This window comes from Clytia hemisphaerica, unplaced genomic scaffold (genome assembly GCF_902728285.1).
Source record: "Clytia hemisphaerica strain Z4C2 unplaced genomic scaffold, Clytia hemisphaerica genome assembly, whole genome shotgun sequence".
Lineage (NCBI taxonomy): Eukaryota > Metazoa > Cnidaria > Hydrozoa > Leptothecata > Clytiidae > Clytia > Clytia hemisphaerica.
The window spans coordinates 593,858-738,036 of record NW_027103556.1 but is presented as its reverse complement, the minus strand read 5'-3'; the positions used below and the strand labels follow the sequence as shown (position 1 = coordinate 738,036).

Below are 144,179 nucleotides of genomic sequence, written 5' to 3'. Positions count from 1 at the left end.
GATTATGAATCGATTTTGTTTACGTCGAACATCAGAAGTCAACCAGAAACACCTCCCTCCTAAAGGTTTGTACTGAGATTATTCCACGTGTATTTGTATAAGAAAACCATGCTTAAATTTTGCAAAAACCTGAGAACAGATTAAGAATAATTCCAGCCTCAAATTGTAGCAAGTAAGAAAATAAAGATTTTCAAGCCCCTTTGTGCCTTCAAGCAAAGAAACTGAAAAATTTTAAAGAAATGAAAGAAACATAAGAAGCTGAGACATTTACCAGTTCTTACGAGAACCAATAGACCTTTTTGGGGTAGCCCAGTCTACTTTTTATAGAGCTTCCCTTTTGAAAGGCCGTAATTTTACGTTTGAAAAGAATCATGGGTAATCAGGAAGACTGCGTATCAAATTTCTGTTGATAAAATATCTTTGATGTTTTTGTGCCTAACCAGAGGGAAGCTGTTATAGAGGCACATTCTGTCCTGATTACCCATGATTCATTTCGACCGAGAAATGGCCAATATCAAAAAGCCAAAGGTGTTCTCCAGCCTAAACGAATGGTAATTTCGCCAAACATGAGATCGCCAAACGAATCTACAGACCAAACTTTGTAATATATCTTTTTCTACCGTTTTTATCTTTTTATCTTTTACGTTTTTTGTTATAACAGTGGAATATGTTGTGTTTGTTCGAATGTCATCGCTCCAAAGAACACTCTACAATTCATTGATTCAAAGCACGTTGTATACTGATTGTATGTCAAACCAGGAGAGCGGTTCAAAACACCTGTTATGTATTGGCGCTTTGAAGAAATTGTGTAATAGCCCTCATATACTTCGACAGTTCGTGGAAAATAAAACAGATTGCAAAAACCAGGTAACTTCCATACACTGTATACACTTTTCTCAAGAACTATGATTACTCAGCTGGTGCACGATGTTCTTTTTACGTCCATCTAATGTCCCCAACGTCTTTTTAACGTTAATGAGACTAGGTAGTCTATTCGAGTTGCAATTATCTCATAAAATATCACCAAATATAAAAAATGCTCTGCTCCAAAGGCATTTGGTCAATTCAACACTGCGTTGTACAAGAAAACGAAAGCGATAGCGAAAGCGAAGGTAGCTGGGTTCTAATGGTTTTGTCTATATAATTGATATTTTGATATTTTTTTTTTGGTGAAATTATTTTGCTTTAGCCAATCATCGCTCAAAAGCTCATTTTAGATCATTTAAGATCAAAGCGGTTGGACAACTCGAGCCAACGTCTTTATTCCCAATGCGAGGTGCTATCGTTGGTTGTGCTATTTGAATTGAAGGGAACTTTTCATTTTGCCCTATGAGTAGGGTTTAAGTTTCCCATTTTGATTTATTAACGGCGTAGTGGTATAGTGATTATCATCCTTGACTCCCGCCTGGGAGGCCCAAGTTCGATGTGGGTATCGTGTCTCTACGATTCACTTGGCAAGTGGATATACCTTCGCCCGGGTCAACCCATGATACAAGAGTGTGAGTAGATTAGACAGACACTGTGACGTGTCGTGGCACTCATAAGGTTCGATCTCGCGTGAGCATCGCTCTCTCTCTCAGTGTCGTTCGAGGGTCATAATATACGCCATGACTTGGCAGCTCGCGTCTGTCAACGGCCGAAGACCTGATTTAGCAAGTCGCCGACCGAATACCTGATAGATAAGTTAAGGTTAGTTAAACTAGCTTAAACCACTCGGCTAGGCATCAGTTGCGATGGTCCAGTGGTTAGTGTAGTGGTATCGAAGACGAGAAATGGGTAGTTCGAGACGAGTTATCGACGTTAATTTTCATTATTTTTAGTTTAAAACCTTTTAGCTTAATTTGTTTTCAATACTATTTCCCATTGAAACATCGTATAAAGATCTTGATTGAATTTATTAAAAAAATTTATAACAAATTTCCACAATTCATTTTCTCCAGGTCTTCGGCCGTTGAAAAAGGTATTCGACCGCTGCATCAAGTCTTCGGTATTTAATTCAGGTCTGCGACCGCTAATTCAGGTCTGCGTCCGCTGACAGAAAAAAATCTGCAGTTTTACCTGAATTCAATCACGGTCACAAAGAAAAAAATTTCACTCAACATATAATTTTTCTGGTGATAATATTTTTGTAGCAAATGAAATATATTATCTATTTTCGCTTTTCCCCTAATTAATTTGATAATTCTGCAGATGTTTCTATATTCTTTCTGAAATATCTTTGACTATTTTTTGCGATAAAAATATGTACTATTGGTTGTGTTTATTAATGATACTCATGGTGTAATGTTTTCTACGGAAAGATCCTGGTTTTTGCCAGTAGTGGCAAATTTTATACAACTTTTGTCTAGTTTAATTTTGCCACTACTGGCTAAAACCGGGGTATTTCCGTAGAAAGTATTACGTCATGAATATCATGAATTCTTTCCTGGTATGACTTAAAGAATTTACAGCTCAAAAAAAATTTTCCAGTAAGTCTGAAAAATATTCCCCCTTTCACTTTTGATAGACAGTTGACTCCCTCTAATTCGATCTTATAGAGGACCAAAAATTTTGTTTGAATTAGAAAAAGAATCAGATTACAGTGAGTAATTTTAATACATTTTTCAGTTGAAGGGACCAATAGTTTAGTTCGAGTTAAAGAAAGATTCGAATGATAGAAGTTCGAATTAGAGAGAGTTGACTGTATTCAATCCATTAACGTGTAATATTGATTTAATTTGTTAAAATATCTCTAATCCTTCTCCCTTTTGTTGCAAAGCGAATGAAAACAAGGCCATTTGCTATACCAGAGATACTGGCAATCGCCAGACAAGCTTGATAAGCGACGCCTTTTGCTCGATCCTTAAAACCACCTACGAACACTATATTCAGATAATTTACCACAAATGGTGAATAACAGGCCAGTATAATTCCCAAATAGATCTTGGCAAGTCGTGTTATATCTTTATCAGTTTTGGTCAATTTCCGAGAGTTCTCCTGATGTTTTCGTAGATGAATTATAGATAAAATGTAAAACGTTAAACCAGAAATCAAAACAAAGAAATCCACTAAAGCCAGCAGATATGTAGCGACTGGTTTGAAAATCTCAAAACCAAAATTAGCAACAACGGATTGCCAAATTGCTAAAAATATGTATATAATGTACAGGGTATAATATTTTCGCTTGGTAATCTTGATACCTCCAACGGACATGAATCGAACGCGTAGGAATCGATCTAATGCCAAGAACAAAAGAGTGGCATGTGTTGAATAACTGAATAAGTCAGATACCATGTGTAACATTCTAGCTTGAAAACAATCCATAGTTTCCACCAAAAGTAGTAAAATAATCCACAAAGAACAAGTAATGAAACCATAAGATAGTTGCAGTATAGATAAGAGGAATAAGATTCTGTACGCGAATTTCGTGTGAATTTTACGTAATATCATTACATAGATAACCAAGGAGTTGACAGCAATGATGAAGATTGCCAGAAGCGTAAAAATGATCGAGAAAACAAACCTATCTTCTTTGGCCAAAACTAGTTGAAATAAACAAGACATGTCTTTCTGTATGGTTTTTATATTTCCTACATAAATGATTAGTTAAAAATGACGAGATTGCAAAGCCTTTCCAAGATAAAAATGACGAGATTACAAACGGCTTTCCAAGATAAAAATGACGAGATTACAAACGGCTTTCTTAGATAAAAATGACGAGATTACAAACGGCTTTCTAAGGTAAAAATGACGAGATTGCAAACGGCTTTCTAAGGTAAAAATGACGAGATTGCAAACGGCTCTCCAAGATAAAAATGACGAGATTGCAAACGCCTTTCCAAGATAAAAATGACGAGATTACAAACGGCTTTCTTAGATAAAAATGACGAGATTGCAAACGGCTTTCTAAGGTAAAAATGACGAGATTGCAAACGCCTTTCCAAGATAAAAATGACGAGATTGCAAACGTCTTTCCAAGGTGAAAATGACGAGATTGCAAACGGCTTTCCAAGTTAAAAATGACGAGATTGCAAAGCCTTTCCAAGGTGAATACCAAGAATCTTGGTGTCATGGAGAAAAGTTTAGTGTACAATCATGGTCATAATATTTGAGAAAAAAGGGAAATTCCCACGAAATCTTACAACCACAAACGATTTGGAAGTGCTCTAAATTAGGTTTAGAGTCTTAACGCTAGACTTACGTCTTAGGACCTTAGGACCTGAGAATCCAAAAAGTCCAAGAATGGCCCAACAGGGCTCAGAATATAGCCTGGAAGACTATAAACCCCTCCCGAATTGAAATATTCGAATAAATTTATCAATTAGCCCAAAAGCGACTTTCTCGCCCGAACTTTAAATTGCTAAAAACGAGGAATTAACCAAAATTCTCAATATATTTTGACCGAGATTGTAGTTTAGCAATTAGATTGTTTCAATTATTTCCTTGAACTAACGGAGATTCATATGAAGAACAAATTTGCATATCCTTGGAATCATTGATTGATTTGAAAAACGATATCTTGAAACAGAGTTCTCCCTCCTTTTTATTCCCTTTCTTTAGATTATGAATAAATTTTTTAGATTAGCTTGCTATTTTTTCAATTAATTTTGTACCAGTGGGTGGGACAAAGTTTTCAGAATTACAACTCCAATATTTAATCAAAATTATACGTCTCGTTTTAATGGGACGGACTATTTTGTCCACATCGACCTCAGCATGCTTGTTTTTAGGCTTAAACAATTTCTACAATGTTTCCTCCTTCTTAGAGACGCAATTAGGTAAAAGAATGTCTCTAACGATGGTAAATCTAATTTGTTCAAATTACAGGAGATTCGAATTATAGACAGTTTTTTACGAGAATTCCCCCTTAGCGAGTATTTGGACGAATTTTGGATATACCTAGAAAGAATAATAAAGTAATAAGTTCGAATCAGCGAGAGTCCACTGAATACTGTGTAGTCTAAGTAGTCTGGTTAGATTTTTAGTTTGAGTGAATTCTAAGAAAAGGATTTTTTAATAACCGTATTGGATATATTGTGCGTCTAATTTTACAATTTGTTGTATTCGATACTTTAGAAAAACAGTAAACAGGGCGCTATTGACCAACCACGTTAAACTTCCACTGCAAAATTTTTTATAATAGCGGTTGTGCCTCCTCCGTAGCTTAACTTTAAATTTACATAACTCGTATTTTTTTAGGTTTTGCTGCAATTTCCTTTTTAGTAGGGGTTTCAAAAGGGAGGTAGGAGCAAGAGTCCGTTAGAGAATGCTAGTGGGTTAGGTTACGAGCTGTTAAAAACTCGGCAGCCGCCAATATCCGATAAAAAACCACCGCCTTTATTTTTTATTCACTTTCCACTTTAAAAACAAACAAAGTCCATGCCAGGAATAAAAACTGATTTCGTTTTTCAGATATTTGAAGATTTATTGGATCATTTACCAGAAGATGATGATATCGAAGATTGCTGTAAATTGCAAGTTGTTCATTCCCTCATTAGTTCCTTTCGAACAAACAAAGAAAAAGTCCTCCTCGTTGCACTTTCTACCAAGGTAATGAATGAATGACCTGTTCAATTTATAATCCAGTGAGTGGACACACCTTTCCACATCAAAAAGATACTTTGAAAGGTTTTGGATACCCCCTGGAAAATGGCAAAATTTTCAAAAAGAACTCTTGGAAAAAACCTTTTTAGAACAATATAAGAACAATCCTTGACTTAGAAATGGCTTATAATATGTTCATCTTAATCTCCTTCTAAGTCAGTCAATAAGTACAATAAGTAAGTAAAGTAAACATATTAAGAACATTTTAAGAACATTGCAAGTAAATTTAGGCTGAAAGTCACAAAAAAATAAGAACACTCAATCAAGCCTTCGCCAAATTTTATGAATTTTACAAGCTTTTATAAAAAATGTGTACTGAGAAAACCTCCCCGGTTGAAGTATTAAAGGTATTCGCCTAATTTCTCTTGCTGTTCCAAATTTTGCTTTTAAAAAATCGAAGCAATTGCAATCTGCCTCAATATGATCGACACCAACGAAGTAAAAATAATAGATAACCAACTTGCCTTGATTCTCAAAAAACATCCGTGTTACGGTTGTAAAAATATTAATGACATTTTGCATCGTAAAAAGTGCAATTAAATAAAAACTTGCTTCATTTGCAACCTTCTATTGGACAAAATCGATCACGTGATGTATATTTTTCCAAAATTTGGGTTAGAAAAAGTGTATTTTCCTATAGGCAGCCTCACAGAAGGAATTTTTTAATTAGATATTATTGTTCTATAAACATTCATCTGTTTATTTTGTATCATGCAATCTTCATGCACTTTTCATACGTGAGATATCGCATTTCAAATCACACATATATTTTTCAGATAACAGCATTTTATGAGCGTTTATTTATCCAGATGAAGATTAAGTGGTATCAGGCCGATCCGTAGTCAATTTGTCTAAAGATTGGTACCTTTATCTTTTGAAAAAAATTCCAAAATTTGCAGTAAATAACAATTTAAATTTTCTATCAATTCAGTGGATGTCAAAAAGTGTGTCAAAATCTAGCTAAAAGCATAACACGCACTGCACACAGAGCTTTTTAATAGAGTGCTCATTTCAATAGGAAAACAATGGTTGTTCTCTTGGAAGAAGTGCCTTCTAGAGATAGTTGGTTATCTATTATTTTTACATCGTTGTCGACACCCATGCTAAAAGAGTCTTTTTTTCACCCTACAGGTTTTGGATATTTTAGCAAAATTTTGTGATTCGATAGAAATCAAATACGTCCGCCTGGACGGAAAAATGACGGCGGACCAACGACAAAGTTCGATCGATCGGTTCAATGATAAATCGAGTAATATAAGTAAGTTTTCTATGCACATGTTTTAAGTTTTTTTGGGTTCAATTTTTTTGATTCGTTAAATTCTAAACCATGCTCGTAAATTTCATAAACCGTGTTCGTAAAATTCGAAATCGTGCTCATAAATTTCAAAATGGTGCCTTTAATTCAAGACCTTGCTCGTAAAATTCAAATTGTAAATCTTCTATGAATGTTTTCGCCATTTTTCGAACCGTCATTTTTGATTATTTGTATATATTTTTCAAAAAGCTTTGTTTTTATCTTGAAGAAGGTCGTGGTTGTGAAGGCGGAAATATTGATAAGGAGACTTTTTTCACTTCGAGTGTCTAGTCTTAAACCTAAGCAGAGGGCTCAGAGGTGGAATATGAAAATTTGTTCTTATGGTAGTCGTGTGTATTAACCCATTCAAATGTATTTTTTATGGAAAGTCAGGCCCCAACCAAAAAAAGCTTCTCTCGCAGCACTGGAGGACCGTAACCGTAACATTCTGCTAAACATGATGCCAGCACTATATATACGCCAATAGGCCACTGACCTTTATATATCCCTGGACCAAGTTACTCAATGCCGGCCAAGCAAAATCTTTGATCGGAGTTTTTTTGAAATTGGTACCCTAATAGCGGCACTACTCAATAGCGGTGAAAATGCTTCGAGAGCGCTAGATCTACTTTTCCTAAAATACTTTTGATGATGTAGCGCCGTTAGACGTTAATTTTTAACATTGCAATGGCTTCTTCTCGGGTACCAATTCCAAAAAACTCCGATCAAACTATGGCGGATATAGCTTGGTCCAGGGATATATAAAGGTCAGTGCAATAGGCTAATGAATCATACATTTTTCAAAACAACAATAACTACTATGTTTAATGGTTTTCTTTTTCCAGTGGTATTTCTCTTGAGCTCCAAAGCTGGTGGAGTTGGTTTAAATCTCACTGCCGCATCCAGGCTAATATTGTATGATATAGATTGGAACCCGGCTAACGACTTGCAGGTATGTTAGCCTCTACTCTCCCTCAAAATGATTTTGTTATCACTTGGTTGGTACACCCTTTTTTTATAAGAATACATTTTATAAGAATGTCCATGATGAAAATGGCCAAAAAATTAAGAATTTCGTAAGAATATTGTCATCAAGGAATTAGGCAACTGAAGCTAAGAATGTCATTTCTATAGCAGCTATTCTTCCATAGAAGTTCACAAAAATCCGAAATTCTCGCTTGAGGTATATATTGCATGCGAGTCTGCTAAATTGCGCGCGTGCATGGGTGCGTGGGTCAATATTTTTGCGTGGGTCATTTTTTTGCGTGGGTCAAAATTTTTGCGTGGGTCAATATTTTTGCGGTGGTCATTATTTTTTGCGAGGCTCAAAATTTTTGCGTGGGTCAGTATTTTTTGCTTGGGTCAAAATTTTTGCGTGGGTCATTTTAATCTTAATCTAAGAATACTGTAAGAATATTTCAGGATGATTTCGACCAAAAAGTTAAGAATATCTATGATGGAATGGATTTACACAAAAATAAATATTACGTTTTATTCAAGATACACGTTTTTTCATAAGAACAAACTATATAAGAACATAAGGCTTCGATAGCCAAACTACGAAGAACAAGTTAAGAACATTTTAAGGCTTTGTGGACTCTAAAACAACCGATTTCTTAGGAAAATGGACAAAAATTCTCAGAAAATGTTAAGAACATCCAAAGGCTACTAAGATTTTGGATGTTTTTATAAAAAAACGTGTATGCACTTTTGAGTCTCTCCTGACACTACAATCCCGGACTTAACAGCTGATTGGTTGGGAGGGACATATTTACTGATTCTACGTCACTTATGACCAATCAGCTGTTGATTCTATGATGTAGTATCAGAAAGCATTGCAACGGAGCACATCTTAAATACAGGCTTTGCTTTACATTGAAGTGATGTCAGCTCCTTGAAACTGTACCTGAAATGACTTCAAAATTAAAAGTGATGTCTGAATTTTACCTAGATATTTTACTCCTCAAGTTGAGACATTTAAATGAAATTTCTAAAAAAGTGAGTTGTGAGCCGTGAATAAGCCTATAAGTAGTAAGTAAGTCTGCGACCGCAGTTGGAGGCGACCCGAAGGCTCCTCTTTCGATAGCTATTTACCCGAAGGTAAGGGGGGGCGCCACTCTTTCTCCTTGGAATACTCCACTCGCCCTTGATCCTTCTCTTAATTGCTGAGCATCAAGCAGAGATGCATCAAGTACCATTTTAAGAATCTTTGGTATGACCCGGCTGGGGGTTGAACCCACAACCTTGCGAACCGTAGCCGTGAATTAGCCTAGACGTCACTCGTATTTTTTCTACGCAAGAGACAGCGTAACGTTTCCTGTTATTTGGTTGTTGGTGGTGAGGTACTCGCTAGTGGTGAATTTAATAATGTGCTTTTTTCCACAACTAGGCCATGGCACGGATATGGAGGGATGGTCAAAAAAAGAAAGTACATATTTACCGCCTTCTTGTCAATGTAAGTTTCTGCTCATACTGTCGTTTTCATTTATACAAATTGAAATTTTTCTTTTACTGCCCTTCATCTAGCCTTATTACTATAAGGAATCCAATCCTCAATTTTTTTAAAGTCGGTATTTTTGCTACTGTGAAGATCGGTTTTAGGCATAGATCAGTTTGCCGTGGGTATCCACATTTTATACCCTACAGATATTTTTTTAATTCGTTTGGTAAAAATTATTAATATGAACGCGCAACCCGTCACGTGACAATCACGCAAAACCTTTCGGGAACCTCGTGTAAAATAGGTGTATATTTTCAATCTTAATTTCAGTTGGTTTGTTTTTATTTAACTTTTATGGGAACTTAACGATGTTGAAATTCGACCAAAACCTGAAACATAACCATAGAAATACTTAAATCTAAAACTTAAAAACAGCCGAGATTGAAGTGAACTTTGGTTCTTATGAAAAAATAGCGTGTCATAGATTAAACGGTCACGAATTTGAATTACAAGTGTTCATGGATTCGTCAGCTTTGGAACTTAGGTAGTGTTATTGACACAATAATTTGACTACCTTATCGGGGAAAAAAATGTCGGGGGAAAGTGACGAAAATTTTGAGGGGGTGACGAAATTTTCACCCGACGAATTTTATTACCCGACCATAATCGTCAGCCGTGCAAAATTACTCGAATCTGATTGGTTTAGAGGAGTGCGATTAATCGTTAATTGCACTATTACCATTTTTTGCACTCTTCGGCGAGGGGAAACTTTTGTCCCCTTATTCTTTTCTCTTCCAAGTCCAGTGTCAGAGACTTTTTTTCATGCTTTTTTATGAATTTAGTCCTCATATTTCAAAAATTCGCTTTGTGTACATAAGTTGCATTGCAATTCGAATGTCAAAAATTTCCCCTTTTTCTATAAAAACTATGATTTACTAATGATTATTTACTGACGATTACTAGTACAAATAAAGATCTAAATTTTTTACACCTTTTTTAACCGAAATTAGTGCTTTAAACGTCGAATTACAAGATCTTTTTTCGAGCTAGTGAAGGAAACCATTTCGTTTGGACAATTTAATTTGGTGAAAGTGACTAAATTTTAAATTTCGTAAGGGAAAAGTGACGAATTTGAAATTTTGGTCGGGGGAAAGTGACGAAAATGCCTCTAGGTGACGAAATTTTTCCCCGACGAAAAAAAAACCCGACTAAGTGACGAATTTGAAATTTTGGTCGGGGGAAAGTGACGAAAATGCCTCTAGGTGACGAAATTTTTCCCCGACGAAAAAAAAACCCGACTAAATAAAACTCCGATATTTTTTTTCCCCGATAGGGTATAGCTTAGCCATCTATGTTTTAAATGTAATAGGTAGAGTCAGAAGTAAACTGAGCTACCTATCTACGCTTCAAAGCAGCTCTGTAATGTTTTTGCAAGTAAATTAAACTGCAAGATCGCGGCTTTTTCTGTTTTTTCATTTCATGATCGCAGAAACCTGACCTCAGATCAGATCGTCAATATTTTCGCTGAGAGGGGCATGATTTTGACGAATTTCTTGTGCAAAGGCTTTTTTTATAAAAACCAGTAAATTTTTGACTAGCCTTAGCGGTTCTTTTTTATGTCACTTTAAGCTTAAAATTATTCTTATCCAGTTCTTATTTTTAAACTAAGCCATTTTAAATTTAACTTCCTATCTTTACTGATTCGAATCATAATTTATCTAAAATTTAACTATTCCAGACTATAAAATAATATATTATTCTCATGAAAAAGAGTGTATCCTTTTTAGGCATTTCAGAATCTAACAAGATACATTTTGTAAAACTTTCAGTAACATGTTTATACTCCTCGCATGGTTAACTTTCAAAAGCCTTTTAAGAGTTTCCCCATATAAAGCATTGTGACAATTCCGCGGCTGAGATGGTTTGTTACTTTCGATGGCCAAGAATGTCTTCCACACTATCGACCAATCAAGAATCACTGCCTCTGATCCTAAGCAAGGTTTTTATCCACTAACTTCGAAAGAACTTTGTAATATGAACAGGAACGGATTGGTCAAAGTTGGACTCAGAGTTGGTGCTTGTGAACGTTCCTCTAACATTAATGATGACACTGGCTATCGAATGAACACTCGAATTTTGATTGAAGAAGTTGATGTTCAATTTTAGAATTTTTTATATAAATGTTTGCAGAGAAGAAGAGTTTGGGGTCTTTGAACGATCGTTCTAATTTTATCAATCTCGGCCAACCAAAATCTTTGGCCGGAGTTTTTTTAAAGGGGAGAAACTTTTGTCAATGATCAAATTCGCGAAATTTTAGCATATCGTAAGAATTAACTTTCAGGAATCAAGTTTTTCAAGAGAAAGTGATTTCGCGATTTGTCGACTTTTATCCAAAATTTTAATGATGTTGGTCAAAGGTGACGGAATTTAAGGTACTAGATTATTTGTGACTTAAACGTACCTGCACCTGAGTGAATTCACGCCATTTGAGAAAACTCACAAGATTCTTGGTGATATATAAGATGATCTGGTGTGTGGTGTAGCACCAGGCTGTTTATTTTGTACATAGGTTGTGCAACCCTCGCGGTTTTCACGCAAACGTTAAGTTGAAAGTAAATTTTACGGCCAAATACTATTAGTTTTCTCGAGGTGGGATACACGGGATATACTGTGTCAGTAAAAACCGTATTGGTGGCGAGGCTTGCCGAAAAATATACTACTCCCAAATAACATAGCCACAAAAAATTATCAAATTTAACCGGTCGTGCAGCGAAAATTTAAATTTTACTTTTACTCACTTCTAGTGTCTTTGGCTTTTACTTTCATTTGATGGTACTTATCTATGACACTCCAAATTTCGACTCTGTGTGCTCATCCCATTGTAATACGTGCCTCCTGTCCTCTCATAGTCAGTACTATATATAACATGCTAGCTAAGAAAGACAACACACGAAGTTGACAGTGGTAGTTCCCTGCTGTAAAAACGCTTACCGCGCCCATTGGTTTATCCTTGGAAGCAACACAACATCAACTAACAACATCAACAAACAACAAATTTATACAAGCAACTAGACTTTTAAGAAATATTCAAAAAACAACACCATAGACGGCCTCAGATCCTTTTCATCGTCCAATATATAGCATGTTAACTCTATGCTTTGTGTGCTCTGTGCAATGGATGATTGCTAGCGAATCCAGCTTAATTTCTATTTCGTAAGACGTAAGACTATTATGAATGCAATCGCCGAGAACAGATCGCAATTCTTTTCTGCCAGCCACGCCGAAGCTCTATGGATGGGTGAAAACAAACGCTAAAATTTCACATCTTACCTTATCTTCAGAGCATTTAGAACATTTCTAGTAGAGATGTTCATATTGTATATCATCTTTTAGTCAAAATCTGATCTTTGCTTTTTCAGGGCAGCATCGAAGAGAAGATTTATCAACGGCAGATCATCAAGAATAATTTGAGTGGCACCATTGTCGATTCACTGGCCAACAATAAAGTTTGTTTTTCCACAGAACAATTGAAGGTTTGACAATCTTTTTTCAGTGATCTGTACGCAGGTCATCAAAGCGGTGCATTTTAGAACGAGTCAAACACACCAAATTTGTTCGTTACGGTCAGCTTGGGTTCGCTTTCTAAATGCGCTGTATATAGGGTCTTTCTCATCTTGGCGCAAAAAAAGAGTAATTCGGGTGCCCAAAACGCGAATTAATTTACGATTCGTCCTCTTGGATCTTTCAATTACTAGACAACAGATATTCATGGTATCTGTGCGAAAGTCTTTACATGAAATCACACTTCAGTTCTTAGTCTTATTTGGTTCGTTTCTAAATTGAGATAATTGTACTATTTCCGTATTGGTACTATGTAATAACTTGTATCTAGTGCTTTGAAATTACCTTATCGGCCCTTATTGGCGTTATTTTTGGGCTCGTGGCGTAATAAGGGCCGGTGTTAAAAGGGCCAAAATTTAGCAACTTTTACCTAAAAGCGGCGTTAATTTTTGACCATTTTTCTCAATTTAAAGGATTTTAGCATGATTAAAGGATGAAAACTGTCCATTTTTTTACTCTATATCCAAAACATCACGAAAATCAATGATTTTCAATGGAATTTTCAACAGTTTAATACTGAAAGATGACATTTTAAAGTAAATTTTAGTTAATACTTACTGTTTTGAAGCCTGAATAGCGATTTTTACAATTTGGCGCTATTTACGGCCCTAATTGGCGTAAGCCCAAAATTAGGCTGTGGCGGAATAAGGGCCGGCGTAAAAGGGGCTGACGTTAAATTAGGGCCAGCGTTAAATTAGGGCCGGCGTATAAAGGGCCGATAAGGTACTAAGAATTCGACTGCCTAGAATACAGTATTTTATTCCCTGGTCTGAAAAAAAAGCAAAACTGCTGTTGTGTTGTGCTGTCCCCCGGGATTCTTTCACAAAAGTGAAGCTCTAGGCTTCTAGCCGAAACGTTTCTTATACAAAATCAATTCTGACAATTAGACTTCCACAGCTTTAGTATTTTGACTCTGAATCTTTTTTTATAACACCCCATTCTCACCGACCAGGTAGGATTTTTTCAGCCAGTGGGGATATAAATAACAGACTGAAGTTTGATGGGGATAGACATTCCCATATCTTTTATGACTGGACTTCAATTCTTTTTTTGGGGATAGGAAAAACAGCATTATATTTTGCAGTGAGGATTGTTTTATTTGATTATTTTCAGTGGGGACAAAAATTGGAGGATAATTTTCCACCGGGGACGATATTTTGGACAATTTTTCCAGGGGGAAGGGGTCCTCGTTGGACTGTGAGTAGGGGGTATTCTATAAAGACCTCGGATTGAGACTAGTTCTAAGAAAATTTGCATCAAATGACCGCATTTCAGACAATCTGTTTAGGGGGAACTTGCTATGTTTTTCAATTTTTCTGTTACTACAGGATTTGTTCAAGTTGCGAGAAAGTGAAAGTTGCCATACACATGATCTGTTGCAATGCCAATGTTTCAAGGTTAGCTTTGAAGGTTTAATTTTTACATAGGTGTTCCCGTTTCAGACACATATTTCATATCAGGACAGTGTCTGCCTATTGTTTTAATATGATGATATAAGCAAAAAAAAATTTATTATTTTCCTATTTCTGACCAATCTTGCTCCACATCTGTGTCAATCCAATGTGAAAAAGCTTGTGAATTAAAAGAGATGAGTAAGCAAACGATATTACTCTTATTTAAAAACAAAACCTTTAAATCATATTGCTCTTCAAAAATTAACCTTCTTATATTAATATTGCCTGATTTATATATTTTAAAGACGATTGTGCTTAACTTTTTTTGTACAGCACCCTTATTAAAAGCTTCTTAGAAAGGCCTGTAGTATGCTTATTAAGGCTCAGTAAGCAAGACACAATTGTTCATTTTGTGAAGAGATTTTCTTGCACATAAGTGAAAAATTACAAAATTTATCTCAAGCGGGCCGTTTGTCTTGTTTCTCAGACAGCGCTCCTGAGCCCCAAAATTTGAAGAATGAAGAATGACAAGGTCTAATACCCGTAACCACTTGAAAGCTCTAAAAAACAAAATAGAGGACTTTTATGTGCGTATAATCGATTAAGCTTCTACTCATCCTCTAGCGAAAAAAAGTTTCTTATAGGAAGTATATCTATAGAGGTCTGCGATTCAGACTAATAATCGATGGGTTTATTTCTCAACTTAACTCAAGAAAATCGACTTATAAGGCAAGGAGAATGTTTTTTTCGTGATTTGACGTCGATATTATGACGCCATGACGTCTTCAACCTTAATTGTTTTCTTTTCCATATTTCAGGCGAATCAGAGTTCAATGCAGACAAGCAAGGTAACCTTCTATTTCGCCTCAATTCGAACATAGTGTGAAAAGGGGTCTGATCCCCCCTTCTTGACATCCCCAACCTACCCCCCCCCCCAAGGATTTTAGACAAAAATAGCTAACAAATATATGTGAAATATCTTTAGAGAGACTACTCTAACAGAAAACTTCCTTTATGAAAACAAAATTTCGTAACAGTGCTTGAAAATAATCTACAATATATACCGGGTGGCCCAAAAAAAACTTAACATGATTTCAAATTCTAATATTTTGACGTCCTTCCTTTCAAACTTCTTACGATTTCAGACAGATAAACTTTAAAGCATTTTGCTTATTTTGTGAAAATTTCAGACAGATATCTCAACTAGATATGGTTTTATGCACAAAAGACTATGAAAGGTAATTTAAAAAACCCGCAGAAAATTGGGATTTTACAATTCTATCATGTTCGCTTTGCTCTCTACGCTCTATGTCTTTTCCCTTCTTGTTCTTTATCGAAAAGAAGATGTTGCAGTGTTGGAAGCTCTTGCAATGTAAAATTGACGTTAACACTGGTTGATTTTCATTTCAAAAATCATTCCAATTCTGCATCAAGGAGAAAAGACAGTGAAGTAAAAAATGGTTCTGACAGAAAAGCAAAAAGCCGTCATTGAGAACGATTTCATCGAGAAAGGTTGGAATGCTCATAAGATTTGGCAGGAGCATCCATCGTTTGAATGCTCACGGATAGCTATCCACAACCTTATCAAAAAGATTAAAGAGACTGGATCAACTGACCGAAAGAAGGGAAGTGGTCGGCCCGTGACTGCTACCACCGAGGAAAATGGTGATCTGGTGGAAGAGCTAATTTGCTCACAAGAAGAAAACCCCGGTACTCACAGCTCCGCTAGAAAGATTGCTCCTCAGATTTCAGTAGATCTTCTGTACAACGCCTTGTTGTGAAAAGGAAACTACGGTGCTACAAACGAATGACAACACCTCAATTGACTGATGGTTGCCGTAAAAGAAGAACTGAACGAGCGTCAAAACTGTTTCGGCGATTCACCATGCATTCAATCCCTCGATTGGTTTTCCAAGACGAAAAGGACTTCAGCTTACAGGTAAAGACAAACCGCCAAAACAACAGAGTCTATCACAATGGTCCAAAGACAGACGTGGAGCCAAAACGGCTTTTTAGTGAGCGAAACAAGCAATCGGTAAAGGTGATGGTTTCCGCGATTTTTTCTTGGAAAGGAGTGAGCCAGCCTTTTTTTGTTGGTGGTAGCAAAATCAAAGTGAATGCCGAATCTTATCTAAAACATCTGAAAGACAAGTTAATCCCTGCTGCCGAGACAATGTACCCACACAACGATTTCACGTTTGTTCAAGATAGCGCACCGTCTCATCGTGCAAACAAGATTCAAAAATTCCTTAAAGAGAAGTTAAAGTCACGCTTTGTGAAAAACACGGACTGGCCGCCGAGTTCGCCTGATTGCAACCCCTTAGACTTTTATTTTTGGGATCGAGTTCAAGAAAGAGTCTTTGAAGGTCGGCATTGCACCCCATTTCAGTCAGTAGAGGAGTTGGAAGCTCGCATCAAAGAAGTTTGGGGTGAATGTGCGACCGACCTGAAAGAAATCAGAAAGGCTTTAAAGCAATTCCTTCCTCGTCTCCAAGCTGTAGAATCGAAGGATGGTGGTTCAATCAAAACCCTTTTCGGATAAAGAAATGACTATCTGAATATTTATGCTCGTGTAAATTAATTGTGTTATCTTTCTTTTCAACTTGTATTAGATTTTCGCGATGAAATGATATGTAACCCCTCCCTTCTTAAACTGTCCCCCCTTTCTTGCTATCCCCCTTTTTTCATGAAAATTTGTGACCCCTCCCCCCTTTTTCATGTTTTTGGAAGGTGTCATCCGAACGGTCTGAACTGTGTTCGAAATTACATTCATCTAAGCCTTCGAATATGTGACAATAAATAATACTGACAATAAATGAGATTTTAACTGTCTTCCCCTTGTTTACCTACCTGTCGAGGAGCTAAGATTCGAAACGCTGCTATATTTGATAAAGAGAATTGGCTCTAAAACCAAAAACAAGATTCGCAAAAATGCGACTAAATATTTCCTTAAAAATGAAGGTCATTATTGACATATACTAGCAAGTAGCTGTCGCTAAGAATGCCCCGCAGAGCTTCCTATCGAAATATCCCTAAGTAAGCAAAATTACGCATGTGTAGATTTTAAATTCGTTTTATCGATAAAATTTAAGTTGGAGGAAGAAAGCTTGGTTTCAACTTTACTTTTGAGATGACATGGGATAGACGGTCGCTCACATCTCAAAAATAGAATTTCGCTCACATGTTATCACAGTGAAAACGCCAAAAATTCTGAAATTCATTTGATTCTTATAAAGTAGACTCTTATAATAAAAATAAATATGCTCATCTTTTTCGCCATACTTTGTTTACTTTGTAAGACTTAATTACCGAAAGATATATTGCCTTCAATCAAGAGTATTGATTTGATTCTTTAAGGAAAATGCTTATACAGTAAAACCTCTAATTAACGGACACTCTAAAAGGCGGACACCTCTGATTAGCGGACAATTTCATTTTCCCTGGCCGTTTCACAGTCAAATCCTCATCAAAAAGTTTCTAAAAGGCGGACACTCAATTAGCGGACCCTCTGATTAGCGGACAATTTTTTTCGCACGAAATGGCCGAAACCCCTATTTTAGCTCTCCAATTAGCGGACATTGAATATCAAACGGATCACAGACGTCCAAAATCGAAAATTTCAAAATTTTTAGATTAGTCTTATTATTCAAATTATTTCTACAAATTTCCAATTTTCTCTTGACCCATTTAACGAATTGTATTTTCAATTTTGGTGTTATATTTCTAGATTTTCCTTTATTTGTTAAAAACTAAATTGTTGCGTTTTAATAACCTTTCTCTTGTTCTTCTATGGCCTAGTGTCTGCAGATAAGTACTTTAGACCACAATTTTGTATTTTTGACACCCTGGGATGGCCTACTTTCAAAATTGGAGCTCCGAGATCAAAAGTTTCTAAAAGGCGGACACTTCTAATTAGCGGACACTAACACCTTTCCCCGATGGTGTCTGCTAATTAGAGGTTCCACTGTAGTAAAGATAAATATGCTCATCTTTTTTGCCATCCTTTGTTTACTTTCTAATAACTAATTTCCGAAAGATATATTGCCTTCAATCAAGAGATATTGATTTGATTCTTATAAAGTAGATGCTTATAATAAAAAGAAATATGCTCATCTTTTTTGCCATCCTTTGTTTACTTTCTAATAACTAATTTCCGAAAGATATATTGCCTTCAATCAAGAGTTATTGATTTGATTCTTATAAAGTAGATGCTTATAATAAAAATAAATATGCTCATCTTTTTCGCCATCCTTTGTTTAGTTTTTAAGAACTAATTACCGAAAGACATGTTGCCTTCAATTAAGAGTTATTGATTTGATTCTTATAAAGTAGATGCTTATGATAAAAATAAATATGCTTATCTTTTTTGTCATCCTTTGTTTACTTTTTAATAACTAATTACCGAAAGATATATTACCTTCAATCAAGAGTTATTGATTTGATTCTTATAAAGTAGATGCTTATAATAAAAATAAATATGCTCATCTTTTTCGCCATCCTTTGTTTACTTTGTAAGGACTAATTAACGAAAGGGCTATTGCCTTCAATCAAGAGTTATTGATTTGATTCTTATAAAGTAGATGCTTATAATAAAAATAAATATGCTCATCTTTTTTGCCATCCTTTGTTTACTTTGTAAGAACTAATTACCCAAAGGCATATTGCCTTCAATCAAGAGATATTGATTTGATTCTTATAAAGTAGACTTTCTTTAGGCGCTAGAACGGGCGTCAGTCAGGGCGTACGGAAGGCGTTTTGACACTGGAGAAAGCCTGTTTTAACAAATATTTCCCTTTTGGAAAACGGGAAATATTTAATTACCTGAAAGTATTTTAAGGAGGAGTTTGCAACAGGGGTGTACCTTGTGGGGATTTGGTACATATAATATCAATCTTAATAATAAATATTTAGCAAATCAGTGAGACAGGGGTGTAACTTATTTAGCATATCTCGATCTTCGGACGCCAGGGAAGAAAACCATCAAAAACTAGTCGGTGAAATTTTTTACGACCTTTATAACCAGTCTAGATTGGGCTATACCATTGAGTTTCAAGGTGAGACTCCTGGATGGGAAATAAAACCACTTATTTCCCATCCAGAACTCCCGCGAGTAGTTTTTACACAAACGCCGGATTGAAACTAAAATCTATCGCTAGATTTCAATACATGTAGTCCTCCAAAACAAAGGAATCACTAGATACAATCCGTTGCCATGATTACGGCGCGTTATATGGGGGTTGGGAAATAAGTGGCTTCAATTTATTTTGCCTGAGAAGGGTTAAGTTTCGCCTCTAGCCCTTCGGGCTTGAACCTCAATGGGCTATACGTATCCCCTCTGATATGAAACTCGATAAAATTCCCGTCCGAGAGTTACCCCCATCTTTGTGTTTTTGGGTTACAGAAACTGAGTTGATTAAGCTTTATTGGTTTAAATACAAGCATTGGATTTCTAAACCTTTAAAAAAAATTGAAACAGGCTACTGGGGTAACTCAGGAACGGGAATTTTATTCACGATTAGCATCCCCTATAACAAAACATATCAGAGGGGATGCGTGCAGCTTAAGTCTAGATTTGATATGATGATATCATATGTGACCGCTGAATTTTAAAATAAAATCAACACTCCCGGGCAACTTGTCTTCAAATATTTTGTTAACAGAATTCGACGATGGGTGAACTTTTGAATTGGCAACACTACGATAAAAGAGCGTTACAACGAAACCAGGTAAGGTATTGATTACAACGGTTTGCCGTATAGTATGATATGTGATTATATTTCATAGCCCTGCAATATGACATCATACCTTATAACCTTTCACTGCATTTTTAATATTCTCGCTCAGAATAAATCTGTTCCAAGACAAATGGTGAGTCCCTACTTTTTGATACATGGTGTAATGAAAAGTAATACCTCGGTGGAAAAATAATTTGAGTAGACAAATTTAAGGCATAAATTCCACAGACTTTTTTTATAAGAATATCTTCTATAAGAATACCAGGGTGAAAATTGGCCAAATCGTAAGAATATCCTAAGAATCCTCTAGGGTAAGTTTCACAGAATTTTATAAGAATACAGTCACTTTGTATTAGGTTAACAGAAAAAACTGCTTCCTTTGTTAGACATAAATTGAAGCTTTGAGGCAGAAATGTAATTTTAGCTCCAAAAGTCCAAAACTCTGAAATTGATCATTTCTCATGTTTGTGAAAAAGTCAAGTGTGAAAAAGATAGAATACATTAAGGATATTTCACCCTCAATCTTGGCAATTTCTTAAGAATACTTGACCCCCATCCAAAGTACACTATTCTTATAAAAAACGTGTATTTTTGGATTTAGAATTTATTGCCTTCAAATATCTTTTTTTTTTGTTATTTCAGATGGAAGGTTTATCTGATTGTGACGCCATAACCTGTGTTTTCCAAAATGAAACAGGTTCAACGACAGAAACGTGAAACGAAACAGGCTAAGAACTAGAAGAATAAATTTCTTATCCCAGGAGGGGGAACTACCCTTGCTGACCGACGGGGATGTCCCGCTGAGGTTCGAAAAATGGACCCTACGTGGGATTCGTTTGTTGAAATTGTTGCCGCAATTTGCGAAAAAGTAATAACATGAATGGTACTGAAATTCCCAAAATTTTCTCAATATCTTCCAAATTTTTTCCTATATTCCCCCAAAAGGTAGCCAACGAGGGGCGAGGGACTGATTCTGTTTTTGTATTTTTGCGACCCATATGAATTTGAAAAAAGTACCCTGACTAGCGGTATATCCCCGTACCCTTACTTGCGCAAGTTGCCAAGAAAATAATTCAACTAACTCATTTCTAAAATACTATTAGCCCCTCATGAACCACACTTGTTTTACTTTGCTCAATCTCGAATTTTAAATATACTGTAGGCGATACAGTAATGAGCTCTTCCAGAAAATGTCCGCACATTGGGGGTGGAGGATATATTGTCCGGGGGGGGGGTAGCGAAAAATCACCAAAATTTGCCTTGTCCGGGGGGTAAATTTGCACTGTCTGGGTGTAATTTGGGTTGTCAGGGGGTCAACTGATGCTTGTCCGGGGTAAAACCCGTTGTCCGGGGGGGCCAAAAGTCATTGTTTTCGCTGTCAAGCAACTCTCTCTCTCTGGTCTCTAATAAACCAGCTCGCTAATTGATTGATAATTGATTTTTCACTTGGGACATTCTTATTCTAGACCCCCTGTTATTGAATTTAGAAAAAAATATCTAATAAACTTAAGGCTTGGGGACACTAGCAGTGTTTTTCGCGTTGATGTAATGCAACATGCAACGATTTCAACGCTGAAACGCTTTCTCGTGTCTCCACCCCATTTTTTTTTCTACCAATAAAATTTTGCTTCATTGCCCCAGGGACAAAATCAGCGTGTCTTTTGGGTATTTCCCTCACTTTTTGTCTCGTGAAATAAAAAAAGAAAGCATGGGACACACATTTTTTTTCTTGTGTTGGTGGGATAGAGCATGTTGCATTGCACCAACGCGAAAAAAACTTCTCATGTCCCCAAGCCTTTATTCCTTGGAAAGCAGTATTTTTGGTTGTAAATAATGTAAAATCGTTCCCAGAATGTATATATAGTTGTTTTTTATTTAGCTTTTATATGAGAAAGAGAATTATCGTTGATGTAAAGCTTTAAAGCAGAAATTTATTTGTTTTTAATTCCGTTGATAATTACCTAGGTTATTCGACCTCAACCCATAGTTACTTCTTATATCCTGGATTAGAGAAAGTAATAAGATCCTTCTCTCTTAGTTCTTTCGGTCTGAAGACACGTTTAATGTTATCTCCTGTGTTTTGCGTAGCCTGGTTAACCAAGCCAGTTTTTACAAGGCCAAGATACGGATGACGGCAATATAGCGTTATCGTTGCTTTAATGATTTTTGTGATGTATGAAATTTTAAGTTTGCCTTGAAAAACTGGATAAAAAAACAGATATTGAGTCACAACTTACCATCAGAATTTACCAAGTGATTGAATCAATCTGGCTTAGATTTCTAGGCTATTTTTGGCGATGATGAGTGGTAAAATCGATACGACTATTGGGCATATGTATTTCAAGAATTTTAAGGGTGTGCGGCTAGTCTAGCAAGCTAGACGACTAATTTATACATAGTAGAAATAAAGCAAAAAGTAATGAATGGAACAATTTTAGTCGTCTAGAAACCTTTGTGCACTAACTCCAAACAAAAGAAAAGTGTCAATATTGCAATTATAATTTTTTCCTGCTCAAAATAATTCTTGAGAAAAAAAAGTATGTGTGGATTTGTGTATTGAAAGTTTTTCATTTGAGTTGATTTCGTTTTGAGAGTTTGTTGTTGCTTGATAAATTGTTTTCTCGCTACGCAAGTTTCTGCGTAGCTAGCCCCTGTATCTATAAGGCTGGAACACCGGATTCTTCCAGTCGTTTATACAAACTAAATCCCGTATTATTATTATTAGTATTGGTATTATTAGTATTACACGCATTATAAACGACTCCAGTCTAGTGTGCGGCCGTTAATAAATGACGCAAAATCGGGGTTTATCTGATATTCCGATGGTGGATTGGCGGCCGCCCACGCTAAAGCTCTAAAGGGAGCGGGCCAATTTCCCATCGGAGAGGAATGATAGTCGGCCTTTCATGTGCCGCACCCCCAGTCGGGTTCAACAGCCCTTGACCGTAAACCTAGAAGTATTTCAGTTGGACCCGCCAATCCCCGAAAACGAGGGTTGGGTTACCAGACCTCCCGCTGCAAAATTCTTGACGCGGTCTCGCAAAATTCTGTAATGTAAACCTTCCAGATGTTGAAAATTTTCCCGATCTTCAGAGCTTTAGTGTGTCGGATGAAAATTTCACCATCTGGGTGCCAGATAAAATCGGGGTAATACTGAGGTTAAGCATACAGAGGGATAATCACGACGACGGACGAAAAATGTATAAGGCTAGTGAAAATACGAAATTTGATTGGTTGAAACTCACTAGCCTGTTAAATTTTCGTTCGTCGTCGTGATTTTACCGATTTACTTAACCTCACTAATCCAGCATCATCGAGAAAAGCTTTGGGCGGGAATCGGGCGGTCGCGGATAATTTCAGTAGGTTGCTAGTCTAGGTCAATCTAGCTTGGAAACCATAAATTTTATCCTTCAACAAAGTTTGGTGTGGCAACGTTGCTTGGAGATGCTTTTGAGGAAAGGTAAAGTTTCTATTTTTGTATTTTCTTGTCGTTTATTCAGAATTATTTAGTAAATTGTTCTCTGTGAGTGTGATGTTTTGCTGTTTTTATACAATTTTATTTTTTTGTTTTTTTTGAGCTGTTTTTCTTTTATAAACTGTCGTTTGTCAGTGTAGACCTAAATAAAGCTCCAAAACAGCATCTAATAATCGTAATAACATGAAAACCAGAATATGATTCTTCAATGGGAATCAAAACTATAAAGTGCACTTACAAACATCAATTTGTCAGATCTAACAAAATTAATAACCGCACTGTCATCATTGACAATAAAATAAACGATTTTCTGTCAATCAAGAGCCTTGTAAAAATACGACCCTCGACATGGCCCGAGAATTCTCGGGCCAAAACTTTTATTGGAATTCGCGTAAAGCCCGAGTATGGCCCGAGCTGGCCCGAGAATTCGGGCCAATTTTTGAAAACATGATTTAAACAGGCGTGTAATTTCAGGACTGAATTTTTTTAACATTTTCTTTGAGAAAAACTTGGTTTCTCTAATGACTCGGGTCATGTTCGGGCCAAAAGAATTGATAGGGTCTCAAAAAGGGCGAAAAACTTCAATCTCTCAATCATTTTCTCAAGCGAAGAGTACGCGAAGCGATTCTAGCTTTACGATAGAGGACCCTCGAACACGCCCGGATTTCTCTTTCTCTTACGATAGTGCCGCGGGTCATCAATGGATAGTATATATTCAATTATCATTATCCCTTTATTTTCATTCCTAGAACTTTTGCAAAAAAAAGGAAAAATAGAAAAGTTGTATTTTTTACTGCCCTATTCACATACTGAATTTGAAAGATCTTCTATGTGGCGTTTTTTTGCAAACTTCAAAAAACTGATTTTTGTCCTGCCTTTGCGAGACTTTGGCTTAAGTGCTTAAGTGCAGCATAGGGTACAAAGTCCAAACATGCGTTTTCCGTAATTTTTGTGTGAAGAGTTAGGTCTATACTGTTTGTTTAGGAGTTAACCTGGGCTGGCGACTGACTGAAGCGTGAAGGTATATTATTGAATACACAGTTTAGAAATCTATCTCCACCGTAGAAGCTGTAGGTAAAAATGCACACTTAAGTACTGTGGAAGGTTAGAGGAATGTAAACATTGTCAACTTTTTTCTTTTCTTTAAAAAGAATGATTTATAACCAGACAATCTCAATCAAACGGAATCGACGATCGAACCAGTTGAACCAAATCAAACGCAACCGACCGATTGAAATTCGATTGTCGAACGCAATCGAATCTCAATCGAATATTACTGCAATTTTCACATTCAACTGATATTCGATTGTTGCGTTCGATTGATGTTCGATTGCATTCAATTGAATTGCGTTCGATCGTCGATTCATAGATCTCTTTCATGTCATGTGATGTCATATGTTTTGGATTACCTTGTTTAGCCTAAATAAAATATATAACAAATTTGGATGATAGAGGCAATATGCCTCCAACTTTGCCTCCGAATTCTGTCTCTTTTATTTTGTTAAAAAAGACCATACAGAAAAGAAGACCAGTAAGTTACTGTAGTCACACTAGCGTCCCGCCAAAATGCATATCAAAGATTAATGCTGCGAAAGCGCTATATCGTTTACTTGACTCTCAAGCAAAAAAATGCGCCGCAAAACTTCTAAAGGGATTCATGAAACCAGACGATGTCAATCGAACAACTTCGAACAAAAATCGCAATCGAACCAATCGAACGTAATTGAACGCGATCGAATAATTGCGATTCGATTGTCGAACGTAATCAAATCTCAATCGAACGGCCGATTCCTGGGTAATATTCGATTGTGTTCGATTGCGTTCGAGTAAGGTTAGATTGGTTCGATTAATAGTTGACTATATTCCATTGGTTCGATTGCGATTATGTTCGATGAGTTTGATTGCGATTAAATTAAATTGGATCCCTCTGTTAGAGCTTTTTAGCGTGGGCTGGCGAGCGCTTATTAAGTATCGTACGAAAGCGAATAAAATCTAAATCAATCGAACGTACTCGAACATAATCGAATCAATCGAACGTACTCGAACATAATCGAATCAATCGAACGGCAAATCCTGGGTAATATTCGATTGCGATTCGATTGCGTTCGACAATCGAATTGCAATTATTCGATTGTGTTCAATTGCGTTCAAGTGATTCGGCGTTCGATTCGTTCAATTGACACCGTCTGGATGAAAAAATAACCCGGCGCTTTTTAATGAAATTAAAATTTTCGAAAACTTTGAGAAATTGCCTCAAATTTGAGCCATAGATAAAAAAATTTTGAGCCAAGCCAACCTTGAAAACTAATTTGAAGATCAACTTCCCAAGAAAAAGATGTACGGGGGAGGCGGAAACCACCTAGATCCGCGCACCGCCGGGTAGGCTGTTTCCCGGAAATTTTGCCGGACCTCAAACAATGACCCATTTACATGTGCGGAATTATTTTTACTTTAGCGCATAAACAAGGCCTTAAAAATCGAAGCGCTGTCTCTGGAATTGAATGACTAAATTTGGTTGGTTGATATTTGGCTGCTGCACGCTCGCAATCTGTCATTTTGTCTCATTTTAAATTTTCAAGTTTTAATACACTCTTCTCGAGATGCATAAATTTATTGTTGTCTTCGTTTTCAAACAGATTTCATTGCTATAAAATTACATATTCACAATGATAATTGTGTTGTTTACACCTCATGAGACATTTTGAATTTCAAGTACTTTTGTTTTAGGGGAGAAGACATAACTTGGACCCCCCTATATGGACCCCAATATGGACCCCATTATGGACCCCAATATGGACCCCATTATGGACCCCCTCAAAAATGGCGAGAAAGCATTTTGGTTGATTGAAGAAGCTTTATATTTGACCATCTGATCATTATTTTGTAAAAATAAGTCATTTTGTCAACATAAGGACAATAGAATAATTGAAGAGAATTGTATCTCTAAAACTGCGCTTCCCATTGTTTGCCTCTTGACAATATTTATCTATTTATATCAAAGGCATCTCATTCGGTACAATTAAAATATTTGGTGGAAATAAAGCTTGCAGGTATCCCACTAAGTGCCCTGTCAATATTTTTGTTGAAAAGTGTCACTTTGTCAGGAAAATGACAGGTAACGTCTTTCTCGTGGAAGAAACACGTCCTTTCAAAACTTGAAGTTATGTAATGCTCTTTTCATACGAAAATAAAAATAAAGAAGATAATAAGTACTATTTTCATATCTCTAAAACAGCTCTCTTGGAGCATTTAATGTTTTCATTGCATCACAATCTATATCCATTTGCATCGCCAGCATCCTATTGAGCATGAAAAAAACACTTGTTGTAAATTGGTGTATACACCTCATATTTTTTGATGATGTCCTTATTTACATAACTTTTAAGTGTCATTTTTGTCAATATTTGGGATTGATGATTTGTCAAATCGTCTAAATAGCATATTTTGTATACATCATTTCCATTGCATATATTATTTTCATGTTATAAATTATAGCGCGTTACAATTTTTCTGGTCTGTAATTTGTATGATCTGTGCCCTGTGTCTAAGACACGCGTGACCTTATGTTCTAAAACTTAATTTCAAAGTTATTTTTGATAATCAAATGATTTTATTTCAAGAAATACAAATAAATAGCCGGTCTATGAAATTAAACATGTGGTAACCATGATACAATTCGACCGCGTGGTGTCGTGATGCAATTTGCAATTTTTGAGGGGGTCCATATTGGGGTCCATAATGGGGTCCATAATGGGGTCCATATTGGGGTCCATATTGGGGGGTCCAAGTTATGTCTATTCCCTTGTTTTAGAGTTAATGTTTGCCTTTTGGGAATTTAAATTGGTTTAAGTATAATTTCATAGCAATGAAATCTGTTTGAAAACGAGGACAACAATAAATTTATGCATCTCGAGAAGAGTGTATTGATTGTCTTGGGATCTTGAACCTGATTCAGGTAACTCTCATTCTTGTTGTTAAAATACATGACATCCTGTAGATGACTGATGTTGTTTTTTCTGAAAGCTTAATTTCCTAGTGTGACTAACTGCCAGTTAGGAACATTTGGCGAGTTCCTGTACGCGACCGCGATCTAAAAAATCATAACAACACTCATTAAAAAATGTTCGTGTCTTTCGCACTTTTTTTAGCCTAGACGATGTAGCAAACATAATAAATATAAGCACACTGTGCTTTTAATTGGCTGAAATTTTTTTTTGCGTCGGAAAATTTTTTTCAAACTTTCAGCAATGATTGACCAAACTGTTACAATGAAAATTATCCAGCGCATTTTTTATCTTATCTTCTTAATATTCAATGAAGCACTCAAAGTTTACTGAATTTAAGCACATAAGATATTCTTATAATTATTGATATTCACTAAAACACTGTTCGTTGTGCGAAAACACCGTTCGAACCAGTCGAACAACCATCAAACCAATCGAATATTACCCAGAATTTTGACGTTCGATTGAGATTTGATTGCGTTCGACAATCGAATTTCAATTGGTCGATTGCGTTCGATTTGGTTTGACTGGTTCGATCGTCGATTCCGTTCGATTGAGTTGAACTAGAGAAAAAGAAGTTATGATTAAAAGGAGTTCTTTACCACCCGGGGGGGGGGTACTAGGCAAATGGAGGGTACGGTATGTGCCGCCCTTAAGGGTACCTTTTTATTTTTGGACTTCGAAAGTCCCGCTACCGGAAAAATCAGAAAATCAAATTTCAGTCCCACTAAGGGTCCGAAAAATAGGAAAATTTCAACTTTTTGCCCCCTGAAAGATCGAAAACTGGTGATGCTAATCAAAAATTAACCCCTGTTTTGTGACATTTTTTATGTCATCCACTATTTTGCTCATAGAATGAGGCCATTATGTGGCTTACATGTCAAAATACATCCATGGTTAAGCTGAATAATTTATCTACATGTTGCAAAAAGAACGAAATTTTGTGGCCTTACTCAACTTAAACATATTAAAGCATAAAGTGTGAGTAAAATATGTGGCTGACAAAAAAGCCACAAAAAAGTACATTTAACAACGCAAAAGTATGTACATTTAACACTTTTTGGAAAATGCAGCCTTTCTTCTTTCAAGTCTAGAAGGTCCCATTCAGAGATCACTTTTCAATATCGTGTGGCTTACACTTTAAAAAAAACTAGAATTTTTGAACTGCAGCCACAATTTTGACTCAAATAACAAAAAAATTTTTTTTAATCATATCTCCACGTTGAGGTCTATTACCCTGTGAAATCTCTATGGCTGACTCAAAAAATATGAAGAGTTATTCCAAAAAGTTGATTTTGAGCATTTTTTACAATGTCACACTATTTTTGATTAGCATCTGGTCAAAATTGGTCAAATTTGTTCCATTAAGGGTCGTAAAATTCCCAAAATTTTCCTTAGTTTTCTCCTTTTTAGTCCTGGTAAGGGTCCAAAGTTCGAAAGTCGGGCGGCACCCCCCCCCCCCGTCAGCTCGCAACCTTAGTACCACCCCCCTGGTTTACCACCATGCCATTTCTCTTGCTGGGTTTTCTTACGAGAACCGAAAACTATAAAAGGAACAAGTTTTGGTTGGAAAAATTTATATCGTTCACTGTACTGCACCAATTTTTATATTAATGTGTCAGACGTGCGACAAACTAAGTGCGGCTCTAGTCCTTCAGATCCTTGGTTAGAAAAAGCTATAACTGTTTACTTTTTTCTTGCCAGATTCAACAAGCCATCAACCAACAAAATTAATCCATTAGACACTTCCAAATTATCTGCCATTATGAAGATGTTCCGAAATTAACCAATGGGGAATTCCTCTGTGAGTTAGTGAGTTGGGAAATGTAAAGTTACGTAATAGGTAATACATAATTTTTCCGGGGTTGAAACGTATAAAAAAATTGAAATGGTTTGTTTTTTTCTTCCTGCGAAGATGAAACAATTTTGACTAGGCGTTTTTTTTGCAAACCCGAAAACTCTAATTTTTTTCTTCCCTCAAGGTAAAAAATTTACGGGTTTTGGGCAATCGAGGCAAAAATCAGCAAAAAGCTGGTATTTTCCGTAAATCTGAGAATCACGATAATATCCTCACTGAAACTGTGATATTTTTTGACTTGGCAAAAACCAGTTGAGTATGGCAGAAATCATTGAGATCTCAAGGGCAGAGATTGCTCACTTTCAAGTGCAGAGATGGCTCACTTTTCAAGGGCATGGGCAAAGTTTTGATAATATCTATAGTTCAGGAGCAAAATCATTGAAAACTGGCTATATTTACCTGTTTTTCTGGCTTTTTTTTGTGGTGGGAAACAAATCTTAGAAGCAGAGTTTTATGTTGGAAATTTTCCTTGGGGGCAACCATGACATGCTCTGAAAACTGGGGCAAAAATATTGCCCTAAGACGCTAAGTTTATGTAAAAATTAAAAAGTTTTATGAGGTTTTTGAGGAAAATCTTTAACATAATAACAAGAAAATGGATTCAATTAGCTTTCCAAAAATGTATATACCGTGAAGTCGGGTAACTTGCATCAGTGGAGGCTAACATGCATAGCCCTCAAATGAATGACCTCTCTGGTCATTCTTGGTGCTTTGATTGGTCAGCCATTTGATGGCTATGCAAGTTTCCCTCCACTGATGCAAGTTACCCGACTTCATAGGCGTCACGGTATAACATTTGTTCATATGATGTCTCATTAAAAAGTTATGACCATTGTCATAAAACGTCCATTTTTGAAAATTTTTGAAAGCAGAGTCGAAGGGTTAAAAGTCTATATAGCAGTCGATCCATTATTAAGATTGAGCTCAAAACTTTAAACCTTGGGGACATAATTTTTGCAAAACTTAATTGAAAACAACCTTGTTGTGTTTTTTTTATCATACCTACACATTGAACATGTTACAGTAGCATTACAGTCCCTGGTCCACAGAATGCAGGTTTTTTAGAAAATTGATAATATTGAAAATTGACTATAAATTTGAGTCATCGCCAAAAAAAACATTGATTAAGAAGGTAGTTAAATAGTTATTATGCAGATCAATATATTTGAAAAAAATAGATGATGATGTTGTCATTTTGCCAACATTTCATTTTGAAGCTTCAGTTTTTTTGTTAATTTGTTAATGTTGATAATAATTACATTGTTAATGAATTTTCTAGATTTGAAAAAGTTGAAATAAAAATGTAATATGCACTATAATATTGGAATACTGCTGATAGTATGGTCCCTCTTGCAGCAGACAGGTATGTACCATTGTCAAATACTCTTGGATGTTCCCCTGTTTGGAAAATTTAAATTATTAAATTTTACTTCAAAATCGACTTTCTGTAATTTATCATGAACTAATCAAAAGGCATTACCTCCTGATTCTTTCTCTTGTTTTCAAGAGCTTTGACAGATCTTTGTTTCTGAGTCTTGAAAGATTAAAATGATATTTTCACTATACAACAGACTTAAAAGAATATCCAAAGCTAGACTTAAGAAAAATATTGGCCCGGTCAAATGTAAGATTCAAACACTTACTTTGAACACTGTTTTTTTTTAGTTTCACATAATCGAACAGTTTACAAGTATATCAGAGATGGGTGTATTCAATGCCGTCAAATCAACAGGGTCGTTGTTGAACAACAAACGAATGGTTTAAGAAGCTTCAGGTTGGATCATTTTCTCAAGCAGCTCCACCTTTATCATGATCATTCTACCGGGAAATTTTTCTCGCTTAGAAACACTTGCCGTAAACTAAATCAGAAGTTTACAAGACATAAAACTGTTTTACCTCCCTTGCATCCATTGAGTGTGGACAAAGAACAATCACCTTTATGGGATGTTAAAATTCTAAATCAAGTCAAAAATGAAAAGGTCACTCGGGAAAAGGACAGGCAACCTTCATTTTATTCACCACACTTATTGTTTTTGAAATTGACAAACTTTGTCAAAGATCTTTTCAAGAGAGAGGCAGTTTGTTTACAATGTGGAAAACATGGAAAGTTTGTGCCTCCTTACACTACTAAGACTTCCATGCTCAAGAAATTCATGCAGTTGGTTTTCGGACCCTCTACTAAGAGAAATATACGAGAAAATATATGTGCAGTACCTGTTTTCAGGATTGGAAAAACAAGACTTCAAAATCGACCATTAGCACCTGTTGAGCATGAAATTTTTCAAAAATCGCCAATATTTATCAATAAAAGTGTAGATAAACTCTCAGTGACAAACCTTTCTTTGGATGTAACTGTGCCTGTACTAACAAACACGACTTCCGCTGCACATAGAAAGTCTGTAACTCTCACACAGACATCTCTGCTGAGAAAAATAATCAAAAACTGGTGGAAACTATTTTCACTTTTTGGGAAAGGTCAATGTTTCGTTAGAAGGGATAACTTGCCTAAAGAGTCTGGATGGTGGAGCTCGTTCAATTTGTTTGGGCAAGATGTTAGAATAAAGGATAGCCTTCCACAAAACTCTCATGATAAAAACATTACTGTTAAGAAAGTTCAGTATAATAACTGGTGGGCATTAGTTTCATTACTTAGTAAAGGTGTCTCGCCGTCGGTTATCAAAGACGTCGAATCGCCAATTGAACCTGTGGAGGAGGTACCAGCTGTGAAAATCGTGGTAGAGAAAACGATAAAGAACGAAACAGAACCTGCATCGTTGGAAACCAATGAGACAGAACAGAATACTGAAAAACCAGTTCAAGACAATACAATTGAAGAGGAGAGTAGAAATCTTGATGAATCGAATCAAACTTCGGAACTATTTGGAGAAGACCTTGAAGCCTTTGAGGATGAAAAAGAGGAAGATTTCCTTACTGACAGCACACATGAACAACCATTATTAGTCACGCCACCAGAAGAAACGCAAACTAACAACAACAAAAGCACATCAACGTCTATCGATATCGTATACCACACACTACACACCATACCACTCAAACCAAAAATGTTCATTTTGAAATGGCAAAAACGATATTACGGAGGTTAGTGAACTATTTTGTTGTTTTCTCCAATGATTTTCTTTTGCATCACCTTGTCTTGTGGTCCAAGACTTCAGAAGGTTTGTATCGCTATATTTTAACATTATAAAACGTTTTTGACGTAACTTTCAACCTTTTACCCATCCACCCCATCCTATAATATTACACCCCCTTCTCACAGACCCGATAGGTTTTTTCAGCTAGTGGGGGGTAAAAATAACGAACTGAAACTCGATAAGGATTGATATTCCCATGTATTTTATGACCGGGGATTTAAATAAATTTGTTTTCAAGTCAGAAAATTCATTGGGGATGAGAAAAATAGTATGATATTTTGTGGTGAGGATTAGTTTAATTGATTATTTTCAGTGGGGATAAAAATCTGGGGATGATTCTCCCCCGGGGACGATATTTTGGCCAAATTTTCTATGGGGAAGGGTTCCTAGTGGGTCCGTGGGAAGGGTTGTAAGATTCTTGATTCAGGTTCGCAATATGGTTTTGAAACATTCAAAAAATTTAATCATTTCATTTTTTCATATTTTTTGTTCAGGTGAAGTAGCAGAGAGTTGGTTGACTTTCATCTTGATATTTGCAATGTTGTTGTCCTTACTCCGTAACAAGAGGTGAGTAGCAGCTATCTTAAATGAATAATTATTTTTGAAAATATTTGAAGTATGAATAATTATGTCTGCCTTTCTCTGTCTTTAACCTTAGAATAATGATTACAGTATATGTTATTCTCGTTTAAAATATGATCAACGTTTGAAACGGGATATTATTGCTCCATCATTTGCGCACAAGTTTTATGTCAGTTCTGTGAATTTTCTTCGAAAGGGGGGTATCCCCTTTTTAACCTAGGCATATATATGGAGGAAAATTTACAAGCTGTCCTATAATTTCTTTCTCATAGGTCGCTCAAGGAACACACACGCCAGACGAGACCTCTTCTCAGGAATACTCCAACGATACCACCGCCCCTTATTCCGAAGAAGAAAACATTCGAATTGGAATGGATCGTAGCTATCGCTGAAATCTCTATCGCGAATCTTGATTGATCTGGGTATATTATGGGATACACGCGTTTATGATGTAATTATATTGTTATTAAGTCTGTTTCAAAATAATACGACTCGGAGACAAATAGATGGTACCTTTTGATAGAATTTGAATAAAACGCTTCCACTTCTAAATATCTTTTCAACAATCATAAAACCGGGTCTAATTCGAATTCTATTAGAAGAGATTTTATTTTTGCTTAGATAATATTGAGACAGGCTTCGGATACACGTAATATTTCTTATGACAATTTTCTTTTTTTTTAACTGCATGGTCAAAAACCTTTGTCACCCTCTTTTGGTTTTGAAATTTCAGATTTTATCGGTGGAATTTCCGTGGACAGGGACTTATAATATGTTTCAAATAACTTGACACCACTCTATTCATGATATTCATGACGTAATTTTATACACGGAAGCATCAATAGAAAGACCGGGTGTTTACCAGTAAAGGTTTTGTTTTTAAATAAGAGTGAGATCGTTTGCTTACTCATCAATTTTGATTCACAAGCTTTTTTATATTGAATTGACACGGATGTGGAGCAAGATTAGTAAGAAAGAGTAAAGAAAAACATTTTTTGCTTATATCAGCATAATATAACAATAGGAAGACACTGTCCTTATATGAAATTTGTGTCTGATATGAAATGGAAAGACTTATTTAAAAATAAAACCTTTAAATTTGAATTTAAACAATAAAAAATAAGTGGCAAACGCCCGGGCTATTTTCGGTGCTTAAAACATTTCGTCATGGATATCACGATTCATGCGTTCAATCCACGTGACTGATCACGTGGTTGTTCGAGATAACATCGGATAAGAACATTTCTGACATAAACCAAAGGAGACTTTCTTTAAAGATCCTCTTTCGTGTCTTTTTGCCTGCTTAAGACGGTCCGGTATTTCAAGAATTTTGAAGTTCTTTGACTACTTTTATAACATTTAGCAGTATTATCTTTTTATCAATAATTTTGGTTTTTAATTTTTTCATTGTTTTTTTTTTGTCATTTTATAATTTTTTTGACATTTTTGTTCTTTTTGGTTTCGTTTTTTATTTATTTTATTTGTTTTTTTTATAACAATGTTTTTTAACTGCAGTAGATTAGATTTTAATTTTTGACATTTTTTTTCGCGACTATGAAATGGTTTCAAGCTCAGAACTGAGATACGACAACCATTCATTTAATTTTTGAATTTATTATTCGCTTTTTTTTTCGCTGTTCTGTTCTGTTCTGTTCTGCAAGCATTTTATAGCTCCGAATTCCGTTCATTCTATATCCTGAAATAATTTTTGCATTTTAAGCCATTTTAAATCTTTAGTACTGTCCTTGTGATTAAGGAAATTCCTAGTTGAATCTTTTGAAATGTAAAATTCCCTTGCTTTAATTTTTTAGATTTTGAAACTGAATTTTACTGATCCTAAAGGCTTGCGGACACGAGAAGTTGTTTTAGCGTTGTGCAATGCAACATGCTCCATCCCACCAAAACAAGAAAAAAATTGCGTGTCTCATGGTTTCTTTTTTTGTTTCATGGGGCAAAAAGTGAGGGAAATATCCTAAATTTGTGCCAGGGACAAAAGTGAGAGAAACACAAATGTTATTTTTAAAAAATGGGGTGGAGACACGAGAAAGCGTTTCAGGTGGGTGGGATCGTGTCCCCGAGTCTTTAGACTTTTTAGTTGGCTTAACCTCAACGTATTTTATTAGGATAAAAATCAAAACTACACTACTCGCACAATTATTTCATTTATGTATTTTTCTATTTAGTGCACATATATGTAAGCCGTACACGTTTGTACACTGTATACACTTTACGAAGAAAGATTAAATACACCATTATCGTTCACTATGACACATCAAAATCAATATGATCAACAAATTTTCTTGTCTGATCCTTGTTTTCCGAAATTGCAAATAAATTGGAATCATTTTCACAGGACTCAATTTCGCGAGCCAAAAATATCGCCGAATTCTTTTGAAAACTAAAACCCTTAAGTCATAAGTCTATGATCTATAGATATACTTCCTATAAGAAACTTTTTTCGCTAGATGATGAGCAGAAGCCTACTAAAGTTAGTGACAAATGCTACTTCGATCAAAATAATGCTGGTTAAAATTTATATTGGGGGCTCTCTGTAAAAGGGGATATCTGCTTTCATTTCAGGATTTTTAATCTCGTTTCTTAGTTAGTTCCACTTTGACGATTTTCAAAAAATAGAAGCCTTTCAAGTGCTTTGACGCAAATTCGATTTTTTTGCTACTGCAGGAGCTTCGAAAGTTAAAAGTGACGTCAAAAAATCGAATGTTTAGAGCCCGAAAACCCGGGCTCAAAAGATTCGAAAAAGTCGCAAAGTGGAATAGACGTTACAGTAATTGCGTAAAAAAACGCGGGTGACGTCTAGTATAGGCCAACCCAGTACCTCCAGACGAAATACGTTGCGTTTTTTTATGTTAATGATGACAATAATTCCAAATCATGAAAACACGAACTAAGGTTCTGGGTACAATTTTTGCTTATAATCATATTTCTACCGAGATTTCTTCTTTCAATGCTTTAGTATCAGAAGAAGTCACACTCATCCTTTTGGTTGTTTCAAAAGAATTCCTACTCAACCTCTTTGCAGCCGAATCATAAGATCCTCTACTTGTTTTTTTCACAAACGACTTCAAAGACATTGTCGTGTTGTCCTCGCTGGATTTCTTATCACGACGGCGCCCCATCATGAGCGCAATCATATGTAACTCCTCCATGTCTTTACGGTCAAGATTTTTACGAAATATAGAGAAACGGCGCCTCATTTCTTTTTGTCTTGACAACCAGTAACGGAATTTTTTGTCCTGTGAGACGTAAATAAGACAGTTTACGGCGTTGTTTATGTAGAATAAGAACCCTGCGAATTGGATCGAATACGTCAACGCTACACTACGTCGATTTGCTAGCGTCCATCCCGCAACAACGTTGAGAACAACCAGAAGAAAACGTCCTGGTGTTACGCACACGGCGAAAACCCATACCAAATGTTTCAGCGTTTTAAGAGCAATTTCATTCTGTTGTCGTCGTATACGTAGAGTAACCCAGGCCGTACGTACTGTTTTCTCGATCTTTCTATAACACCACGTCATAAATAAGATAGGGAAAATACACTCGATAAACAATAACACTATATGAAAATAAAAGAAAGTCCGGTCGTTCAAAAGTTCCGGCATTTCAATCTCTAAAACACCTTCGAAACCCAGTGGCATACAAATCAACCATAAACAAGCGCATACTAAACATACTTTCGTTTTGGAGATGGGTTCCGCAAACGGGCGTGTGATTTTACGGTAACGTTCGTAAGACATGCAACACATAACCCAAGCGGATACCGTCACTGCTACATACATCGGAATAGCCGTTACGTAACGATAAGCAGTATTCTGTATGTGTCTTTTCAATACGTAATCTTCATACATATGAACAGGAACAAAAGTACAGACCAGAAGATCAGCCAATGCTAAATGTATTTTCAAAACTTGATGAGCGTTCGAAGATCGTCTCTGAATAAAACCGTAATAAAAGATGACGATAATATTCCCAAAAAATCCAATCAAAAACAAGACAGCATACAATGATGAAAATATGTAATCATTTACTCCCATCTGGTTCCCTTCCATGGTTTGGTTGTTAGAAAAGAAAGTTTTGTTGGTTGTGTTGTACAGCTCTGGAAGAAAACTACTGTTTGATGAGCCAGCCATTTAACAATCAATTTTTTAAGGAAATTTGCCAGAGAAAGGGTTCGGTAATGACCTGCCTCAAATTACATCATTGGTGACATTGTCCTGTTGTATGAAAAATTCACCTGCGTCTGAGATTTTAATAATTACGGCGAGTGTCGGTAAATTTATAAAGAGAGTCTTTTTTCTTCTTTTCCGCGAACTCCGTGACGCTTTCCTATGTTCAAGTTCAATTTGTATTTAAAAATAAAATTTTAGAGTAGACGATTTCCTCTAAAAATGTGAAGCGAAAATTAAAATACAGAAAATTGCCACTGTGATAAGCCTGAGAAAGATGTATTCGTGATAAAAATAAAGACTTTTTTAGCAAGGCCCCTTTTGCAAAACTGTAATAGAATTTATTTTCTAATATGAAATTATAAATCAGCATGAAATTTGTTTAAATTCCTTTGACACAAACCCTATGAACGCTTTAAACATATAACTATGAAAATTGAATTTGGTACTCGAGAAAAAAATTCTTTACTTCATGCTGATTTCAAAATAAAAATGAACTTTAACTTTATTATCACAAAATTAAAACTCAGGAATAGTCCTAGGACAAAGGCTTAAATTTGATTCGTCTTGTTACCAGTAATTTTTACAAAGAACAAAGTTCGAAAATCCTCAGAATAAAAATTGGATGCAGCTTTTCAGCGAGCTTAAACAATCATTGGGCCAGGAGAGCTGAAAAATTGAATTTGATGTATATCGTCAACTTGAAAAAAAATCCGAAATTTTTGTTTATCCATTTATCACGGTTATAAAAGCTTTGCAAAACTTTCCGCATATAATTTGATTCCAAGCCTGGCAACCTGCTCATTGAAGAAAATGTGAAGGACATAGGATTCTAGTTTACGTCATTTTTCTTGATTTCGATCTTGGAATCAGTTTCGATTTCTTGACACCTGTCACGTCTGCAATATGGAACAAGTTCATTTTCGATGCCGGTAATTTAGTACTTGGTAATTGATGTTTTTTATACGCTTCAGATGCGATCACTTCGACGCTCACTTTATTATGATGATGTTCGGCTGCTTCTTCTTCTATGGTATGGTGGTCTGGATTTTTTATATAGATTTCTAGTTTCCCTGATTGTGAATGGACGGCTGTTATATTATGGTCAGTGTGAACATGGAGATGCCCAGACTGTCCGTTGACACGCATTTCTTTTTCATGAACATTTGATTTCTTTGTGGCCGTAATATCCTTAGTGCGTTTTACCTTATACTTTTGAAAGGTGCGTCTTTTGTGAGTGGTCTTTTTGGCCTGTAAATTACGTCTTTTTATGGAAGGTTTGATAGGAGCCGCAGGTTTTGAAAGCTTATCTCGTTTGACGCCATGAATATCGGCAACATTAAGTCGTACGGTTTGAGCTTGAATATCTTCAGCAGGGACTTTTTCAGTACCAGGGTCGACAACCATCTGTATGGAGTCAGCTGTGGCAGTTATCTGACGAAGAAGAAGAAAATAAATGAATCGTGGAATTTACTTTTTTGACAATTTCATAGAATGTATTTATGCTGTATCAAAAGCTTTACACTATTACAAAGATATTTTCAAGGAAAATAATCGAAAATATGAAAGATTTTTGAAAAGTTGAAAATGAAGAGCAAAAGTGAAAAAGCTGAAGATTTATTTACTGGTTTAAAAATTATTACAATATTCAAACATCGCTGAAATCAAATAGATTTTCGTGTCTTTGTTGGATAAAAAGCTAGAGTCATTTGAAACCATTTCGTTTTACCTTCATGTTTGAAAATACCGTCCTTTAAGGTCTTAAATACTTAAAGATTTACTTACTTACCATCGCTTTAGCCTTGGTTGCTACTATGGCCATATTTCCCTGCATTTTATTGTGAACTTGGAAATGTGCTTTACCACCTTCCGCCTCCGTGCAATAAACAGGAATGGTGAACATTGTGAAGAGAAAGGTCAAGATCAAAGCTCCATCCGCCATCTTGATCGCTGCCACAAGAAGCATTATTTGTCCTGGAAAATAGTGAAGATGAGATGGAGTTTTTATAAGATACTTTAATAATTGGTCATTTATAGTAATAAAAATGACGCGTTCTTTAGAAAAAGTAACAAAATTGTTTTATTACTTGTTAACGACTAACCAAATCAAATAAGAGCTTGTAAAAACTCCATATCGTCCCAAATAGTGAATATCAGTTACTCTCTATAATTCGATATAACTTCTATCAATCAAAGCTTTCTGTGATTCGATCTAAGATATTGGTCTTCTCAGCTGCAAATGTGGAATAAATTAGTCTCTTTAATTTGAATCTTTCTATAATTCGAAGAAAGTGTCTAGTCCCTTGGAGATCGAATTAGAGGGAGTCAACGAAGTACACGCTTTTTTTATAAGAATAACTTCTGTACGAATATCAGGGTGAGATTTCAGGCTTAGAACAATACGCCTATTGTTTAGAAAAATAAGAATAATGCTCACCCTCAAAGTACAATTTTTTTTAAAAAGCGTGTATTTAGGCAATCATTTCTTTCCATAAAGGTCGCATAGGTAATATCCAGATAGACTTCCTATTTCAAAACTGATTTCAAACAATGAAAACAATGCGAATAAAAGGAGCTATAGAAAATCATGCTGAAAAATCAAAACATATAAATCATAAAACAACAAAGCAAATGCAATCATGCGTACTTTGAGAGGGCGGTGGGCGGCTATAAAGGTGGAAAGGTGTTTATCACTCTGACTTGATTTCATATTATATGAACAATTATCTTATCCAATTTTTTACTAATAAAAGAAGAAAGAAAAACAAAATTTAATATCCAGGTAGCGTTTTCCACAAAATCGAAATGTTGCGATGGAGGAATAGATTTTTTTCCTATTCAAAGAAATTGAAATAAACTCATGGAAGAAATTTTATAAATCGCCCAGTTAAATTGGAAATAAGAAACGCTTTCAAGTGGACACTTCGAATACACTCTTTTTTATAAGAACAATTTTATAAGAACAATGAGGCTCAAAATCGTCAAAAAATAAGAACTTAAGAACAATGCTGATCCTGAAATTACTCAAATTCAAGTAAATCAGGGGTAAAAGTAGTAAAAATCTGATATAACGCCTAATATACCTCAATTACACCTCATAAATAACAGGATAAGAACAATTTGAGGCTCAAAGTGATAAAAAAATAAAAACAAGTGAGTCTCAGAAAAATTTTACTGGTTCTTATAAAAAAAAGTGTATTAACTCTAAATTACGTAATAGAGTCCACTAATTGGGATATGTACCGTAGGGAGCCCCCCCCTAAAAAAAAAAAAAAAAAAAAAACAACGAGCGAATAAGCTTTGTATGTTTATCCAAAATCATAAATTAAATCAACGGTGACCGATTTTCTTACATCCAAAAAAAAAACTTCTTTAAAAGAAAAATCAACAAAAAATATGAAAATATTATATATTGTATTTGTTCCAAAGAAAAAATAAAAACTAAAATAATTCAAAGGTTATACCTAGATGTATATATAACAGGAGTAATAGAAAGCTAATAGAAATTTTACGTCTTGGGGTACGAAAAATAATTATCTTTAATCTGGGTGTCAATTTAATGCAAATAAAAACCAGTGTCAGGGCAGTGACAAATCAAAATCCCAAACAATTGAAAAATCTTCAACCATGGAGATGAAACTTGGAAAAGACTGAAAACTCTAAAAATGTTGGGTGGTATGCTCAAAGATACCTTTTTAAAGAAAAGAAGTGAGGGAGTGGGAGACATGAAAAAAATCCAACGAAAAAGTAAAACCTAATGAGGGACATAATATAAACATAGTAGGATTGCTAAGAAATAAAGCGAAAGGAAGCAGGGAAAATATATTCACAAAGCTATAAAATTTGAAAAGGTAATAATATTAAATTATTCTAATATCATAATAATAGAATCCAACTATCTTTTAAAATTCTTTTCTCTGATACTGTAGTAATACAGCCGACAAGATATTATATGGAGTGGATAACTGCTTCATGCTTTTAATCACAGATTGAAAGTTTAGGCATGTATTTCTACGTGAAACTCACGATAGTAATAAACACAATCAATACCTCAATCAGAGTTACCCCTGGTGCCTCTTTAAGCATTTTTTAGCCTTAAAACTAAAAAAAAAGAAGGAACACCCGAACGCCTAAAAGTTCTTTGAGTATCAAAATCCCTAAAACCATCCATTTTAGAAAAAATATTGTCTACAGCAAATTTCTTGATCTTTGAAATAATAATGTAACAGTCAACTTTGTCCGAAAATATCAATGCAAAAAAACTATTTCTTTTAAAGTTAGATAGTAAGTGTGTGCGCATCAAAAAAAAAAATTAATTAACACATGATTGAAATTTTAATATATTCTAATAATAAATACGTTCAGATTCTTTTATCAAAAAAATCGATATTTCGGCAAAACATTTTGTGCGTAAAATTGCAACGTCACTTGAATCAAAATCTGTAACTATACTGTAAGTGGCGAAATGGGTTTTCATAGTGTGTTACTTTATCGATTACTTCTAAGAGCATGCGCAGAAGATGGCATTGATAATGAGCTTTACAATGGTAATAACGACCTAATTTCATCCTCTTCAAAATGCAGTAGATCTGTAAGGTGATCTAAAGAGTAAACAATTCATCCAATCAAAATCCTTGATTCCGCACTCATTTTGGAAATCAAGAAATGACTCATCCATAGATGCCATATGACGTATTTTCAACTTCCGTATTGAGAACGTTTACAACATGTGACCGACATTTCCCCATCACGTGATTTCACAAGATCGTGCCCAGACTCTTTTTCCTCAAATCAGGTGCTCTTCAGCCGTAATCATTAAATCTTCTTCCATTTTGGTTGCCTTTTCAGGATCTAAACGCCGCCAAAGCTCTAGATCGTCCGCCGGTAATTTAGTACGTTCATTGTTTTTCAGTCCTAGGAAATAACGGAATATTCCAACTTGCGACATGACGTCTAATGCACCGATATCGAAAGTTCCGACATTACATGAGCTCGTCTCATTCTCTTTATCGCTGTTTGAAGATGGCGGCCGCAGGACGGTGGGGCCGAAAACTGTTGCCAGGTTGTTGGTCCCCATTTTATTCGTTTCTTCTAGTAGCGTAACTCTATCAAGAAAATATGATTCAGACTTATTTAAAAATTTCCTTGTATGGATACTGATAAAAATGACTTAACCTTAAAAAATTGCGGTCCACGCAAGCCTTAGCAAAGCAATTCAAGTAGACATTTTCGTAGAGCATTATTATTCATTTTTAGAAGGGGAAAGATAAAAATGAGCTAGTGGGGTGAATCCAGCCATATTATAGGTGAAGAAAAATGTTTGAATATCAATCATTTTCGACATATGAAAAGAATTGATCTGTAATACCTTCTTAGATGATCGAACAGATAGAGGGTGGTGATTTTATTTGGCTTGGGAAGTTGATGAAGCACTTCCACCATATACAATTCTTTTTCTTCACTATCTGTGATGCCTAATGGTGATAAGAAATACACGTTTTTTTAATAAGAACAAACTATATAAGAACATAAAGCATTGATAGTCAAAATATTAAGAATATTTTAAGGCTTCGCGGACTCTAAAAAACTGATTTCTTAGGAAAATGGTCAAAAATACTGACAAGATGTTGAAAATAAGAACATGTTAAGGTGTAAAACTCAAAAATTCGAACTTCGAAGGCTTCAGAAATTTTGAATGTCTTATGAAAAATTAACAGGACTTGATAGATTTATGGGTAGTAATTTTCAAAGAAACGTGCCATTAGGGCCGATTGTTTGCTTAAAATTGGAGACATTTTACCAAATTAGCACCCTGCAATTACGAGTGCAATGCTGAAATCGTAATTTTTGTCAGAACATTGTCACGACACCCCACTCCCTCGGGCTTTGCCTATTGTTTAAAAAACTCATGAATTAAATACATTTAAATATCTAAAAACATATGTTAAAAGAGTGAACTTACTGAGCCCTTGTACGAACTTTCGATACAATTTACTGGTGAACAAAGATTGTGGAAGTTCTCTGAGGTACAATTTGAGCAAGCCAGCCACTGCATGGATGTCAGTATCCGCTAGTACCAATAATGCATTTTGCGTTTCTAAAAGTTAAGCAAAGATGGTTTTTGAACAATTTTTATTTACTTAGTTCCAGGATGAAGTACAAAAGCTGATTGGTTTAAAAGTAATAAAGCTTTTCAAAGTATCGAGGACTGGTTTTGAAACGATTACACCCTGATGTGATGCAGTATTGTTCATTTAACGAATAGAAGAACACAGACAGTTCTAAAAGGGAATGTCAGTGTATGGGGCTGGAGGATATAGTGTCCGGGGGTAGTGGAAAATCTACAAAAATTCTCCACCCCCCATATTCAAATTTTTTCTGGAAAAGCCCAATCCTAGTAGAAGGGATGTCAGTGCATGAAAATCACTTGATTCACTTCGCATGGCCTCAACGAATGTCTCATTTTAATCTGACAAATAAATAAAACACTGGTAAAGACATACGTTCATTGAATAATTTCTTGAGTTGTTGAATTTCAGATGCCACACCAGACAACCGGTAGATACCGATTTCATCCATACCTAAATGTGTTAAAACAAAATTTATATTATTATTTTGACAGATTTGTTAAATCTAATTTGCGAGCTTTCAATGCAAGGTCGAGTAATTTGCCAATATAGCTTAAGTATCACGATAAACGCTTTTTTAAATTATAACCTATAGTTTATAAGAATATTTGGACTGAAATTTGGGGAAAGAAAGTTCATTTCAATTGCAATTCACCGTTGCAAACAAAACGTAAACTAGCTATTTGATGGGAATAAGAGCTGATTTGATGGGAAGGAGAGCTGATTTTTTAACGTATAAATTTTACCTCGTTTCTCAATCTCTTTGATGCAACTCAAAACAATGACAGGAATATCAAACTTCTCACGTCTGTAAAAGAAAAACGAATATATGATAATAAGATAGGAGAGAAATACTGAAAATTATTAAAGCAGATTATAATAACACTTTACTGTCAGTCTAATTCGATTTTCAAGAGATTTAAATTTTTCTTCAAATTATAGAAAGATTCGGATTACGGAGAGTATTTTGTACGATATTCTAGATGAGAGGACAGTGTGTTAGTTCGAATTATCAGAAAGATTCGAATAAAAGAGGTTCGATTTAGAGAGGGTTGACGACTGTACAGTATAACATTGCACTTCTTACGTGAAACTGGAAAAAATAATCTCAGAAAAAAAACCAGTCCCAAGTGATGACAAGGAATTCTTAAAAACATCAAAATCGTACTTGCACACAACTTGTATGGGTACACCAAAAACACCGGTATCCGAAAACGAGGGTGATTTCTTGATACCATCAATAGAGGTGGAAAAACACAGCGAAATGTTCAATATACTTTGACCGCGATCCAAGCTGACTGACAGTGTGTGGTTACGGTTGTCGGTCAATTTCTCACGAGTTAACTGAAGATTGGGAAAAGAGAGGAATGTGATTTAGCCTATACTAAGTTTGGTCAAAAAATGCAATATGGAAATGCAGTTAGGGGGCTCATGCTTCTCTCCTATTCAATTCCCGTAGCAGAAAAAAACAGCATACATAAACTCGCGAATAATAAAGAAGAGGACCACTATAGCTATGATATGAGAAGGTACCACAGTAACCAATTCAGTCTGATAGTGTAAAGATAGTGTATTTGCTAAAGGAAGATCCCTTCTGAAGATTACCCTCTTTCTCCTTTAAATAATCAAGGAGAGGGTCGGCTATAAAAAACATTCGAAGGCACCAAGTAATCTCTCTAATCTACGACTCACATTAATGGTACATTTGCCACTGATATCATCTCCCATCAGCCTCAACTTATTGAAACATGTCAATTTCAACGTGTTACATGCTTCGATCTCGAATTCGAAAGCTTCTTCCCAGGAAGGGTCTGAGCCGCGACATGGTTTCGTTTTGGCTTTCTTGAAGAAATGGCCGTACGAGTCCATCTCAAGGATGACGTATGTATCTAGGTAAGAAACAAGTAAGAAAGTTAGTTTCAATGATTGTTGTCCTGGTAAATATCCAGTCGAGAAAGAACTCGATCGAAGAAAACCCTTTATCTTCTACCTTATCGGGGGGAAAATGTCGTGGAAAAGTGACGATAATGTCTCTAGGTGACGAAAATTTTCCCCGACTAATTAAAACCACGCCTTTTTCCCCAATAACGTATCTTTATTTGTTGGAACGGAGTCAGATTCATAAAAATGTCGTGCCTTGATCTGCGCAATTCATCCGAGGACATAGAGTCCTAAATCTCGAAACAGTGAAATGATATAGAAAACGAAACCTACCAGAATTTTTGGCGAATCCTTTTCCATAGTGAAGACTGACAAACAAGAAGCCCGTCAACGATTCTTTATCTATAAAAGATAAATTCATAAACAATATTATTAATTTGATGAGATGAGCAAGCTATGGATCGGTTAAGTATTGCTTTTTATAAACAAAGAGAAATATTGGAAAATGTTTTGATTTAAAAGACCGTATTATTATAGGAGAGGTACTGATACCCTCTGTATGTATCCCATTGTGAGGATTTGGGAACAAAAGAAGGTAAATACTGAGTCAGCTATCCAAGCAATCGAAATATAACTGATCGGGGAAAAAAATGTCGGAGTTTTATTTAGTCGGGTTTTTTTTCGTCGGGGGAAAATTTCGTCACCCCCTCAAAATCTTCGTCACTTTCCCCCGACATTTTCTTACCCGATATAAATAGAGATAAATATATAGGAATACAGGAGTTGCAAATTGAAAAGGAATGTTGGCGCGATCTTTAAACGGCGGGCTGGCGGACGCTCTTCAACTCACCTGGGTCATAATACGATTTTGAAGATTTTCGAGGAGAAACAGTTTTTGAGGGAGATTTTTTTGGCGAGGTAGCCGGAGATTTCCGATATTTCGGAGATGAAAAACCAAACAGTTTGTGCCTCTTATTGGGCGTTCCAGGCGAATCTAAGGGCGAACCCATGGGCGTGGTATCAGTAGAAGGAATAGGTGTTGTGTCCGTTGAGAAGATAGCGGAACTCAAGGGAACAAAGACAACGTCTGCATTATTATTTTGATCGGCCTCGTCCCGAGGCAAAGTTCCGTATAACAGCTGCACGTAATCTTGGTTCGACATTGAATCAAATTTCGCTTGATAAACTTTAAATTTCCGTGGTGTCCTTGCGCTACTATAACTCTCAGAATAAGACCGTAGTTGTATGGTATTCTCGTTATCTTCGTTATTATTCATTTTACGAGTAGTTTTCGGGCTAGCTGTTGCCACATTTGACGTCGTAAACTTATGTTGGACGCGAATAGGTAAGGAAAAGTTTCGCGATAGCTTAAAAACAGTATCGTCCGCACCATCTTGTTTCCCGGTCTCAGGACAACTTTCGTACGAACTATTGTTCCTATGTTCGGCCTCATGTCTAGGCGGGAGCCGAGGAGATGAGGCTGCAGAGCTAGCATTACTATGGTCTCCTCTGGTGCAACCATTCCGACTCGAATGAAGAGAAATTTGACTGCTGTATATATGTTCATTATCAGATAAATCTATACTCCCATTCTGTATATGATTCATAACGTCCTCGTGAGTTAGACCTATCAGCGACTTATTTTTCTGACAGTTCGTCCATTTACGCTCAGAATATTCTGATTTCGTCATAACCTGGCTACCAGACACCATTTTCTCTTTACAGGGACTATGCTCAAATGTCTGCTTTTCGGATGAGCTACACGGAGCGTGTTTAGGAGATCGGTACACCTCGCTACAAGAGTTTCTATACAAATGGAATAATGATTTCTTCGGTGAGTCAGTTGGTGTTTTACTTTTAACTTTCTCATTACGACGCCAAGTCGACGGTGCAGGGTCCGGAGACCCTTCGAGTGAGCGGCTCTTTTTAGAAGAGCTTCGACGTAAAGGTGTGAATAAAGGAATGGAGAATACAGAACGACGGCGTAACTTTTTCTCTACGTCTTCCGTCGAAGAGGCCGGCGTCAATGATTTCGTTGATGAAGATAACGACGAGGCGGTCGAAGATGGTTTCGCTTGGTGTGACTTGTTGGATGAACGTTTATTAGCATCAGGTAAACTGTGCGCGCGTAACAACGTATCACGACGTAAAGACATTTTTTAAAATTGTCTTTGTTATCAATTTATCGAAATGATAAAATATTGGTTGGTCAGTAATACCATATAAAAAAAACCAGGTATAATCACTGTATGATTACCAAAACCAAATCGCAATACGTTAAAGACATAGCGTTATCGCCAAAAATACCATATTCATTTTCAATTTTCCGCCATTTTTGTAATCAAGCGAGCAAAACAGAAAAACAATACCATCCATATGTTGCAAAGCCATAAGCCATATACATCTAATTTATCGTTGTTTTCATATTATAGCACTGCGAGATAAAGTCATAATATATTCTTGTTTGAACGGGTAAATAAAACGGGTAGAAAAATGAAAAAAATTCTCTGTGACAGGTATGGTAATTTACAGTCATCTAACGCATGCGCATGCGTATCCCCCGAAAAATTAATCCCACCCAGAAAGTGGGCTCAATAGAAAACCGACTGGAAAGTTTATATCAAAAGTAATATAAAACTTTTCTACGCTATACTTGAAGCAGCTTGAAGAGAAGGAATTTGCTATCTGAGTGAATAAAATATGTGTAATACAAAAAAAAAACTATTATCTATTTGCATCAGAATGAAAGGTGGCATTTGAAATTCCGTTGCCTATGCTGTAGTATGGTCTATAATACTAACTTTTAAAACACGAATCACCGAGGGCTTGAACAACATGAAAAAGTACGCCCCTTAAAATTTCAATTTCACAGCACAAAAAAAATCCTTCTCAAAAAATAAGCAAAGAAAAAGTAAAAAAAGCACGTTTTTATGCAAAGAGAAAAAAATTTGGTAAAAAAAATAAATGATGGATTTTCTAACAACACAGCACCTTTACTTTGACTTTATAAATAATTCGTCAATATTTGAACTTGCATGACTAAATAAACATCAAAGAATTTTAAAGGTTTTCTTTTCTGCAGCTAGAGTACAGTGTAGTATGAGAGAGCAAAGGAAATATTTTCTACATATTCTTAATCGTTGTTTTGCAATTTTAGATATTTTCTCTAATAATCTGTATGTTACAATGTTTATGAAAGACTTTTTGTTTATGTTATACTTGCTGGAAAGATAATCAAAAATTGAAAACTTTTTTTCCATAAAGATCTAGATTTCGGTGAATTTATCATACAGGTAGTCTTCAATGTATATTTTAAAAAGCTATCACCGTTGTAAAATATTACGTTTATGAAGGTCTTTGCAGAAAGGCGGAAAGGTAAGCATTATTGGTAGACCGTTAGAAGCGGAATTCCGAAAACAGCAGATGGCGGATAAGAAAGAAAATCTATGAAAAACGAAACATGAAACAAAACGAAGTCTTACAAAAAGAGTAAAAAATTTAAAGTTCAAATCTCGATTGGGAAAGGTTTTTTGTCGAAAAATTCAAGAAAAAATCTTCGAGCTTCAAAAACTTAAAACTAAGACTGAAAAAAAAAAACGAAGAAAAAAAGTTTTGAAGTTATTGACAGTGAAAAAACGAGCGAAGAAACAGGTTTATCAAAAGTCAAACCATCTGCTTCTGAAAAAAACCCTTTTCTACGACACAAACACAACAAAAAAAGTTAATAATAATCAAGTCAAAATTCTTTCCACATATTCATTCTATCAGATGAGTGAAGGCTTATAATAAGCTCAGTCTTTCTCCAATGAAAACAGAAATTCCACTACATATCACAAAGTATCAAGACCCTTCTTTGTTCAAGGGTAAAGAAAAGACCCCTTCATCTTCAGAATAAGGCCTTATGCTTTTTTGGATGAGATGGTTAAAAAAAATTACAATTTAGAGCTCAAAAAGTGTATTCATTGTCTCTATGATTTTCAGCCACCAGAAACATTTGATATTGTCGAAAGTGAATAATTAGGTCATAATTGCTGCATATATTATGACATCATTTTGTCCAGCAATACCAGTCATAATCAGCTAAGGTAAAAACAGCTGACCCCTTTGTCTGAGCCCCTTTCAAAAAACATTTTCTTTTGCTACGAGGCCACTTTGAGCCTCAAGTGGTGTAAAGTTTTGGGCAAGGTGTAACATTTTTTTAATCATAGTAAAAGTTGATACGTTTTACATTAATTCTTAAATTTTAGTCGTAAAGTAAACTAAATGACTACTGACTTAGCTGACTAAGAGAAAGCGATCAAAATTAATGAACACACGATGAGAGCACAATTCTTAAGAATTAAATGTTGGAAAGATTATAAAAAGTATTTTAAAAACTTCCAACGCCCAATGTATCAAAATCGTCATAAATTTTGCTTCACAGATCACATGCAAACAATATAGTCAGACACACTTGATACTCAACAACTCACTCGCTAGTCAAATAGAAATTAAAAGACGACCCGAAAAAAACGACCAGTAAATTTGCTACTCATAGCACATTAAATTTCTTCCATCATTTAACATTAAGCTTTTAAAGCATGAAAATTATCACTGTTGTTAAACGAGAGAATGAGAAGCAAGGTAAAAAAATATTTTATGTTCAAAAAATTCAAAAATTCAAAACTTTATTTAGAGCACAAAAACAAAGAGAATTATCATAGTTTAAGCAAGTTCTTATGTAAGTTATTGACACCCTTGTGTCAAAAATAAAGCAACGTTGTGACAAGAAAAATGTATATTATGTATTTATGTTTAGTGTTCCAGTGTACATCGACAGCATGGAGCTTCATCTCCATTTTGGTAGCACGAGCAGTAATGTGGTGGCAGCGGGCTCTCTCCTCCCCTGAGGGAGTACCTGAAAGTTCCTCAAAACACTAATTTCAGCCTCTATCCCATTTTCACCTCGAAAGTAGTTTGATTACCCTAAAAACAGGGAAACATGACAAAATATCCGGGCTTTTATCTATCAAGGGGATACTATTTTGTCTGCTGGTGTGTACATTTATGTCTGGAAAATGAAAAAAAGTCAAAAACAACTTTAAAATATTAAAAAATCCAAGCTTCAAAATCCCCAAAGAAGGCCCTGCAATGCGGATATTCCATGAGATATTGATAATAAAGTTAAAGTAATCGTGTAGATATAAATTAAAAAATACATCTTCAAACACACCATTAAACAACACACTTGCATCTGAAAAAATGACTAAAAAACTTCTCTATTGTAATTTTCTAAAAAAGAATTTTAAGCCCCTTTCACATTATAAATCAGGACGTTTATAAATGATCACGTGACTTGGTACAAATCTGTGAACGACCTTTAAGTTGTCTTAATCAGGACTTAATAACTAGTCTGTATTTCTTGACGAGCTTCCTATAACTATGACTAACTAACATGGCGTGCAAAGGAGCCTGAAGTCATACTTTTTCTATATACTTATAGACAATTAAAAAATTCGCCAAATACTTCAGTGCTGATTTACCCCTTAATTTTATAATGAGAAATTTAGGGGTATCAATTTTCCAAACTGGCTGCAGTTATAAGTGTAGTTTGAGCTCTTTCCAAAAACACACTACAAGCCATTACTATGAGATATGTATAAAACAATGTTATGAGGACAATACTAAAAATTACAAATGTCTAAGAAAAACCTTTAAAAGCTAAGCTAGTTTGTTTTCCATCAAACTTTGATTGATATAGCAAGAACTAAAGTGTGAGCCAAAAGCAAGACCGGGAAGCAAAAATACCCTTATCTTCTCCCCTTTCCATAAAAACTTACCAAAAGAAACGCGAGAGGAACAAAAAAACAACTAAGTGTGACTTAAACCAAAATTTCATGGTTCTCATAAAGTCAGTGAATTTAGGCACATGCGTGATTGCAGAAAATGAACATACACCATACAGTATCTGCTCTAGAATGAATTCAAAAAAGCGAGCAGAGATTTTTTCAGGTCTTTTTCAATCTGTGTTCAAAGTTAGTAGATAATTATTTCAACTACGATTTTCATAAATTAGTTCCTTTTCATCGCTGATGTGATGTATTCAGTCAAAAAGAGAGTGAAAAGAATAAAGTTAGAATAGATATAAATGTACATCATCAGATCTCTAACTTTTTGATTGTAAAAAATTTGAAAAAGTACAAGGGAAGAAAAAAACATATAGGAACAAAATTGAAAATACAAAAAAAAAATTAAGAGCCATGAAACGAAAATGAAAAATGTTGAAAAATAAAATAAAAATCATGACGAAATAAAAAGAGGAAGAAATAGAAAATTGAAATTATGAATTATTTTTCCTCTGTTTTATAATGTTGTTGTTTTCATTTGCTACAAAAAAGCGAGAAAGATATTACTATAAATTCAATCTAGAATTTGGTCAAAAACGAGGGAAAAGAAGATCAAAAATAAGTGTACGATTATAGGGGTCTGGAGCCTAAACCTTAGTAAATCATTTTGAAAAAAAAAATTAAATCGTTTCGAAGTACTCTACTAGTGGTCAATTTCTTTGAAAACTACTGAAATGTGAAAAGCCCAAATTTGTCACGTGTCTAAAATCCAGTTAGATACATATCTCTTGTATATCACATAAGTCTTTCTTAATCTGCAGTAGAGACAAAAAAGGCTTTTGTGTTCCTTGAAAGATATTCAAGAGTGGAATAATTACCAAACAGAAAAAATCAATAAATTTGGAAAATTAAGATGAAATTCTTCCAATATTTCACTTCCCATTACAAACTCAATCTTACAATTTGGTTTACTAGAGTCAAAGTATCGTTTCGAAAGATAGTAATTCTGAATCTCGAATTCCTTGAGCCTTCCCTCCATGGGACCTTCTTTGGCTCCTTTTTGATCCTTTCTTTTTCATTAAAAAAAAAGGCAAAATTAATGAAATCAAAAGAAACAAGAGTTAAGTTGATTGCCTTCCAAACAAACATTAGAGAGAGAAATGAAAGGGAAAAGAAATAAAAATAAAACAGAAATGACGTCATCAAAATAATTGAAAAACGAACAAGAAAATTAAAAAAATAAAAGATAACAAGCAAGAAAATAAGGTCACGTAAACTGAAACTCCTATCAAGGAATCCCTGTACCGTTTCTCCATCATTCGAACGTTTTTGAAACAATAACGTGTTTACAATAGTCACGAACCAGTCTCCATATGATTTTCCTACTTTCTAATACAAATGCTTTTTACTTTTTTTCTTCCCTTTTATTTGCTGTTTTTCTTCTTTTTCTCCTATCAAACCTGTGGAATTTCGAAACTTAACTTATTCTGAATATCGTATAAGATGGTTCCAACAGGCTCACATATCCGTTCAACCGTTGCATTTCCGTATCCCTTATCTCCTTGTCGGCGTAATGAGACTTTTTTTTGTATGTATAATGTTGAAACAGAGTTTACTGATTATAAACAAAAGTCAAAATTTAGCCATGAGCTTGCTTTTCGATGAACATTTCTTTAGACTAGTTAGACAGAACATCGAATTTTCAGCCTAATTCAAATCGATCATTCGGTTAAAATCGCAACATTGAACAACCTGGTATGAGGGTACTAGCAAAAGCTTATACAATCTGTGACTAAATATTGTGGCAAGAATTCTCTTACCCCCTAGTATCAATGTTGGTGGGTGGAAAGGCTGCCACCATGCCCAGAAAAAGCTCACATCAACACTGATATTAGGGGGAAGGGATTTTTCAAGAAATTGCCACATATTTTGTCACCGATTGTAGTTTCTAAAGATGATATCCAAAATGTAATCCCAAAGTTTATAGAATTGTTATATCATCTCTCTCCAGCCAGCTAAAGCTTCTATACATTTCAAAAAACATTAGATTAAAATACTTCCAACATATAGAGTATATAAAGCAGCTCATACTTTTAATACACTTCACTATTTTATCTTATCAGCTTCTCGATAAGAATTAGCTAACCAAAGAAAGATAAAGGAAACCTCAAAACCCCTAGTGGAATGGTCGCTTAGAAATGCTGACAGTGCATTTTATTTCGAATTTTGAAGAGGAAAGTTGAAAATCTCCACCAACCCTAGACCATTATATCTCTCTAACTAAAAGGGATTAGAAGCTCATCCATAGCTCATTTGAAAAGTAAGCGACTGGACAGAAGGTAGGGTTTTACCCTCTTCTATAGCTATTTTCAACTGTACATAAAAAGGGTTAAAGCAAGCTAACCAAGCAAGCTGAAGATTTTAGGATAGCCGACTCAGTATTAGATGACTAAATAAGATGGAATTCATGCAATGAATCTCCAAAAAGTGTCATCCGCGAATTTAAGTCCCCGAATTAGATCTTAAAATTTCACGGATGAGCACAACGGCGAAATTTAATGCCCGCAAAGTTTTATCCAAAGTATAAACATGAAAAATGAAATGAGCATACCATCATCGAACATTGAAAAGTCCATACTCATCGGCCTTGTTGGCCCAAGGAACGGGCTTGGCATCTGTGAACCAAATCTCTGTCCCAGTCTCTGGCATTTCAAAACAGTTTCGAAAGCTTGTTGAAGCTCTAAGCTGCTCAATATGATGGAAGGTGGGCTCCTTGCGTGAACTGAAAATGAGAAAGAATTCGGTTGAGCAAAAGAAAACACAGGGCTATGAATGTTAGTGGATTTGACAACGTCATTTAAACTACAAAAGAGGCAGAAGTATCTTTAGTTATCTTAATGACCGTAGAAAGCATGATGGTAGATCATCCAGCTATGGAACGCAAGGTTTTGGGTGCAAGCCCCGGCTGGTACACACCAAAGACTACTAAAATGACACTCGATGCCTCTCTCCTTGATGCTTTGCAACTAAAGAGGCGTATAAAAGGTAGGTGGAGAAACGCAGGGAAATGAGTGGCGCCCTCCCCTAGCTTCGGGCAGACGGCTTAAGACAACAAGGTCGGAAATTTACTTTACTTTTCTTTAAGTATTCAATATACGATTAGACGAATATTAAAAATACTATGCATCCCAACCTCATCCAAGCTCGAATCCACGACTCTCTAATGATTTAACCCACAACCCTTGCCTCTTATTTATATAAGGGGTAGTAAAACTTAGTTGAAACGAAAAAAAATACTTCTTTTGAGCCTTGGTTTCAATGCTTCGAACCATGCTTGTCTTTCGGCTTCCACTGCCAACAATAGAGTATAACACTGTAAGAAAGAATCATAAAACAGCTTTAATCTAAAGCAATCAAGTCACCCGCAGGAAAATTCCAAATAAGCATGTCAAAGATATTTTGTAATTCTTGTAAAAAAGTTGCCAGCCCCATCATTGAGTATTTTCCATTGCCAACAATTTACCAATAGCGTTCCGCATATCACACGTCATAATTATATCAACTATAAATTTGTACGAGTTTCAATCCCACAGTTCATTTCGAAATGATTGGAAAATCGTGAAAGTTGTCTACCTTTCTTTTGATGCAATACACCTATTTCCTATTAGCAGATTCATGCAAAAGTCACGAAAAAACGTCGAGTAAACAAACTTTTGATTGGCGGAGGCATGCAAAGATTACCTCATACTCTGGACATTTTGAAAAATATGCTTGTATATGCAATATTTCAGCCAATCAGAGACTTTCTCGATGTTTTTCGTGACTTTTTTACATGAATCCGCTAATAGGAAACACGTGTATTGATTAACGTGCAAGAGTAATTAACGCAAAGGAGGATGGGATCGCAAGTCGTAGAAAGGAATAAATTTGTACAGATTTATTACTACAGTTGACGCCCTCTAATTCGACGCTCTACTATTCCATAGGCCCCCTTATTCGATGAAAATCCATAACTCCCCTTGAAAATTGAATTAAAAAGCGTCAACTATAATTTTTAGATTCGGTGCGTCGTGCCCGACGGTAAGGAAAAACTATTATCTTATTTGATGAACATCTAAAACATATTACCTTTCCATTCTTGTGGTAGATGTTGAGTGGTATACTCGGTGATATCAAGTGCAATAGTTTTTCCTGAAAACAAGAAGACATTGAATCAGTATACCCATTGCAATAGACGCAATATTTATCTAATAAAACAAACCGACGAAAATACTCTGTTGCTATCATATTCCTCCAACTATACGTATTCGAGATAAATCGAAAGAGACGGTATAATACCAAAATCACCGTCCTCTTTGCTCGACGACGGTAAAAACACCAAAATATCGTCGTCTTGTTTTACGTCGACTTCGCCCTTGATATCCTGCGATACATAAACTAGCTATTGAGAGAAATTCTCTGATTGAGTCCTAGCTGTTCAGAGCAGCTTTGAGTGTTCCCTTCAAGAATATCTCTTCAATACTATTTTCTAATCCCGCATCATTTAAGCGAGAGTCATTAATTTTGGTTGTGACTTTACACAATATTTGGAAACAAACCTGTTCGCCAATCTTCTTTTTGATTTTCTCCAAACCCCTTGAAGATGCTCGGACACCAGGTCCGTTTCGTCTCTATAAAAACAGAAAATAATTTTAGAAAATACTTTGAGCTCTTCTTAGACGAGCTGTTTGGGTATTATGAAGCCTACTTTTAGTTAAAGGTTCCATTGCCTTGAAATCTCCAAATATTACTTTTTTAGAACAATCTAATGAAGTTAGAAATTGATCTAAAAAAAATGTTCTTTATAATTCTATGCTAAACAAAAAGATCGACCCATCTGTAGATGAGCGATTTTAGATAAAGAAAAGATCATGTACAATAAGCCGTGGTTACACTACATTAATATCTTTAAAATTTTTGAAATTTTTTAATCAAAAATACATTAAAGAAATTAACTATTTTCTTTAAAGTCTTTTTGAAATTTTTGTGTTGTATCAAATCTTCAATCGTTTTTTCTCAACTCATTTCTCACTCAACAAACGACATGAGTGGAAGGAGGAAGGCAGCTGCACGTGTTGTGTTAATTCTTATCATAGTGCGGAAAGGGGTCTGATACCCCCTTCTTAAATGATCCCCCCTTCTTGGCATCCCCCCAACCTTTAAAAATGTCTATCCCCCAAGGGTTTTGGGCTAAATTTTCGAAAATATATAGTGTATAGTGCGATCCGATAATCCCCTTCTCGCTGGTACCCCGTAATAATAACTTGCTTCTTGTTGACTACTCTAACAGAAAACTTCCTTTCGTGCAGATCAAATTTCATAACAGTGCTGGAAAATAATCTACAATATATGTAAGCCCCCCCTTCTTAAACGATCCCCTCCTTGCTATCCCCCCCCCTTTTTAATGAAAATTTCTGATCCCCCTTAAGAAAGGGCGTCCGAACTATGCTTATGAAACGGAAATTTCAGAGGAAATATTCGAAAAAGAAAAGTCGAGCTAAAAGATCTTGCTGGGTACGCCTAGTGGTTAAAGTTGAGGAACGAAAAAAGCACCTACAACAACATATTTGCTGAACTTCGTCTAAGTGACCAAGAAGAATTTATATCTTATTTAGAACTTATCCTATCTTTCACCCCTATCTCTTCCAAACGCTAGAAAATCCATTCATCGAAAAAAATGTACAGAACTATCATGTCGGTGGCTTTGATCTCGAGAGAAGTGAAGAAAAAAACTTTAAACTCTTTACCAAAAAAATGGTAAAGAATCGCAAGAAATAATTTATTTTTCAAGAATTTATACGTCTTTATTTTCTTTAAAAGAGGGCTGTTACACTTGTAAATTTTTTAATCATAAAGACTTGATTAAAAAATTTCAGAAATTTAGAAATAAATTAATGTAATGTAACCACGCCTTAGGTTAAGGGTGAAGATAGTTACGACGCTAGTTTTAATTTACGATTTCATCAACGCATTCATCATTCCCTGCAAAAGGTTTACTTAGATTTTAATCGAAATCTATAACGGAAGTTTCAGCAATTCCATGTCATTTTATCCCTTAACTTCGCTAAAAAGCCGCGAAAACTCACGCTATAGATCCCGTACCACGTAAATAGCCTTATGCATAACCACACTTATACTACAGAAAGATTCTGACCTTCATAAAAGGAGGTGAAGCATCGCTGGAAGACACCACTTGTTGTAAAGGCATATGTTCACGACGCAATTCTTGTCTCATGTTGGCTATGTTAGCACGGATCTTGTCACATTCTGTTTTCGAGGAGACTGGTACGATGGGTGTTGCTGAAAGGGTAAGTTTGTTTATGACGTGTAAAGCAAGGACCTTATTGGAACTAATTTTCGCGGGAACTAATATTCGCGGTCGAAAAAAAAATCGGAAATATTGCATTTCACGGTTGTGCCCTTTTTTTTACAAATTTCTTTCATTTTCCTAGGGATTTTTCAAATTTTTCGATAAAATTGTATTTCGCGAGTTCAAATTTTCGCGGATTTGCCAAAAAACCGCGAAAAACGCTAAAATTAATTCTCGCGAAAACTAGTTCCTTTCCAAAACTTTTTTATTTAGCACAGTAAAATTTTATCTGCAAACTTCACAACAGGTCTTGCTGGAGGGGGGAGGGTAATAGTAAGTTTGTTCATGTCGTGCAAAGCAAGGAGATAAGGTCATTTTTTTCCATTGGCACACTCAAATTTCAACTTATTTGTACATTGGTGCTTAGTTCATTAAATAAAGCCCGTTATTCTTAAGCCAGATAAACTGAGGAAAATTTCAAGATTTTGTAAAGCTAAAGCTATCAGCAGCAACTGGTTTTCTAGGTAATTTGTTATCAAATTTTAATTAAAAAAACTGATCTTATAATTTTGAAACCACCGATTTTCAAAAAGAATTTTTTCACCCTTCCAATGCCATTTGAAATACAAAGAAAATGTAATACCGAAACTGAGCAACATACAACGGATGATTTTCAACAAGAATTGTCAATCTTGCAAGATCATTCGAAATACTAAGAAAATGTAATACCATACATACTTACATTCAGAATTAGGATATGGTTGGAGATTGATATCTGAAAGTGAAGCATACCACTTGCCGACATAAGCATCACTTAAATGAAGAAAAATTTAAAGGTTCAATATCTTGTTGTATAACATATTAATAAGTTTTACGCTCATAAATCCAAAACCAGTAACTCATAATTAAAGAGATTATGTATGTCTGTTTTTTGACTAGGTCCTGACTGACTGATGACGACGGTAAATCAGTACTTTTACCATCCTCTGTTTTGCGGGTCAAAACTGCGGGTTATTCCAAATAGCTTCAGCCAATCCGCCGTCCTCAAAAGTGCAAATACATGAACTCGCTAGTCCTAAAGGATTGTGAGTGGGCAAATTATATATTCATGGTAATAAAATGGAGTGAGATGGAGTTTTCATAAGATACTTCACTAATTGGTCATTTGAAGCAATAGAGATGGCGTGTTCTTTAGAAAAATTAACAAAATTGTTTTATTACTGGTTTAAACGTTTTGTTTTTAAATAAAAATGACATTGTTTGCTTACTCATAAATTTTATAATTCACAAGCTTTTTCACATTGGATTGTCACGGATGTGGAGCAAGATTGGTCAGAAAGAGGAAAAGAAAAACATTTTTTGCTTATATCAGCATAATAATATAACAATAGGCAGACACTGTCCTGATATGAAATATGTGTCTGATATGAAACCTTTAATGACAAACTAAATCAAGTGAGAGCTTGTAAAAACTCCATCTCGTCCCAATAAATTAAGATAGCTGGCTTACCCTGAAGGTTTGAGTTTTGCACAGATAATGACGTCATTGAAAAGGATGAGACTTCGAGGTCTTCGCTCACCATCATCAATCTCAACGACAGCCAATTCTTTCAGTAATTGACGTTGACGCCGTTTCTACAAAAATAGTGAAAGAAAGATAATGAGGTTACAGTACAGTTACTTAATATATGCGCTGACTCAATGTTATATGCCAACGATAGAGTCGGATTGATTTTACCTATACACCCCTCCCCAGAGCGATATGGAGTGACACAAAGCAATCACCATCATAAAATCGCAAGGATTCAGCAAACGGGTTTCGTAGCAAGGTTTCTATTTCTTGCTATGTCACTCTGAATAAAAGTGGTGACACAGACTTTTAAATGAATTGATCAGAATGAGTCTAACGACACTATTAAAAATAGTCTACCTAGAAACATGTCAATCTCTTATTTTCCATATAAAAATTGTTCAAACTTTGTCTTAAATGACTGATGGAAAATCATTTTTTGAGGTTGGTATAAGAAATTGGACCAGAACAGCAATAGAAATTTCCTACCTTCTTGGAGCTATCAACATTGACTTGTTCAAACAAATCAAACAGTGCACCACTGACTTCCACAATCAATACATGATCTGGGTGATCAGGGGATGTGTACTTCAGTAAATCCTATGGAAAAATTCATAGAGTAGATTATAATAAAAAAATGATACAAGAGAGAGTGTGTCAAAGCCCAGAGTCTGCCCCATTTCTATTCTCGCTCGACCTCGGAAATCCAATATTGGGGTAGAGCACCATGCATATGCTACCAATCTAATGGGATTTCGCCAAACATTTATACAAGTGAATAAAGTAAGCTATACTAACCAGTCACTATGTTGTGGTATAATATACTACCCAGTCACTATGTTGTGGTATAATATACTACCCAGTCACTATGTTGTGATATAATATACTACCCAGTCACTATGTTGTGATATAATACTACCCGTACCTATGTATATCTACCCAGTCACTATGTTGTGGTATAATATACTACCCAGTCACTATGTTGTGATATAATATACTACCCAGTCACTATGTTGTGATATAATATACTACCCAGTCACTATGTTGTGATATAATATACTACCCAGTCACTATGTTGTGATATAATACTACACATAGTTGTGGATAATAAACTATATACACCCAGTCACTATGTTGTGATATAATATACTACCCAGTCACTATGTTGTGATATAATATACTACCCAGTCACTATGTTGTGATATAATATAAATACGATAGAGTGAATCTTACATTTAAGATCAATGAGTATTGTGTCATACGATCCACCGGCTTATACAACAATCCTGTAAAACAACAATAAAAACAGTGTTTTGATATATATTATTCCAATTTATTTGAGTTTATACAGAGGAATTTTATGCCTGACTATCGTATTAAGCGTGAAACTGGCAGTAGTGTGACAGACTGGCAGACATTTGTTTCCTTAATTGTCAGTGTTTTGATATTCAACATAATTAAGAAGGTTATTCTGAATACTTATTGATGTATTCCGTAGGGTTCTCATTGGGCTGTTCCATTAAAAAACCATACATGGGGGGATGGACGAACCTTTTCAAGTCAAAAAAAGAATTATTGAAAATGTGTGGATACCCCCTGGAAAATGGCAAAATTTGCAAAAACCCTTGGAAAGATTCTTTTCATACCTCAAAGTGAGGGTGGACGAACTAAAATCAGTCTTTTACCCCGTGGTGATTTTAGAATAACTTATTACCCCCTTGGAAAAATGAAAAAAGACCCCCTGGAAATTTTTCTTGGATTACCCTCTGGAAATGTTCGTCCACCCCCTGCATGAATATAAAATGGGATGGCCCATTAGACAAATAATTTATAGGATAGTGCCTCAACTTCAGATATTCCTGGCCCTGTTGAGTTTTTACAAGCTCTTACTTGATTTAGTAATAAAACAAGTTGGTCGTTTAACCTGATTTAGTAATAAAACAATTTTTCTTACTTTTTCTAAAGAACGCATCTCTATTACTTCAAATGAACAACTAGTAAAGTATCTTATAAAAACTCAAGCTCATCTCATTGTTAGCCCTGTAGGACATCATCATTTTGACTTTTAATCTTCTTTTTGATGGGGGTTAGTAGTTTGTGAGATATGATAGAGAGAGAAGGAAATACATACCATCTAATTTTAATGGATCTTTCAATGAAATGATCTTTATATCCTAAAAGTAATAAAAATATACTGTAAAACCCAGTTAAGAGATTTTTTTTATAAAGTCAAAGAAATCGCAGCGAAAATTCTAACCACTGTTTTATGTCTGTTTGCAGACCGATACGATATTAATCCAAGTCTGAGCTTAAAAACTGAAATCCACCTCATATTTTAAGTGCTGTGACCTACAAATACCCTAAACTCTGATAGCACAAGTTAAAAAACATTCGAATTCAAACCTGATCCATGATTGAGGAGAACTGTTGGTTAGCCTGTCTGCATTTCAATATTGTTTCCATAGCAACTTTGTAATTTCCGATGTAGCCAAGATATAGATCAAAGCTGTGCATCTAAAATCGTATAAAAAGAAAAATCACTAAAAGTTTTTTGAAAAGTAAGTTATTAAGGCCAGATACCAAAGGCATTTTTTTAACATGTTACACCTCGTCTACAAGAGTGAAATTTTGGAAAAATTTAGTTTAAAGCCGGTTAATAATTGACTAAAATGTCCTTATGCCTTCCAAGTGTGTAGATTTCTGTCTTTTGATTTATAGTTTGTATGATTGTGAATTTCAAGATCATCACGCCCTTGCCGAAAAATGCAAAAGTTCAGCAGATTTTTATTCAACAAACCAGACTGCATCATTTAAGGGGTGAGTGAGATAACACACGCCCACATCTCCACACATGCCTAAAATGTCTGAGTGAGTGTGATCAATCACACCTTAGTGTCACAGCTGAAAGTTGTGCACTCCTTATCACACGCCTGAATTACTAAAATTAAGGTTTTAGGTGCTGTATGGTTTCAAATGATGCAGCCTGACAAACTTATTTGAAAATAACTTATTTATTTAAGTTGAAACTCACAATCAATGTAAATAAATCTCCAATAAGTTGCGCATCGTTCCAACTTGCAATACGAGGTTCTAACTGATTGTAAAAATCACTGTGAAGTTCTAACAACTCTTCTGCTTTATGGAAGATGTGTTTGAAATCAGCAGTAGACAGAATAGGTTGAGATGATTCAGTGGAAATCTTCAATGGCTTCATAAACTGGAAAAGGACAGAAAGTTTATATTTGTATATAAGATATAACGGCAAATTTTATGATAAAAACAACCAGAATGAAACATATTAACCCATAGTAATACTTTTACACTAGGCTTGGTTAGTGGTTGTATTGAGCATTTCATTGGAATCTAAACTTTACCAATTGATTGTGATTTTTGGTGATATAAAATGGTGTAATTTTTGGGTTCAGTTGAAAACATTTTCTTTGTCAATCTTCATCAACAGAGCAGGGGGGGGGTCAAACAGACATCATGATGACTACTGCAAAATTAAAAATTTGAAAGACCGGCCCTTCAGCAATAATAGTACCCCAGAGTACCAAGTGCTGACACTCCCTTATTTGCACTTAGTACTCCATTTGACTAATTGTCATGACTATACGTTGTGATATCCTATAACAACTGCTTGGGGGTGAACAGATCTGCATTGCTTTTTCATAATTTCATACTTTTTACAAGCAACATAGAAGTCATTTTTAAATTGAAATAGGAATCAATAAAAGCATCTTTTTACCTTTGTCAACATCTCTAAGCAATCCATATAAGCTTTTTCACTATCAAGGAGATTATTGACCAGCAATTTTCTCATCCGTGAAGCTTTTAAATGTTGATGTTCTTCTTCCAATTCTTCTGGCGTTTGATTTGGCTAGAAAATGATTCTGCAGGTTGAAATACTTTCTCTAGCTGCATAGTTTTATAGGGTAAAGTTAGTCAGTGGGAAAATAGACAAAATTCTTAGCCAAGTGACAAAGTACTTGTCTACTCCTCGTCTTTGGAAGAGTGGTGATAAAGATTTTCATAAAAGTAACAAAATCAATCCTATTTTCCCCGACTCAACTTTCACTGCGCCCTGAAAAAATATTTTCCTTGACTAAGGTTTCCCCATAGTGATAATTGGAGTGTTTGACAAGGATAACATGTTAACTGAATTTATATACGACCATCCTGGAAATTCGACTTTTGTTCGTAAGCTTGAATCCATCCAATATAATGCCTGCCTTGCTATAACAGGCTGCTTTCGTGGAACGTCTCAAGAAAAACTTTATTCTGAACTTGGTCTCGAGAGTCTTGCTGATCGTCGATTTAGTAGGAGAATGATCTTCTTCTACAAAATCTTAAACAATTTAACCCCCTCTTATTTACGTAACTATTTACCAGCAAGGCTTACGGCACCGGGTAATCATGTTAACTGAATTTATAGTTTAAAGTAAATAAATTCTTAATTCAGTATGACATATCGACAGCATTTCAACCTACCTTCTCAGGAATAGCATGGGGTAGAGGAGTGCTTGCAGTTCTCCCAAGAGAACCTTCTTTCACTTTTGGTGAACGCTTAATTTCACTTGAACTTGTTATCCTTTTCTTTAGATCTTTCACTCTTGGAGTTTGCGATTCTTCTGAATCTGAAGATTCATCTATATTCATAACAAGAGAAGAAAATTCAGGTTTTAATGTGAAAGGAAGAATAAAGATTGATTGTTATTCAGAAAAAGCCATTTATTTGATCATTGTGGAAGATTGACAAAGTAAATTAAACCCCAAGCAACTATTGTAGCAGTAACTTAAAACCAAAAAATAATAATAATTTGGTTGTACTGTAATTATATAATTCTAGGTGCAACAATATATATTGAGTTGATACCAAACAGAATTTAACTAAAACCAGTCTTTTACCCCCTGGAAATTTTAGAATAACTTTTATTTCCTATGGAAAAATGAAAAAAGGAGCCCTGGAAATTTTTCTCGGATTACCCTCTGGAAATGTTCGTCCACACCCCTGTATGGATGTAAAATGGAATGGCCCAATGATACCAAACAGAAAGAGCAAAAGAGAACAACAAACACACATACCATGTGAGTGGTCACTGTGCGCATTATTTTGGATCTTCTGAAGCATGGATTGAATTTGATCAGACGTCATTTCTTTATAATGTGGAGATGGAAGACCCATAGAAATGGAATCTGCCATTGGGTCATGGTCACTATCATCATCACTTATACGATTCAAAATTAAATCTTCAACGTTAGCGTAAATATGTTCCTCATCATCGCTACTATCTTCTTCATTTTCTTCGACAACCACAATAACTGGCTGCTTTGGTGTAGACTCTTCAAGATCGTCCACAAGACTCTCCTTTGAACCGTTTAAAATTTCCTCTAGACTGGCACCAGCAACAGGGCCTGATGCAACATCTACAATCACCATATCATCTGGTAAGGCAATAGCTTGTCTGTCATGAGAACCAGATCGTTTTAACTGTCTAGGTTTTTCAGATTTCTCCTCTATCAAGGAGTCACTACTGTTATCTACAAGTGGTTCAATTTTAGGTTGCATTTGAGAATTTTCATATATAACTTCATCATAAGAGTCCTCACTCTCAGAACAACTTTCATCCACTTGTTCACGTTTGACATTTATATTCAATTCACTAATATCTGTATAAATGTGTTCATCGTCATATATTGAAGACACTTGTGAAATTGTTCTCTCAGGAGTTGGAGCTGGAGAGGGTAAAGCAGGGGGAGGAGAAGAAGGAGGAGCTGGAATAAAAACATTGTCTTTGGTAGAATTTCTCTCCGATCGTAAAGGTTTTCGTGGTAAAGGAGGTAGTGGCTTATCTTTCTTGCTTCTTGTTAAAGTTCTTGGTGCAGTTTTAGGTTTTACTCCTGAATTGTCTTTTGTTTTGCTGGTTGGGAGAGGATCTGTCAGTCGTCTAGCCACTGGAATTGGACTGGCATAATCAAAAACATTTTCATCTATTGAGTATGATTTCTTATGTGTTTTTATGTTTGAAAACTTCTCAAAGGGTTCTGTACTATCTAAACTTGAGCTTGAAGTATCAAACATTTCATTTAAGGAAGTTTTGGAAGAGCTCCTGGAATCCCTTGCAGAGGGTTGAAAGGTTGATAATCCAGGTTGTAAAGTCTCTGGTGCTTTGTTACTATTATCTTCTAACTTCACGATTGCTGTTGTGTCTTTATTTTTAAATTCCCAAACAGATTGTTTGTTGATTTCATCATTGTTTAACTCTTCAAAAGAGGGCGGCGGAGGTAAAATTAAATCATCTTCTGCGAAACTACTTTGAGGTGTTATCGGTTTTGGGACACTTGCCCAAACTGATTCAGTGCTTATAACTTCATCTTCATCATCTGTTTTCACAATATTGTCCTCATCTTTGGAAAGATTCTTAGGTTTAACCTCTTTTTTAGCTGATTTTAATTTTGATAAAACAAATTGTTCTTTCTCAAGCTTGAATTTCAAATCGTCAATTCTCTCTTGACATAAAATAATTTCTTTATCAATCGTTTCATTATTTGCAAAATATGATATGTCAGGAACTGCTACACCAGGAAAAACAGTCTGCCAATCCAAAATAAATTTCTCTTTCACATCTCCCATTATTTATCTAAAAAAGAAAGAAACTTTGAACTTAGAGATACACTTCAAATATATATCATAAATTGTACATTAAATTGCATTTATACTTTAAAGAAGATAAAAAATGCAGGCGATGCAGGAGATGCTTGCCATAAATCAAGAAGTTTAAATCAGGCATATTTCCAGAGATAACAGATAATAGTAGCACAAACTCTACCGTAAGTTGGTCTAATGTCGACATCCCTCTTCTAATTCTGACACCCTTCTTTAGAGATAGGAATAATAGGAAGGTTAGGATCACTTATAGACAAAAGGTATTTTCTTCTCTGATCGCTAAGCAAAGAAAATTAGTTTCCATCAGCGATTCTGACCTTCCAATTATTCCTATCTTTAAAGAAGGATGTTGAAATTAGAAGGGGGATGTTGACATTAGACCAACGTACAGTATATATCAGAAATTGAGTTATGAAACTCAATTTTGACGAAAATAAATCCTTGAGCAACTTGAAGCTGAAGCTGCAAAACTGAGACACAATCAAGTCCACACTTTTGATATTCAAACATTAATCGAAATGAGCAACTTTGACAAAATTTTGAAACACTCGCAACATCAAGAAGGTACTGAAACTGCATTGTGTAAAGTTATCATACCATTTGTAAAGGCTTCATGCGTTTGAGTTTGTACTATTTTTTATACATCTTAGTCCCTTCAATTTTATTTATCTTTACTTTCCCACTTAGCAGCAAATGCTAGATTTTCCTAGTTTGCTCTATTTGAGGAGTTTTGTTTAATCTTATGACACAACATTTTTGAGTACTCTTGTCATATTGAATTTTAAGATAAAATGTCTTCAAGTATAGATTTCAAATTGCAAAATTGAACAAATCTTTCCAATTATAGTGCTCCGAAGTACTAAGTGCATTTGACTATAGGCAGGATGACACCACCCCTTATTCTGCCCTGTTTAGTGGTCTCGAGTGGCCTGCACTCAAGGTTATTGCTATTTGAAACTTAGTACCCTAGGCAGCCCTGGGGTTTACACATACCGTGAGTGGTCCTAAATCCGACAGCCCTGCCTAAATCCGACCCCCCAAATAACTGCTACGAAAAAAAATTCTATGTTTACAAACATTCCCTCTCCAAGTTAAACAATAAACTATTGCAAGAACTCTCTAAACAAAACATCTAACAAGATGACTTTACTGTCAAGATGTCAATTAATGTGATCAAAAAAGTGTGAGTAGAAAATAATCAAATCTCTCAGTTTAGTTGACACTTTGGTATCTTCGTTGTGTCACAGCGAAAGGTTTGTTTTTATTTTAGTTTGTATCTTTGAAAGACCCCATCGGATTTAGGCAGGGCTGTCAGATTTAGGACCACTCACGGTACCTTGCTTTGGTAATTTTCTCTCTTCACTCTATTTGATTTATAATAAATACAAGGCTCAACATATTTGGTACAAAGTTACCAAACCTAACATGTTAAGTAAAAGTCTGCCCAACATATTAGGTCTAAAGCCCAAGATACAAAAACATCCCTGTTGCATTTTTTGGCAAATGACTGAAGGACCCTGCCGACGCACCGGACTTAACGAACAGAGGACACGCGAAAGTCTGGTGTAAAATTACAATTTCTACACCGGACTTAAGATAGTCGGATGTCAGGTGTCGGAGAAGTATATTTTTTCCCACCGGAAACAGGGGGAGGGGTCGGTACTAAGTGGCCGGGTGGTGGTCTGATAAGGTAAGTAAAAAACAACTTAGTACATGGTACTAACAGCCAATTCGATTGACTTCCAAATTTGCCATACTCACCAACTTTGCCAAATCTACAATTTCAATGTCAAAAGATCACAGCTTCATGGCAAATTTGTACATCGCTAGGCCGCCATTATGATTTCCGTTTTGTGATGCTTAGTCAGCAGTTTTCTGTCGGCGTTTGTAAAGCAAACGATTTTTTAACCAATCAAATTGCCGATCCGCATTGTTTTGCTTTAGCATTGGAAGGTCTTCTATTTTTCAAAATCTTTGGCAAAAGTGGCAAAATTGGAGCGAAAAGAACACAGATGTTGTGGGAACAGTGTTTTGCATGGAGACGTATTGAGGTAAGTTCCAAAAATGCCAAGAATGCCAGATTCACCACATCTTTTTTATTTGGCATTTATGGCACTCAAATTTTGCCACATTTGCCAAATTTTTGTCAATCGAATGCAAAATAATTGGCAATCAGGGCAAAAATGGCATATTTTGAAGTCAATCGGATTGGCTGTAAGTGGTGGTCCTAATTGAAAAAACATTTTTGCAACTTTGTACAAGGGACTAAATGGTGGTCTCAATACCAAATATGAAGCATCAAGTCAAAATCCTGAAAAATCACAAAAAATTTCTTGTTATAGGCAGTCTATATTTATTTCTTACCATTTTATTAGGATGCTTATTACGTTTATTGTTTATTAAATTTTTGTTTTGTTTTCCCCTAGGTGTTATCATACATAGTGGGCAGCACCCCTCCAACCCCCACCTGAATAAAGTCACCCCCACCTGCATAGGGTAACCCCCACCTGAAAAATGCTACCGACCCAACCCCCACCTTCTTGGACCACCCCCACCTAAATTCTGAAAAGTTTCCAACCCCCACCTGAAAAAGGTTTTTGACTGTTTTAACAATTTTGAGGGTAAGCAAGGTTAATCACTTGAAAATAATTTCTATGCTTTTTATACTTCATACATCTTTTGTTATAATTATTAGACTTGGGAAGAAATAGATTTTTACTGTCAATGTATATGTTTATGATGAGCAGGGTTGAAAGAAAGTTTTTGAGTCAAAATAAGAAAACTAGTAAATAAACTCTCCAACCCCCACCTGAAAAAAGTCACCCCCACCTGTATAGGGTAACCCCCACCTAAGATTTGTGAGCAGGCTAACCCCCACCTGCTTAAATTTTTCTGAAAACCTCCAACCCCCCCTAAAGTTAGGGGGGGTTCCCACTATGTCATAGTAGGCCTGATTGGTGTAATTATCTTGCAAATTTGGAACAAAGCACCCAATTTGGACCAGACATATGCCTAATACCCTGTGGATTGATATTAGAAGGGTGACACAGAAGAATTTTAAGGGTAACCCTTATTTCTGGACCCATTTATTGAAAACCTAGGGTAAAGCCAGAGAGTTCATTTTTATTATGGAAATTTCAAACTCATTTTAGGCCAAAACCTCAATTACTTCATTTTATAAGCAATTTGCGACCAAGATGAGGGGGAAACCACCACTTCTTCATATAAATAACTCCCATTCAGTACAGAAATCAGCCATACTCGCTTAAAAGTATTCTATATAGTTTTTCAAGAGCTTTCAGATTCTATAATTGGTTTTGGCCTAAAATGAGTTTGAAATTTCCATAAAAAATGAAGTTAAAAAAGGAGGTTTTCTAGAAAATTTAAAGGATGTGACCCAGATGAAAGTACCATTACTAAGAATTAAAGGGTGGTATACCTATTTTGAGGGGGAAAATCAACTTAGTACAGGGTACTTAACGGTGGTGCGTCATTTCTCAATGATGATATCAAGATTGTACCGGGTATTACTGTAAGGGGCGGTATACCTATTTTAAGGGGTAAATTCAACTTAGTACCAGGGTACTAAGTGGTGGTGGTCTCATCAGATAAATTTCAAAAAACAAGAAAGTACAACTTTTTGGCACTGGTCCAGTACCACAACTTGGTACCCCCCCCTGCCGGAAATCAAAACACCGGACATGACCAGTCCGGTGCGTCCGGTGTTTCTTAATTTTTTCTTTCATAAATGTCTGGCATCCAAAATTCCCTGTATGCAACACCGGACTGACACCTGACTTATTGCGTCCGGTGTAGCGAAAATATACTTTTTGCCACCGGACAAATAATACATCGAACAGTCCGGTGCGTCGGCAGGGTCCTACGACTGACTGGGTGAAAATCTGATGTACACTGGTGTATTAACTGCAATTTGGAAATTTTAGAAAAGGACCCATCGCGGTATATACTAAGCAGTGAGGATCTTATCGCGGTATATACTAAGCAGTGAGGATCTTATCGCGATTCTAAGATTTACGGAAAACACCAGCTTTTTGCTGATTTTTGCCTCGATTGCCCAAAACCTGTAACCTTTTTAGCTTGAGGGAATAACAAAATTAGAGTTTTTGGCTTTGCCAAAAAAACGCCTAGTCAAATTTTTTTCATCTTCGCAGGATCCATTCCCAACCTCAAAATACATCTTTTTGTCTAGGGGTTTGTTTGGCAAATTCTTCCTTCAAAGAATATTGATCACTTTCGTTTTTCCCCTGAAGACCGCGAGAGAAAAAATATTAGGGCCCGCGCTCTAGGCGGGCGGCCTAGACTCGCTTTCATTTTGTATAATTTTATAATGACGTATAAGGTAGCGTAATTCATACAAAAATAATATGATAATCTTTTTGTTTTTTATTTTCAGGTATGCCGCCAAACATTGACGTCATCGTGTATGGATTTAGCATGAACAATAGGACCGACAGACTCGACAAAAGGAACAAACAATAAGACGACCCGAGAATCATACGATGAGGGCGTTTTGTCTCCGCCTGATATCACACCCACAGAAGACGCTGTTTAAAAAGCGGGGGTAAAAATAGCAAGTAATAGCTTTTGTAAGTGTTTATTTTGCGAAATATATAACCATTTTCTAATATGGTCTACAAACTAGCATTTCTAGAATTTTGATAATGAAAACTTAAACATATATATATATAATGAAGAAAAAAACAAACCATTCCAATTTTATTTATAAGTTTAACCCCCAGAAAAATTATGTATTACCTATTACATAACTTTACATTTCCCGACTCGCTAACTCCCAGAGGAATTCCGATTGTAAACCCGATTGGTTAATTTCGGAACATCTTCATAATGGCAGATAATTTAGAAGTGTCTAGTGGAAAGGTTGTGTGAATTTTCAGATGTCAGTGGTAATTTTGTTGGTTGATGGCTTGATGAATCTGGGAAGAAAAAAGTAAACAGGTATAGCTACGACCCTGCCTATGCCCCGAACAGTCCGGGGTTTTTTTGATGCGTGCCCAGGGTCCGTATTATTTGTTTTTGAGAGACTACCCCGGACGCCCCAGACAGTCCGCGCGGTCGCTTTTTATAGAATCGCTGACCGCGCGGGCTTTTTTCTAATTCATTGAAATATTCTTCCGTGGACAAACGCCGTCTTCCAAAAGATCTTGTAATGTCCTGATTTTGGCGTTTCGTGTGTGAGGCCTGTATTTGAACCTTAAAATCTCAAGCGTGGTTTGTTCAGCAATCAAATTCTAAAATCTAACCGAAAGCTGAAAAATGGATCCTGATCAGACAGAGAAAGGTAAGTAAAGTTAGTTTTTTTATTTTTAATTAATTTATTAACCTTGCCTTGTTTATAAAAAAAATCTCTCACTTTTTTTGAATTTCACTGTATTTGTGTCTCTATGTTGACTCAATTTTGTGAAAAAACTGACTTTATAGGAAGACTGGGTGAAGACTTTTTTTTACCTTATGCTATTTTGGTCCCCTTTACTCTCGGCGATATACGTCCGGGGTAAATTTATGGCGCCAAAATTGGAGCCCCGGACGTAGGTCTGGGGAAAAAGTTATTTTTTTCAGACCCCAGACATTTGCCCCGGACTGTCCGGGGCATAGGCAGGGTCGTGTATAGCTTTTTCTAACCAAGGATCTGAAGGATTCGAGCCACACTGCTAAGTGTCATAGGTGTCGTGTATCAACTGCTTGCCACCCCCGTTACCACTTCTTCTCCACTTCTTTCTGTGCTTGAAAATGGAAGACAGGAAAGAAAGTAAAAACACCACACAGCATAGTTCAGAAGTTGAGCTCAACTACTTGCCTTATATAATTCTGGGTGGGGGAAAAAGTAGATCGTAGGCGCGATCATTCCAATCAGAAATTGAAGATAGACACACACACACAGTCACAGTGCAGACAGCACTGACAAAATTGAGCAAGCAAAATCAAGGTCTATTGAATTTAAAAAATAAAAATTCTTAAAATGAGCAGCCAAACCATAGATCGATTAAACTCCAATGATTCAATTCCAAGCTTAAAACTGTTAGTGGTTAGTTGATCTTTTTAAAAACAAACGAAAATACTTCTGGTCCTTTATCCGTCTTGAGCCTGCCATGTTTGTGTAATGTTTTGAATTTATTTCAACACCCTCCTCCCTAAATACATTTCTTACTCCATTCTCCGGTAGCCTGGTTCAAACTTTTACCGAACTTTTCAATTATTGACCGTAGCAGCTGAAACATGGGTATATACAGGCTATTTCTCCCTCCGCCCTATTAAATGTTTCACCGCCCCCGTTCTTTGATACACAAACGATTTTTGCAAAATCAGCAAGATAGAAAAAGGGAAAAGGGAGACTTCGGGTAAAGAACATTGAAGATTTAATAATCAGTTTGCTAAACAATGCGTCATTAGTTGAGAAGTCAAGACTGGTTGTTATCATATTTAGCAGTTTGCAAGGATATATAAGTTTATATTTTCCGCATTTTGCGGTAGAGGGCAACAAACTGAATGAACTTCTTAAGCCACTTATGCGTAAGAGCCACAAAAGTCAATCAATCAATCATGAGACGCATAAAATTCACCTAAGTACAAATACTTGCGGGACTTTACATTTTTATAAGAACATCCAAAATATTTGAAGCCTTAGCCTTAGGATGTTCTTAACTTTTTGAGATCCAAGCCTAAAAATGCTTGTTCTTATTTTTCATCATTTTTTGAGTATTTTTGTCCATTCTCTTTAAGAAATTGGCCTTTATAGAGTCCAAGAAGCCTTAAAATGTTCTTAATAACTTGTTCTTTAGCATTTTGACCATGGAAGCCTTATGTTCTTACATAGTTTGCTCTTATAAAAGATAGAAAAACTGCGACAAATGTGATTATACCATTATGTTCATAACGATTTAAGTCTGCCCGAAATAAATCCACCCTTCAAGGAAAAGCTCGAGATTTGGCCAATGGACAGAATTGGGAGGAGCTAAATGGAAATGTTAGAAGAACAGCGGAAAGTTGAACGCAGTTTTTTTACAAGAAGTTCGTCATTTTTGAGGCGGAATCAATTTTTTTAATTACTGTCATATCCTTTAAAAAGTTGTGCATCTGAATAAGAGATATGTACTAGCTTTTTCTAACCAAGGATCTGAAGGAAGGATTCGAGCCACACTGCTAAGTGTCATAGGTGTCGTGTATCAACTGCTTGCCACCCCCGTTACCACTTCTTCTCCACTTCTTTCTGTGCTTGAAAATGGAAGACAGGAAAGAAAGTAAAAACACCACTAGTTGAGAAGTTGGAGCTCAACGACTTGCCTTATATAATTCTGGGTGGGGGAAAAAGTAGATCGTAGGCGCGATCATTCCAATCAGAAATTGAAGATAGTATAGTATACAACAGATTTTCTGACTACACACACACACACAGTGGGCACACAGTCACAGTGCAGACAGCACTGACAAAATTGAGCAAGCAAAATCAAGGTCTATTGAATTAAAAAATAAAAATTCTTAAAATGAGCAGTCAAACCATAGATCGATTAAACTCCAATGATTCAATTCCAAGCTTAAAACTGTTAGTGGTTTAGTTGATCTTTTTAAAAAACAAACGAAAATACTTCTGGTCCTTTATCCGTCTTGAGCCTGCCATGTTTGTGTAATGTTTTGAATTTATTTCAACACCCTCCTCCCTAAATACATTTCTTACTCCATTCTCCGGTAGCCTGGTTCAAACTTTTACCGAACTTTTCAATTATTGACCGTAGCAGCTGAAACATGGGTATATACAGGCTATCTCTCCCTCCGCCCTATTAAATGTTTCACCGCCCCCGTTCTTTGATACACAAACGATTTTTGCAAAATCAGCAAGTTAGAAAAAGGGAAAAGGGAGACTTCGGGTAAAGAACATTGAAGATTTAATAATCAGTTTGCTAAACAATGCGTCATTAGTTGAGAAGTCAAGACTGTAAGGAGACTGGTTGTTATCATATTTAGCAGTTTGCAAGGATATATCAGTTTATATTTTCCGCATTTTGCGGTAGAGGGCAACAAACTGAATGAAATTCTTAAGCCACTTATGCGTAAGAGCCACAAAAGTCAATCAATCAATCATGAGACGCATAAAATTCACCTAAGTACAAATACTTGCGGGACTTTACATTTTTGCTGTTCTTCTGTTTTTCTGTTCGTTTTTTTTTATAAGAACATCCAAAATATTTGAAGCCTTAGCCTTAGGATGTTCTTAACTTTTTGAGATCCAAGCCTAAAAATGCTTGTTCTTCTTTTTCATCATTTTTTGAGTATTTTTGTCCATTCTCTTTAAGAAATTGGCCTTTATAGAGTCCACGAAGCCTTAAAATGTTCTTAATAACTTGTTCTTTAGCATTTTGACCATGGAAGCCTTATGTTCTTACATAGTTTGCTCTTATAAAAAAGCGTGAAGATAGAAAAACTGCGACAAATGTGATTATACCATTATGTTCATAACGATTTAAGTCTGCCCGAAATAAATCCACCCTTCAAGGAAAAGCTCGAGATTTGGCCAATGGACAGAATTGGGAGGAGCTAAATGGAAATGTTAGCAGAACAGCGGAAAGTTGAACGCAGTTTTTTTACAAGAAGTTCGTCATTTTTGAGGCGGAATCAAATTTTTTAATTACTGTCATATCCTTTAAAAAGTTGTGCATCTGAAGAAGAGATATGTACCTAACAAGCTAATTTGTGTGCTAAAAACCCCAAGGTTAAATTCCTAGAAAAGAAAGGAACAAAAATGACAAAAGGATCAGCTCAATTAATCAATGATAACTTTATGTTTGGCAAAAGTAAACAAGTACTTAGCTATTTATTTACAGATTGTAAAATTGTCAAATCATTAAAAGTACATTAACACAAACTTATGTTCTACATGGAATAGGTATAAAAACGTCATTTCTTTAATAAAAACTGACGGAAATCGGCATTCGATTTGGCGACGTTCGTCGTCGTTGAACCTCTTCCGTCTTTTTCACTTTCTCCGGAAGATGACGGCTGTTGTTGGGAAGTAGTAGACTTTTGAACTGCTCGTGGCACAAGAGATATCTGCGTTTTTGCTTTACCTCTGAAGATAATACGAAAGTGGGAGTAACATAAATTATATGTTATATGAAGTATGTATTAAGTGAGAGGAGACGTCGAGTCGCCGTAACTCGAACACCAAGGGGAGCCATTAATTCAAGGAAGTTATTCAGAGAGAGGCAAATTAGCCAAAAATTCTTTCAAAAAACTACGAAAACCATCCCCTACTGTTTTATGAAAGGTTCGAGTTACCGAGAATAAATTTTTCTACGTAGTTTTATCCTTGACTTAAGCTTTTTGAAAGGTTTTAAAAATCGAAAAAAATATCTCCACACAAAAACACACCTCGGTCCTTCGAATGTTTTTGTTGCGCTCTTTTGATGTTGTTGCTCCTGTTGTTTCTGCTGTTGAAGTTCAGGATTTTTGCGTGCTGGTGGGTTGGAGATAGCCACGTTCATTGGGCGCCCGTGAAACATGTACTGATCAAATTTCAAAATGGCTGATTTCGCATCCGTCTAAACATCAAAAGAAAAGAATAAATGAGGAACTAGGCTGCTGGCATCCACTAACGGATTCTTGCTCCTCATAGAGGATGCTTAATAATATGTCCTGTACTGTACAACTGTACTACCTACGGTTTTGCAGAGGTCTGCTATTCAGACTAATGGGAAGCGAAGAGAGATTCGAATTATAGAGAATATTGTAAGAGGGTTTCTCCCTGAAGGGAATTATAGAAAGATTCGAATAATAGAAGTCCGAAAAAGCGAGAGTCAACTGTATTGGTAAACTGTAAACTAGTTTGGTTCTCAAACCCTCAAACTTATTGAAGTGCTTGTAAAAAGGGAAAATCCAACAAAAACAAGTCCACCTGAGGTTCACCTTTCTGGTCAAAACCATGGGAAAATGAAAAACAATTGATTGAAAAAGATAAACAAAATGAATTCAATAAATCAAACAAGTCCCGCCAAAATGCACTTCCTGGACAGTTGGCTTTTCAAAGCTCTCTTTTATATGATGATTTAAATGAATTTGAATCAGCTATTTATAGACGAGCCTTCTACTTCGCTTTTTGCTTTTGAATAACGGAATAACAAACCGTTCTCCACTCTCATTTTGAAGATATTAAGATTGGATTTGAGATATGGTAATACAATTAGAGGATAATGACAAAAAATTATGTTAGCCAAGAAACTAACCTCATTCTCGTACTCCACATATGCATATCCTTTAAATTTCCCAGAGCGATTGGTCACTAGTCTAACTTGTTTTAGGTTTCCGATCTGTTGGAACTCGTCTCTCAATTGGTCTTCTGTCACTTCGAAAGCGATGTTAGATACGTACAAAGTGTGTTTGTCGATGGTCGTTGGGAACTAGAAAGGGAGGGGAAAACATAAAGTGAATTGTTTTATTGAAAAGTTTCGAGGCTAGCAAATTAAGAACATTGTAAGAACACATTAAGGCTATATGCACTTGCTAATTGGATACAATCCCTTCATTTATTAGTGCGAGCAGGACTACCCAACACATTTTATTTCATTTTGTCTAAGGCCGAATAGTTTGGGTTGTTCAGGTAACGCAGAATGCCATATATTGGATATAACTTGAAAGTCACTATTTGAGAATCATTACCTTAAATTTAGTGGGGTTTTCTTTCTTGTCCACACAATTCGATACAAAGACGGGTCTGCCATTCAAGTTGGTACGATCCAATACTAAAGCTTTCGATACACTCTCCTGCAAATAACAAGGTTAAGTACGGGTTTATTTTGACCGTAAAGTGCGATACCATAGGCCTGTACATAACTTGCCAAAGCAAACCATGCAAGTGAAATATTATGTACAGGCCTATGATATCGCACTTTACGGTCTAAATAAACACTTGCTCGCTAATAAATCAATACAAAAGGTTTGAAAAAAGTTTGAAATAAAATCATTCAGGTCCTTAGTACCCCAAGTACAGCAAAAACATGATTGCCCTAAAAACCATTTGCCTGAAACTGACGTAGGTTGCTCTAGGATGAATATCAAAAACGTTATATACAAAGATTTTGAAAGGTGAAAATAAAATCGTCAAGGTCATTTCTGTAGTTTAGAAAACCTTTGCCTGAAACTGATGTAGGTTGCTCTGGGATACATATCACCAGTGTTTAATAATTTCAATATATGGTTTATAGGGTTACACGTTACACGTTAGAGAGCCACACTTTCAGTTAATTCAAACCAGATAGGCGTGATTACACAGAATCCATAGGGCAGAGCTATAATTTGATTTTTCCCATTTCATAATATTATTGCTATATAGATACGAAGTACTTACGTTTTCTAAGTTTTGAAAACGAAAGTACTTCATAGCTCGAGATAGCAAAATTTTCAGACCATGGTTCTGACCTTTTTCTTAATCAGCATAAAATTTCTGATCGATTGGTATATAGTATGCAGGGTTTTAAGCTCAAATTAATTATTTTTCTTAGGCTAGCAGAGCCTAAGAGCCCATGTGACGAAAAAAGTTTTGAATCCGCCATTATGGATATCGAAATTCATGTAGAAAAATAAATTTTCCTAAATTTTTTTATTTGAACGGTAGGCAAGACCCTCCGAAAATTTCAAGTAAATCAAGTAAGCCAATCAAATGTTACAGCCACGCAAATTTGGAACCAAAAGTAGTCATTTCAAAAAATCAAAATCGAAAGTGCTTCATATCTCCAGATAACGAGATTTTCAGACCATGGTTCTGACATTTTTCTTAATCAGCATAAAATTTGTGATCGATTGGTATATAATATGTCTATGTTTAAAAAAAAAGTTTTTTAAGCAAGAGGGCTAAAAAGGGTTGAAAATTTGTGCCTGATCCAAATAACGCCACACACGTTTTCTGACTCTTCAAGGACTATACTTTCATGATCAAAAGAAAAAATGTCTATACGCCGATGCGCATACGAGACCTAACTCAGCCCCTAGAGTATGGGGGGTTAATTCATTATATAATGTTAAAGAAATACCTTATCTTTGAACTCTAGATAGGCGAATCCCTTGGATTTTCCAGCTCGATTCGTGATAATTCGTACCGTGTTGATGTCACCACACTGTAAACAAAAATGACGTCATTACAACCCAGTCAAGAGGAAAAAGAACGCCTATCAACAGAGGGTCCAAGGTCAATGACCTTATGTTATCTTTTTGAGGAAAGGGTCATTAAAATTTGTTTTCTTAGGGTAATCTGAGAACTAAGGAAACTCCTGTTGGGGGAGTTATGAAGTATTGAGACTTTTGAAACTCAAGAACCCCTTTAAGCTTGTCAAAAATGAAACCAAACCAGGGTCTAGCGTAAATGTCTCAATAATAGACGATATCGGCTTAACGAAATTCTCCCCGAATGATTACCCATGATGCATTCAGTAAGTCAATATTGTCCGTGAATTTTTTTGCGCAATGCATCATCGGTAATCATTCGGGGAGAATTTCGTTAAGCCGATATCGTCTATTATTGAGACATTTACGCTAGACCCTGGTTTGGTTTCATTTTTGACAAGCTTAAAGGGGTTCTCTACGACCCTATCGTCTATTATATCATAAAATGGTAATATTTTAGGCTTTCAGAATCGCAACTGGCTTATATATTAGTTGAATTTATGAAGTTGTTGTTATCATTCCTTTAAGTGACCATTGAAAAGGCACATAAAAAATTTAAAACCCTTAACATGCGTATTGAGCACTCACATGGTTGAACATTTGACGGATAGCTTGGTCGTCAACGCTGAACAATAAGTTGCTAAGGAACACACTTCGTTCATTGTCCACTTTGCTGAAAAATAAAAAGGGTGCAGGAATCATAAGCAGAAATCATAAGTTTGGATATACCATTCTTCAAAACCAGTATTTTCTTAAACGTTTTCACATGAAAAAAAAATAATTGCATTCTTACATGTGATGACAGTAGTAGTTTTAATTGTTATATTCTTAAAGATAAAGAAAACCGACTAAAAGGACATTTAATAGATAATACAACTATATTACAACGGCATTAAATTACTGTGCAATGACGTAGGTCTGCACTGACTCATAAATTATCATAAATTAACATGATCAAAATGTAATAGCAGTGTTTGAGTAATGTTTACTGTTTTAGCACGTAGACATAAATTAACATAAATCATAAGACTTGTCGTGTCATGTTACATTTTTCACGTCTCTATTTTTATGCTATCCGAAGCTTTTCTAATCACTTTAAAGCTTTTGATTGGCCATAATTATAACTTCTTATAAAGGCGGCCGTAGTAAATGAGTAAAACATGTTTCGATTGCGTAAATATAAACATATGATTCATGCAAGAGACATGTGCCTCATGCGCAATTTACTATTCCACAGATGGAGGGTGTACATTTTAATGAAGATTTCACAGGAAAGTGACAAATCATATTTCTAAGGCAACCAGTGGAAAATGCACTCTTATTAATATTAGCTACTTGTAACATCATGAAAACCTGCGAAAACAACTACTATGGTGAATTTAAGAAATGATTCTCTGGAGGTTAATACATTAATTTTTTCCGGTTGAACCTTGCTTTAACTATCAAAGTCATATCAATCATTACCCAAAAAAGATACAAAGACGACCATTCAATTGAGACAGAAAATGTATTCCAAAATTTAACCGACGCATTATTAGAATAGTTTTCTCAAAAATCGAAGCGGCGAAAAAATAATCAATAACAGTTAAGGCTGGAGTAAGCTGATTACATTGTTTAACTAAATCATAATCTGACCGGACCGGTTCATGAAAGAAAAGAAAAGCGCATACAAACTTTCTGACTAAGGTGTGAATGAAGTTAGAAAGTCAAAACGCCCTAGAAAAGTATTCAGGTGTCCAAGATGTCCTAACTCACAGGGGGTACCAAGTTGTGGTACTGGACCAGTGCCGAAAAGTTGTACTTTCTTGTTATTTAGAAATTTATCTGAGACCACCACCACTTAGTACCCTGGTACTAAGTTGAATATACCCCTTAAAATAGGTATACCACCCCGTAGTACCCAGTAAAATCTTGATATCACCATTGAGAAATGATACACCACCGTTAAGTACCCTGTACTTAAAAAACATACCACACCACTCTGTACCACCCACTAATATCTCAGGAAAAATTCCTGTCAAGTTAGGTCAAGTCAAAATCATTTTCAAGCCAATTTTTTTTAAATCAAAAGAAATAAAGTTTCAAATAAAAACAAATTTGTAACAGATATTCATTCGTCGAAGGAACAATGTGTCCAAAATTTCAGCCAGATCTAGGCTGCCCCAAAGTTTTCAAAAATCAAAATCTTTGAAAAATGAAAAAAACACGCCCAGATAAAACTTTGGGACAGCCTGGATCTGGCTGAAATTTTGGACACACTTGTTCCTTCGACGATTGAATATCTGGGTGTCTACACTTGGGCCTATAAATAATTTGAAGCTACTGAAGTATACTATAGAATTAAAATTTTCTTCAACTCATTTTCTTGTATTTTCTTAAAAATTGGATAAGTCAAGAGAAAGTGATAGAACATTTTTTGTGATTTTTCAGGATTTTGAGTACCAGATACTTGATGCCTCATATTTGGTATTGAGACCACAATTTAGTCCCTTGATACAAAGTTGCAAAAATGTTTTTTTTCTCAAGTGTACTAAGTTGTTTTTTACTTACCTTATCAGACAACCACCCGGCACTGGTCCCCACAACTTAGTATCGACCCCCCCTGTAACTCATGATATGGCAACATATCCAGTGTTGTTCTCAATGGTTTTTCGATTGAAGAAGAAATTTATCATATCAGCGGTACTTATATATGGACCTAAAACAAGGCGCTGAAATAGTTTCTAAGAAACCTTCCATCGTAAATTTCTCTTCATTTCTTGCAGAAGTGAAAACAAAAATAAAACAGTCTATAACTTACTCTTGTTCATCTTTCTTGTCAGCAACATCGGTAGCAGTAGGTGCTGTCGCCATTTCTTGCAGTCGATTCATGATCCCACCCATCCCAAGATGCTTTGCAGGCTGTTGTTCATCTCTCGGTATGTCAGTGGACGGTTGCGTGGAAGTAGGTTCTCCTATCGTTTGTGTACTGGATTGTAGTATAGATTCGGTTTGATAGGCGTGTGGCGGTTGTGGGGCGGTTTGTATGGTTTCCATAGCAACTACTGTTTCTTGTGGAACAGGATTGTTGGTGGATGAAGCTATCGGCTTTTCATAGTCTAGAAAGTGACAAGATATTTAAAGATTGAAACAATGTATCAATCATTGAGTTAATCCATAAAATATCCATACAGGGAGTCGGAAGAACCTTTTCAGGTCAAAAAAGTTCTTGAAAATGTCTGAATACCCCCTGGTTAAATTTACAAAAAACCTTGGAAAATTTCTTTTCATACCACATTAGAGAGACGGCGGATGAATCGAAATCAGTATTTTTAGAAAAAATTTTTACCCCCAGGAAAATAAACAAGCAACATGCTGAATGGACCTACCTGATGATGAAAGTTAGATAGCAATGCGAAAAGAAAAATGAAAAAAATCAGTCAGAAAATATAGCGTTTACCGAAAAGACACAACGCAATAAATTCATCATTGATATGATGGGGGGGGGGGAGAGGGAAAGGTTGTAGGGAAAAAATAAATAGGAAGTTCTGGTTGCAAAAATCAGTTTTATTGACAATTGAATCATGCTTGATGGTGAGCATTGTTATCAATAATGTTTTTGTGTGAGAAACATAGAAATATAAGGAAAAAATCCAATGAAAATCTGCAAAAACGGCGATTTCCGGCATTTTCAACCGGAAAAATTTTTTTCTCAAAAATCGAACTCGGCCATGTTTTGAGCATTGCGAATACGCATCTTTCTGCAAAAAATCAGAAAAAACTAAAAATGAAAATTCGAGAAAATGTCAAAAAACCGATTTTTCCGACATATTTCCGGGCTCCGTCACATTTTAGGTATTGTTATACACGTTTTTTTTTATTAGAACACCTAAAATTTGGCTGAGCCTGGATGTGCTTATTTTTTTAAGCAATTTTCAGCCTAAAATGTTCTTAAATGCGTTCTTAATTTTCCAGACTCCTCTAAATCGACAATATCATGCAAAATAAAGAGCACTTAAAATTGGTAAAATTTGGACAATATTTGACTCTCGATTAATTTAGAAAATCCATCCCTAAGTTCAGTTAAAACTGCTTGAAAAGAGGAAAAAATTGTAGTTTCTTGTCATTTTTTTCCAAACTGAGGCTGGGCATGTTCTTACGATGTTCTTAATTTTTCGACAAATTTCAGCCTCAATGTTCTTATAAACTAGGTTCTAATAAAAAAAAAAACGTGTATTGCATCAGTGTGCAAAATTTCATAAAAGAATATAATGTACAGCTCGAGAAATTCAAGAAATTTTTCTCAAGAATCGAACTAGGCCATGTTTTGGGCATTGTTAATACGCATCTAAAACTAATAATGAAATCTCGAGAAAATACCGAAAAACCAGTTTTTTCCGGCATATTTCCGCCATTTTCGGCCGGAAAATTTTTTTTTCGAAAATCGGAATCCGTCACATTTTGGGCATTGCCATTTTGCATCATTGTGCAAAAAAATAGAAAGAACTAATGAGCCAATCTCGAGAAAAGCTGGTAACTAACGGACGGACGGACGGACAAAGGTTAATTTATAGGACCTCCAGGTAGGTCCAAAAAACATTTCTTTAGACCTCCCCTGGAAATTCTTCTCGGATTACCCACTGGAATTGTTCGTCCAAACTCCCTTGATGGATATAAAATGATATGGCTTATTACAACGATGCCATTTTCGTAACCAGAAAATCAAGAAACTATTTAGATAGATTAACTACTGGAAGGGTCCCTTTAATATTTTTGTGATTTGTAGTCAGCAAGCTCTTCCATTAGTTCCTTTCTACCAAGAAAACTACTAATTGTAATAAATATAGTTGACGCTCTTTAATTTGACGTTCTATTATTCGATACGCCCCGTTATTCAATAATATTGAAAGTCACCGTCAATAAACAACTCTCGTAAATGACGCTCTAACATTCGATGCGTTCCCTTATTGGATGAAAATTCAGTTCCCCTTATCAATTGAATTATTCAGAGGGCGTCAACTGCACCGACTTACCATTCTTTGACTTCTTAACGTTTGGTTGTTGGTGGTTGTCTTCATTAGAAAATGTTTGATGTATCGATCGCTTGAGTGATTCTTTTCCTTGGAATGACGAGGGCGTAGATTTATTACTGCTGGGTGGTTTCTTATCTGTGGAAGGGCGTTTCTTCTTTTTCTTCTGAAGGAGATCAAGAATAAGGTGAATAAGGTATAATTAACGTACTACAGTTGGGTTATACAGTTGACTCTCGCTAATTCGAATTCGAACTCGAACTCGAACGGGGGAATCTTCTTTGCTCGAATTACAGAGAGATTCGAATTATAGAAAGTACAACGAGGGGGTTTCTCCTTGACGGAGACTGGAAATATAGAAAGTTCAAATAATAGAAGTTATAAGAGAATTGTGATCATTTAGAAGTACATTGAACAACGAGGAGCAAATTCTTAACGAATCGACAATTTCAACTGTGTTGAGTTAGATTTCAGAAAAGAAAACCAGCAGAATCCGAATCCAAAGTCTTTTTTTGCTTATGGTCGGTTAAAGAAACCTTTCCTCTATCTGATGGTGAAAAATTGTACATTTTTTGAAACACTCGATATAAACCAGACGTATTTTAGTGGGAGTGAATGGACTACAAGAAAGACATACGAACCTCTTCATGCTTTTTATTTTGCTTCTTTTTGTTGTCATGGCTTGGTTTCTGAGTGGACAAATCTTTCAGTGCTTCCTGAGGGTATATAGAAGAATGAACATTATAACGAAGAAAATACAAACGAAATGGAACAAAAAATTGGAATTGATAAATAGAATAAAAATGCTTCTCCTAAGGATTCACATTCAAAGAAGAAAAAGAGGGTTTACAGGCTAGAATACTAGACGACTAAATTTAAAGAGAAAACGGTATTGTAAGGAAACTGAAACTTGTTAAACTAGTTTAACAAACTAACATTACCCCATAGCAATAATCGCATCATCATACAAAACCTATATTATTAAAAGTAATATACGCTTATAAACGACTCAAGTCTAGGGGGCAAAAACATCTCCTTTGTTGAAACTAGTGAAAAATTCCTTTGGTCCAACTAGTTGAAGTGGTACCTTTTCTCTGCGTTCTTTCAACTTTTTCAATTGAACGTCAACTTTTTGCTGAGCGTCATCTACTTCATACAAAGATCCTGTTAAATCCAAACATAGAATTTAATCATAACAACAATAAGCCAGTATGAATCGAACTCCTGTTCCATTTACCAGAAGTTCCTTAGTAAAGTGTGATTCTATTGTAAAGTTTAGAAATTTTCCAAAAGCTAAATCTTATCACACGCTAACAAGCTATTAAACTGCTTTAGAGCTTGGATTGTCCATCTTTTTATACTTATCAATAATAAGAAATAATAACGGGCTCTTCCAGAAGAAATCCGGTCATGGAAAGTGGAGGATGCATTATTTTTTCAATGATCTACCCCCTGGACACGTGTTCTACCCCTGGGTAAGCATCAAATCGACCCCTAGCACTAAAAATTGTGCTAGGACATTGCAATTTTAGCCCATGGACATGACGGTTTTCACGGTTTGACCACTTCCCCTTAAAGTATATCCTCCACCGTCCCCTAAGTACGGTTCTATTTTAGAAGAGCCCAATACTGTCTTACCAAAACGTCGTTCGAAGCGTATAAATTCTTCGCAGATCGGTTCGGGAGAATCTAACGTGATTTGCACGCAACGTTGAAACACTTTTCGGATGGCTAAAGTGTCTGTGAACAACCTGTGTAAATGAGGAATCAAAAGATATTATGCTAGTCAATTTATAAGAGAATAGAAAAATACAAGTCAGTCAGTCAGGCAGTTGATACATAGACATATAGCCAAGAAAACCACTGTTCCCTATTTGGATCGCTGAAGCAGACCTGACTATCTAAACATTCATTATATGAAGGGAAGGACATCCTTAAAAGGTTTAACTATTAATATTTGCAGGTCCAAAGAATGATATTCATTAGATTTTTTTCCTTTTCAGTTCTCGAAAACCAAGCGATACTTTTATGGACCTACCTGGTTATCAAACGAATCAGTGAACATTGAAACAATGAAACACATAAGACATAACTGGTCAAAATACAAAAAAATAAAGAAAATGAAAGCATATCTATTGAGAGAAACTATCCGAAAACTCAAATCATCGCGCTCTAAGGTGACATTTTCTTTGTTTAGAAAAAATAATAATAAAATAATAATTTGGCTAAGAACATTGATCTATACTTATAATTAGTGATTCTTATAGATAAAGATTCGTTTTTCAGCCAAAAAAATAATAAGTGTTTCTAGAAAACTCAAATCATTACCCTCCACCGTGACATTTTCATCTTAAAAAAAAACTAATAAAAAGAATAATAATAATATGGCTAAGAACATTGTTGTATTCTTATTAAAAGTGGTTCTGCAAAATTTTTTTGCAAAAATCTGCTTTAGCCATCTTTTAACTATGATCGTACTCTACTTTCATGCTAAAAATCAGAAAAAATTAATGATCCAATTTTTCACAAAGTCCAAAAAACCTGTTTTTAAGCTGTTTTTTGGCCCAAATTTGCCCAAAAATTTTTTTTTTTCGAATATCGGGCTCCGTCACATTCAAGGGTTTATGGTCATGCACCTTTGTGCCAAAAATCAGAAAAAACTAATGAGCCAATCTCGAGAAAAGCTGGTAACTAACTAACTAACTAACTAACGAACATGGGTTAATTTATAGGACCTCCACCCCACCGGGGTAGGTCCAAAAAACGATTCAACGTAGTATACATACAAACTTTAAGAAATAAAAAACACAACCAAAACGTGTCATATAATAAAGACGGTGAAGGCCATTGATTAAACTGAGTAGAATCAGACGAACTCACATTAGAAATTGTACGTATTCAAGCCACATGCTTGAGTCACGCGCGTGCTTTTTCATTACTGTATCCCAAAGTTCTTGTGAACGTTTCACGTTTTGAAGATATTTTGCCTGAAAAAAAAAGCAAAACGAAGTTAACATTAAACACATCGGAATCGAATACAGTGTATTATACAAATAAAATCTAACAATGATGGAAATGAAAAAACGAAAAAAACTTTTTATATCATAATACCAGACCACGACTGAAAATCAAACCACTTGCAAAGTTTTCAAAATCTTACCTCAATGAAAGCCCATTCGCGCATCAAAGTGCAATATTTGTCGCCTTCAAGCCCGAAATCTGAAAATAAAAAAGACAAAAAATACAGTTACTGACAATAGCAATAGCAAATTTGGGTGGTTGTTTTGATAGGTATTGGAAATATAAAATACATAGTAGTCAAGTTGGGTTCGAGTTGAGGCTGACGTAAGCATTAAGCCAGTTATGTTGACGTATACATGCAAACATTCCCGCTCATTTTTACTGTCAGGAAAATAAATACGAGTTATACTTTAAAAAATCAAAAATTTTCAAAAAATGAAGAAAACTAAACTGCATCTTACAATGGTTCATGTAGGTGATTCCATTTTCGAACGTTTTTCGTAATTCATCAACTTTCTCATCCTCTGTAAGATAAATAGTATAAAAAAGAATTAAAACACCAATTAATGATTTGGCAGGTGTCCCTAAATCCCTAAATGGTATTGAACACCCCTGTCGATCTTATTAATGTTATTATAAATTTATTTTGAAAAATTTACTAAAAATGTTCTTCTACAAATAATATTTATTTGACTACTGTTTAGTTTCTCATTTCAATACACCTTTTCGATCGTAGTCACGCGGTAAGGCGCGTGCCACTTAATTATTTAATCATCCCACAAACTCAATCCAATCCTTTTTTGGCACATTTTTCTATAAGTGCAAAAAAAAGGACTGGGACGGTTTTAGTGGGATAAAGCGGACAAAAAATGCCCGTGCAGCAATCAGCGGCTACGGTCGAAAAGGTGTATTTCCTATACACTATAGGTAAAGTATACTTGCCAGCAAAAGTGAAAAAATCTCTTACCGACGAATTTTTTACCGTTAATGCAGCACTCGATCGATAAGAAAAGAATCTGAATAAAAACAATACCTATGGTCCAGTCAGTGATAGATCTTCTGTGATAATCACACATTGCTATCCAAACTTTCAAATAATCCTCAGCATTTGGGAAACCACCTTTTAAACTCCTGTCAAACACATCTGAAAATGAGAAAATCGAAGAAATTTGAAGGGAAATTAGCTGAAGTTTAGAATTCAATTCATGGATTGAAACAGGGATTTACACAATTGAAACAAATTTTCTAGAAATGTGATTGAATCATCGAAAATTAGAGGAGAAATAGAAATCAATGTTTTACCTTTCACTTTGCTGTAGTCTTCATTATTTCTTTCCTGAAAAAGGAACAATATGGACTTTTAAGTGCTGTATGATACATTATTATGATAAGAAAAGTATTGGTTGGGATAAGTTAATCTCTATACTTTTAGATTTACAAACTAAATTAAGATAATGAGTTCAACTAAATTTGACTGTCTCGTGAAAAACATTCATGAACTAAGTAGTGTCAGGAGTCATTAAGTTGTCATTAAGTTAAGGAAAGAAACTCCAGTCCAAGACCTCAAAATTTTAACTTACCATCGCTCTGAGATAGTTGACCCACAGTTGACAAACCCAGGGGCAATTCCTAATAGCTCTTTCGTGAACAGGTACGCACACCACTGGTATCTTCAACTTGTAATCCTTTAGAAGAAGCGTAAAAGATTTTGGAGTGAAGAGCAATTTTGTGATGATTTTTTTGTTATCTAATATTAATTTTTTTTTTGCTCGCGTTAAAGTAGTAAGTGAATTAAGGTAGGTCTAAATTTGGTATAAATGATCGTGGGTCTAGTCTACTAGGAGAGAAAAGATCAAAATAAAGTCGCCATCCTGTCCAAAGATAAACAAAGCCAATGATATCTTACCAAATAATTTGTATAACTGATCCACAGATCATGTTGTAGACAATTATCTTTAATAGCACGTTCGAATATACACTGTATACGAGTAGGATCACCGCTCTTGATTTCAAACGCTATGTATGATTTATAAAGTTCCAGCTTTCCTTCAGTAGCATTGTGCTAAAAGGAAAAATATCACTGTGTTTCAAATGACATTGTTAATTTTCCTTAAGCATGGCCAAGTTCACAAGAATGGATACCACCATGTGTACATTATTAGGCTTTGCTTCACTATGAGGAGGTGGCCCTTCAAAACAACCTTGACAAATATTACTGTGTTTCAAATGACATTGTTAATTTTCCTTAAGCATGGCCAAGTTTACAAGAATGGATACCACCATGTGTACATTATTAGGCTTTGCTTCACGATGAGGAGGTGGCCCTTCAAAACAACCTTGACAGTGAAACCTTTGATTAACAAAAATAAAATGTGTAGTGATAACGAATCTCCCAAAAATGTTTACCAGTTTTTCCTCGTGTTCCATACACAGTGTTAATTTTTGTGAAGCTTTTTCATAAGCACGCTTTGTTTGGTCACTTATTGGTTCAGGAGACCAATCTTCGTAGATACTAAACACATTCTCCATACCTATCAAGAAAAGTTGTGAACTTTTATTAATTCTTTTAAGTTGAATTTAATTTCATTTAAAAGTGAAATCTGGTCTGATCTTCAGGATTACTTCTTGAAAAGATTTTTGAAGTAACTAAAAAATACAGCTTGTAAAAGTAACTAAATTAATCATATATATCTTATTTCATTGTAATCTGTCTAGTGGGGGCTCTGATGCATTTGGCAAGATAAATGAAAGTGTTGTGTTGAAGAACAAAAACTCGGGTAAGTTATGGCATGTCTTAAAATTACCATAATTTTTAGATCGCATTAGTTGACAGAAAATGACCAAAAGAATGACTGATGTAGTTTCTAACCTGATATGTAACCTAATTGTTTTTTCGCTGATTTTCGCGAAAAACCGCAAAAACTAATTATTACGTAATAATCGATGACGTCATCAAAACTAAAAATTGAATTTCTCAAGAATGGTTAATCCAATTGTCTTCAAACTTTCACCAAAGATGTATCTTACTAAAACATCTTTTTCTGATTGGTCGACTTTAGTAAGACACATCTTTGGTAAAAGTTGGAAGACAATTGGATAAAACATTCTTAAGAAATTAAATTTTTAGTTTTAGTGACATCATCGATTATTACGTAATAATCAGTTTTTGCGGTTTTTCGCGAAAATCAGCGAAAAAACAATTAGGTTACACATCAGGTTAGAAACTACATCATAGTACCCGTCACGTTCAGTCATTTGTTTGGTCATTTTCTGTCGACTAATGTGATCTAAAAATTATGGTAATTTTCAGTTTTTGAGACATGCCATAACTTACCCGATAAGATAACAAAAGGAAAATAGCAAACCTATTAGTGGTACAGAAATTTGTCTTTTGAAGATGGTTGCTATCCTTTCAATTTGTGCTTCTCTAGAAAATGTTAAAGAAAACAACAATATAGAGTAAAAGTAATATAACTATTCACTTAGATTAAGAAGTAAGGGTAAAAGGACAAGCAGAAGCGGTTCTGATAGGTTACCTCAATTTTTTAGGAGATTCGTTAACACGGAAATTCATAATTGGAAGTGAAATTATATATGTGGATGTTGACAAAGTGGAGAAAAGACACATTAATAAAGCAGTTTTACTAAAGTAGCTGCCTTTAATCTTTTAAGAAATCTATCTGTTATTTATGGTTAGATTATCATAATAATTTGCTTACACTTTAGCATCCATGCCAACTGTATCACCAGAATCTTGTAATTGCTGGAAAAAAATAGTACAAGAACATTTAGAAGAGTTGAATATTAAAAAATCGAAGAAAATTTATCAGCTTAAAACCATTACACAAAACACAATGAAATTCTTATAAACGATGTTTAGCATTAAAATAATCATCTATGGTAACTTTGGTAAAGTACTGATTTCTGAGCATGTAGATATTAAGAGACTAAATCCCACAACTTATATTCAATATACCTGATATGAATCTAGGATAGCAATTTCAAATTCACGATAACCATCCCATATTGAAGCTCCCTAAAACGAAACAAACTCTTTCAAAAACAAAGTTGATGAAGAACAAAAGTGATGAAGAGAAAGTTCCAGAACTGATAATGTGATATATCAAGAAATAAAAAACTAACTTACAATTGCTACACAGTGTTTCATGCTGGCACAATGTTCAGGCAATGCAGTGTATTGTAGGTTTTATTTCAATACAAATTCTTGGGTTTTCCTTTTCTATTTTCTATACAAAAATTGCAAGTGGAAGATGTGATATTTATGGATGTATTAATTTGAAAAGAATGAAAGAAAGAATAGTTTTTACTTCTGTAATATGTAGTCCAGCTGCAGTGATAGCTCTTTCAAAGACATTTCTTGCACGATCAATATCTGTTGGGGACTCAATGTTATTCATAGCAAATTGACAGTACTCATGCCATACTTTGGTTGCTATAAAGATAATGATTTTTGAGTATATTTTCATTACTCAAAAATAACAGAAAAATATTTGTTTAAAAAAATAACTCAATATCATAACTAATAATTCTAATATTCCAGTGGAGATATTAAGCTCGAAACGAATCATGAAAATGTAAATAGCATTACATATAAAAAATTAGAACATACATGCATAATCTTTAACTGCCAATTCAAATCTTGTGAGTAAATATTCTTTTAGTTCAGGGATCACTGCCAAGGGAAGCTCATCCTGGAACCATTCGAGCCAAAGTTCTATTGAAAAAGAAAGGAAATAACCATTGATGCTACAGAAGTACTTTCATAAAAAGTTCTAGATTCACTCAAGTTGATTTTGGTTGAGAGAAACTTCAAGTACATCTATCATTGATCTTTGTTTTCAATAAAATTTATTTTGTTAAAACTGCTGATAATAGATAATTAAGAGGGTGACACTTTCAAGTTCTATATTTTGGATGTAGCACTCTCCCTTTTAGAGAAAATACAGAATACAACTAAAAACAAATCAGGATAAATTATGTTACCTTCTGAAAGAGGATAGACATTTGACATTGCTTCACGTGCGTTCCTTAACTGCTCTAAGTCTCCTGTACTCCGCAATGCAGTTATAAGCTCAATATGTTTGTCATATTGATAAGGGTTGGCCTCAGACTAAGAGGGAAATAAAGCTTTTATTAATGCAAGATAATATATTTTTGTAAATTACAAAAGCATTTTGCCCACCCCTACTCCCAATGAAGGACTGGAAAATAAAATAAAATAAAATTTTTGATTGTTATAGGAAGCAAAAATGAAACCCTTAATAAGGCTAACAACGATTTTTTGAATTTTTAAAGTCTATGAAAATTTAAAAAAACTAGCCGGTACCCGGCGTCGCACGCCGGTTAAACTGTAGCTGAACGCACTAAAAGTCCTTTGGATGTTGAAGCTGGCTTAAAAAGTGATCAAATAAAAAAAGAAATCTCCACAACGTTTAACTCTTTAACCTTCCCCGGTTGTCTTATCTTTTAACCATATTTGGATCATGTACTGCCCCCCCCGTGACATAATTTTTTGTTTAAGTCAAAAGTTATCAGAAAAAGCATCGTTTACTTAACTGTACCTGTGTCGTTTGAAACGACTCTGCAGGTAGCTATTTTTCTCGCTTCGCTCGGGTTAAATATGCCGTCCAGTTTAAATGACAATTTTTCAGGAAAAAGTGGGAAGGTCACAAAGAATAGTGCAACTCTTTGTTTTTATCAGATCGAGAAAAAAATAAGACAATTCTAAGTTGCTCTTTTAAACCCTTGTCATAACTTTTCCAATTTAAATATAGAAAATGACGTACACACTTTTTCACAGTAACGACGTCTTGAATGTTTTTATAACAAGAAAGAAGTGATCCAATTTTATCTTATGCTTTTTATCGCCCTTTTGAATGCTGTTGTTGTCCAAAAGCTTTTCGATTTTTATGTTTTGATTTACTTTTGAAATATTTTTTTCTATGAAATGAAATTGTTTTGTTTTGAAAAGAATTCGAATGTCATTAATAAATACGATCGTTAAATACATTCGAAAACATTTAAAACAAAAGAAGAGAGAAAAAGGCAAGTCTCGGCAGAAATTAGAATTACTAAATGTAGATGGACCTTAAATTTCAAAACAAAGGCTGAATAAAGTCAAAACCAAGCTCTATCCGATCTTTTGCGAATGGCGCGAATCCAATAGAACAAATTTGTGGAGCAAGAGACTAAAAGTTATAATTTTAAAACACAAACAAAGCGAAAGCGAAAACGAAAGTGACACACAGACACACAAAGCACCGCTATTAATATATAGATGAAAAACCAAAAATATTGACCTAAATTGTTAACTGAAAATCACTAAAGTACCTATAACCCTTAGCTCTAGTTTAGATGGCTGACTTTCTGCCCTATTTGCTTGAGTAGGTGAAAAGTGGGCACAAAGCTTGTAGTAAAAATCTTTGCTTGGAAAAGATTGAAAGAAGACATCATGACGACACAAAAGATTTTTCAGTCGGTCAAATGGCTTTTTCAGTCTGACATTGACGTCGACGCTTATTTGTAGCCCTGTAATCCCTGTGAAAATTAATCTCATTTAAGTATTCTGTAAACACAGATTTTATGGTACCATTTTTAACTTTCCCCTGACTAAAAAATGTATTTATTTCTTTTTTTGCAAAAGTCCCAGAAATAAAAATTAAGGGATAGTAATAATTGAATACTATCTCAGATCCTTTGTCTTCACGTGACTCAAATCCCATGTCTTATTGAACTTGAGAAGTTGAAAGTGAAATCACGCTATCTGATTGGATGAAAAATACCACATGGACTGGAAATGAAAATAATTCTCATTCCAAAACAAGATGGCGTTAAGAGAACACATCGTTTTGCTTTGGACGAAATCATAGTGTCCAATTTTCCAATTTTGGATGGGGGGGGGGAATGAAAATTTGAATAGTAAAGAGGGGAGAAAACATCGATAGTTGGCAAATTTGGTGGGGGAAGTGTGAAATCACTTCAATTTTATCTCAGCAACCAAGGTCAGTCCACATGATATCATGTGATTAAATCATGATTCTAAGCATGTTTGTTTACATTAACCCATTTTCATTCTATTTTGTCTGGTATTCCTTTTGCAGCAAAATTTTACGTTTGTGTCAGGTTGAAATTTGAGAAATTTATATGGGTATATCGGGGGAACTGATATTTTAAGAATTTTCTGGGGGGAAAGCAAAAAAAAGGGGGGAAACTAAAAAACTGAAAAGTCATAGGGGGGAAAAAAGGGGGTGAAATTTAAAAAAATCTGGAGAACACTATGTCGAAAGGTCGTAAATTCTGGTTGATTTTAAAGTTTTCTCTTAAATCTTTTCTCATTTATCTAAATTATAGTCATCTGGGCAGCTGTGGGTAATTTCAGCTGTTTTCAGGCTTATTGAATCCACGCAAATTTTTTCAAAACTCTGACTCTCAAAATTATATCCAGAAAATTTTTTTCGCTCGCAAAATTCTAATCTCGCAAAATCTAATCCGATTAAAGTAGTAGATGCTTTTTTAATGTTTGGGGAAGGTGAGTCTATAAAAGTTGTTTAATTTTCGTTGGAAAAAAGTTTACAAAAAAGCATTTTTTGTGCTCAAGGTTTGTTTTTTTTTTCAAATATTTGTCTTCAATCTTAAATAAACAAGTATTTCACTAATGGTTATGATTTTTTCACAGAACATAGTAAAACTATTTAGGACTTTTATACAGAGTTTCAAAAAGTCTGTTAGTTTTGGAGATATATTGAAAAGTTTAGACATTGATATCGATAGTTTGCATGTCCAAACCAAACAGGTATGTATAGCCTGTCTGTCTATAGAAACGTGCAAAGTAAAATAATTGCTAGAAAAACACATGTTAAAATTGAAACTAGGACAGTACAGTCAAGTATCAATATTTGAGCTATTACGAAAATCACTATTTTTGAGGAATTTTTATCATAATCAGTTTCATTTTTAGCATAACGTCTTAAAAACGGGTACCCCAGACATAGTTACGGGGTATTGAGAAAAAGTCCTAACATAGAATTTCAAAGAAATTCACACCATCATATTCTGCATTACAAAATACACCTGTTCTATGTTGGGTTTTTTTCTCAGTGCTTTGTAGGCTTAATTATCGTAATACAAAGTAAATAAAACCCCCTGGAAATCTTTAGGTTTTGATAAGCAAAATGTTACATACTATTGATTAATTTTCAGATATTCATCCAATCAGAATTTACGCTCAGAAACTTTCAACTAATCAAAATTCAGCCGTGGAACGGGAAATAATCCAATCAGAACGAATCGAACGCCGAATCAATCGAACGCAATTGAACGCAATCGAATAATTGCAATTCGATTGTTGAACGCAATCGAATCTCAATCGAATATTACCCAGGATTTTCTGCTTGATTGTTTCGATTACGTTCGATTGTATTCGATTACGTTCGATTGTATTCGATTACGTTCGATTGTATTCTATTACATTTGTCTGAATCAATTGTATTAGATTTTATTTGCTTTGGTATGGTACTTCAAGCACTTGACCGCCCACGCTAAAAAGAGTGATCCAATTTAATTTAATCGCAATCAAACTCATCGAACATAATCGTAATCGAACGAAATTGAAGATTTATCCAATGTAATTGACAATCAATCAAACCAATCGAACATAGTCAACTATCAATCGAACCAATCTAACCTTGCTCGAACGCAATCGAACATAATGATCGCGCCAAATTGGTGTTGCGATTTTTGTCATCTCAGAGAAGAAGTCATTGCATTGTTTTTCGCGCGCGTTCTATTTTGTGCCAATCAAATTGCGTCACGCATTCGAAAGATTCGAAAATGTTGCAATGAAAATCAAAACAAAAAATTTCATTTGAGACTTTGGCTTTTGAAAAGAACACATTGAGCTTTTCAAAAAATAAAACCTTATCGTGCTTTAATCATTACTATCATTCTTGAAAATAAAACTTGAGAATGAAGGAAAGTTGTAAATTTAATTAAATTGAGATTCGATTAAAAGAGGTATGTATGTATAGAAATGGAATGCTTTGTTTGCTTCAGTTTTCACAGTAGACTTTCCTGCCTTCGAAATTCAGTTATCGAAGGTAGCCTTTATTTATCTAAAATTTATTCTTATCAAATGGTGATTCAATTTTGGATATCAAAAACTCCCAAGGATGACCAGTAAGTTTTTATTTAATTTGGAGATGAAAAAATGGCGAAAAAGAATGAGTAGCTAGAAACAACTGTCGGCCATTTGTTCGAAAAAGGGATTTTTTTTTCGAAGTTCTTCATCCAGTAAGACTATTTTCCAGTAATATTTGAAAATTAGGCTGCTAGTTTGAAAATCAAACCCAGCTCGATGTTTAAATTAATTTTGTTGATCAATGTAAAATATGTTTTGGATTTTTAAATGCTTTGAACTCTTTTTAAAATTAAAAACTAAATACTCATGCCAAAATTTCCTATGCCCTTTACGTCAAAATCTAGATTTTAGAAAAGTTTTTATTATGCCATCTCTTCTTGTTCGAAAATCACCACATTCTTTAAAAGGAAACCCCATAACATTATACATATTTGGAAAGCCCTTTGATTATACTTTTCGAATGTTTGGACCTCCTAATTTTTTGCTATTGTTAAATACGGGTTTTCCCTGACATGTAAACAAACATTAGGGGAATTCAAGGAAAAATGTCTCTGATTTTCAAAGTGAAAAATCACCACATCGCAGACCTGAAACTTTGTATTTGTTATACATTTTTGGAAAGGTCTAAGATTGAATTTCAAAGAAAGATGGACCTTAGCAAGATAAAGAAATGCCCACGATTTTCTACGAACCCTGAAACACAGGAGGGTTTAAGAATTTTGTTCGAAAAAGCACTGAAGTTCAACGGCTGACAAAATGAGAAATTCTTGGAGTAAAGAGCTCAAAAAAAGAGTAAATGATAGACGAAGTATTTTAATTTTCAAAAATATATACTTCTTCCATGAAAGAAGTATGAAAAATGATTAAATGAGCGTTGTTACTTAGGAAAAAACACAAATTATTTTTCTTGTCTTCTTTTCGACATATTTTCGAACGTTTACCCCCGTCTTTTCTGACGTTCGATTCTTTGACGTCAAAACACGGAAACCCCATTTGTCGCGATGATGGAATATTACCCAGGACTCGGCCGTTCGATTGAGATTCGATTACGTTCGACAATCGAATCACAATTATTTGATCACATTCGATTACGTTCGATTGGTTTGATTGCGATTTTTGTTCGAAGTTGTTCGATTGACACCGTCTGGTTATATTGGGCCATTCCAGAATTTGTCTGTAACAGGGGGCGGACGACACAGGATTTCCGAGGTCAAAAGTTTTCACCAAAATTCGAAATTTCCAAGCAGTTAGGAACATTTGGCGAGTTCCTGTACGCAACCGCGATCTAAAAAATCATAACAATACTCATTAAAAAATGACGTTTGTGTCTTTTTGCACTTTTTTTAGCCTTGACGATGTAGCAAACATAGTAAATATAAGCACATTGTGCTTTTAATTGGCTGAAGTTTTTTTTTGCGTCGGAAAATTTTTTTCAAACTTTTAGAAATGATTGACCAAACTGTTACAATGAAAATTATCCAGCGCATTTTTTATCTTCTTATCTTCTTAATATTCAATGAAGCACTCAAAGTTTACTGAATTTAAGCACATAAGATATTCTTATAATTATTGATATTCACTAAAACACCGTTCGTTGTGCGCTGCGGTGGAGTGTATGACGTAACTCGCTTTTTGTTGGAAGATCATATTGGGCGTTTTGGCGTTACCACCCTCGAAGCTAGCGGGCGCCCCTGTCTTTCCGCCTGTTTCCGCAACTCTTTCCACCATTTTAGATGGCCATAACAATAGATCCAAAAGGGCGCCATAATCTTGGAAGATAATTTGTTTTGGTCTCCAGCTTTGGGAAGTAGCAATGTTTTTGGTTGTTTTTGATGGAAAATGGTAAGAAACTTAAGTTTACAAATGGCATTTAGTTTTTGCTGGCTTATAGAATGGCAGGATCCTATGGTTTCCCTAACTGCCAAGGTGAGAGAAGATAATGTATGAATTTCCAGGGCAATTGAATTAAAAAAGGCAAAAAAGAGTGGAATTTCCGGTGCATTTTGCAAAAGTACATGGATTTTCATCGGAATTTCTGACCACCACTGCACGTCGTCCGACGGGGGGTAACAAAAATTTTCTGGGATGGCCTATTTTAGCCATAACAAAGGGCAAAATTATTTTAAAGGGAACCAAAAAGTGCATCTGGGAGCTGAAAATTTTTTTTCAGTAAACACTTTCAAATTTATATGTATCATTTCTCATAGTATCTTAAACTCATTTGCAGTTGTTTTAGAGCTACAGCACTTCCGAAACTTGATTTTGCCATTTTTCAGGCTAAAAATCAGCCACAGCCATATCACAAAAAATACAATGAATGTTGCAGTTTTTTTTTATTATTCATAGAATTATATTTCACAGGTCTATCGACCTCTACGAAATAATTTAGATTTATAAATATTGTCTACTTCTTCATCTGTCGTCCAGTCGTCAGAAGATATGGGCAGAGAAGACGTTGTTTTGGTCTTTGTCCTAGGTTTTCGAACTAGGCGAAGGTTTGTTCTAGGGCTTCCTCTTACATGCCAAACGAAATCATCATTTTTTAAATTCATTTTATTCGCCTTTTGGCACATATCTTTAATAATTTTTCTTTCGTTGATGGTGAAGTCGTCTGTAATGCTAAAGCCACCAATTTCATTGAATCATTTCAGCTTATGCAGATTTTGCATTATCCGTTCTTTTTCCTCTATACTTTTTAAGATCAACTTGATTGGACGCCAATGTAGCCCTTTTCTGTTTTGTCCAATGTGATGATGGTGGGATGGTTTGATATCTTGGACGGCAATGTTACCTAGTATACCTTCAATATCTATTCTGTCTTGTTCCTGTTGTTCCTCTTTGTTATCTACCTCTAATTCCACCATTCTATGTATAATAATATTTCGTTTTCTTGATTCGATGTCTCTGTCTTCATTCTTGTTTTCTTGTTGGTGTTCTCTCACTGCTGATTTGATATTATCCTTGTGTTTCTTAGTTATTTCAGCATATGTTTTTTCTGATGATTTTTCTATGTAATTCGTCGTTAGCTTTATTTCTTCTTTTATAATCTGCTTGGTTTTTATTTCAAAGTCAGCCATCTTATTGGTTAAGATGTTTTCGATATCGTTCTTGAGGCTGCGGTTCTTGGCTAGCTGGTTGTTGAGCTTTTTAATGACGTCGTCCTTCTTCTCAATCTCCCTCTGCATCATATGATACGAGTTCTCACCTATTTTACTCATTAGAGATCGTGTTATCCGCACGCAATTCTGACATAGATATTGTTCGTTATAAGTGTTGGCAAAAATTTGCAGCTGATAAAGCGGTAATTGTGTGCACTCGTAGTGTACCATGCGGTGGCATTTTCGGCATTTTAGACGGTTTTGGTCATCGTCATCTGAGCAGGAGGTGAGAGTGCATGTTTGGTTTTGTTTAGCTTCTTCAAATGGTTGTTTTTCTTGCTTTTTGTCGGTTTTTTCGTTCATATTTTTGATTTTGCTAAATTTTAACCATTTTTGAAGAACTACACAAAATGCGTGTTGACTAACTGACGTCAAATAAAAAAAAAAAAAAAAAAAAAAAAAGTTATTAGTTATTCAAAATCCAATATAGGCCAACAATTGATCAAGAAAACTCATTTACAGCATGTTTGGCCTTCCCTGGATTGAACGGTTGAGGATTTTATTTTCCAAAAATCTTGGTTACGGAATGACGGAAAAACTAAAAATGCTGTAAAGTTTTAAGGAAACATTTTTAGAGTAAAATATTTGGCAAGTTTCTACCTCTTACTGAGTACTTTCAAACCAGGCATCAATTAATTGCCATTGGGGGAAGACTGGTTTTTAATTGAGAAATCATTTTTGGTTACGGAATGACGGAAAATTATCTTACTTTACTGAAATAAAAATTATGAAATTTTCACTTAACCATACCACCTCAAACATTTTTTAAGCTGTTACAGTAACTTTGTATGTATCAAAATCTAAGCATTTGATCCATCTTGAAAACCTTTCCATTAACCCTCTATAGGGTTCTAAAGTTGAATAAGCTTTTTACAGCCGATTCCGTTTCATATCATGTGTACCGTGAAAGGTCCTAAAGCCAACAGCCCTGCCTAAAGCCGATGGGGTCTTTCAAAGATACAAACTAAAATAAAAACAAACCTTTTGCTGTGACGCAACAAAGATACCAAAGTGTCAATTAAACTGAGAGATTTGATACCCTGAACCAATTGAACCAAATAACAATAATTGCTTCTTATAACAAAACATATTTTTTTTATTGCAATATGCACAACGTCATAAATGACAACAGTAGTAACAGCTGGTAACAGCATCATAAAAAGTAACGAGATGTTTTGATTTTCCAAAGCACACGAAAATATAAAAGAGGTCTGTGTACGAGCGTGCTCATTTTGAAACGTTACATAATCAAGCCTGGTTTCTATTACTTTACACTGGCACTTGGCTTGATTGCGGGGCTAGGACTTTGTGTAAGGATACATATAGACGACGTATATTACATTATATTATATATTACATGATAAGAATACAAATAGACGACGTGTATTACAATTATTATGTATTACACGAAGTACACTTAAATGAAAAGCTGTCCGATTGCGGGCCTTCCGTAAATAAACATCCGGACTTATAGGTGGTAAAGAGGGCGTTGATAGTTGCCGCCTCATTGATGTTTGTTATTCAAATTAGTGCTACCGCATCCGCCCTTTTTTCAACTTTGCGCTATTTTTACAATTTAGTCTGTTTGTTTCTTGATGGAAACCAGTCCAAGTTGTTTCGTATTTTTCCTCCACAAATCACTTTTATTACAAAACTGTTATCGTTTTAAACATGAGTAACTGATTCAGAACAAAAGGTAATCGACCGCCGGAGGCGGTTTCTTTCATAGTGATACGCTAATCTCGTTTTGCCTTGGCTCATTACTTTGTCTGCCATTTACTTTCGGTTTTTTTTAACTAGATTACCCAGGTGTTTCTCTTTTTTTCCCTGAATGTCTTTTATTCGGAATTGAATAATCGAGACATGAAAAATGACTATATTGTAATCTGTTTTCAATGAATAATCTAAAATGTACTGGAGATGACATGCAGGTGTTAATAATGTGCATGCCCTTTTTCGCGAGCGTGATGCGTGATGGAAGGCGGTCGTTTCAGTGTGGTTTAGATCCACACTGTGACCTAGTTATTTTTACAACTAGCACTTTTTAATTACATTAATTGACATCTTGACATTACAGCTATCTTGTTAGATATTTTGTTGTGAGAGTTCTAGCAATAGTTTATCGTTCAACTTGGAGAGGGAATGTTTGTAAACATAGAATTTTTTTTCATAACAGTTATTTTGGGGGTCGGAATTAGGCACGACCAACGGCATGGCCCGAACATGTTCAGGCATGTTCGGACCATGCTCGGGCCACAAAAAAGTATTATTGAATCGGCCCGAACATTTTGTTCGGACCATGTTCGAACATCATAGGAATAGTAGAATTTAATTTTATTTACCTTTCCTGGTTTATCATTAACCATTGTTAAATATTTTCATTAGACAAATTCAAAGTTCCAAATACCAGTTTGATTCACAAAGTGAAAGTTGTATAACAGTACAAAAAACGATCCAGAAAAATTCTGCTTCGAATAGGAGAAGACCACGAGAAAAGGGAACGGGATAAAGAATAAAAAGAAGACCATATTATGTAAGATTCAAATCATTCTTTTTAATAATTTTCCTAACTTAATTAGAAAATAGATGATTAACTTTTATATTTGAACAATATATATTTGAATAAAGATGAAGATTTTTAAATTTGTTTGCTAAAATAAGGAATTGGGTCCTGAAATTACACGCGCGATCATAGCAACTTTTCGAAAATCTGGCCCGAACATGGTCCGAAACTGCGCGTACGCGCGGGCCATTTTTAAAAAGTATTAATCAAGAGGCCCGAACATGTTCGGGCCATGCCGTGGGTCGTAATTAGGCTGGGCTGTCGGCTTTAGGACCTCTCACGGTACCGCATTCGTCAGTCTAGGATTATAATAAGACATTGATTAAAATCATGTCCCTAAATTTAAGGACAGTCTCTAAATAAAGGGACATAAATTTTCAAACCTCAATCTTTTGGCAACCATCCATCAGCGGCGCTCATTTTTAACAATGTAGATGCTTGCAAAATATGAAATCCCAACAAAGTCGGGAGCTTAGGCTAGAGTTATTTTTGTCGCAGCTACTTTTTCCCGCGCTTTTTATCAAAAAAAAAATTGGGTCATGAGAGAAGAAAAAAATTTCGCCGTGTTGTCGGAACTTGGCATAGACGTGTAAAATAAAGACCAACTTTTTATATTAAGTCTCGTGTTTTTAATCATTTTTATGATTTTATCATTCAAATTTACAACATAATTTTGTTTTAAAAAAGCAAATAATAAAGTTCTGAGTAATATTTTGGTCTTTTTTTTTGGAATATTTCATTATTTTACTTGGTCTTTGCTTTACACGCTTTATAGTTCAAACGCGTTTAATTTAGAAAGATAAACGCGTTTCACACGCGCTTCGATAAACAAAAGAAATGACCTAATTTGCTGATTCAGCGTTCGTCCGACGTAATTTTTGAATTTTATCTCAGCCAAGATGGTCGTAATAACACACTTTCGATGGAGTGTAAAGTTCAGGAACCGCTGACGCACCAATCTAAAGATATTTACACTTTAATTTTTTTGTCCCTTAATTTAGGGACAGTGTCCTTTAATTTAGGGACTGTCCCTTAATTTAAGGACTGTCCCTTAATTTAGTATAATCCTAGACTGTTCGTGATAAATTTAATAAATTGGTTGAGTGTTACCAAAAATCTTTTTGATTTTCTCAAAGTGTTATCGTTGCTATCAGTTACATCAAAATGCCTCGAAAATGTCAATATGAAAATTGCGTAATCAGAGAACGTATGTCTCGCTCATTACAAAAAGGCTGAGACAAACTTTCAATAATTGGATTGTAACATCGAGTTAAGTCTCTTTTGTTAAGTCACCAGGGGGTAAATAAAACAGACCTTGATACATTTATCGTTCGTTTCAACTTGGCGATTCGTTTAAAACTCAGCGTCCTAAATATTTGGTGTGAGTAAAATATGTACAAAGAAATTCATAATTTTCCAACCCGGCGAATCTTTAAAAAAGAAGCGAACAATAAAATATAATTACCCTTTCCAAATAAACCTCTTCGGTGGTGAGCGTAGTCTACTCTGACGTAATTGTAAAATTTACCGTGAGATTGGGTAACTTGCATCAGTGGAGGCTAACATGCATAGCCCTCAAATTAATGACCTGGCTGGTCATTAAAATACAACTACGCAGCTCCGCTCACAGCTCTATTCTACCATTTTTGTTTTGATTTAACTTTGTGTTTTAATGACCAGTCAGGTCATTTATTTGAGGGCTATGCATGTTAGCCTCCACTGATGCAAGTTACCCCATCTCACGGTATGTGATGGGAGTTTGACATAGTAATGTAATGTTGTTTGGGGAATTATGAAGTTCTCTCAAATTTCGATTGCATTTATTCAGGTTGATTTTTTATGACTTCTAAGGCCTTCTAATGGTACTTTTTCTAACGAGTTTGATTACTCTGTTCTCACACTTATGTCTTTTTTTTTCGCGTCCTTTTCCGTGATTACTTTTATTTATATTTTTAAAGACAAGTAAGAAGGCATATTGATGTAACTGGCTATGGCTAAAAATCATGACTTTGATTGCATAATCATCAGTCAGTGTCAATTTATTAACCACTTTTACAATGCAAAATTTTGGGTGACACTCCGTTTCATGGAAAAAATCGGCAGTTTTTGAGCTTTAAAATGCCATAACTTTAGTTTCGCTTGTCAGTCAGGCACATCCTGGCAAATGAACGGGGTGAGCATTTGCATGGGGTATTCGTCACCCAGTGTAAATGAGATAGGACGTCTCAGGCTAAAAGCGTGAAAATGAATAAAAATGAACTTCAAACTGAAAAAGGGAAAAATGGAAGAAAACTGGGAACTTTATTTTTTCATTGAAAGTTTCTTCAATCTTCGAAGACAAAATTGACCCATGGAAAAAAAATTTCATCTATGCAGTTCTTTGAAATGAAGCAAAATATTTCCAACCCGGTTCAATTAAACTGGGTATTCGGCACTATTACGTCACTTTCGTTTTCGACCCCGTTCATTTGCCAATGGTCGCAAGTGAATAATACCCCGTTCATTTGCCAGGATGTGCCTGACTGCTTGTGCTACAGACTTGTATGAGCTCTCATTTTTCAGCATTTTTTATTGCGCATCCTCTGAAATCAAAATCATTCAATGACAATCTCCACTTTATGCACAATATCCTTTTGAAATCAAGGTGGTCTCTGGTTCCCTTTAAAATAATTTCGCCCTAAAGACAAATTCAGGAGGTAAGGTAAATTGCATTTTGACAGCTTTTTACCATTTTTTCTAATACAAAATAATTTCAAACTTGACTTCACTGTAGGAATTTGTTGTAATTGTTCACTGATTAACCGCCAAACTTCTGCTCTTTAACACAGAAAATACAGAAAAAAGTCTTTATACCTCCAAAATCAACTTTTGTATTTTTGAATCAACAGCCTTTTCTTCAGCATCAACATCACTCTCTGAAGAAGATGTATCATCCTCACCATTTCTCATCTGAACTTGTTCACTAGCCATGCCAAAGTCAATTGATTAAAAAGGACAGAAAAAAAATTACAACGACACAAAAAAGGCGCAAAGTTTATTCTAAAAATTTCGCTTTCGTTTTCTGCACGTTTTCGTCTACCATTATGACTTTCCGCTAACCTGGAACTTAATTTCCTTATTTCACAAAAATACGCGCGCCGCGCGTGAATTAAAATAACCGCGCGCTATCTTGCTCTTTCTCTGTAAACTTTTTTTTCAATCTCTAAATCTTAAATCGAATTTTTTCAATCTCTACTTTCTCTAAATCTTAAATCGGATACAGTAGATCAGATCGCTTGGTAAAGATAGCTTTGAGTTTAAAATGTGAGAACATTGGAAGTAACTTCTTTTTTGGGAGCTGTATTTCGTGTACACGCTTTTTTTTATAAGAATACACTTTATAAGAATGTCCATGATGAAAATGGCCAAAAAATTAAGAATATGGTAAGAATATCATCATCATGGAATCTAGCAACTGAACCTAAGAATGCCATTTTTAATGCCTTTTAACCTGTAGATTGCCAATTTCGATCTTAACCTAAAAATACCGTAAGAATATTTTTGGATGATTTTCGCCAAAAAGTTAAGAATATCCATGATGAAATGAAAAAACACCATTCTTATAAAAAAAAGCGTGTAGCTGCTTACGTTTGCATTGGTAATTTCGCTTGCTACGTTCGATGAATACTTTATATCAAACATTTCCCAAATGGACACAAATTTCACAAGTTGTTCAATAAGAACAATGTAAAGGTTAGTTACAGCTGTATGCCAAACATGAAATCCATCATAAGCTCACACAACAAAACGATACTGTCGCCAAACAACCAACAAGACGGCAGAACATGTAACTGCGCCAAAAAAGACACATGTCCCATGAACCAGAACTGTCTCATTTCCAACATCGTATATGAGGCAACGTTGACATAGAACTTACCCAACTACGGAGAAAAAAACACATAGAGCTCTGCGAGTCAACCTTCAAAAAGCGATTCAAAGGACATAAAACTTCGTTCAATCTGGAGAGATATCAGAATAAGACAATATTAACCACGGAGGTTTGGTGAGTGTGAAAGATAGCGGAGGAGCACCATTAGTCTAGTGGCGTGTGTTGAGAAAGTCGAAATCTGTTACATCTAAGTCAGAACATTGTACGCTTTGCAAGGCCGAGAAATTCGAGATCGTCAATTACCCTGACAGAAATCTTCTAAACAAACGTTCTGAAATCATGGCGAAATGTCGCCAAATCTTCGTAACTTTTTTTGTCATATAAAAAGAATTGTTTTTTCACAAAAAAATTGATAATGTAACGTATATTCATGATTTTAAGTTGCCTGGAGAATGTCATCATAGTGGCATGAAACTGCCAGTAGCAGAATAAAAAAGTATCTTTTCTTCCAGACTGACTCAAATAAGATATCTAATACCGTTTTCTTTTCCCTTTGTTATTATTCAGCCATCTGATTATCCCTTTAAAACCTCATGTCTCAGCAAACAATGTTGATCTTTACTTGAATCTAAAACCTAAAAGGTGTCTATTGTCAACAAAGGGAATGGTTACTTCCTCTTTTCATCCAAAGATGATCAAATAAGCTATGTAATAGATAATGTAACGTATGTATATTTTTTTTTAGTTGCCTGGAGAATGTCATCATAGTGGCATGAAACTGCCAGTAGCAGAATAAAAAAGATATAAATCTTTACTTCCAGATGATGAATACTTTCCACTCTCCTGCGGCAATTTATCTCTTTTATAAGAACTGTCCATTCCTAGCAAGACAAAACGAAATTTGGTAGTAGTTTTCATACTTCAACCTCGGGATGAGCTGGAGTTTATACAAGATACTTCACTAATTGGTCATTTGAAGAAGAAGAAGTGATAGACTGGAGATGACGCGTTCTTTAGAAAAAGTAACAAAATTGTTTTATTACTGGTTAACGACCAACCAAATCAAATAAGAGTTTGTAAAAACTCCATCTCGTCCCTCAACCTCACTTGTATGAAAAGATATGAATCATCCAACCTCACACAGTTATATTCCAGGCTTTATCAACGTTAATGATGGACGCTAGAAAACACCCGCCAGGGTATTACATGGCCCTATAAAGAAGCATCAAAAAGCCGATAATACGCAGGGAACGAGGTTAAGAGTTTTCGTAACATGAACCTACCGGTTTCTTATATGACATCATTTCTACACCTTTTGATCCAAGCTTCTTTAATTGTATTTTCATGAAATTGGCAGCCTTTGATACATCGTGATTATGAAAACTCGTACCCGGCAATTTCGTCAAAAACTGTAATTTGCCTGGAATATGTTGCTGGTTCGATTGAAGATCGTTTTCGTCGGTACTAATATGACATGTACAAGTCTCTTTTTTAATCTTTAATAGTTTTGCTCTAATTTTATTTGCTACGCTCCCGCGGTTCCTTTTCGAATCATTCTCAACAGGGAATTCTGGGAAAAGGTACATTTTACGGACTGCGAATAATACTGGACAGTTCAACTTTTTGGTAGGTCCTTTGTTTCTACTTTTGATTTGGTATCGTGTTGCTTGGTTCATGATTTCCTTCCGAAGCTCGTATTGTTGTTTTTTGTTGACATTGTAATCTTTGCCTGTGTTTAAATGAAAACAAGTGATACTTTTATGGACCTACCTGGTTATGCATTTAACACATATATAATTGATATCTACGTGAGCGTGACCATTAAACAATCATTCAGAACACTAATAGTGACGATTTATTAAAATTAGTCGTTTGTTTCTTATAAAAAAACCGTTTAGTAACCAAAATTTCATGCTCTATAAATATTCTTTCATATTCAAGACTTCGTGAGCAAAAAAAACATTGATCTCATCAAAATATTGAGTAATTTGGCTAAGAACATTGTATGCTTATTAATAGTGATTCTTATAGATAAACATGCGTTTTTTGAGCCATCTTTTACCTATGATGGTACCCTACTTTCATACAAAAAATCAGAAAAAGTTAAGTAAAAAAAAACCGTTTTTTAGCCGTTTTTTGGCCCAAATTTGTCTAAAATTTTTTTTCGAAAATCAGGCTCCGTCACATTCGAGGGTTTATAGTTATGCATCTTTGTGCAAAAAATCAGAAAAAAGTAATGAGCCAATTACAGAAAAGTTGTTACTCCGTCTAACTTTTATTACCTCTATGCATCAACCTACCTTGATGGCACTGGAAGACTTGTTTCCCGATACTGATGTAAGGAATACCCATAAAAGGTATGGGAAGGAAATCTTTGGCCGCACAGAACTCCCAACGGATTAATGGAAGATCATTCGATTTGTCTTCATTTTCAAGAATCTCGTGAATACAAACTGAAAATTGAAAAGGAAATGGGATTAAACCTAACAATTGAATGTACTAGACTGGAGTCGTTTATATTCCGTGTAATACAGTAACGTGAGTGATACGATAATTATCAGAAAATTCGTCACTTCCGATTTTTGCTCATTTTCTACTATCTCTGAATTAGTCGTCTTGCATGCCTGACAATCCTTGTACTAAAAGGCGTAGGTTTATTACGAAAAGAGATTGATTTCGGGAGTTTTCGAATTCTAGCGCATCAACCCTTTTTTACTAAAGCTATCATCGGCTGTAAGCTCTACGGATATACATAACTCGAATACGTAAGGGAACACAAATTATTCGAATTAAAGAAAATTTCGAGTTATCGAGTAAGGTTTATAAGGCATTTTTTAACTGAGGGACCATAGATCTTAAGATCTAAGAACAAGGTTGTTCTAGTTAGAGGTTCGAGTTAAAGACTTCAGTATATATCTTCCGAGTTTTCTAATCCCTCTATCGGTCGATAACTTCGACTGGATTCGGCTGGTACAAGACAAGACATTGGGTCATTCTGTTATATATCCATACAGGGGGTGGACGAACATTTCCAGGGGGTAATTTTCATTTTTCCAGTAGGCAAAAGGTTATTCTAAAATTTCCAGGGGGTAATAAACTCATTTCTGTTCGTCCACCCTTACTTTTAAGGTGTGAAAATAACTTTTCCCAGACTTCGTTAATCGTTAATCTGGGATAGGAATATTATTTTAGGGGAAAAGTCTTATTCAAGAATCTATTCAGGTATTATACACCTTCAGTCGGGCTTTCAGCCCTTGCCGCCGACGAAATTTCTTCCTACGCTTACCTAACTCCTACGCTCACATTTCCCGCGTAATACCGTTCCAACCCGACTGGCGTGTCAGTCTAAACACCTTTTAGACCGTAGCCGCCAATTGCCACGCGGCCATTTTTTTGTCCGTTTTACCACCCTATCCAAGTCTTTTTTTCGAACATATAGACAATAGGAAAAGGTGTAAAAAAAAGGATTGGATCGAGTTTAAAGGGATAGTTAAATAATAAAGTGACACGCGCTTGACCACGCGACTACGGTGGAAAAGCGAAAAGGTGTTTTTGAAAATTGGAGTTTTCGCTGTATATAAACTATTTACATGGATTTAAGTTAAATGAATTATTGATAAAATATGTACAAAAGTTGTTTGAAGTGGAACATTATTTACACCTTCGTTCAACCGCAAACATAATTCCGATAAGCTAAAACCTCATCGACATTGCTTTTAGAAGCTATTTTCTTATCGAGTTCAATGATATCAATCACATGAGAATCCTCATTTTTCAGTGATTTTCCATTCTTCGTGGAGTCTTCTTTGTGAAAATTGTGTTTCTTCACACAAAAAGTAACCAATCGCAAACAAAGATAGACAGTGAGTTCAGCGAGTGACAGAATTGAAAATCCACAGAACAAACCAATCATTCCGCCAGTGCCTGCCAAAAAATCTTCCCAAGTGTATACCAGCTTTTCTTCCTGTAGCTCATAAACATTCCTTTCAGAGTATATTAATGAGATAATCATAGACCCAGGTACACTGACACTTGTTTGAGCTGTATAATGCGTCTCCTCGCAAGGCGGAAAACAATAGTCGGTTGGCGCAAAGAAAGATCCTTTATCAAAGTTTATCAAAAGACATCTGTGAACTTCCAGAAGTGTAACGTTAGGATTCCAATACTGCTCTAAGAGTTCATGGGGGAGATGGTCTTTACAAAAGTCTAAAACATCTCCACAAAGTTTCAGTGACTCAATACATGTATATGTATCTTGGCACGATTCCATTGTGTATCTTCCTGGGAAAATATTCTTTGTGTTATTGTAATAGGTATCTTCACAATTGTTTGGCGGTGATCTCTGCTTTCGTTTTTTGATTGATTTCTTCAAAATTATATCGGTGTTGAATGTAGTTGATATAGGAATCGAATGTTCTTTGGTTAAAGGCGACTCTCTATGGTCATGGACATACGCGACTACAGATTTGTCTCTATAGCCTCTGTGACTTACTGACAGATCTAGTTGTACTCTATTTTTGATGTTTGAGAAATTGCCATTCCAATTCCATGTCAGACATCTGCTATCCTCAGGGGTCGGTTGAAAGTACTTTCCCGAGATATCTTTGTTGATGCAATCCCCTTTAGACGGACAATGAATACCGAATGTCGGGGGCAGTGTAGAAAGAGAAGTTTGCCCAACCAAACTGATTTGTATAAGTTTTCTTGGAAAAAAGAAGAAAACCGGCATCTCCCACCATTTTATATTATTACACGCTGGACTTGTAGGAACAATTTTACCATGCAGTTCAGAGTCAGCTTGCATTTTACAATATAAATTTGACTGTTTGATTTTCTCCAAGCAAAACGTGACAGCTGGGAAAGTATTTTGCGTTGTGCCTTTCATCTCGCTGCTCCAATACACTTCTTTGTCCCAGTATTTACTCATTAAAGTGCGGACCAAAAAGAAAGCAATGGAGAGAGCCAATAGGAGTGAAGCGATCCAAAAGAAACGTTCAAAATGCGAATCAGTGTGTATGGTACGAGATAAACCATGAATTGTGAACGAAGATGAATAATCTGATAATTTTTCTTGCAACCAGAATGATTTTCCTGAAATCAAATTGCAAATAATAGAATGAGCATAACAAATCAAATATGGCGATTTTTCGAACGATTCTTCTTTTTTCACGGAATACATAGGGGTGAAGCGAAAGAGAGATCGGTTGATTTTGTTACAAAGCAGGGGAATTTGAGGATGCTTCAAACAAGGAATTATTACAGACACTGGAAAAACAACTGGCTGATTTTTGCCAATTTCTCATGTACAAGCCTTGTCCGCAGTAATGACATTACTGTTCACCCTCCTTCCACCATTAGTATTTTAATCGCATTTCTCATCAAAATACACTTATCCAATTCCCAAATGAGACTTTAAAGCTCTCCTTTAAGTTTCAAACTCATCTAGCTAATTACTAATTATATGTCGTTATGACGTTTTAAATTGCGAGAAAGATGCAAAAACATGCTATGTATAAGAAATTGTATATTGACACCAGAAATTTTTAAACTTCAATATGATCGGAAAATCCACCGTGCCACCACGTGCCACCAAATAGCAGAGCTATGAGAATCACGTCTAATATAAATATGTCAATCTCAGCTCTTCTCGGAGAAATATTGGAAAGATATTCCCAATTCAAAATTTCGTGGACTAAGCATTTTGTTTGATTTTACTCGTCTGAAGATGTTTTTCTCACGCCAGATTTCATAAATGTATTCGCTTGGTATTCTAGCATTTATTTTCAAACTTTTGGCCAGCAAAAATACAAATAGAAAAAGATAGAGAGCTTTTTAGAAATAAGAGTATTAGTCGTTTTTCAAAATCAGAGTCCTTCGAGCCGCCATGACAGTTGTCCTTTGCGGACAAAGCTTGTACATTGATTGTTTTCTGAAACAATAGAAAGACAATGCTTTGCTCTCCACCGTTTTATTCGATGTTTATCCAGAGTCTCTAAATCCATGATTCAAATTAAAACACCTTAACAATGTAAGAACAAAGAACTGAAAAAGAATGTATACCTTTTCCTTTCTGTTTGTCTTTATTTTCTTCTTTTTCACTTGCCATATTTCCAAAATCGAAAAGAGGAGAAAAGAGAAAACACCTAACAGGAAAATTAACTCCAACTCCTTCTTCCCGAATGAATTTCATCATCCCCAGTTATAACAATTTTTATAGAGAATTATCGACATTAATATTGATGAAATTGTACCATGAATAATGAAACGACCTAAAAGGGGTAGAATTGGTTTGTTTATTTTCAGAAATATTCATTCGGTTAATTTGTAGCCATATTCAATCATAAGAAAATAACAATACTGTTCAAATTTAACAGAATTTTAAATCAGGATGAATACATTATTTTACACACTAATTTTCACCCTCTCTGAGTTTTTTCCGAAAAATTATTCTGTTGTCATAGTTACATATGAAAAGTTGCAGTTTTGAAAGTCTTTGGAGTAACCTATGCACATAATGTTATTTTCAAAGGAAAGATTATAAAAATATCTTTCTAATTGCACCAAAACCATTTTCTAATTCCAAGTTAAAAGCTTTTACGCCAATTTGAAGTTATGGATTTAAAAAAAAATCGTATTTTTCAAAAAATGTTGCGCACTGTAAAGGTTAACTTTGTGATTATACCACGAGGGCTGAGATTGATCTAACAGAAAGTTTACTTAACATTTAAATAACAAGTTAGTAAGGTTTTAATGTATGGTACTCGGTCAACCACTAGAAGATTTAAAGCCTCCACCCGAGTCTAGACTTGACAATCACCAATAATGCGAGTAAAAGGTCTACTTTCGCTGAATTAAAATGGAATTTTTACCAGCACTGATATCGCTGGTATATTGATTAGTGATTTACTCTCGTAACTGGCATGAATACCCCGGTCACATTTAAATTCAGTGATTACATACGTTTCAAAATAACTAAATGACAATGTCCATTGATCAAATCCAAACCAATACACACCAATGAAAAGCGAAAGCAACCAGTGAAAATTGTAAGAGCATTCGGAAGACAATCCCTAGACGGGTGCTCATAACATGCATAATCCCATATTGCTTCGACGGATCGGAAAACAATGAAAATATAAGCTCCCATGGCACAGGACGATTAAAAATATTTAAAACATAGCAGTTATATGTGTTACTATTAAAATTATTTTACTTGCTCATTCGGGAAAGTTTTTGAAGGCTCTACTTTATTGTTATTATGTTTCTTCACACAAAAAGAAACCAACCGCAAACAAAGATACACAATAAGTTCAGCAAGTGACAGGATCGAAAATCCACAGAACAAACCAATCATTCCACCAGTACCTGCCAAAAGATCTTCCCAAGTGTAACAAAACTTCTCTTCGTTTAACTCGTAAACGTTTCTTTCAGGATACGTTAAAGTAACAATGTTGTCCCCAGGGTAAGAAACGATTGATTGAGATGTATAATAAGTTGCCTCGCAAGGCGGTAAGCAATAACCTGGCCGTGAAAAGAAGGACCCTCTTTTGAAATTTTTCAAAAGGCATTTATGTACCTCGACAAAGGACACATTTTGATTCCAATATTGCCTAACAAGATTGTGGGGTAAATGGGCCAAACAAAAGTCTAAAACATCGCCACACAGTATTAAACTTTGAATACATGTGTAGGTATCTTGGCAAGCCTCCATTGTGTACCTTCCTGAGAAAATATTTTTTGTGTTGTTGTAATAGGTATCTTCACAATTGTACGGAGGTGATCTTTGCTGGCGTTTTTTAACAGTCTTCTTTAGGATAAAACCTGTATCGAAGCTTCTTGAAATGGGGATCGAGTACTCCATATTGAAAGGGCTTTCCCGATGATCATGGACGTATGCCACGATTGGTGACACAAAGTTCTTCAGGAAAGTTTCTTTAGATATCTCCAATTGAATTCGATTTTTGATGTTTGAGAAATTGCCATTCCAATTCCATGTCAGACATCTGCCATCTTCAAGAGTCGGCTTAAAATATTTCCCGAGATATCTTTGTTGATACAGTCAGCATTTAATGGACATTTTATATTCAATGTAGGAGGAAAGGTGGTAATGGTTGTAGATCCATTATGAGGTAACAGTAGCATTGAACTACGGGGTTTTCGATTACTCCAATCTTTTGGTTTTCGGCAAGAATTTGAACTTCGAAGAATCCCATTCAGAGCTGAATCGGCCTGCAGTACACCACAATAGATATTTGACTGTTTGATTTTCTCCAAACAGAAAGTGACAGCGGGGAAAGTATTTTGTGCTGTACTCACTAAATCGCTGTTCCAATAAACTTGTTCCTCCCAGTACATATTGTTTAAAGTGCGGACCATAAAGGAAGCAACTGACAAAGCCAATAGGAGTGAAGCGATCCAAAAGAAACGTTCGAAATGCGAATCAGTGTGTATGGTACGAGATAAACCATGAATTGTGAACGAAGATGAATAATCCGATAATTTCTCTTGCAACCAGAATGATTTTCCTGAAAGGAAAAACAGTAAATTTTATAGGCCTATGTAAATCAAAACAATGGTATTGTTACGAAAAGTTTAGAGAGAATTAACATTCTAACCTTTGTTCTTTCCTCTGAGGGGCCCATTTGCACTTGTCGGTAATCCAGTTTCCGTTGATTTCATTTTGTTAACATTTCGCTATCATCCAATCAAATTTCTTTGTCAAAGGATACGATCCAATCAGATTTCAGTGTCAAGACATATCAACCAATCAGGTGTCTGCCTCAAGAGATATCAACCAATCAGGTTTTTTGTCAAGTGATATTAACCAATCAGAGTTGAAATATATGAGAATGTAAACAAAGCGAGCAGTTTCATGCCTTGTAGAAGTGTGTGAATGATTATATTTAGATTTTCAAAAACAAAAAGGTGGTAGGGAGAAAAGTTTGTTGTAGCAGATGTTGCATAAAATCCAAGTAAATGGGTAATAAACATATACTATTTTGATTGCCAATTCACAAGTCTTTCCTCTAAAGAGGTGAAAATCGATGTTTACAATTCCCGAAAGTCTCTCGTAATATTAAAAGTAATATTCTTTTTGGACGTTCTGTACTTCCGTAAATAAAACTCAAAAGATTTTTTAATCATTGTATTCATGAAAATGTAAATACAGAGTAGACCACACATTACCGCTGTGCTCATTTTTATTAGGAATAAATTTCCATTTTCTTACTCCTTTTACGAGCAGAAAATTTCGAAAGTAAATGTCTTTGAAAATTCTTGAAAAGCCATTCGCGAAAGTTTATCAGGGTGTCTACTGATTTCTTTTCAGGTTTTTCAAGGTTTTCAAGGTTTTTCCAAGAAAATTGATAGTTTTCAAGGTTTTCAAGGTCCCGTAGACACCCTGTTTATGCGTGCGTAAAATTTTTGACAAAATAGAAAATCTGTAAAACTTCTTTTATTTCACATTAAATTTAAGATTTGTGGCACTTTTGTAACCTGTTAAAGTGAAAAGACAAAAAGTTTCAATCCAATTCAAGAAGTATTTGTCCCTCTAACCTTTTTTGTGCGAAAAAAATATCTTTGTGTATTGATTCGCGAAAGTTCTTTCGTCAAATTCGTGAAAGAAAATATTGTTAATTTCGCGATTTTTCAACCTCGCAACAGTAGCTGCTTGCGAAAGTTTGTACGTTTAAAGTAACTTTCATTCGTCGAATTCTTTCTCTTTATTTTTTCCTTTTACTGGTAGACTGTATCTTTTTTTAAGTGTCTTCAGTAAATTGTCACATAATGTCCTTCCGGTCGAAACATCTGGTAAGCCTTTTAATCGTCCGAACAGACTTCTGAAGACTTTAGTTTATCACCATTGCGTTTCTTTATACAAAATACAATCATTTTCAATGTAACATACACAATAAGTTCAGCGAGCGACAGGATCGAAAATCCACAAAACAAACCAATCATTCCACCAGTACCTGCCAAAAGATCCTCCCAAGTGTAACAAAACTTCTCTTCGTGTAATTCGTAAACGTTTCTTTCAGAATACATTAAAGTAACAATGTTATTCCCAGGCTGTGAAACGACTGTCTGAGACGTAAAATAAGTCGCTTCACACGGCGGTAAACAATAGTTTGCCGGCGCAAAGAAAGAGCCTTTTTCGAAAATTTCTAAAAGACATCGATGTACCGCACCTAGCGTCGTGTTGGAAATCCAATATTTCTTAAGAAGGCTTCGGGGTAAAAAAGTGATACAAAAGTCTAAAACATCGCCACACAGTATTAAACTTTGAATACATGTGTAGGTATCTTGACAAGCCTCCATGGTGTATCTTCCTGGGAAAATATTCTTTGTGTTGTTATAATAAGTATCTTCACAATTGTACGGAGGTGATCTTTGCTGGCGCTTTTTAACTGTCTTCTTTAGAATAAAACCTGTATCGAAGCTTCTTGAAATGGGGATCGAGTACTCCATATTGAAAGGGCTTTCTCGATGGTCATGGACGTATGCAACGATTGGTGAGACAAAATTCTTCACCACACGGCTTTTAGATATCTCCAATTGAACCTTATTCTTGATATTTGAAAAATCACCATTCCAATTCCACGTAATGCAATGGTTGTCTTCAGGAGAAACTCGAAAATATTTTCTCAAGATATAAGTGTTAATACAGTCGGTGTTTGACGGACAATGGATGTCGAATGTAGGAGGGATAGTGACGACACTTGTCATACCAACTAATTCATGGAGACGTAAAGATGTCTTGAAGGTTGGAGGTGACCATGAAGCTTCGGAGTGACAGGACATTCGATTTCCCAAAGGACCAGGTAGTTCAGAATCTGCTTGATATCCACAATAGATATTTGACTGTTTGATCTTCTCCAAACAGAAAGTGACAGCGGGGAAAGTATTTTGTGTTGTACTTACCAAATCGCTGTTCCAATAAACTTGCTCCTCCCAGTACATATTGTTTAAAGTGCGGACCATAAAGGAAGCAACTGACAAAGCCAATAGGAGTGAAGCGATCCAAAAGAAACGTTCGAAATGCGAATCAGTGTGTATGGTACGAGATAAACCATGAATTGTGAACGAAGATGAATAATCCGATAATTTTTCTTGCAACCAGAATGATTTTCCTGCAAATGATACAAACCAAAGACTTCGATATCATGTTTTATAATCAAAAACAAAAACACAGATACTCTCGGGTACCTAATAGCCACCCCCCCCCACTAATTAATTTTTCGAAAATTTTCCACCCAGGACATTTTTATTCCACCCCCCCCGCACTAATCAATTTCTGGGAAAATGTTTTTGAAAGTTCCCTCTTTTGTCCTATATTTGCTGTATTAGCCTCCTTTTCAAAAATTTTCCACCCAGGACATTTTTATTCCAGCCCCCTCCCATGATTTGAGATTTTTTCCAACCCACCCGCTTATTCCAATCACCCGGCTATTAGGTACCCGAGAGTACTATTCATAATCAAAGCTTGTGTCAAAGAAAAATGAGAAAAATATTTTTCTACCTTTATGCTTTTCATCGTCAGTCCCGATCGTACTAGATGGTGAGTCGAGATGAGTTGATTCTATCGCCGACATGGTTGATCTACTTCAAGGAATAAGAAACGACGATGGATCGAATTTAAATTTCAAGAAGAAGTTGATCAAGCAGCAAGTCTTTTGCTGTTCAAGATTTAGTTCATGAACGCCACCAGCAATCTCAATTTTTTCGATTCTTAATTACAAGTATCTTCCATGAAGTGATAATAAACTATTTCTAAAATCCTTTTAATGGCAAGATATTAGAATTGGAATATTTGAGTAAAAAAGTTCAATCGATTTTAATTTACCAACATGTTAGGAGAGGAAATAAACGAGTCTTGGCAGGTGTTTTTTTGATGATTACAATTTATAATTATACCTTCTTCAATGACTCGATAATAGGTTATTTATTTTAAACAAGACAATCTATATTTTTTAACCTTTTCATTGAGAGATTTTCAGGTCAAATCTTTATTAGGTAATACTTCACGCTGTTCATTGTTTCACTTTTGATTCTAATTTGAAAAGAATAACCAAAATGTAACTTTCATTTTTAATTTTCATTTTTTTATCACGAACTTTCACGAGAAGGAGTAGCACTCAAGTGCTTTCTATTACCATTGACCATTAACACGGATCGGTAAAATCCTAAATAGAAATGCTAATTTCTTCATTAAGCAATAAGGTGAGAACAGCTAGGACTTTTTGGGAGACTTTTAAGTGGCCTGACGTACTAATAATTCGCCTGATCTAAACTTTCCAATATCAGTGAGTGTACTATAATCCAAGAATATGACAGTTGAAAAAGAAGACAAAATTCAGCACGATAAAGTTGTAAAAAGGCACGATAACAAAAATGGTAAGCATCTCACGCAAGAGGCATAACCACTGACCTTTATATACCCTGGACCAAGTTTCTCAATGCCGGCGAAGCAAAATCTTTGATCGGAGTTTTTTGAAAAGTGGTACCCTAATGGCGGAACTACTCAATAGCGGTGTAAATGCATCGAGAACACTAGATCTACTTTCCCTCGAAAACTTTTGATGGTGTAGCGCCGTTAGACGTTGATTTTTAACACTGCAATGGCTTCTTTACGGGTGCCAATTCAAAAAAAAACTTTGATCAAAGATGGCGGATATAGCTTGGTGCAGGGATATATAAAGGTCAGTGGACATAACATATTATTAGAAAGCTTTTCAGTGAAGCTTGGTACGCATCTGAAAAAGACTGAGCACGCGCATAAGTGCACCTAAGTCACGAGTGCACCTAGCTAATAAACATACTATGCCACGTTTTTTTACACAAGTGAGCCTAGGGTTAAGCCATTCAAAAAGCAATTATGGAATTTGGAGAATTACAAGAAGGCAGAAAATATCCTACTGTTCAAAATTACAATGGTGAATTATTGATAAAAGTAACGGGGCTTTGGGGCTGCCCTTAAAACCTCAAATATTTGGGCGACCTAAATTTCAGGGTGGGGGATGCTCTCTTCTGCCTGGGTGCTGAATCTAGGCTCACGTTTTGTAAACCAATAACCATGAATGTTTCTTTCCAGGAAAATCATTCTGGTTGCAAGAAAAATTATCCGATTATTCATCTTCGTTCACCATTCATGGTTTATCTCGTACCATACACACTGATTCACATTTCGAACGTTTCTTTTGGATTGCTTCACTCCTAACGGCGATATTCCTAGCTCTGTTGATGGTACGGACTTTAGCTATTCAATTCTGGTCAAATGACTGTTACTGGAATACTGATACAATAGTCACAAACAAAAACCACTTTCCAGCCGTCACCTTTTGTACTAAGAAGATCAAATCAACAAACGAGTATTGCAATCTATCAATCAATGCTGATCTAGAAGACGCAAGGCAGAGATATCGGCCTTCATGCCGTAAAGGTAGTTGGTGGAAGATTAACAGAACAAACCTATCGAATCCTAACACAGTTGAGGTCAAGCACGAGATAGGTAAACATGAGATCTGTACATTCCCTTACCCAACCTTCACTATAGCATGCCCAAAAGATGGGGACTGCATGACCAGAGATGTTTCACCACAACATTTCCGTCCTTATGACCATGACCAACGTTGTTTAACGTGGAATTACAATGGCAGCTTTTGTAACATCAAAAATCGAATTCAATACAAATTCAAAACCAGAGAAAAGAGAGAGGGTATGTATGGAAAGATAGCGGTATACGTTCATGCTAAAAGAGAAAATCCTTTCACAATGGAGAATGGTATTCCAGTAGCCACTCGTTTCGATACATACATCATAATAAAGAAAACTGTCAAGAAACGTATGCCAAAACCAAAACCCAACAATTGTGAAGATATTTATTATAACAACACAAAAAATATTTTCCCAGGAAGATACACCGTAGAGGCTTGTCAAGATACCTACACGTGTATTCAGAGTCTAATATTGTGTGGAGACATTTTAGATTTTTGTCAGCATTACGTTCCAACAGAGGTGCTTGATCAATATTGGAAATACAATCAAACGCTTAAGGAAGTTCAAAACTGTTTACGAGAAAGCATGGAAAATGGTTTGTTTTACGCCCCTGAAAACTACTGTTCTCCACCGTGTCAAAGAACTTTCTATACAGCCCACACAACTGTCGCGCCAGGCCATATGACAATCTCAATCATGTATTCTGAAAGAAATGTTTATGAGCTACACGAAGAAAAGCTGGTATACACTTGGGAAGATTTTTTGGCAGGCACTGGTGGAATGATTGGTTTGTTTTGTGGATTTTCAATTCTGTCGCTTGCTGAACTTATTGTGTTTGTTACATTGAAAATGATTGTATTCTTCATACAGAAGAAATTCAATAAGGTAGATAGTGGAGCGAAAATACATGAAACCGTTCAAGTCAAACCCCACATTATAGAGGTGGCAGAATTTTGATACCTCATTCTAAAACTCTTCGGAAAGGAATACTAGCTGTACAGCAGTTGTGCACTCACAAAGGTACCTTCGACCGAAGACTTCGAAAATAATTCACTGTTTAAGTCACATAACGATTTCAAGATAGAGATAATGTAACTCTTTCCGGAACATATTGAAGGATTTGGCACCAAAAAATTATACTTCAGCTTTGCATTATTGTCCCTATTTTACGCCGAAGCTCTTTTTTTTTTCTATGTTAGCACGTTCCTAATTTAATCCCGATCACCAGCCCTTATTACGCCAGTGAAGAAAAATAACGCAATTTAGAGCCGGCGTAAAAAAGGCCATCTTACTCCTCGTTAATTATCATGGCCTCAGGAAATATATTTTTATATACTTTATATACTTTTTGAAGTATGTTTCCCTGCATTTTTCAATATTATCTTTTTATTATGAAAGTTGAAACATTCAAATCTGATTTATAATAGCGAATCAAAACATTCGATTAGTGTTATAAGGAACTTTTTGTCAACCAATAAAAAACTTTACATCGGTTTGATTGCAAAAAAACAGAGTTATCATTAAAATATTAGTCTCGCCCGCTGACCCAATACATCTGTAAACTAATGTACAATCAGACTTATTATTGTGATTATACTATTAGGCTATATTGTAGATACTATCGCGTGTAAGTAAAGTAAATTAAGTATTAAGATAATTGTTGTTTTAATCACGATGATAATAATTACGATTTATTATGAAGAATATTTTAAGAGTTGATTGTATACTTAAGAATTCTTGATAGTAATCTTTCAGAAGAAATAAATCTCCCATAGAATAATGCCGAATTAAAAATGATTACTTTTTAAAACTTTGGGTAATTATTAAATATTACTCAAGAAATTCACAGAACTCCTTTCATTATTAACTAGCTCAAGAGATCAAGAGAAGAAATACAACAAAAATGAGACATACCTTGTTTTTGAAAGCCTTTTGATTGGTTTCTCAATATAAATTTGGTGATAGTTTGTGATTCATACTCTGTCAATGTTCGTTTAAAATCAGCATAAGAATCAAACTTTAAAATTGGTTGTTGTTCATCGACTATCGGTAACATTTCCTGTTCTTGTACATTGGGAATGACTTGTGAAGCCTCTTGAGTAGCCATTAGAACAACATTCTGAGCTGGATCTATCACACCTGTAAATGACAGAAAAAAGGGACATACTACAGTCTATTACTTTGTTTTAAAAGTGCTACCATATGAAAACCACTCCCATAGGAATCAGTGTTCAGTCTAACCAAGTTGACGCGATTTCAACATGGTAGCAATCAAAGAACATTGTTTAAAAGTTGGATTTATTAACCAACTTTCACTTATTGAATATCTGTTTATTATTATAATCGCACGATTGGTTATTTTTCCTCGTTTAGCGCGCCTTCAAAGAGAGCAATTAATCGTTAATTGCATTCTGTAGAGAGCAATTAATCGTTAATCACACACTAAAATGAGGCACCAATTGTTTACAAAATAGAGTTTAATGTTTTTCTTGCATTTTTTTCTCATCGAACGTTTTAATTGTATTCGAAATTCATTTTGTGAGAAAGAAAATCTATAAACAACAATAACAGAAAAACATAGAGAGAAGAGAAAAATGTAAAAACACTTTCGGTGTAATTTTCTTTCACAGCGGAAAAAAGAAGCAAAACCCGTTGTGCGATTAGCTCGTAATCACATAATAACTCGTACAATTCGAAAATAGCACTCGTGATTTTTTTATTTCGAATTTAATCGAAATTAATTACAAAATGATCACTCGTGAAATTATTCTCGAATTGCATTCGTTATCATAAGTGTTTACCTGAAGCTTGTTGTATTCCAGAAGTGGAAGGTTCTTGTTCAAGAATCAAATTTTCATGACCAGGGGTCGCTTCCATTTTGATGACTTCTAACATTTTACCACTACCAATATCAACTGTAGACGTTTCTATAGAATAAAAACAGTAATTATTTGGGCATTCTGGGGTTTTCTTGGATACACCTTCTCTGTATTTATAAGTACACGGTTCCGGTTCGGTAACCTGGTCCAAGTAGGCTGGTGGTGTTTTTAAGTACTTATGTCGCAGACTGCCGAGCGTTATGACTCTCATAAAAAGTCTGATTCCTAATAGAAAGTCAGGGTTACCAAAATTTGTGACATTAAGTCTACTCATTGATAAAGTAATTTAAAAAACCCTGGTACCCCTGGTATGAGCTGTCAACAAAGGCTAATGATGAAATAATTTAATTCTAATTTTCTGAGGCAATATTAATTTGTTCTGTCGACTTGTGATTTGGACGGATTTCACTGTGCACCAATAATCTTTCGTCTGAACTTTCCAAGCAAATAGATGTTTTTTCCAAGCTTCCCAGATTTCAACAAAACAAGATTTCTTATTTGTGCTTCTACTTAATCTTTCATAGCTGTTTGGGCTGACTTTCCAGCACAACTGGTTTGTTGACTTTAAAGTAGCTTTTGAAGCCAAGGTAAATAATTTACCTAATTTACCAGCATCAATTTCCACAATCTGTTGATTCAAATCACTCGGTTCTGCGAACTCAATAATATGCTGTCCAGTCTCAGATGATTGAGAAATCTTCAGTAACTGCTGACCAACCAGTTTACTCAAATCCATTGCTTCAATTTAACGTCAATCCTAAGAATGTAAATTACCATATTACTTAATCAAATCTTTTTGATTTTAGGAGCAGCGTTTATTAGAGCAGGGGTGGGGGCGTTTTAAAGAAGGGGGCTTTTATTTTAAATAATATTTAACCAAGGTTGCTTTAATAAAGTGATAAAACAATGCAATGTCTTCTTTTTCAAAAAAAGATATATCTTTCATTATTTTCATAAATATACTTATATTTTACAAATATTTTTATATAATAATATTCTAACACCATCAAAGAATTCTCCCTCCAAATTTCAGGTCTCTAGCTACACTAGAAAAAGAGATATGCAAAATTAAAGAAGCATGGCTAGAAAATTTCTTTTTTTTCTTTTTTGACACATTTTTCGAATTTTTCCAAGCTATTTTCCTAACCTTTTTTTTTGACATTTTTAGTCAAATTTTTTAACACTAAAATTTGAATATCTTTACAACCACTTATCCTCTGGAGGCCTATGATCCCTCATTTTCTTTTTTTTTAAATTTGAAAAATCTTTTGGACTTGCTAGAGAGTTAGAGAAACCATCCAGGATCCTGCCATTCTAAAAGCCAGCAAAAACTAAATGACACTTGTAAACTTAACTTTCTTACCATTTTCCATTGAAAACAACCAAAAACATTGCTACCTCCCAAAGCCGGAGACCAAAACTTATCTTCCAAGATTATGGCGCCCTTTTGGATCTATTGTTAAGGCCATCTAAAATGGCGGATTTGCGGGAAAACAAAGGCGCCTGCTGCTTTGAGGGTGGTAACGCCAAGACGCCCAATATGATCTTCCAACAGAAGGCGAGTTGGTTGCAGCGCGAGTTACGTCATACGCTCCACCGCAGCGCAAAACGAAGCGTGTTTCAATGAATATCACTAAGTATAAGAATATCTTATGTGCTTACCTTCAGTAAACTTTGAGTGCTTCATTGAAAATGAAGAAGGTAAGAAGATAAAAAATGCGCTATGTAATTTTCATTAACAGTTTGGTCCATCATTGCTAAAAGTTTGAAAATGTTTTTCCGACACAAAAAATTTTCAGCCAATTACTGTAAAAGCACAATTTTTGTTTTTAAAGAAAAGTAGCTTGGAAAAGGTTGAAATGAGTCAAAAAAGGTGGTAGGACCCATTTTCAACAAGGGGCCTCTGGAAATGGAGGAACAAAAAGTTATAAGTAAAGAATAAGTTTTTCTGAAAGGAAAAACCCCAAATGAAAAGAAAATCCATTTCGTCCGAATATAAACTTTTTTTGGGACATTCCCAAAGAAGCAAAAAAGTGCAAAAAACTACATGGAAATAAAAGAACTAAAATTAGCGATTGTGATTTTTGAATTCCTCACCCTTTTTCTGATAAACATACAAAGTTTCTGCCTTCAACTACATTTTCCTCTATTTCCAGAAACATTTATTTATTGATAGTTGCAACCTTTTTTTCTCCAGTCAGAAAACAATTTTGAAAATGTTGCAAAAAAGCTGCTTTTGTAAACCAAACAAATCTTTCTTCCATTTCATGGAGCTGACCTATTTCTTAGGTTGTGATTTAGCCTTATAGAGAAAAAAGGTTGAGACAAATAAACAGTCTTACTTTTCATATATATACAGAAATACTGCACAGCTCAAGACAAGGGATCATTTTTTGTTTTTGTCCAAAAACGAAAACGAAATCAAATCTACAAGGATTTCGAAGAAATTTGGGCCATTATCTTCCTGAACTTCTCTGTACGTGATGTCCCAATGGCAATGGAAGGTGGTACCAAGAAGGTTATGATGGCTACGCATTGCATAAATTAAGTATTGCATAAATTAATTTTAGCATAAATTATGCAAAAGAACCTACGGCAGCCGATTGCTGGCCCACGCTGAGGCTCAAGATGGCGGATTTAAAAATGAAAGTTGAAATGAAAAGAATTGACAGAGAGAAGCAGTGTACCTCTTTTTGGCTTCTGCTTGAACAGCTCATCGAACTCGTTGAGTCCGATGCTTCGACATTTCCTTGAGGCTGTTGGAGTCAGCTTGCCTAAGGTTAAAATAGTGGGCAAGCAGAGGTTCATATCCGGAACAGGAGGTGTCTAAAATAAGTGTTTTTTGAATACTTCTTTGCTTTAGGGCAGTTTGTCAAATCTCTTATTGGTCTGGGAAGGGTGTAGTCTGGAGATCCATACTCTCTATTCAAACTTACAACACATAAGCAAAAATCCCATCAAAAGCTACTCATTTAGAGTATGGTATCTTTGACCCAGTTTGAATTTGTTTACATTTGGTTTGAATTTCGTGCCAAAAAAGCCGTTGATAAGGTTAGCCAATCAGATTCGCGCACTTCCAATCAAAACAATAATATTACGTGGTTTCAACAATTGTTTAACAGCCAATAGAATTCTGCGGACAGATTTGGCATCTACAAAAATACCCGGCCACTCTGTTAAAAACAAGAAGAAACAACAACAACGCACTGAGAAACAAGAGATGACAACCAACATTACATCCGCCAATACACTCAATGAAGACCTGGAATCTATTATGAAAGAAATTGGAGATGAAGAAATAAGTTTCAATGTAGAAGGTAAAATACCAATTGATTTTAAACTCTTGATGGTAAACATATACTCGCAAAACAAAAACATTTTGAAAAAGCTGGATGCTATGGAAGCCAGAACTAAGGAAGAAATTGCAAATATTTATGGTAGAATCGAAATTCTGAATGACGATATGAAAACCATGAACAATAATGTAAAACCTTAGACGATAACGTGAACGGGATTGTTGCTTCCCAGGCCCACATCAGTGAGAAGTTTGATGAGTCTCAAAAGAAAGTAGCTAAAGTTGAACAGGGCCTAACCAAACTGGTAAAATCTGACAATGAACATTCCATTGATATTTTGAACCTAAAAAAGTCTCTTGAGGACCTAAAGAAAATTGTCAACAAAACAGCTGCCAGCACCAATGATCTTGAACAATATGGTCGTAGAAATATGGTGGACATCTGTGGAGTACCAAGGAAAGATAATGAGGATACAGACAAAATTGTACTGGACATAGCTGAGCAAATTGGACTAAATGAACACCAACCACATAGAAATCAGTCATAGAACGTCAACAGAACCAGATGCACCAATAATTGTGAAATTTTATCTAGACGAACGCGGATAATCTCTTTTTAGGAACCGTAACAAATTAAGGAAAAAAACAACCAGAGACATTGGTTTCGATAAAAACAACAAAATCTATATCAACGAGAGTTTAACAAGAATCAACGGGAACATATTTAAAACCACAAGAAATCAACTTAAAGAGAAGGGTTACAAGTTTATTTGGACAGTCCATGGAGTAACCATGGTAAGAAAAAATGAAAACTCTGATATCAAACCTGTAAAAGCAATAGCAGACATTAGTAAATTCATATGATGGGTACCACTATAGAATCGGTTATTTGCCACAAGTGCAAACTTATTTGTCTGAATGACTGTATTTTTTGTGACCTATGTAACACCTGGATACATGCTAAATGTTTCAAAATTTCTAAACGTCAGCTCACTCTTTTTGCCAATAGTGAACACCCATTCTTTTGTCCAATCTGCATATCTTGTTCCATTCCATTCAGTAATGTAACGAATGCCCATATTGACCAATTTAACTCATCCATAGACCATAGACAGCAACCATGTCATAACTGCACTAATTGCCTTAAAACCATTAACCATAATGATAAGATTGAATGTAAACTAGGTAAACACTTCCTTCATATAAAATGCACAAACATTAATTCATTAAATGAGATTAATCGAGCCACATGGTCATGCAGTGATTGCCTCACATTCCCATTCCAAAATCTTAATACTAACCAACTCATTTCTGAAATATCCAATAACAATTCTGAACAAAGACATAAACGTTTAACACAGTTAAAACTCAGTCAAAAAATATCAGAATTAAAACTAACACTACCAAAAATATCTTTCTCTGATCCATCTGATCCTGAAACTGACATAAACATTAATTTAACTACTATGAACAAATCAGATTAAACAAACTCTTAACACTTACAAATGAGGATGAAAACATTAGCTTTTTTCATACTAACATCCGTTCATATGACAAAAATTTTAATGAACTTGATACTATTCTCTCTCAAACACCCTACAAGTTTGATGTTATAGGTCTATCTGAAACATGGGACTCTCCATCCAAACCAATTGACCCTCAAGAGCTTCTTGGCTATCATCCATTAGAAAGTGTTGGAGGTAAGTCTCAAAACGGTGGAGTGATTGTGTACATCAAAGAGGAATTGAACTATCATAGAAGAAGAGACCTCGAGAAAGAATTGAAATCAGGTGAGAACTTTGAGTGTGAATCCTTATTTATTGAACTAAAATTAGGAAGTGCTCTAAGTAACTACATTGTAGGAGTTGTGTATCGTCACCCAAGCAATAAAATCAAACTCTTTAATGAAAAACTTGAAAGTCTTTTGAATAAGATTGGCCGAGAAAATAAACAGATTATCTTAATGGGTGACTTCAACATTGATCTTCTCAAAGCTAGCAAACACAGAGAAACCAATGATCATGTAGATTTAATGTTCAAAAACTATCTTTTCCCCTATATTACTCATCCCACAAGATTTGACAAAGAGCTTAATGCAACTCTTATAGACAACATCTATCACAACAATGTTTCCGGTGAATTTATAAGTGGAAATCTCATCTCAAGTGTCTCAGATCACTTACCTAATTTTTTAATTCTACCTTCTGTCAAAACCAAACCTATCAAAAAGAAAATCCTGAAACGTGATTTCAAAAACTTTGACATAGCTGAATTCCGCTCAGACCTCCTGAGTACAGGCATAAAAAATAAGATTGAGAAGACACACGATCCATCAAAAATGTATGATTTTCTTCACAATACATTATCAATTTTATTTGAAATGCATTGCCCAATAAAACCTATCACACGTAAAGAACAAAGGCGTCTACGTAAACCCTGGATCACTGATTCCATTCTAAAAAACATTACCAGGAAAGAAGAACTTAATAAAATCTATTTAAGAACAGGCAACCGGGAGATTTTCAAAGATATCAATTACTTAAACACACCATCAACAAAGAAATTAGAAACAGTAAATTTCACTACCAAAAACGAAGATTTGAATTGTTTAGATCAAACTCAAAGAAACTATGGAAAGAAATAAACCATCTTCTTTCAAGAAATTCTTCCAAATCTCTTCCACAAACTATGAATCGAGGTAAAAAACAACTACAAAATAAACAAGAAATTACCAAAAACTTCAATGAACACTTTTCACAAGTAGCACCAAACCTTCTCAAAAACATGAAAACAGGCAATAACCCTTTAACAGGCATCAACCACACAAATCAAAGCATGTTCTTTGAACCTGTTAATGAGTACGAAGTCCAAGACCTGATTAAAGAACTAGATCCAAAAAAAGCCCTCGATATATACAAATTTCCAGTTAACGTCATCAAAGAAATCAGCGACCTAATCAGCCAGCATTAGCTATTATCATCAATAAATCTGTAAAAAAGGGCGTATTTCCTGAAAAACTCAAGACTGCCAAAGTTACACCAGTTTTTAAAAATAATGGTGATAAGCATGATATTTCAAATTACCGACCCATTTCAGTTCTTCCTATTTTTGATAAAATCTTTGAAAAAGCCATAAACCATAGAATAAAAAAGTTCCTCATAGATAAGAACATACTCTACCAAGACCAATTTGGTTTTCAGACAGGTAAGTCTACCTCAGATGCTGTGTTAAGGTTGACTGATGAAATATACTCACAAATTAAAAAGAAAAAGATCTGCTGTACTATTCTGCTTGATCTAGCTAAGGCATTTGATACAGTCAACCATGACATTCTCATAAGTAAGCTAAATGCAATTGGAATAAGGGGCCCACTGAACAAAGTGGTTTCAAAGTTACTTATCCAACCGAAAACAAGTTGTAAGTATTGATTCAGAAACATCAACCCCTCTTGAAATGGAATACGGAGTTCCCCAAGGCTCAGTCCTAGGTCCCACACTTTTCCTTATTTATATCAATGATCTTCCCTTGTCATCAGCTAAATTTTCATTTACCCTATTTGCTGACGACACATCTCTCTTTTTATGCGATGACGACCCTCAAACCCTAGAGAATTTGGTCAATGAAGAATTACAACTTGTAAATAATTGGTTGGTGAACAATAGGCTATCATTAAATATTAAAAAATCTTGCTTTCTTCTCTTCACAGGTAAAAAGCAAGTGGAAAATTTCAATGTTCTGATATCAGGTAACCAAGTTCAACGAGTAAGTTCAACCAAATATCTTGGAATAATTATTGATGAAAAACTAGATTGGCAAGCTCATATCCATCATGTAGCTAACAAAGTAAAACAAGGCTCTGGTCTTGTACGTAAATTAAGTTATTTAATTTCTCCTCATTGTTTATCTTCTCTTTATCATGCCTTTATACAATGTCATTTACAATATTGTATTACATCTTGGGGCTCACCTAGCACCAAGGGCCTAGGTAAGTTAAATTCTCTGATAAACAGTATATCATACAAGATAGAAAAAATCTACTATAAAAATAATATGAAACCACTAAATGCATTTAACATCAATTCCCTCTATAAACTAGAATGCAATAAACTCATCTATAAATTCATCCATAAAATATCACCTAAAAGTCTAAACATGTTATTCAGTAAACCAATTCATAATCTTGGCACGCGTCAACCTGCATCCAATTCACTGACAACTTTAGTTTTTGCTGACTCTCCTTCTCCCATTCGTTTTTATGGCCCTCATTGTTGGAACCATTTTTGCCTGGATTTATCCACCAGTAGCTTTTCGAATTTCACCAAGAAACTTAAATCAAGACTGTTCGTCACTTAATAAAGTATTTTATTATTCCTTCTCTACACACCCAATTCAATTTATACACAGATTAATTAAATCTGTTGTGTTGTGTTGTTGTTGTATTGTTGTTGTAATGTTATAATGTTTATTGTTGTTTATTCATTATGACACATTGTAAACTTCCTTTTACTGTACATAGTATTTTCATTTCATGTCCTTTCGAGCTCGAAAGCCCCTAGGGTTATTTTTCGTTTAGGAGATTTTTAAATGTACATAGACCTGAAAAAGAAAGATATATCATTATTATTATTTTTATCAAGATTTCTACATTATTATTCGTTTTAACTAAAAAATGCTATACTTCGAAACCACACGAACAGAGTAGACGGGTCTCCCAGCTAGGAAGGGTGTTGAATAATCGAGGGCCTTCTTGGGAAAGACCCTCCCTCCAGATATTTTTGTGTTTGATATTGGCAGCTTTTACTGTAGATTGTAGTAAATTTACTTCTTGAATATTTCGGAGAAAATCACCCTTTTTAGCTTGAAATTGAAACATTGAGCAATCTCGTTGGGGTTATTTTGTCTTTTTATGTTGAATATTAGTACAAGACACCATTTAGAAACTATTTTGACCCTTTACTGGGCTTTCATAGTCTTAAAATGGGCAAAAAATGCGTAGTAACTAAAAGGTGAGACGTCAGAGAAACGGGTGGAAACGGGTGGAAACGATACGGAAACGGGTGGAAACGATACGGAAACGGGTTGAAACGACACGGAAACGGGTGGAAACGATATGGAAACGGGTGGAAACCAGTGGAAACGATACGTAATAGTTATCGGACAGTTGTGAGTAGAATATGAGAAATATTTCACGAGTTCCGAGATTATTTTTCCATACAATATTTTCCGAGCCTTTAGGCAAATGTCTGATAACTGGTTTATCGGTGACCCAAAAAATGCACTTTTTCTGTTGGAAGAAAGCGCAGGGCACTTTGATAGCAAATTAGTTTAGGTATAAACTTATTTCTTTTTTTATGATTTTTGTTGGCGAAAACGTTTATAAGTTCCCACCGTTCTGCTCGCTATAATATAGCGAGTTGAACCTGATTGGTCGAAAAAACTGTGAAATATTTGTAATAATTATCGGAGCCGCAAACTCACTCACTAAATATATATCATATAGCCGCGGCTTTTTTATTTTAGAAAGAGTAACAACGGTAAAACATATGAAAATCAAAACATTCAAATCAAATCCTTGATTCAATAAATAGACCTTTCTCAAAGCTATTCACGATTGCCTGTGTTATTTAAAGCTTTTGCAATCCTTGTAGTGTTCTTTTCATTCAAATTTCCCCGTAATGATCTTAAAAACAACTCCTTTAAATATCCATTAAAATGCTCCATATGTAGATCATTATGTTTCGACCGATGAGGCCATGGGTATTGATGAAACGGCCCCATATAAGTCGAAATGCATCCTTTTATCACCTAGATTAATTTGGTAGAAAAGCTTAATCAATTCATGGCAGTTATTGGTATGACCAGTTGCTTTGAAATAAAGAAGTGCAACCTTTTAACAAATAAGTAAGCGTTCACACTCTCCCTCTCGTATGTTATCATTAATATTTCGCAAAATCATATTGATTGAAAACAAAGTCCCCTTTCGAGCTCTCTTCTTTGATCCTCAAAAACTTTTCAGTTCGTGATTGAGAGAGTGATATATATATTTTACTTCTGTTTAGTTGATATAAAAGGTCTGCCAAACGCTTCACCGGGGAGCCTTTAAATTGTGATCTTCCCTTTAAACTTTAAAAAGGATAGAAAGAGAACCGAGAGTGTATTCTCCTCTCGCTGAGCTAATGATTTGTTTGCTCTTTCCATTGTTGGCCAATTACCTTACGAATGGTTTATGTAAATCTAATAGCGAGAGATTGATCTCTTTCGTGTTCTCGCGTTCTCTTTTTCTTCAAAAACATGTAAAAAACCTAACAAATCGACACTCACACTGCTACTCTGATTCTAAGAGATTCTACGTTCTGTAAAATGCAAAGAAAAATAAAAACATAACAGTAAAGATTGCGGCCAAAGCAGCCATATAAACTTTCAGATAAAAAACATTGCTGTAAGGCTGTATTTTTAGGAAGAAAACAGCTCTAAAACGCTAGAAAATGAGCTTTTTTATCACGGTTTTTTGTTGAACCACCATCTTTGTTTAGGCAAAAGGCGCCATTTTTAAAGGGACGTTTTACGAATAATTAATACGGTTAATAAACAATAGAGAAGTTTCTGATTCGCCAATTCATTTTCTTGCAATTTTTTATTAAGTCTGGGATGTTCTAAACGTTTTCGCCAACAAAAATCATAAAGAAAGAAATAAGTTTATACCTAAACTAATAGCAAATTGACGTTAATACGGAAATTAATGTAACGCTAGCCCAGCATTAAGATACATCTCCGTCTATCACGGGCTTCGCATAACCGTAAGAGTATACGGGTATAGGTAATCTATGAAAAAGTCGTTGCAGTGCAAATCTTTCGCAAATTTAAAAACCCCTTTTCCCGTGGAAATAATTGACGTTTTTTGTTTTTTTTGGGACCCTTGGGGCATAAGCTACCCGTTGAGCACAAAAATTCCAAAATTCTTGAATTGACCGTTGACAACATTAGAACGGGACCCAATGACGTCACAAGTTTAGGAAAAACTTCAAAAATGCAATATCTCGAGTTCGAAAAGGAGTTGGGAGGTCGTTGACCCCTCATTGGATCGAGAATTTTAATGGAAAATAAGTTAGGAGGGGTAAGAGTGGGTATATAGAGACTTTCGAAATTAATTATATTCAAATTGAGGCATCTTAGGTCCGATGACGTCATCAAAAACTGAAAAATACAATATCTAGAGTTTGAGAAGGATTTAAGCAATGATTGACCCCTCATTGGATAGGAAATCATCATGAGCATATATTTGGTCAATGAAGAAATAGTTACAGTAGAGTGAAAAGTTTATTACATATTCAATGACATCATTTAGAGCTCAAATGACGTAACAAAACATAAAATTTGTCATATCTTTAGTTTTAAACCATTTTAAGCGGTAATTTTTCGTTCTTTGGGATTAATTCAGTCTATAGTTTCCCCTTTACTATCAAAAGGGCTTATGATGCGTTCAGCTTATCTACTCCTCGGGGATTTTATGAAAAATTCCTCAAATTTTGCCAAGGGGTTGATTCGAGTACGAAAGAGGGATTTTGTGCAGTTTTAAAACAAGAAATCTTATTGTTTTTCGAAAATGCAGTTATTATTCGGTCTTCTAAGGCGCGTCATGTCGACCTCAAATTCGTAAATACAGCAAGCAACATTTTTTATATATTTTCCATTCTTACACACTGATGATATATTGACGTTTTAGATAAATAAGTTAATAATTCAATATACTATTTGTATCTCTCAGAAAAAAAACTGCTCAAGTCAATAAGTTCCCGTTTTCGATTAAAATTAAATTGAAATCGCTTTCAAACTTACTGAAGAAACTCTCACAATTGAAGATTTATTATTTACTAAGCTTTTATTTACTATTTATTTACTATTTCTGGTGAATAAGTCCCATTCTATCTCTTATTCCATTTGAAGCATAAAAATATATTTATGATATATGATATGTACTCCCGTGGTTGATGAAAACTTATTCGAATTCCCCTTAAAAATAAAGTTTGAGAGCATCGACAATACTATCTTTATCATCCTAAGGGCTTTGCTAAACCGGCGTTTGCGACGACGGGAACCGACTAATGATACAACAGAAGCTTTGTTCACTGTTGGTCGTTTACCCGTTTCCAATCGTTTCTCCCCATTTCCATGTCGTTCCCACCAGTTTCCCTGTCGTTTCTCCCCGTTTCCAGGGCGATTCCACCCGTTTCCACCCGTTTCTCTGACGTTTCACGTTTTAGTTATTACGCAAAAAATGCCATTTTTACTCATTTTTTGCTTTAGTGTGAATCAAAGACCCCCTGGGGAATGCTGGATTTTTTACCCAGGAGGTTAAAAATTGCGCAAAAGATTAAATTTTCACAAAAAAATACTACACTTTGAATTTTTTGACATCATGCTAAAAATGGGAGTTGACGATCTACCATACCACCACCCCTATGCAAATCTGTTTCGGTATGATTTGTATGAAAAATGACTGCTTGCCTATGCATGACATCAATGGCGAAAAGGTCTATTCATTTCAATATCAACACCTATGATGAATTGCTAAAAAAATACTATACCTGCGTTTTTGTATTGAAGGGTTCCGTTGTCAGTTGTGGTGTGTGGTGAAAAAAGCCAAAAACTCTTTATTTATACTACTGAGCACTGTAAAAGTTTATTGGTGCATTCACTAAATACACAAACATAAAACTAAGTAGTAAACAAATGATAAACCTCTTTAAATACTCTACAAGCTACCAGAAAACATTTTAAAAATATCTACATATACAGCAGCAAAAGTGTACAAAAGTGTTAACTTCAAGCAGCCATTATGCATTAAAAAGCTTTCACAAGGAGTGTTTACATACCCCTAGTTACACTCACCTTGTAGAACCGTCTCAAAAATGCTGTTATTCATCTTTGCGCGTGAGTCCATCTATAGAATATTCTAGAATGTTTCTAGAAGAACATGTGGAGCACTATGAACACGAAGAACGAGTGTCGAGTATTAATTTTTAGTACTACCACAAAAACGACAGAAAACCGATTGTACTACTTTCGCTATGCAAAATTAAAAATTCAAAACAGAAATATTTCTGTGTTTGATCACAGCTCTTAGGGCCCCTAAATTGATGGTTTGTTATTATATTGATTTTTTTCAAATTATTTTACGAATAATTTAGGTTTCTCTTAAAACTTTTAATAGTCTAAGCACTGACCTGTATATACCCTGGGCAAGTTTCTTTTTTGCCTCGCTAACCCAAATCTCGCAACCTCTTTACCTTACGGAAGATCGAAATTAGAGTTTTTCAGCGTTCCGAAAAAAATGCATAGCAGAAATTTTTTCATCCTCACAGGATCGATTCTCAACAACAAAATACATCTTTTGGTCTTTGGGTTTGTTTCTGACGTTTTTCCTTCAAAGAATATCGATCACTTTCCTTTTCCCCTTGAGCGTGCGAGAAAAAATGATTAGCTCGCGTCTTGCGCGGGCGAATAAAGATGAGGCGGCAATCTTGCACTGAGGGTGCTACTTGCGCCCACGATAGAATGGTCCAAATACGGGGGTATGTATTCCAAATGATAAACAATGTTGTTCTGTAAGTGTTTATTTTCTGAGAGATACAAATAGTATATTGAATTATTAACTTATTTATCTAAGTATTTTTGAGCGCAAATTTAAATACATGGTTAAATAAGAAACAAATGATAGCAGTTCTCTTTTGTCCTCAAACCCCCGGAAAATGTTTTTTTGCCTACTTAGCTATTTTACAAATCACGGAAAAGAACTCCCATAGGAATTCCGATACACAACCCGATTGGTTAATTTCGGAACGGCTTCAAGAAAGTCATTATGGCAGATAATTTTGAAAGTTTCTGAGGAAATGTGTGTAATTTATCTATGTTGATGGCTTGTTGATTCTTTAAAGAAAAAAGATAACAGGTATAGCTTTTTCTAATCCTGTAATACCGAGGTTCCAGCTACACTGAATGGACAGATGATCTGGAGTTTTTACAAAGATTTCTTCCTGTGTATTTTTACAAAATAAAGATTTCTGCCTGATTTTAAACAATAATCGTGTCCCTGCAAGCGATTTGGAGCACATTGAAAATGGGCCGATCCTTAAAAAGCCGAACTTTTGGCCGATATGGACCGGTCTGGACCGTTCCTGGCCGAATTTGGCCAATGTTGACCGATCTTGGCCAATTTAGGCCGATCTTAGCTAAGCCATGTTTCTAAATCTTTTCTCTAAACAAAGGCCGATCTAGACCGGTCCAAATCGGCCAAATTCGGCCAAGTCCGGTCTGAAAACAAACAAGCAACTCTTTTTCGTATGACGGTATCTTTTTGTTTCCAATCTCGAGTGCCTAAAAACTTTCGAATCTTTTTGTAAAGTGTTCGAATGTTTTGAAAATTGTTCGATCAAATTGTTAAAAAAGTTTTCCAAATGTTCTGAAAAGTCTCTGACTCTAAAATCAAAACAAGAGCAAAAGCAAAAGAACCACAACAGAAGCAAGAAGAAGGAAGTATTTTCATTTTTATGTTTTCACTAAAACCATCACGAGAATAATTTTTCATGAGCTAATAGATAACATTATAAAGTATCAAGATTACTGGTATTTGGAATATGAGCAAAGGAAAAGGCAAGTAACAGTTTCTTTTTCAGAGATTGTGCTATTGTTAGTTAAAAGGTCGAAACAATTGGTATTCCTTTTGGTTTTGGTGTTACTTTACTAGCTGTGTATGAAATACGAAGAAAAATATTGACATGCAAGTTTTAACAGGGGAGATTAAATAAACTAACGAAGGGACACAGTGCAATTCTATCCTAAGGAGGATTTCTAACAATCTTTTCTAAATGGATTCATAAGAGCGAGTGAGTAAGGTTATGATATACAAGGGAGTATGTGATTTACGACGAAAACGACGACTATTTGAAAACAATTTTGCTTATAAATAGTTTCGGCTTCCGTAAAACATTCTGGACCGGTTCGTATCGGCCTGGACCGGTCCATATCGGCCTGGACCAGTCCATATCGGCCTAGACATCATTATTTTTGTTTTATCAGGTTTTTAACTTGCCAAAACCGGACCTGGCCGTTATAGGCCGATCCAGACCGGACTTTGCCGATCCGAACCGGACCTGGCCGATTTGGGCTGTAGATTTACTTGGCCGATCCTGGCCGATCTTGAATGTGCTCTAAATCGCTTGCAGGGACACCATTGTATGTTATACATTTTCTGTTAGGCCAACTTTTTCTGAATGTCAAAATTTAAAAATGGCAATGAAAAAACTTGATAAAAAAGAAAATGAAGACTATTGCGAAGAGGGGTAAGGATTTTATTTTCAGCGATGAAAAAACATTTAAAAATTTTTGACGTTAGAGGGTGTATTTTTAACTTTAACCAAACTAAAAACAAATTTTTGGAAATTTTTTGTAGAATAGCTTCTTTTTCTCAAAATTTTTTGTAGAAAAACATTCATCATTCTTGATACATCAATTCTTTGTGGATGATTTTTAAAAAACTTCAAAATAAGAAGGTCGATTACCCATTGAAACTAAGCACTTTTTGTAAATAAAAGAGGGTAATACACATTAACGTTTTTTCAAAAAAAATACTTTAGTGGCAAATATGAGATTTTAAAATGGTAGAGTAGAGCTGTGAGCGGAAACATTTGTCTTGTAATTTTGCCGCTTTGGTAGGTCAGGCATCTGAAAGCTATGCAAGTGTTTCCCTCCACTGATGCAAGTTACCTGATTTCACAGTATACTACACTATGAATCACTAATCAATTACTCATCAAAGTGCCTGCTTTTTTCTCATTATGAAGTTTTGTAGTGCATTTTTTGCTTAATCAGTAAAGTATTTAATAAAAAGCCTATGCAGTATTAATCTTTGTTTGACTTCGTTTAAAAGAATGTTGCAGAATGTTAGTATGACAAAAATGGGATCAATTGGATCCTAATCAAAATGAGAAAAGTGAGACAAATTTACAGGAAGGAATTTAGCAAAATACTGTAGGGCTTTTTAAGGAACAACATAATTTCAATGTGCTCTAAATTGCTTACATGGACACATTTTTTCAACTTCAAGGCATTCAGTTACCAGTGTAAGTTATTTTAATATTTTTATTATATATGACAAAAAAAAGCAATAAAACAACAATGATAGACCAATACAGTCTCTTAGTTGGTTTGGGATTCGGATTTGTCATCGGGTATTTCATTTTCATAAAAGAAAAATCAAGTGTTGAAGTTGAATCAAAGGTAAAATCTTCTTTTCATATATGGTAACGTGTTCTATATTCATTTTCTTGCAGAAACACATGCTGACACATGCCCCATGGGATTAATTTTACAAAACTTTTTTATGTTGTGCACAAATTCTGTCCTATTAATAGAACTGACACTTTTCTTTCATCGCACTTTCAAATAAATTAGCAGAAAGCCTCCTTGTGATACCAAGCACAATAGAAAATGGTAATCTATTTTAATTATGATTGTTTTTTTTTAGGATATTGATTATTCAGCTCAAACGTTTGATGAATTCAAAATGATTCTGGTGGTAAGACAAGATTTGGGAATGGGAAAAGGAAAGATCGCAGCCCAAGTATGTTAACATGTACATTAAATACCTTTGCTCACTTTCAAATGTTTAATGAATAATGATGATGATAATGAATGTAATTAAGAATCTGTTTCACAAACCCCCTTCGTCACCTGAATTTCTTGAGGAAGTTCAAATGATTATCTATTTTAATATTGAAATTGTAAAAGTTGCAACTTTTCTGAATTTAGATGATAACAGGTGGGGTGTCCCCCCCCCCACTTTTTTGCAAATTAAAAAAAAAATGGTTGCGCCTCCTTAGACTCTATATTTATTGCCCCCCCCCCACTTTCAAATTCATGGCGTGGGCCCTGGATAATCAGTCAAGTTATAAGATATTTCACTACAGTGAAATAGGGAAATCCTGTAGGATAAGATAAGCTTTTGAAGAAAGAAATTTTGAATATTTTCTTTTCTACTAATTTTGAGCTTTCCATCAAGATTCGCCAAAAATTGGTTGCATAGCTGATTCTTAAAAAAAATTAAAAAAGATTTTTCAGTGCTGATTACTTAAATGAGTAAATTTTTGCGGGGATTAAATTTTGCGGATTTTGCGGATTTGGTGTCCTTTGCAAAATTCCCAGTGGAATGTCCCATTGGAAATTTGGAAAGGTCTTATCCGTAAATTCTTTTTAACAAAACTCAAAAATTACTTTTAAAATGTTAACTGGCATCAAAGAAGCGCTAATAATGACAACCACCCCAGCATGTATAATTTGACAGTAAAAAGACAAAACCATGAAAATATTGTCTCCCGCGAAATCATGAAATTTTGCGGATGAACTCGACCGTGAAATTTAATCCCTGCTAAAACTTATCCCATTAAAGTATGCTTTTTCGTACTCAACTTTTGAAATGAGGTTGGTTTGGTCAGCATATCATAAATGTTTCTTGATTCTGAATTAAATGTTTTTTGTAATTTAAAGTGTTGTCATGCTGCTGTTGATGTCTACAATAAAGCAAAAAAGAAACATCCTCAGGTATGGAAGTTTTTTAAAAGGAGATTCGAAAGGAGATTCGAAAGTGATTGATTGTGTAACTTCGTTTAGATCTGTTAATAGACCTTTCATAATATTACGTCATTAACATCACTTGCCTCGTATTCAAACAATTATCATGGTGATCATATTCCTTGCGACATTAAATGATTTTTTTATGAATAGAAAGTAGTTGCAATAAAATCCGCTGGGAGTTAATCACCATGGCAATAATTTCAAAACGAGGCAAGTGATGTTCGTGACGTAATTTATGAAAAGGTCTATTAATGCTTATTAATATTTGGTCAACTGTTAAAAACTTATATTATACTGTTTTTATTTTGGGGAAAATGTCAATCTTGTATTTCTGTGAATTTGCACCTTTCTTTTTTATCAGTGGGTTAAAACATGGGAACAAGTGGGGTGTCAAAAAGTTGCATTGAAATGCCCTGACGAGGAGACAATGTGAGTAGAAAATTTGTTATTTTGGTATTATATATTCATCAAATTAGGTCATTATAAACCGTTGTTGGGTAAATGTTTTGTGTAAGTGAAGGCAGGAGGGACTAAAGGCGAAAAAGACAAAATAGGGATTACACACTTTTATATCAGAAAAACGAGGCTACAAAACTTACAGTAAAAATTAAGAACAACATGAATGATTAAGGCCGATGGGGAGCTTAAGTTAATTATTTTGTTTTAATAAGTAGAGATATGTATGTATTTACGCTTGATTTATTGTGTTATCTTTTAATTGTATGCAAAGAAAAGTTAATATTACTCGCTCCTCTTTCATGTTTAGGATTGCATTACAAACACACGCTGCGTCTCTTGGTTTAGACGCGCGCATCATACAAGACGCTGGACGAACACAGATACCCAGTGGTTCAAGAACTGTCCTTGGGATTGGTCCAGGTAAAATAATTATAAAAAATACTTACAATATTCAAAATTCTTCTTTCTCGGGCGGATTTCTCAGCGAAGTATAATATTTATAACGGGCCTTTTATTACATATCCGTCAAACCGTCAGCACCTCCCCTGAAACTTTTACAAGAAGATTGAAACTAGAAAATTCTTCCTCTTTTTAATGTTTAAACCAACCTTTGAAAAATTTGTCAACTCTGATTCGTCATTAAAAGTCAGAGGCGTGCTTCCTTTTCTGTATCATAAGAAATATTTTTCAAAGAATAATTACCTTGATCTGAAATTGAATGAAATGATTCCAGTCCCCTTATAAAGCTCATTTTTTAAGAAACATTTTCTGAAACTCATTTGCAGCACCTTTCGAACTTGTGGATAAAGTGACTGGACATTTGAAACTGCTGTGAAGATTTTGCTGTTTAGTATTCCACAATAACTCAAATCAGGCTGTTGCAACATTCACACAAACCAAAGGGTGACATGCCCTTTATTTAAAAAGTATTTAGAAATTTTCAAATTTTATAATATTCACAGTCAGAATTTTTACTCTGTTTTACTAGGGATTTTTTTGTACATATCGTCATCGTTAGAATATTTTTAATAAGGAAAATAGATCAGGTTGGAATTGTTGTGTTCAACTACTCCATGGTTTTTATCTTTAATTTACATAAACAAAAATCTCATTACTAAACATTTGATCAGAAGAAGTCTGGAGAAAGCAGAATAAATTTTAAGAAAAATACTCTCTGTATTTTTTCTACCCCATGTTTTTTAAGGAAGGTAAGATGCTACATCACCTTCCTGTCTTCCTTTTCAGAGCTGCCTCCAAAGATTCCACTGCAAATAGTCAAGGTATGTGCTTTATCTTCAACCTCAGAGATCTCGTTGTTTATTACTTAGTCTACAATGTAGAGAGAAAGTGGAATTCAATATACCTAGAGAGTCTTCATTCAAAAGATTTTATGTACCTAATAATTATCATTTGATTAATTCAAGATCTTTCGTTAAAAATGATGATGATCTTTTGACCTACATCAGAGGTCCTTCAAATTCGTGTGTTCGTTCGTTCGTTTTTTCGTCTGTTAACTGCTTTTTTCGAGATTGACTCATTATTTTTTCATAAAGATACAAAATGACAGTACCTAAAAAGAGATGGAGGCCAATCTATTATGGTTTTCTGTATGTCTGTCATGGAAACTATTTAGAGTAGCCTTGAAATGAGAAAGCTGGTCAAATTTGACTTGGTTACTTATTCCTTGAATGAATATATGGGGTACCATTTTTCATTTGTTGAGTTTTTTATTTTTGGGGTGTGGGCGAGAGTTTTTCGACAAACGAAGCAAAAACTTTGGGACAGCCTTGAGACTACAGAATTCGTCGGATTTTGCTTAAATTTAGTACATTTGTTCACGTAATTTTTTCTTAGACATTGTTATTATTGCTTTGAATTTTGCCTTTTTGTGTTTTTTATTCTTTTGATGCCTTAAAGTGACGTTGGATGAACTAAAATCGGTCTTTAACCCTCGAGATTTTAGAATAACTTGAAAATACTTATTTAGCCCCCCTAGAAATTCTACTCAGATTACCCCCTCGAAATGTTCGTCCACCCCCTGTATGGATATGAAATGGAATAGCCCAATAATTTAATGAGGGTTAGACACCTGAAGGTATTTTTTGAAGCAACACGTCCGAAAAGCAGTTTTTCAAACGATTATTTTGAGTCCATTGGTAAGACCTGACCGCACCTTTTTATTGGTTTAAAATATTCATAGGAAATAATACGTTAGTTATTTGATAAGTATACTCTCTATACCTAACGTAGCTATTTCACTGGCACGTTTGGGCATTCTTAAAGGTGGTTTCTTTTCATTAATAAGAATGAAAGAAAACCAAGAGCACACCTTCAAGAACAATAAATTGACGTCAATCTTTTGGTCAATTCATTATCTATTCTAGACTCACTCAGAGATCCTTTTTTCAAAATTTTCAGAGTAGAATTATGATCTTTCCAGACTTCCAATTTACGGATTTAAGTGCATCAAGGCATATTAAAGGGGACAGGTGTTTATGCTCGCTTTTCAATCGCATCTTTGAAATCTGCTATGTGAAATTCTCGTAAACAATTTGAAGGTGTCAAAAAATCCTCTAAAAGATAAGCTTCCTATGGAATTCCACTTGATCAGTTTTTCGAATTCGATTTCTGTTAAGCTATCAGCAGTGAACTTGTATCGACGTTTGCGCAACAAGTTTTTGCGCTAAGGGAGTGGTCAGAAAGTATCTACTAGGGGGAGTGGAGGATATTTTGAAAAATCCAAAAAAAATTTCGCACCCCCTCCCCTAACCTGGAAACAATTTTCGAACCCCCCCTCATAAGGCCCAATATTTTTTCGCACCCCCCCCCCCCCACTAGAAAAATTTTTACGCAAAAAAGAATTCATACAGATGCGGTACAAAGAGTATATTTGTTTGTATGACAGTTTTTTATGTCAAAATAAGGTAAGGGAGATAAGTTTAGCCCTGTTAAGTTAAAGTATAACAGGGTTAAGACAAGAATCATCAAGTGGTTTTCTCTGAGCTTCTGTAAGATTTGGAAAAAAATACGGCTCATTTTCCCCAGTAGCGACCTGGCTTAATTTTCTGGGGGTGCAAACTATGAAATTGGCGCCCCTGGACAATTTTTTGTCCTTATTTGCGCCCTCCATTACTAAGTGAAAATATTAAACTGTAAGAGCAGTATGGTTGAAAGTAACGCCTGGAATCTTTGAGTCGAGAAACTTGGAATTTGTTTTTTGTAATTTGAAATGTTAAGGTGTTTTGAACAAAGGAGGCGCGCCGACGGAAAATTTTTCAATTTTCAACTTTTACTCTTAGGTTCCAAATAAACGAGGGGGGGGGGTTCGAAAATTTTCTAGATTTTAATAAACGGGGGGGGGACCTAATTGCCGGGGGGAGGACCTAATTGCCGGGGGGTTGGAAATTGTACTTCTAAAACCCAAAAATAAGATAAAAATAGGCTAAAATCAGGCTATTTAGAGCAAAATAAGGGGCCTTCTCTTTGACAGTTGAGAATATTCTTAGAGATTAATAAAGGGGGGGGGTCCTAATAAAATTATCGAAAAATTAACAAGCGGGGGGGGGGGCCGTTTTATTTTGAACCTAAGAGTAATCTGTCTAAAATGCCCCATATTATAGCAACAAAAATAAAGCCATTCAAATAAAATACATGAGATGTTGATACTTGAAGTTGAAGTTTTGTACCTGATAATTTAATCAAATTATTATGTTATTTTCTCAGAAAAATTACCTGATCATCTTATTTAAGCTTTTACGCCACTACTTTACTCTCCATTAAAGCTCAATGGCTTAAAGAGGCTAAGGATAAGGGGCACGAAGATTTTTGGTGAGAAAGGTCAAACAACTTAAAAGAGTTACTAAAAAGGCATAAGACCACAAAAACCACAGCGAGCATCAACAAGTTTCGATCTTTTTGGGGGTGAGCATCCTCTTGAACTACTGGTTGATACACAACACCTTGCTTCGGCTTTTCGCGATTCAATGTTGATGATAGTTTCGGAAAAACTCAAGAGAAAAGATGCAAGAGCGCAAAGAAAAAGCGCCGCACGCGAAAAAAAATTAACATAACACTTTATAAAAGGCGCTATAAACGTGTAGAAGGGTGCCAAATTGCCCAATTAAACATCAACCAAATTTTGGCGCCCCTCTCAGATCTTTCTGGGGGGTGTACCCCCTGCACCCCCTGCCAGGTCGCCACTGATTCCCTGAAAAATTACTGATAATGTACACAATCTCCCTGAGTCTATTTTGAAACTGATGGTGAGATGTCGAATACCATTTTTCATCAGACATTACAGAGGCATCTCAATTACTAAAGAGAAAATTTTGAAGATTGGTTACTCGAGACCCTAAAATGCAAGCTGTTCTGTTGTTAAAAGGAGTCTGAAAAATAAAATTCTCTGAGTTTGAAATTTTCCTATAAAACCTATATTTTCCAGGTTTTCCAGGGTCTGTCAAAGCCTTGTGTCTGTTAGTTAGTATGTAAGTTAGAAGACATTAGCAGATGCTAAAGAGGCGCAACCATGGTTTGCGCCGACGGGCAAAAATTTCAATATTTTTCACCACCATTTTAGCTAAAAATCACTTTGTTTTGACAAATTTCTTTTAAGAAGTACTTTTTCAAACCACTCTGATGAGCTGTGAGAGCCACTAATCTACTTCCCTCACCTAGTTCAATGTTACAAACCAAAAAGCGAAGGCGATGATGCCCAAATAATGCCAATATGAAATGTACATTATATCCAATAAGATCAATTATGAGTTGTCGGCCGTAAGGCCGAAAAATTTTTGAAATCTTCAAACGTAAAACTATGAAATTAGACTTCCTACATTTTCTCTTGAGTTTCCCAAAAAAAATTGAAACCTTCCTCCCTAAACCCTCAAAAAATTTTTGGAACCCCCCCCTAAACCCCTCGAAAAAAATTTCGACCTCCCCCCCCCCCCCCTAGTAGATACTTTCTGACCACTCCCTAAGTGCACTGAACAGAATGCTGCTGCGTCACTTTTGAAAATGATGAATTTCAATTTTCTCATCTTTACGAATACATTTTTATCTTAAAACTTCTGACAAATTTGGGGTAGAGACACTCGAGGCGCCTTATGGACTTTCCTAGCCTAGACGTTAAGGATTTTATGCGGAAGTTTCAAACAGTTCAAAGATCTTCATATCACACATTTGACGTTTTGAGGGGTTTTTCTTATCCGTTAGTAGACTAACGAAAACAAATTATTGACCAAAACAAACAATTTAGCTTCAGAGAGGACAAACAATCTTAGATAAAGATTTGATGACGTCATGAAAACGGTTGTCACAAAAGATGATCGAGTATCATCAAATTTTGGTAATCTTCAGACTTTTGCCAAAAATTTCAAAACCTACTCTATACCCTGTGTCAATATGCCCAAACTACTGGCATGGATATAGAGTAAATCAGTAATCATGATCGGTCACTTGAATTCCTAGAACTTCCTGGAAAATGGGATGCTAAGGGCTAGAAGTTTTAAGATTATCTGTGGAGCTGAGGAACAATGGGTAAAGGTTTTTTCTGATGAGAGAGGGGTATGTACTTTACGTACATGTGAAAAAAACTTAAAAGATAAGAAACTCTTCAAGTAAACTTTGGCTTGTAGATCTAATTTAGTCGGCCAACTTTCAATGCATGGAGTTTAGACGGTCGAATTTTGTCAAAAATAAAGCAAAGTAAGAAAGAATG

The 144,179-nt window shown here is 35.2% G+C and overlaps 8 protein-coding genes and 1 long non-coding RNA gene across 10 annotated transcripts in view; 4 read left to right on the top strand and 5 right to left on the bottom strand.

Annotated features, from left to right (window-relative positions):
• Window positions 1–15,213, top strand: part of LOC136800534 (DNA repair and recombination protein RAD54B-like) — a 54,658-nt gene extending 39,445 nt beyond the window's left edge. Inside the window, exons 15-23 of the mRNA XM_067057196.1 lie at window positions 1–65; window positions 662–867; window positions 5,392–5,529; window positions 6,715–6,841; window positions 7,723–7,829; window positions 9,267–9,332; window positions 12,737–12,850; window positions 14,267–14,335; window positions 15,151–15,213. The exon at window positions 1–65 is cut by the window's left edge and continues 8 nt beyond it. Coding sequence (XP_066913297.1) covers window positions 1–65; window positions 662–867; window positions 5,392–5,529; window positions 6,715–6,841; window positions 7,723–7,829; window positions 9,267–9,332; window positions 12,737–12,850; window positions 14,267–14,335; window positions 15,151–15,213 — 955 coding nt within the window. The remainder of the gene's footprint in view (window positions 66–661; window positions 868–5,391; window positions 5,530–6,714; window positions 6,842–7,722; window positions 7,830–9,266; window positions 9,333–12,736; window positions 12,851–14,266; window positions 14,336–15,150) is intronic.
• Window positions 15,214–19,966: 4,753 nt separating this feature from the next.
• Window positions 19,967–20,803, top strand: LOC136800528 (uncharacterized). Its single transcript, XR_010845718.1, has 2 exons — window positions 19,967–20,058; window positions 20,710–20,803. It is a non-coding gene; the product is annotated as an uncharacterized lncRNA (long non-coding RNA).
• A 9,846-nt stretch (window positions 20,804–30,649) lies between these two features.
• Window positions 30,650–35,420, top strand: LOC136800525 (uncharacterized). The gene is made up of 4 exons (XM_067057188.1): window positions 30,650–30,767; window positions 31,070–32,503; window positions 33,051–33,123; window positions 33,411–35,420. Exons 1-4 carry the CDS (start codon window positions 30,713–30,715, stop codon window positions 33,553–33,555), a joined length of 1,707 nt encoding a protein of 568 aa, XP_066913289.1. The 5' UTR covers window positions 30,650–30,712; the 3' UTR covers window positions 33,556–35,420.
• A 331-nt stretch (window positions 35,421–35,751) lies between these two features.
• On the bottom strand, window positions 35,752–37,576 carry LOC136800526 (type-1 angiotensin II receptor-like). The gene has a single exon (XM_067057189.1). It carries the CDS (start codon window positions 37,287–37,289, stop codon window positions 36,075–36,077), a length of 1,215 nt encoding a protein of 404 aa, XP_066913290.1. The 5' UTR covers window positions 37,290–37,576; the 3' UTR covers window positions 35,752–36,074.
• Window positions 37,577–37,804: 228 nt separating this feature from the next.
• Window positions 37,805–39,319, bottom strand: LOC136800527 (uncharacterized). The gene is made up of 2 exons (XM_067057191.1): window positions 39,115–39,319; window positions 37,805–38,759 (listed from the first exon to the last, which is right to left on the bottom strand). Exons 1-2 carry the CDS (start codon window positions 39,289–39,291, stop codon window positions 38,163–38,165), a joined length of 774 nt encoding a protein of 257 aa, XP_066913292.1. The 5' UTR covers window positions 39,292–39,319; the 3' UTR covers window positions 37,805–38,162.
• A 2,197-nt stretch (window positions 39,320–41,516) lies between these two features.
• Window positions 41,517–65,715, bottom strand: LOC136800524 (active breakpoint cluster region-related protein-like). Its single transcript, XM_067057187.1, has 23 exons — window positions 64,164–65,715; window positions 63,570–63,727; window positions 62,827–62,958; window positions 62,110–62,295; window positions 61,482–61,592; window positions 61,210–61,252; window positions 60,312–60,364; window positions 59,568–59,678; window positions 59,019–59,143; window positions 58,251–58,321; window positions 57,353–57,498; window positions 55,758–55,829; window positions 55,288–55,350; window positions 54,457–54,532; window positions 53,771–53,941; window positions 45,668–45,736; window positions 45,146–45,342; window positions 44,622–44,797; window positions 44,200–44,261; window positions 43,829–43,906; window positions 43,288–43,422; window positions 42,694–42,799; window positions 41,517–42,430 (listed from the first exon to the last, which is right to left on the bottom strand). The coding sequence occupies exons 1-23, from the start codon at window positions 65,710–65,712 to the stop codon at window positions 42,112–42,114; spliced, it is 4,209 nt and encodes a 1,402-aa protein (XP_066913288.1). The 5' UTR covers window positions 65,713–65,715; the 3' UTR covers window positions 41,517–42,111.
• An 8,820-nt stretch (window positions 65,716–74,535) lies between these two features.
• Window positions 74,536–123,577, bottom strand: LOC136800523 (squamous cell carcinoma antigen recognized by T-cells 3-like). Of its 2 annotated transcripts, XM_067057185.1 has the most exons (31): window positions 123,423–123,577; window positions 121,681–121,837; window positions 121,003–121,128; window positions 120,116–120,340; window positions 107,008–107,160; window positions 105,991–106,436; window positions 90,966–91,092; window positions 90,592–90,696; window positions 90,290–90,414; window positions 89,938–89,997; window positions 89,681–89,724; window positions 89,327–89,388; window positions 88,368–88,492; window positions 87,868–88,023; window positions 87,542–87,646; window positions 87,264–87,297; window positions 86,995–87,105; window positions 86,423–86,485; window positions 86,101–86,159; window positions 85,821–85,927; window positions 84,579–84,691; window positions 84,028–84,104; window positions 83,582–83,656; window positions 82,944–83,106; window positions 80,732–81,029; window positions 78,520–78,604; window positions 77,802–77,885; window positions 76,432–76,536; window positions 75,999–76,172; window positions 75,148–75,317; window positions 74,536–74,845 (listed from the first exon to the last, which is right to left on the bottom strand). In XM_067057185.1, exons 2-31 carry the CDS (start codon window positions 121,814–121,816, stop codon window positions 74,674–74,676), a joined length of 3,885 nt encoding a protein of 1,294 aa, XP_066913286.1. In that variant the 5' UTR covers window positions 121,817–121,837; window positions 123,423–123,577; the 3' UTR covers window positions 74,536–74,673. The 2 variants fall into 2 exon arrangements, with proteins under 2 accessions (XP_066913286.1, XP_066913287.1); XM_067057186.1 differs by lacking the exons at window positions 105,991–106,436; window positions 107,008–107,160; window positions 120,116–120,340; ... (1 more) ...; window positions 121,681–121,837; window positions 123,423–123,577 and adding an exon at window positions 103,693–103,904.
• On the bottom strand, window positions 108,375–110,866 carry LOC136800529 (acid-sensing ion channel 5-like). Its single transcript, XM_067057192.1, has 2 exons — window positions 110,768–110,866; window positions 108,375–109,798 (listed from the first exon to the last, which is right to left on the bottom strand). Exons 1-2 carry the CDS (start codon window positions 110,811–110,813, stop codon window positions 108,375–108,377), a joined length of 1,470 nt encoding a protein of 489 aa, XP_066913293.1. The 5' UTR covers window positions 110,814–110,866.
• Window positions 123,578–136,520: 12,943 nt separating the features above from the next.
• On the top strand, window positions 136,521–139,529 carry LOC136800522 (peptidyl-tRNA hydrolase 2, mitochondrial-like). The gene is made up of 6 exons (XM_067057184.1): window positions 136,521–136,651; window positions 136,899–136,994; window positions 137,918–137,971; window positions 138,366–138,433; window positions 138,771–138,883; window positions 139,249–139,529. Exons 1-6 carry the CDS (start codon window positions 136,523–136,525, stop codon window positions 139,296–139,298), a joined length of 510 nt encoding a protein of 169 aa, XP_066913285.1. The 5' UTR covers window positions 136,521–136,522; the 3' UTR covers window positions 139,299–139,529.
• Window positions 139,530–144,179: the final 4,650 nt, after the last annotated feature.

Bases quoted from the DNA above. Each gene is read 5' to 3' on its own strand.
- LOC136800525 (XM_067057188.1), top strand. From the start codon at position 30,713: ATGCACTATAATATTGGAATACTGCTGATAGTATGGTCCCTCTTGCAG. The intron at 32,504-33,050 runs GTTAGTGAACTA...TTTTTTGTTCAG, and splicing joins GCAAAAACGATATTACGGAG to GTGAAGTAGCAGAGAGTTGG. The intron at 33,124-33,410 runs GTGAGTAGCAGC...TCTTTCTCATAG, and splicing joins TCCTTACTCCGTAACAAGAG to GTCGCTCAAGGAACACACAC.
- LOC136800526 (XM_067057189.1), bottom strand. From the start codon at position 37,289: ATGGCTGGCTCATCAAACAGTAGTTTTCTTCCAGAGCTGTACAACACA.
- LOC136800527 (XM_067057191.1), bottom strand. From the start codon at position 39,291: ATGCTTCTTGTGGCAGCGATCAAGATGGCGGATGGAGCTTTGATCTTG. The intron at 38,760-39,114 runs GTAAGTAAGTAA...CTTCTTCGTCAG, and splicing joins CAACCAAGGCTAAAGCGATG to ATAACTGCCACAGCTGACTC.
- LOC136800524 (XM_067057187.1), bottom strand. From the start codon at position 65,712: ATGGGAGATGTGAAAGAGAAATTTATTTTGGATTGGCAGACTGTTTTT. The intron at 62,959-63,569 runs GTAGGTTGAAAT...ATCATTTTCTAG, and splicing joins CCCATGCTATTCCTGAGAAG to CCAAATCAAACGCCAGAAGA. The intron at 42,431-42,693 runs GTATTACAGATC...TTTTCTTGATAG, and splicing joins CTGTTCGATCATCTAAGAAG to AGTTACGCTACTAGAAGAAA.
- LOC136800529 (XM_067057192.1), bottom strand. From the start codon at position 110,813: ATGGCAAGTGAAAAAGAAGAAAATAAAGACAAACAGAAAGGAAAAG. The intron at 109,799-110,767 runs GTATACATTCTT...ATTTGATTTCAG, and splicing joins AGACAAACAGAAAGGAAAAG to GAAAATCATTCTGGTTGCAA.
- LOC136800523 (XM_067057185.1), bottom strand. From the start codon at position 121,816: ATGGATTTGAGTAAACTGGTTGGTCAGCAGTTACTGAAGATTTCTCAA. The intron at 88,493-89,326 runs GTTTGCTATTTT...TTTTCTTGATAG, and splicing joins AATTTCTGTACCACTAATAG to GTATGGAGAATGTGTTTAGT. The intron at 81,030-82,943 runs GTAAGTCGGTGC...GTCACTTTCTAG, and splicing joins CGTTAAGAAGTCAAAGAATG to ACTATGAAAAGCCGATAGCT.
- LOC136800522 (XM_067057184.1), top strand. From the start codon at position 136,523: ATGACAAAAAAAAGCAATAAAACAACAATGATAGACCAATACAGTCTC. The intron at 136,995-137,917 runs GTATGTTAACAT...TGTAATTTAAAG, and splicing joins AAGGAAAGATCGCAGCCCAA to TGTTGTCATGCTGCTGTTGA. The intron at 137,972-138,365 runs GTATGGAAGTTT...CTTTTTTATCAG, and splicing joins CAAAAAAGAAACATCCTCAG to TGGGTTAAAACATGGGAACA.